The sequence below is a fragment of the Schistocerca gregaria genome, chromosome 3 (assembly GCF_023897955.1).
Source record: "Schistocerca gregaria isolate iqSchGreg1 chromosome 3, iqSchGreg1.2, whole genome shotgun sequence".
NCBI lineage: Eukaryota > Metazoa > Arthropoda > Insecta > Orthoptera > Acrididae > Schistocerca > Schistocerca gregaria.
The window spans coordinates 293,623,746-293,767,924 of record NC_064922.1 but is presented as its reverse complement, the minus strand read 5'-3'; positions in this window follow the sequence as shown (position 1 = coordinate 293,767,924).

Sequence of the window (144,179 nt, the reverse complement as noted above, 5' to 3'; positions counted from 1 at the left end):
TTGATAACACCGGAGTGAATTACTTCGTTTTCTCCACAGTTTATTTGCGAAGTCCAGCGACAAGAACTGCGCGCCATAGAGCACATGGCGTCTTCTCTTGAAATCACAAATCAGAGATCGTCCAATTTCCAACAATCTTAGGTGAAAGTTATTAGTGCTTGTCGCACTTCACTGAAGTAAGAAACACTTAGCTGCGATGTTACGGAGACCACTCTTCAGGACTTCTGAGACACACCTCGTAGAATTAAAAAATGGTTCAAATGGCTCTGTGCACTATCGGACTTAACTTCTAAGGTCATCGGTCCCTTAGAACTTAGAACTACTTATACCTAACTAACCTAAGGACATCACACACATCCATGCCCGAGGCAAGATTCGAACCAGCGACCGTTGCGGTCGCTCCGCATCAGACTGTAGCGCCTAGAACCGCACGGCCACTCCGGCCGGCTCGTAGAATTCATTAAGCTTCTTGTTTCATTCCGTTCATCACAATGCACACATTCGAACTTCAAAGATGGAAGAAACAGCTCACTTAGACACGATGTCTTAGAGAACCTTCACCGAATTTTTGATTAGCTGCGATGGTACAGAGACTATTCATACGAATTTCTGAGACTCTCGTTGTAGAATTCAAAAATGGTTCAAATGGCTCTGAGCACTATGGGACTTAACTTTTGCGGGCATCAGTCCCCTAGAACTTAGAACTACTTAAACCTAACTAACCCTAAGGACATCACACACACCCATGCCCGAGGCAGGATTCGAACCTGCGACCGTAGCGGTTCCGCACTGTAGCGCCTAGAACCGCTCGGCCGGCATTGTAGAACTCCGTAAGTTTCTTGTTTCATTCCATTCATCACAACGCACACAATCCCACCTCACAGATGGAGGAAACAGTTCACTTACGTACGATGTTATAGAGAACGTTCACCGAACTTTTGAGACGCACCCTGTAGATTCCATAACGCTTGTTGTTTCATTCCTTGCTCCCCGTGAAGATAAACGCACACATGCTCCACAATGTGCACAGTGTTTCTCTGCTCCTCATGAATCTAAACCTAAAAATGCTCGATGATATGCAGGCGGTGAAAAAGCGTTTTGAATGTATGTCTGGTTATTTGCTGAATATGTCGCAGAGCGACAGGAATACGCCGTATGTGCTGCCTACAGCAGGTCGGAAGTCTTCATTTACTGTGAAACCGTTACGCCATATAGATGACAAGCGACTGAGGGGGAAGCCAGCTCGGCAGCTACGTGACGGACGGTCTCGCTAATGAGATTCTCGGCTCGTACGCAGCTGTGAATTCCCGCTCTCTTTGCGGCTGGTTTTTCCCGCCGCGCCGGCCCGTCGTCTAGCCTACAGTGTTTACTTGTACCGGCCGCCACCTGCCTCTGTGATGTCGCCGCGCTGCAGCCAGGGAGGTCCGAGGCGGACTTTCTCACAGGAAGCTCGCAGTTGCCTTGCTGGTTGGCAGAAGAAGGACAAGACGCTTCGCAGCTGCAATGCTGCAGATTCTAGGGATTGCGGACACGGAGCCAGGAGACGGGGAGGCTTCGATGATTAGGACCATACACGCTACGAATCAGGTTTTAATTTACCACTCCAAATCTAAGCTTTCCAAGATAACTTCAATCTTCTTCGTCAGAAGACTCTGCTGGGAGAAAAATAGACTTCCTTAACAGGTAATGGGGTGGCATTCGCGTTCGGAAATTCTGGGAAATCTCCATCACTGGTCCGCATTTACGGGGTGGAAGGGGAATGGAACCACACCCAGTATCATCTATTTCATTTAGAATTATATTCCCAGAATGAGATTTTCACTCTGCAGCGGAGAGCTGATATGAAACTTCCTGGCAGATTAAAACTGTGTGCCGGACCGAGACTCGACCTCGGGACCTTTGCCTTTCGCGGGCAAGTGCTCTACCAACTGAGCTACCCAAGCACGACTCACGCCCCGTCCGCACAGCTTCACTTCTGTCAGCACCTCGTCTCCTACCTTCCCAACTCTACAGAAGCTCTCCTGCGAACCTTGCACAACTAGCACTCCTGAAAGAAAGGATACTGCGGAGACATAGCTTAGCCACAGCCTAGGGGATGTTTCCAGAATGAGGTTTTCACTCTGCAGCGGCGAGTGCGCTGATATCAAACTTCCTGGCAGATTAAAACTGGGTGCCGGACCGACACTCGAACTCGGGACCTTTGCCTTTAGAATTACACTCCTGGAAATTGAAAAAAGAACACCGTGAATTCATTGTCCCAGGAAGGGGAAACTTTATTGACACATTCCTGGGGTCAGATACATCACATGATCACACTGGCAGAACCACAGGCACATAGACACACGCAACAGAGCATGTACAACGTCGGCACTAGTACAGTGTATATCCGCCTTTCGCAGCAATGCAGGCTGCTATTCTCCCATGGAGACGATCGTAGAGATGCTGGATGTAGTCCTGTGGAACGGCTTGCCATGCCATTTCCACCTGGCGCCTCAGTTGGACCAGCGTTCGTGCTGGACGTGCAGATCGCGTGAGACGACGCTTCATCCAGTCCCAAACATGCTCAATGGGGGCGAGATCCGGAGATCTTGCTGGCCAGGGTAGTTGACTTACACCTTCTAGACCACGTTGGGTGGCACGGGATACATGCGGACGTGCATTGTCCTGTTGGAACAGCAAGTTCCCTTGCCGGTCTAGGAATGGTAGTACGATGGGTTCGATGACGGTTTGGATGTACCGTGCACTATTCAGTGTCCCCTCGACGATCACCAGAGGTGTACGACCAGTGTAGGAGATTGCTCCCCACACCATGATGCCGGGTGTTGGCCCTGTGTGCCTCGGTCGTATGCAGTCCTGATTGTGGCGCTCACCTGCACGGCGCCAAACACGCTTACGACCATCATTGGCATCAAGGCAGAAGCGACTCTCATCGCTGAAGACGACACGTCTCCATTCGTCCCTCCATTCACGCCTGTCGCGACACCACTGGAGGCGGGCTGCACGATGTTGGGGCGTGAGCGGAAGACGGCCTAACGGTGTGCGGGACCGTAGCCCAGCTTCATGGAGACGGTTGCGAATGGTCCTCGCCGATACCCCAGGAGCAACAGTGTCCCTAATTTGCTGGGAAGTGGCGGTGCGGTCCCCTACGGCACTGCGTAGGATCCTACGGTCTTGGCGTGCATCCGTGCGTCGCTGCGGTCCGGTCCCAGGTCGACGGGCACATGCACCTTCCGCCGACCACTGGCGACAACATCGATGTACTGTGGAGACCACACGCCCCACGTGTTGAGCAATTCGTCCATCCGGCCTCCCGCATGCCCACTATACGCCCTCGCTCAAAATCCGTCAACTGCACATACGGTTCACGTCCACGCTGTCGCGGCATGCTACCAGTGTTAAAGACTGCAATGGAGCTCCGTATGCCACGGCAAACTAGCTGACACTGACGGCGGCGGTGCACAAATGCTGCGCAGCTAGCGCCATTCGACGGCCAACACCGCGGTTCCTGGTGTGTCCGCTGTGCCGTGCGTGTGATCATTGCTTGTACAGCCCTCTCGCAGTGTCCGGAGCAAGTATGGTGGGTCTGACACACCGGTGTCAATGTGTTCTTTTTTCCATTTCCAGGAGTGTATGTTGTTTCTCTAAAGACGTTCTGTGCCTATGGTCGTCTCCAGGCAACGCTGAGTGGTTTGGCTAAAGGTCCTGTGTTATAGCTCCAGTCCGGCTAGCAGTTTCCGAGGAAGTTACGGATTAGCAGGCGCGCTAGTCCTGGAAACTTTGCAGGATAACTTCAGTGAAGTTTGAAAGGTAGGAGATGAGGTACTGGAGGAAGGAAAGCTGTGGGTTTGAGTCTCGCTCAGGCATGCTGTTATACCCGCCAGCAGGATTTATAACACCTCACACTCCACTGCTGAGCGAAAAATTCATTCTGGAAACTCCGTCTCTGCTAAAATTGTTGGGCATTTGCGAATTCTACAGAAAATGGATGATGCTATCTTCATTACGCATACTACAATAGAAAGATCACGCAGCACGGTCCAAGTGAAAAAATCACACTTAAATGTTAATTGTTTGGAAGAAGATCGTTTTATGCCTCGTGAAAGACGGGGCAAGATCTACCAACACAAGTCAAAAATCGACTCTGTTAGGATCGTGGTCAGCTCACCCTGTGGCTTATTGGAATCAATGTGGCACTTTGCAGCGGAGTATGTGCTGATATGAAACAACTACGTCTACATCCGTAAACCTCAAGCCACCTGACGGTGTGTGGCGGAGGGTACCTTGAGTACCTCCATCGGTTCTCCCTTCTATTCCAGTCTCGTATTGTTCGTGTAAAGAAAGACTGTCGGTATCCTCATGGTCTCTTTCCTGAGTTATTATGAAACGTTCCCTTGGAACAATTATACACGACTCTGCTTAAACTGACACACAATATTTTTGGCGCAACGCAATCTGACTTTCAATAATCCCTACAAGAGAATTGCCCTGACTAAATTAACCTATACGTTTCACAAATCACTTACCTCACAAAAATCTTCGTTAATCAAATTACTGCAATACAGGGAGCGCCACTACTGCCAGCTAAATAAAAGATTCACACTACGGAAGGCACTAACTACTGATAGGCATAGTTAGCGAATGAAAGATTTTAATACAGAACAATGTATTTACGTTAAGAGTCATAATATATATATCAGTTCATGACATTTAGCCTTACAAATTTCAAAACTCCGCCATCTCTCTCCCCACATCCTCCACTGCTGGCGGCTCACCTCCAACTGCGCAACGCTACGCGCTGTTCACATCCAGCTGCCGCTGCCCAACACTACAATGGCAGACAACAATGCAAACCAGCCACAGACTGCACACGGCACAACCAGTGATTTTCATACAGAGCGCTACGTGGCGGCGACTTTACCAATAAAAAAAAAACAACCTAAACAGCCTACTTACAGTAGGAGGGAGCAATATACTACTTGACTCCTCGGTGAAGGTATGTTCTCGAAACTTCAACAAAAGCCCTTACCGAGCTACTGAGCGTCTCTCTTGCAGAGTCTTCCACTGGAGTTTATCTATCATCTCCGTAATGCTTTCGCGATTACTAAATGATCCTGTAACGAAGCGCGTTGCTCCCGGTGGATCTTCTCTATCTCTTCAAGCAACCCTAACTGCTACGGATCGCACACCTTGAGCAGTATTCAAGCAGCGGGCGAAAAGTGTACTGTAAACTACTTCCTTTGTTTTCGGACTGCATTTTCTTAGGATTCTTCCAATGAATGTCAGTATGGCATCTGCTTTACCGACGATAAATTTTATTTGGCCATTCGATTGTAAATCACACCTAATACCTATTCCCAGATAATTTATGGTATTAAGTAAGTTCAAATGGCTCTGAGCACTATGCGACTTAACTTCTGAGGTCATCAGTCGCCTAGAACTTAGAACTAATTAAACCTAACTAACCTAAGGACATCACACACATCCATGCCCGAGGCATGGTTCCGGTCGCTCGGTTCCAGACTGTGGCGCCTAGAAACGCACGGCCACACATGGTATTAACTGCTTCCAGTTGCTGACCTGCTATATTGTAGCTAGATGATTAAGCATATTTCTTTCTATGTATTCGCAGTTCATTACACTTGTCTACATTGAAATTCAGTTGCTTCCTGGCAGATTGGAACTTTGTGCTGGACCGAGACACGAACACGGCATTTTTGTCTTCTGGGGACAAGGATTTGCCGACTGAGCTTCCAAAGCACAACTCACGACCCCTACTAACAGTTCTACTTCCGTCAGTACCTCATCTCCTAACTTAGTGCTTGCCGGCGAAAGGAAAAAGATCCAGTGTTGGAGTGTCGGTCCGGCACGCAGCTTTGATCTGCCAGGCGGTTTCACATCAGCTGTGCCATATTGTTTCAGACAATGTTGCTCTCGTTTGGACAAGATCTCTAGACCGGCATTCGAATATGGACTCTGTGGTTTTATATGAGCCATACTTAATGCCCGTGCATGCTGTCTACGGCCCCACGCGACTAGCGTGCGTAAACATCGTATGACTCGCTTAGCTGTGCGAGATCGTACAGACACGTCACATACCTTGAAACAAGAACTGTTGTTTGCAGCAAGACGGGTATCCACAAGGAAAACGTTACGACGTCAGAAGCACCAGGGACTCCTAGGAAAGCGAACACTTCCGCCGCTTCCTTGTCGTGTTAACAGAGACAGGTGCGTCATTAACGTTGTGCGCTATAACATTTGATACACGAGTCATTTTTTTTTTCAGATGAGTCCCGGTTCTGCGAGAAACGTCACTATGGACGTATAGGCGTGTGTAAGCCTTGAGGAGAACCAACATTGCTGTATTGGTTTGTAATCATTTTATCGGCTAAGCACCTGGTGTAATGATTTAGGGTACCGATGCAGATACAATACGGTCATCTCTGGTTGATGTAGCTCTATAATTTTGCCAACAGAGGTTACATGTCTGACGTGTTTAGGCCGGTGGCTGTGCCTGTCTTCGAGGTTTCTGCAAAGTATCTTTCAACAAGACCACGCCAGACCACATGTTGACCACGCTGTCTTGTTGTATTTAATTCAGAGCGTTTTTGACTGTTGCCCTATCCCACTTTCTCCATACCGCTCGTCCAATGGGGACGGGCACTGAGGTGGCAAAAGTCACGAGATAGCGCTATGCACACATAGAGATGGCAGTAGTAACAGGTACACAAGATACACAAAGGGCACTGCATTGGAGGAGCTGTCAATTCCACTTACGTGGCTGGTATGGAAAGTTACCGACGTGATTGTGCCCACACAACGGGACATATTGTACTTCCAACGAGGAATGGTAGTTGAAGCTGGATGCAAGAGACTTTCCTTTTCATAAATCGTTAGGGTATTCCGAGATCCACAGTCTCACGAGTGTGTCGAGAATACCAATACTTTGGTATTACCTCTCAGCATGAACGACGCAGTGGTCGATGACCTTCACTAAACGACCGGGAGTAGCGGCGTCTGCTTAGAGTTGTCAGTGGTATTAGACAAGCGACAATGCGTGAAATAACCGGTGAAATAAATGTGGGACGTACGACGATGCATCCGCTAGGACAGTGCGGCGAAATTTGGCGTTAATGGGCTATGGTGGCAAACCACCGACGCAAGTGCCTTTCCTAACAGCACGACATCTCCTTCAGTTCCTCTCCTGGCCTCTTGACCATAACGGTTGGACCCTATATCACTGAAAAACAGTTGCCTGGTCAGACGAGACCTGGTTTCAATTGGTAAGAGCTGATGGTAGCTTTCGAATGTGGTCCATATCCCACAAAGCCATGGTCCCATGTTGTCAACAAGGCACAGTGCAAGGTGCAGTGGCTCCGTAATGGTGTGAGCTGTGTTTACATGGAGTGGACCCCATCTGGTCAAAATGAACCAATCATTGAGTGGAAATGATTATGTTCGACTACTTGGAGTCCATCTGTAGCTGTTTATGGACTACACATTGCCAAACAACGATGGAATTTCTATAGACGACACTGCGCCATGTCTCCGGTTTGAAGAAGTTTGCCGACCGCGGTGGTCTAGCGGTTCTAGGCGCTCAGTCCGGAACCACGGGACGCCTACGGCCGCTGGTTCCAACCCTGTCTCGGGCATGGGAGGGTGTGATGTCCTTAGGTTAGTTAGGTTTACGTAGTTCTAAGTTCTAGGGGACTGATGACCACAGATGTTAAGTCCCATAGTGCTCAGAGCCATCTGAACCATTTGAAGAAGTTCCTGGACAATCGGAGCGAATGATTTTTCCACCCAGATCGCCCGACATGAGTCTCATCAAACATCTGTGGGAGAGTTCAGTTCGCGCACAAAATCTTCCACCGAAACAAATTCGCAATTATGTGCTTGTACGGAGACAGCATGGCCAATATTTGTGCACTGGACTTCCAAAGACTTGTTGAGCCCATGCCACGTTGGGTGGCTGCACTGCACGGGGAAAAGGAGGTCCGACACGATATTATGATGTATCCCATGACTTTTGCATATCCCCGTGTGACAGGAATCGTCGGCCTTTCTGGGCACATTTCAAGGGACCGAATACGTGATAATGACATGGAGAGAGATCAGGACTGTTAGGCAGACGCTCGACTGTCTCCTACTTAAGTTGGTGTAACTTGTGCGTCACGGCATTGGTGATGTGGGGAACTGGTACTTTGGTGCAGCATTGAAATCTGCAGCAATTTGCGGAAGGGTTGCACTTCTGTCACGCCGGACTATCTTCTTCAGTTGTCGTTGGTCCCGTTCTCTTTTCCGACAGCACCGATGTCGGGGATACGATGTTCTACCGGATGTCTGATATTCACGGTACACTCGTGACATGGTCGTAAGGGAAAATCCCCACTTCATCGCTACCTTGGAGCTACTGTGACCCATCACTCGTGAGCCGACTATAACACCACTTAAGTCTTGATAACCTGCCATTGTAGAAGCAGTAACCGATCTAACAATTATGCCAGGCACTTGTTTTGTGTAGGCGTTGACGACCGCAGCGTCGTATTCTGCCTGTATACATGTCTCTGTATTTGAATACGCATGTCTATGACATTCTCTTTGGCGCTTCAGTGTATTTAGCAGTTAGTTATGATGTTTGTGTGACAGGTGTGGAACGGATGTCGATGGAGGCTGACTCATGTCAGTTCCTTGTACGGCTGCGGGTGAGATAACGTACGGATCAACAGCAACAGCAGCAATAACGTTAATTTAACCCTCTTCTGTAGTCAGTTATTTCCTTCTGTTCCGTTTTCTAGGTGTTGCACTACCACCTTCACTTAAGCGGTTGGAGAGGTTCATAAATAATTGGGACTTGACGTCTGTTGGGATATCTTGCCGCATACAGCGTACAAGAAAGAACTGCTTTCTTCCTATACTCTCCATACACCACAAACATGTCGGTTTTTTCTGCATTGATAAATCACATCGTCCACTCACGACCAATTGCTTAGACTGTCACACACTAACTGACTATTAAGTCGCATTTCACTCAAGGAATACGCAAACAGACTGTAAGCAAACATAACAAAATCGCACCTAGCAGCTACGCAGGTTGAATGGCACAAACAAGTGTCCGTGTGGTAAACATTGCACAATGCGATATCTCGTAAACGTTTCGCACTACACTCCCTAAACAAACACCGATGACATTCTAATTTACTCTTCTCTAAGTTTGTTATGACAATAGGCATTGTTCCATTAAATATTTGCACAAAAAATACAAATTCTAGGTATTATAACAATCTGTTTATTTGCTAACAATACGAGCCCATGACTACCAATCAGTTCTGTGGAAATCGCACATGAACAGCACTTTCCATTTGCGCAATATTTGTGGTGCGTATTTTAATATTTTAGATAATTTATCCTGTGTATCCACGTTGGAGCCCCTCTGCGTTGCGTATACGCTGCAGCAATGCCCTAAAATGGAAAAGTTTTGATTGTCCCTTATGTTAATGACTAACAATGATTATTGTTATTTCTTTATAAGTGTAATCGAAACGACCGTACCTATTTACAACCGAGCGAGGTGGCGCAGTGGTTAGAAACTGGACTCGCATTCGGGAGGACGACGGTTCAAACCCGCGCCCGGCCATCCTAATTTGGGTTTTCCGTGATTTCCCTAAATCACTCCAGGCAAATGCCGGGATGGTTCCTCTAAAAGGGCACGGCCGACTTCCTTCCCCATCCTTCCCTAATCCGATGAGACCGATGACCACGCTGTCTGGTCTGCTTCCTCAAGCAACCAACCAACCAACCAACCTATTTACACTGCTGGCCATTAAAATTGCTACACCACGAAATGAAGTGTTACTGACGCTAAATTTAACTGACAGGAAGAAGATGTTGTGATATGCAAATGATTAGCTTTTCAGAGGATTCATACAAGGTTGACGCCGGTGGCGACACCTACAACGTGCTGACATGAGGAAAGTTTCCAGTCCATTTCTCATACACAAACAGCAGTTGACCGGCGTTGCTTGGTGAAACGTTGTTGTGATGCCTCGTGTAAGGAGGAGTAATGAGTACCATCACGTTTCCGACTTTGATAAAGGTCTGATTGTAGCCTATCGCGATTTGCGGTTTATCGTATCGCGATATTGCTTTTGGGGTAGGCGAGATCCAATGACTGTTAGCAGAATATGGAATCGGTGGGTTCAGGAGAGTAATACGGAACGCCGTGCTGGATCCCAACGGCAACAACAATCTGCACGAACAGTTCGACGACGTTTGCAGCAGCATGGGCTATCAGCTCGGAGACCATGGCTGCGGTTACCCTTGACGCTCCATCACAGACAGGAGCGCCTGTGATGGTGTACTCAACGACGAACCTGGGTGCACGAATGGCAAAACGTAATTTTTTCGGATGAATCCAGGTTCCGTTTACAGCATCATGATGGTCGCATCCGTGTTTCCGACAACGCGGTGAACGTACATTGCAAGCGTGTATTCGTCATCGCCATAGTGGAGTATCACCCTGCGTGATGGTATGGGGTGCCATTGGTTACACGTCTCGGTCACCTCTTGTTCGCATTAATGGCACTTTGAACAGCGGACGTTACATTTCAGATGTGTTACGACCCGTGGCTCTACCCTTCATTCGATCCCTGCGAAACCCTACATTTCAGCAGGATAATGCACGACCGTACGGGCCTTTCTGGATTACAGAAAATGTTCGACTGCTGCCCTGGCCAGCTTATTCTCCAGATCCCTCACCGATTGAAAACGTCTAGTCAATCGTGGCCGAGCAACTGGCTCGTCACAATACGCCAGTCACTACTCTTGATGAACTGTGGTATCGTGTTGAAGCTGCATGGGCAGCTGTACCTGTACACGCCATCCAAGCTCTGTTTGACTCAAAGCCCAGTCATATCAAGGCCGTTATTACGGCCAGATGTAGTTGTTCTGGGTACTGATTTCTCATCTACGCACCCAAATTGCGTGGAAATGTAATCACATGTCAGTTCTAGTATAATATATTTGTCCAATGAATACCCGTTTATCATCTGCATTTCATCTTGGTGCAGCAATTTTAATGGCCAGTAATATAGTATCTTTTTTTCGTCCCATATGAATAGATAAGATTTTATTTGGTTTGACGATAAATTTCCAAATTCTTTCTCATAAGTTTATCTTGGAAAGAACACTGCCTAATTTAGAGGAATTACTTATTAGTTGCTGTCATAAATTGCAAAATATAAGACTATATACGGATTGTTCTTTTAGCTTCTATACGCTTAAGGCTAATTTCGCAAAAACTAACTGTAACTGATTATTACTGATCGACTGAAAATACCTAACTCGCTATTTAATTTAAAACGGCTAGTCCGATTTTGGAGCATATTGTCCAGCTATAAGTCCTCGTCCGGCTTTTCTATTTTTGAACCTGGAAATCCCAGGCACGCCACCACTCGTCAGCAACTGGGGAGTAACGAAATCTGTCAGAGAGGAAGCAGCCTTGAATGACGTCATCGTAGCTAAGTTCGACTCGATGGCCAATCGGATTAGAACTATTGTTGCAGCCAGACGTGGGAGTTCTGTGCATTAAATTTCGCACTGGGTTCACCCCCTGATCACTTACAATTTAACACTAGAAAGACCTCGTATTATGGTCTACGTAGAAGGATCGTCCCATTATTTTGACGGGTGCAGCTTTATTTGCCCTTTAAGAATAATAAACGAATGTAGTTCATATTATTTAAACAGTTTAGTGGGACATAGTTTTACTTTTTTCTGAAGAATTTCATGGTACAATGAAAAATTTTTACCCAATAATTAAATTAAAGGTATATGACAACAAAAGGTGAAGTGGATAACATGTCTTTTAACGTAAAATTTTGAATAGTACAAAATATAGTACACAAAACATTTATAATCCTGATTTCGTTCATTCAAAACTTCTTGCTACATGATGACAACAGTATGTATTCAGCGATGCCTAAGCATGGTCTATGAACAAACTTGCTGTACTTCGTCCATAAATGCTTGCTCCTGTTGTTTCTTTAGTAGATAGGAAAAATTATGTATATAGAACATAATAGGTTATATGCCATATGTTGATCAGTTTAATAAATATTAATAAATGTCCGTAAACTAGATTTTCAACTAAATTGTAGTGGTAAAAATGTTGAATTGGAATACATTTTGTAATAGATATTTACTTTCCATCATTTCTTTTCGTTTAAAAAAGACACTATTGTTGAATTGCTTTAAACTCTCTTCGTAGCAGTTCCTCTTCGACACTCGTTAACTGTAATGTTATTGCTGTGCCAGCACCGTACTGTAAGCGATTGTCGCTTGGTGTTCGATTGTGAGCCGTCTGCCTCCTGGCCACCCCTACTACAGACTTACAGCAAAATTATGCAGATTCGTCCCTTTCTCTCCCTTCTAATTTATCACTCGTAGTCGCAGAAACACAGTTCATTAAAACTTGGAATATTGTCTTTTTAGTGAATAATGTAAGTGGCTTTGATTTACTAGCGCATTAGTAAATCCTGGAAACCGTTAATTCTTACTACACAAGAGCCTTTGGTATGTCCAATTAGTTAAGCTTGGATATATTTTCAGCGGAGTAATTTTCTGTCTACTAAGACTCCAAAGACGGAAACTACTTTTCAAAAAGTATTATGGAGGGGAGGGGGGGGGGGTTGGGTGATGTCCACCCCTCCCCTGTCACCTCTCCCCCCCCTCCCCCCTCCCGGTGGTGACACCCATGTCCAAAGGTGCTACAGCTGGTTCTGACTCAGAAATTTTCCTTCTAGATTTCTTCACCCTTCCTACCATGTCCGTACTCACGTTTCAAACACTCTGCCTCGCATATGACTATGAAAAAACTGTCACTTGTGATATTTCTGCCTGCGGATACAAAGGGCTAATGAGATACTTGCGAGGGGAACACCTATGGGGTGCAGCTCATTTGTGCCTAGGTAAAGAAAAGCATTCACCACATACCTAGAATTTGTATCAACGACAATCCGAAACTTTATTCCAAATTTGTATGGTTTATTGGTCGCGTACCGAATGGAACAGCATCTAGTCCTGCATGGAAAAAGTTTTCATCCACAGTAATAATTTCACTTCTCCTTCTAGCAGGAGTTTATTGTGCGACTTTTCAGGAAGGTGCTAAATGTTTCATTTTTTTTACAGAAGCTTACCTAGCAAATGCATATTAATATTCATAGAAAATGACAACTGTAGAATAAACCATTTGCAAGAAATAAGTCTACCAAAACAGAGAACCCGTCATTTTGACGGGAGCAGTCCTTCTAGTGCTAAATCAAATATTCTCCTTTCTATTATACTGTACATGTATAGTGAGTAAACTTTCGTTAGTTGCCGTCGGTCCTGGTGTTTGAATTAAAAGAGACAGTAGTGTAGATTCTTCAGCATATTATTCTTGTCAGGAATTTAAATGCATGAGCCGTTAAGCTGATTTTTCGACAGTTCTCGCATTTTACTGCCATTGTTATCTTCGTGTCTGTGTAGATACTATTTTCCGGAAATCTGACAGAATGTCTCCAGACTCATAGATTCTTCAAACGAACTTGAATAGTCGTTTCGTTGTGTCTTCCCACAATGAGCTTAGAAATTTCGAAAATTTACGGCCTATACACCAAAAAAGCGAATGATAATATCATCGTCTACTTACAGGAGTGTACAATGAGGGGAAACATTAATTTTATTAGTTCCTTATCGGTTATGGTGCCGCGTCTGCAACAATACAAGTTTAATAGAACTTCTTAATTAGGTAGCCGCTAAGAATGGACTCTCTGTTGAGCATTGGTTACTAATTAAAAATTAAACAGTAGGCCCAGTACCTGCAAAGAGAATTGTTTCTCTTGATTTGCTAAGCGTCTTAGCTCCGCGACCGCTCTTAGCAGGTGCTTCAACAACCAGATGCCTAATTTCCCCGCATAATGCTATTAAAATACCTCCTTCAGCTTCTTTGCTTCTAAAGAGCTCTTATTACACCAATTACGCAACAGAAACACTTACTTATGGAAAATATTTAGCTCTCCAAGTCTGAAGAGGTGTCCGTGCAGTGGAGTAATCCGCTTAGAAAGATTTGAGGCCATGAAACTTGTTAATGAAGATAAAACGTAGCGTGGCGGAGCTGAAAGTGGAAATGCTACTTAACATCGCGAAAGAAGAGGAAGGATCTCATTAATTATTCCGTGACAACGCACCAGTTTTGTGGGTCACATTTCTTAACAAGTAACATACCGCAGATGACGAAATTGTGTATGATATAGCGTCATCAAAAAATTTCCCAAATATATAATGTGGCCTTGATCGTCAAACCCCGCTAGCGCTGTTGACCTGTAATATCTCTCAAAGCACGTATGCGAAAAATGGTTTCCGAGTTTCTGAATTTACTTAATTGTCGACTTATATCATTGTTTGAAGGCAGAGCCCCGAAAGCCCCGAAAGAAGAGCGAAAGAATGAGACCATACAAATAGTTGACTGTCAATACGACTATGTTCCGGAAAGTATCATTCCGGAAAGTATCACGGAAGGGCAAGTGTGCATAAACGCAGAAAAAAACACATCCTGATGTTCCAGCTATGATTCCGATGTTACAGGATGCTGCGTTTTCGTTAACGACACCATTTTACATTTCCAGTCTTTGCATCACTTTGAAATCTTATTGATTTGTCCTGAAAACTTGTACAGTTGTCTCGAAATAATACGTAATTATAGAGAACTACATAATTTGCAAAAAATCTGAGGTCGATATAAATATAATACATTAAGAGATTAATACAGAATACAAACAGCAAGGGTCCTAACACACTTCCCTTTGCTGAGCACACTTCAGATTGCTAACAAAAATCGACTTGCTATAAGTACTTCATTTTCGTTTTGGGCGTGACCCATCATCGTAACGTGAGAAACAAACTTAATACAGTCATGTGAAGTGTAACTCAAGAAATATTAATGCCCATGGTAGAACTTCCACTTCACACGATAATTTGTATCATATTTATTGTTGATAGTCCGATGCTGTACTATTCCCGAAACCTGTCAATAGAGGATTATTGTTATACAGCGACATGAAGCAGTCTTAATGACGACCTCAGTTAATCGTGTAATGTTCTCCAGATTTCTGGCCAAATTGTGTGCCTAGTTAAACTAAATTAAGCACTCCCCTTTGACATCCATTTCTACATCTGCCGACGATCCTCCGTCCAAGGTAACATGCTACATCCTTCGTACCACGATATTCTCAATCCAGTCACATTTTGAAACGTTCCTTCTGCCCCTCCTCAGTAACAACAAGACGTTATTCCGTGTCCTATTCACGATGTGTGGCACTCGAGACAGATTACGTCATGTATTGCTCCGTAAAAACAATTTGTATGGCAGGACTGGCTGGGAGTCCCTCAAGAAGGATGCTGGTCCACCTACTTTGCAAGTTCCTCCAATTGGACGCTACTTCGGCCATCTGCGTGTCCCAAATCACCCCAGTAATGCCACTGGGGAAACAGGTGGTGGTGGTTATTAGTGTTTAACGTCCCGTCGACAGCGAGGTCATTAGAGACGGAGTGCAAGCTCGGTGTAGGGAAGGATTGGGAAGGAAATCGGCCATGCCCTTTCAAAGGAACCATCCCGGCATTTGCCTGAAACGATTTAGGGAAATCACGGAAAACCTAAATCAGGATGGCTGGAGACGGGATTGAACCGTCGTCCTCCCGAATGAGAGTCCAGTGTGCTACTGGGGAAACAGGACCAACAGTTTAACATGGAATCCCAATCAGGTCTCGTTCCTATGTCTAAATTTTAACGAAAAAGTAATAAAGTATTCCTCGTGGCTACGGGCAGGACACTATGCACTGAGGTCCAAAAGTTATGGGACAGCGATATGCACTTATACAGATTTCGATAGCATCACGTATACGAGCTATAAAAGGCAGTGCATAAGACGTAATGTCATTTCCACTCAGGTGATTCATGTCAGAAGGTTTCCGAAGTAGTTATAATAATGCCGTGTGAGGAGGGCCTCCCATCGGGTAGACCGTTCGCCTGGTGCAAGTCTTTCGATTTGACGCCACGTCGGCGACTTACGCGTCGATGGGGATGAAATGATGATGATTAGGACAACACAACACCCAGTCCCTGAGCGGAGAAAATCTCCGACCCAGTCGGGAATCGAACCCTGCCCCTTGGGATTCACAGTCTGTCGCTCTGACCACTCAGCTACCGAAGTGGCTAAGGCCGCACGACGGGAACTAAAAACCTTGCACGCAGAAATCGTTAGAGAATACAATATTCCGAGATTCAAAGTGTCAAGAATGTGCCGAGAATACCAAATTTTAACTATTACCTCTCAGCACGAACAAGGCAGTGATCGATGGCCTTCACTTAACGACCAAGAGCAGCAGTGTTTTCGTTAAGTTGTCAGTGCTAACAGACATGCAACGCTGCGTGAAATAACTGCAGAAATCAACGAGGAACAGTGTGGCGGTACTTGCTAACAGCAAGACGTCTGGAAAACCGTGGTCTGGTCAGATGAATCCTGATTTCACTTATCTCACGAACCCATGGGTTAAGTTGTCAACAAGGCACTGTTCAAGTTAGTAGTGGCTCCATAATGGTGTGGTCTATGTTTACATGCAATGGACTGACTCCTCTGGTCCAACCCACTCGATCACAGGCTGGAAATGGTTATGTTCGGCTACCTAGAGACCATCTGAAGTCATTAATGCACTTCATGTTACCAAACAACGATGGTATTTTTATGGATGATAGAGCGTCATATCGCTGGGACACAGTTCTTCGCGATTTGTTTGAAGAACATTCCAGACAATTTGAGCGAATGATTTGGCCAACCAGATTGCACGGTATGAATTCCATAGGACATTTGTGGGACATAACCGAGATGCCGGTTCGCGCACAAAATCCTGCACCGGCAGCTCTGTCGCAATTACGGTCCGCTATAGAAGCAGCAATCAGTAAGGTACGAGCATATGGAATTGGTTCCCAAATATGTGACTGGCTCGAAGACTTCTTACCTAATAGAACCCAGTACGTTGTCCTCGATGGTGAGTGTTCATCGGAGGTGAGGGTGTCATCTGGAATGCCCCAGGAAAGTGTGGTACGTCCGCTGTTGTTTTCTATCTACATAAATGATCTTTTAGATAGGGTGAATAGCAATGTGCGGCTGTTTGCTGATGTTGTTGTGGTGTACGGGAAGGTGTCGTCGTTGAGTGACTGTAGGAGGATGCAAGATAACTTGGACAGGATTTGTAATTGGTGTAAAGATGGCAGCTAACTCTAAATGTAAATTAATGAAGATGAATAGGAAAAGAATCCCGTAATGTTTGAATTCTCCATTAGTAGTGTAGCGCTTGACACAGTCACGCCGGCCGAAGTGGCCGAGTGGTTCTAGGCACCTCAGTCTGGAACCGCGCGACCGCTATTGTCGCAGGTTCGAATCCTGGCTCGGGCATGGATGTGTGCGATGTCCTTACGTTAGGTAGGTTTAAGTAGTTCTAAGTTGTTGGGGACAGATGACCTCATATGTTAAGTCCCATAGTGCTCAGAGCCATTTGAACCATTTGACACAGTCACGTCGATTAAATATTTGGGCGTAACATTGCAGAGCGATATGAAGTGGGACAAGCATGTAATGGCAGTTGTGGGGAAGGCGGATAGTCGTCTTCGGTTCATTGGTAGAATTTTGGGAAGATGTGGTTCATCTGTAAAGGAGACCGCTTATAAAACACTAATACGACCTATTCTTGAGTACTGCTCGAGCGTTTGGGATCCCTATCAGGTCGGATTGAGGTTGGACATAGAATCAATTCAGAGGCAGGCTGCTAGATTTGTTACTGGTAGGTTTTAATATCACGCGAGTGTGACGGAAATGCTTCAGGAACTCGGGTGTGACTTTCTGGAGGAAAGGAGGCGTTCTTTTCGTGAATCGCTACTGAGGAAAGTTAGAGAACGAGCATTTGAGGATGACTGCAGTTTTGCTGCCGCCAACTTATATTTCGCGGAACGACCACATTGATAAGAGAGATTAGGGCTCGTACAGAAGCATATAGGCAGTCACTTTTCCCTCGTTATGTTTGGGATTGGAACAGGGAGAGAAGATGCTAGTTGTGGTACGAGGTACCCTCCACCACGCACCGTATGGTGGACTGCGGAGTATGTTTGTAGATGTTGATGTAGCATTGCTCCATATTTCTGTTTCCCAGACACTAGCTCCGTTCACGCCTCGTCGAGATGCTGCACTACGCTAGACAAAAATAGGACCGACACGATATTAGGAAGTATGCCATGAATTTTGTCAGCTCAGTGTAAACGGAGATGCAAATGGGTTACGAAGCGAAGGCAGTTGACCACGGCATAAAATAGCATAGCGCAGCAGCAGCTGCCGCAATCAGCGAGGTGATGTCTTGAATAAGGGATGATCTCTGTTACGAAGTAAGCGACTAGCCGCGAAATTTAGGGAAACAAGTGTGCTAGAGTGAGGTAAAAATAGTCTGTCTTTTGAGACACGGTGGATCTGTCGTCGGCTCTTCAGTCATCTACTCTAAATCACAGCCAAGTTCTGCAGTATTGCCATGACGCCGGAGCCGCACAGAGGGGCGGGACGCTGGAGCTTCGCGAGCAGCAGCCAGTGTTTCGAGTCCAGGCGGCACCGCTACCTTCTTTGTTTTGTTCCTGGTGGGACTTGGCGCAAATGCGCCGCCAGACTGCCGCCGTCGCCTGCTGCCAGCTTCACTGAGCTCCAACGGCGGACTCGTGTGTCACAGTGCCTGCTGCCTTCCAACTCCTACCCAGGGACAGCGGGTCCAATCCTGAACCCAGCTGTCTCCACGCCCCACCACTGAGAATTTGCATGGGCCAGAGAGGGCCGGTCAGAGGAGCTGCCTCCATCGCTGGGAGAAGCAGTGTGTCGCTGAAGTCACGGCCATGTCCTAGTAGACTGCCAACTGTCCATGGGCTTTCCGTCAGAACTGCCGGACGCCGACGCGGCATTCTGGACAGACGCCGCCACCAATATGCCACCGCTAGCCAGGGTCAACGACAAGACCATTAGCTGCTTACAGGCGTTGATAAATATCAACGGGTACAGTTGAAAATGTGTGACCCGACCGGGACTCGGACCCGGGATCTCCTGCTTACATACCAGACTCTCTATCTGACTGAGCCACGGAGGATACAGGGGGTAGTGCGACTGCAGGGACCTGTCTCTGACACGCTCCCCGTGAGACCCACACTTCCAACTTGCTGGTCACACAATTTCTGCCGCCCCATTCTCATTACTCGCAGAAATCAATTTACTGATTCCCGTAAGAGTCTGAGCAATGTGAGTGCATCCACACTGAAGGAGATCATTGGCCGGTAAGCCTTATCTATATGAAGATGGTATCTGTTCATTCGGACACGTCCGAAAGAAAAGATACCATCTTCGTGTAGAGATGAGTTTGTCTCACTCTGCCATGAAGCAATATGTACCAAAGCTAATAAAGACTTCGTTTATTTTAAACAGTGTTTGTACTGGACCACTTTGACCTTCAACCCCCCATCCCTCCGCCACCCCACCCTTCACTGCCATATCTTCACATCATTGCGAGGTGAAAGTTATCATTAAGGCAGAGTGAAAAAATCTAATATTTAACCGGTGTAGCGGTCCCACTATCTTAGAGTCTGCAAGCTCTATTACTAGACTACCATGTCTAACAATGATCTGTAGCTTACTTCAAAACGTTTTGTGAGGCCCCAAGTCACTTCTATGCTCTGCTACACATACACCATAATGCTGAATAATGGTCACCAACGCCACTTTGATCCGCAACACTGGATTAAGACAGTCACAACAGCATCTGCACGCGGTTTATACACCAACTTGAAACTTGCATATGCAAACGTATTGAGATACATAGATATGTAAACAGGCAAAATATGGCGCTGCGGCCGGCAGTGCCTATATAAGACAGCAATTGTCTGGCGCGGTTGCTAGATCGGTTACTACTGCTATAATAGCAGGTTATTAACATCTAAGGGAGTTTGAACGTGGTGTTATAGTCGGCACACGAGCAATGGAACACAGAATCTCCGAGATAGCGATCAAGTGGGGATTTGCCTGTACGCCCATTTCACGAGTGTACCGTGATTATCAGGAATCGGGTATAACATCAAATCCCCGACATTTCTGCCGCCGGAAAAAAAAATCGTGCAATAACGGGAGCAACGACGACTGAAGAGAATCGTTCAACTTGACAGCTCTTCCATAAATTGCAGCAGATTTCAATGTTGGACCACACACAAGGGTCAGCGTCAACAAAACATCATCGATATGGGCTTTCGGAGCCGAAGGCCCACTCGTTACTTTTGATGACTGCACGACATAAAGCTTCACGCCTCTCCTGGACCAGTCAACACCACATTGGACTGTTGGTGTCTGGAAACGTGTTCCCTGGTCAGATGAGTCTCGTTTCAAATAGTATCGAACGTAAGGGCATGGGAAAACCTCATGACCCCGTGGACCCTGCGTGTCAGCAGGCTCTATATGGTGTGGGCGTGTGCAGTTGGAATGATATGAAACCCCCGAGACATCTAGATACGACTCTGACAGGTGATATGTACGTAAGCATCCTGTGTGATCACGTGCTTCGATTCATGTCCATTGTGCATTCCGACGGACTTGGACAATTCCAGCAGGACAATGCGACACCACACACGTCCGAAATTGCTAGAGAGTGGCTCCATGGACACTCATCTGGGTTTAAACACTTCCGCTGGCCACCAGACTTTCCAGACATGAACATTATTGAGCATATCTGGGATGCCTTGCAACGTGCTGTTTAACAGATTTTCACCCTGTGGGTCTCTTACGGATTTACAGATAGCTCTGCAGGATTCTAGGTCTCTGTTCCCTCCAGAACTACTTCAGACATTAGTCTTCCATGGCACGTCGTGTTGCGGCACTTCTGCATGCTCGCGGGGTCAGTACACGATATTAGGCATGTGATGCAGTTTTTTTGGCTCTACAAATAAATCTGAATAAAAGTTTTTGGCTCTACAAATAAAACGTAATAAAAGTTTGAAGGTAAAAGGGAAACGACACACAGAAAACACAGCCGGTTTTCACCAAAACTAACGTATTTTATTATCATCTATGACGGGGAGGATGTATCTGCCTTATTTAACCAATATGTACCAAAGTTAGTAAGCAAGTTTTTTGCTATCAGCAGTGTTCGTACTGGGACACTTTGACGCCACCATTCACCCCCTGCACACTTCTCTGGCATATATTCACCTCATTGAGAGGAAAACGTTAGCGTAAAGGAAGAATGAAAAATTGCTGTGTCTAACTGGGATAGCTGTCCCACGACCCGATCTTACAGTCTCCAGTCTTGTACTTTACTACTAGACTGCCAAGTCCGATATTTGTCCGTAGACTTACTCCCAAAAACGTTTTAATGGACGTGGGCTATTTCTATGCACTGCTCCACAAGACAGGATTAAAACAGTCACAACATCATCTGTAAAACGTTTATAGTATTTCCTATATAAACAAAACCGGCACACAGTCTGAAGTTAAAAGGGAGAACACACAAAATCCCACAGGTTTTTGCTAGAACAGATGTAATTTACTGTCATCTAAAAGACTTCGCTAAGCCCGCCTCGTTGTTCTCAGAACTACCTCCGCTGGCTGATTCCTCTGCGTTCCAATATGAGACTTCTGTACACCTAGAGAATGCTCATTCCTTACATTGATCCCTTTCTCACAGAAATCGAAATGCGCCTGTAATGATCAATGGGAATCATTCACTCCCAACTTCATACACGAAACTGGTTTAAATCCTCTTCACTCCAAAGCTCGCGTCCTACCCTCACACGAAGGCTATTGACTGATTAGAAATTTCGCAAGCTACCACGAGATTATTTTACCATGAAGATTTTTCGATCAGTCTGGCTCCAGAGCACGATGTAACAGCTCCAACGGACCAACTCCTGCTAACGCTGGCAGGAGCTCCTTCCTGCAAACCCTCTCAGAAATTTGTTTCCCAAAAGGTTTTGGAACTATCGGACATCCTACGAAAATATTATTTTCTTTTGAAAACAGCATGGCTGGTCGGTATCATCACCATGTTAGACGGTTTAAGGACTGACTGGTCCATTATCTCTAGGCTGGAGAATGGTGCCTGTCTTCCGGAAACAGGAAAATCGCCCGAGTCGTTCTCAGCAGCGACCAATAGTAGCCCTGAAATGGTACGTTACAATTTTATTTCATGCCCACACTTCTGAATTCCAATTTTCATTCATTAGCGTTGGCGTCGTATGCACGCGAGCACTTCAGAATGAGGTTATTTCCTGAGGGGACGCCCCTACCTTGACCTGCAGCTGGGGGACGGTGGTGATAAGAGGTTAGACCTGAGACGTGGATTCCTGCTGGTGCCCGCAGGTGCGTCCGCGCAGGCAGCAGTTATTGAACCGCGCGGGTTGCCTACGCGGCGGCGGTGCAGGGGCCGGGTGTCTCGTCTGACGCTCGGCGCGGGTTGCGGAGAGCGGCTGAGGCAGTCAGCTGTCCCCGCCTGGCAACAGCCGGCCCTTTTACTGTTATTGCGAGCAGGCCTCGCCTCTTTAAAGGAGACACTCCTGTCGAAGAGGCATCACCGTTCCTCAGCTTTGTAGGCTGCATTACTCTTACAACAGAGGCAACTCCATTACTAATTTCTACATAGAAGTAGTCGATGTATGTAAAATTAATATCATCAAATAATGTGAGTCACACTACAATCTGACTTTGCACAAGCCCACAGTGTGCACCATATCTACATCTACATATACACCCCGTAATCCATTATGTGCCTCGTGGCGGAGGGTATCCTGTACCATTACTAGTAATTTTGTGAAACAGATGAACAGTTAACAGTCAAATTGCGAAAATTTTCCACATCCTTGAGGATCTTGCTGCGGTTAAGGTACATTTAAAATCAAAACCTCTCTTTGCAAATGTTAGCAATGTGTTTTCAGTGCTTGAATCATTTGCACTGAGACTGCAGCCCTTGTGTGGGTCACAGTCGGATCTTAACGCGTCGAAAAAGATCATAATTTTCTGTATCTCCTGCTAATCCTTCGTCTTTAGTCGATGTAGTTTTCCCTACAGCACTGATAGCCGAGGCAACGGTTGTTGAGCAGATAATGTTGGCTGAAATAGACTGTTACTGTCCGTGCTGCAGATGTTCAGGCTTAGGCAGACTGCAAAGTGACTTAGTCGAAATTTCACAAGAAATACCATTTATTTTCTTCACGACAGTGATGCTGGTTAAAACAACAGGACCAATATACCAAAGTAATGTGCTCACAAGGACATCAATCTGTAATCGAAACGCAAATTAATTCACATCCAAGTATTTTATAAGAATACTTTTCATTCGAGAATGAAATTTGCACTCTGTAGCCGGTCGCTATGACCGTGCGGTTCTAGGCGATGCAGTCCGGAACCGCGGGACTGCTACGGTCGCAGGTTCGAATCCTGCCTCGGGCATGGATGTGTGTGATGTCCTTAGGTTAGTTAGGTTTAACTAGTTCTAAGTTCTAGGGGACTGATGACCTCAGATGTTAAGTCCCATAGTGCTCAGAGCCATTTGAACTCTGTAGCTGAAAGTGTGGTGATATGAATCTTCCTGCCAGACTAAAATCGTGTACCGGACAGAGTCTCGAACTCGGCACCTTTGCCTTTCGCGGGCAAGGGCTCTACCACCTTTTTTTATCTCATTTTGTTGGTTTTTTTGTTCGTTGACTCTGATCGGGGCGGACGTCGTAAGACACCCTTTTAAGTTCGTTGTTGATCTATTAACTCAGTTTTTTTTATTACAGAGGTCATCTAACCGTATGACCAGACTCGCTGAGCTACCGTGCCGGCTGTACTTAAGCTACCCAACGACGACTGACAAGGATTCCTCCAGAGTTCCGCCAGCACCTCGTCTCCTACCTTCCAAACTTTACAGAAGCTCTCCTGCAAATGTTGCGGAACTATCACTCCCGGAAGAAAGGATATTGAGGAGACATGGCTTAGCCGCAACCTGACGGATGTTAAATGAATGAAATTTTCACTCTGCAGCGGAGTTTGCGCTTATATAAAAGCTACTGGCAGATTAAAACTGTGTGCTGGATCGGGACCTTTGCTGGTAGAACACTAATCCGCGAAAGCAAAGGTCTCGAGTTCGAGCCTTGGTCAGGCACAGAGTTTTAATCTGCCAGAAAGTTTCATACCTATCATTCTCAATGAGAAATAAATAACGTTCCTAGTAAATAAATGATTTGCATTGCTCACTTACTAGCGACAACACGCAAACTCACTGCAAATCGCTTCCTGCGGCACTATTCGCTACAATCATGTAGCTAGGACGCTTCACGTCTTTTCTATTCTGCGACAGTTAAGTTAGATCATTTTAATAAGTACACCCTAATTAGTTAAATGAAGACAGACTTTTTACCATTTTGTAAATTCTTATTTGACTTTTTCTTTAATCAGGTGTTGCAGTTGGAGATTTTGGAGCGCAAGCCATAACTTAACAGCCCATCAGGTCCCAGGATTCCCCACTATGAGTACCTACAAAGAGTAGCGATCGCGTGGCGGCCGAAGTGGACGAGCGGTTCTAGGCGCTACAGCTACACTACGGTCGCAGGTTCGAATCCTGCTTCGGGCATGGATGTGTGTGATGTCCTTAGGTTAGTTAGGCGTAAGTAGTTCTAAGTTCTAGGGGACTGATGACCTCAGATGTTAAGTCCCATAGTGCTCAGAGCCATTTGAACCAGTAGCGATCGCTTTTTCAGTCGAAAAGATCTATTTATGCATTTTTCAGTACATCACTACCTCTAACGAACTGCTTTAAAACAGTGTCGTCTCTAGACTGTAGTGGTGCATTATCCGTAGTCGCATAGCATTAACTGACGTCTTTCAGAATATGCTACAAATGTGTGAAATGGGATGTTGAGTTCAAGTGTTTCTTGTTCTAGCTATCCGATGTTCGCTGAACTGTGCAACACGTCTGGTCTACGCTTTAGTTAATCTTGTGTACCGTGCTAGAGAATACCTGTAACATCCCTACTCCCATGTACAAAACAACATTGTGTTGGATCGACTCATCGTGATAATGAAGCGACGAGAAAATTTGCACATATTTACCTACTGGACCTAGATGAATCATTATATCAACGAAAGCATGTGTTGCACAACTCATTTCAATAGACTCTGCTAAAGGGTGCTGAATCTACACTTCAGACAAATTTGCCGTTCACACTTTATATAGTTCATTTTTGAATTTGCGATACATGCATGCGGATACACTGAGGAGGCAAAAGTCACTGCATACCTCTTAAAATCGTGTCGGATCTCTTTTTGCCCGGTGTAGTACACCAGCTCCACGTGACATGGACTGAACAAGTCGTTGGAAGCCCCCTGCAGAAATAGGGAGCCTGTGTCGGCGCAGGATTTTGTGCATGAACTGACCTCTCATGTCCCGTAAATGTTCTATGGGATTCAGGTCGGGTGATATGGATGGCCAAATCATTCGCTCCGATTGTCCAGGAAGTTCTTAAAACGAAACGCGAACAATTGTGGTCCGGTCATTGTGGTGCATCGTCATCCACAAAAATTCAATCACTAAATGGCTGCTGATGGTCTCCAAGTAGCCGAACACAACTATTTCCAGTCAATGTTCGGTTCAGCTGGACCAGAGGACCGAGTCCATTCTACCTAAACACAGCCCACGTCATTATGGAACCACCACCAATTTGCACAGTGACATGTTGACAAATTGGGTCCATGGTTTCGAGCCATGACTTCTGTCAGTTCCGTGTAATACTTCATTTGGATACAGTAGGTAAAGTAGCACAAATTCGTAAAGCAGTCAGAAGTTAGAAGCTGTTTTGTAGAAGGGAGTTCGATTATTCATAGAATCGTGGCTCAGCTGGGGGGTTTTACTGATAAATTTTACTGCATGAATACTGAAAATGTAGTAAGCACTCTGTCTTCAGGCCACAAGTGGCCCATCGGGACCATCTGATGCGGATAGAAGGGGCCTGTGGTCAGCACACCGCTCTCCCGGTCGTTTTCTTGGACCAGAGCCGCTAGTGTTCTGTCGAATAGCTCCCCAATTGGCATCACAAGGCTGAGTGCACCCCAAAAAACGGCAACAGCGCATGGAGGTCCGGATGGTCACCTATCCAAGTGCCGGCCACGCCCGACATCGTTTAACTTCGGTAATCTGACGGGAACAGGTGCGTCCACTGTGGCAAGGCCTTTGAGAAAATGCAGTAAGCTATAAGCTACTTTCCTTTCATTATTTTGCTGGGGTGCCAGTGAGAAAAAGTTTCGAAAAGGTTTGAAATTATGTGTAAAACCTATCGGAAGGCGCTAAATGCTCTCATTCTCACATACTAGATGAATATAATCTGGGAAATTTGCGCGCTGTGAGTTACGCTTTCTCACGACATCTGCATAGTTTCTAACTTTAATACTTGTCTTGTCGTGCTAAGCGACCGCAAGATTATTTCTTTTCATGAGTAGGGAAGCCAGCATTTAAAATTTTTAAAGTTCGACAGTAATTATATGAAATACTGAAAATCAGACTTCGTTGCATCTTGAAGATATTAGATATACAATCTGCAACTGGTATCGGATGACCGTTGTAGCCGTTTAGCTGCACAGATAAAATTAACTCACACCCAGTACATGGCCATACACACCCGAAAAGGTAGGTTTACATCGCCTTTCATGTTTTTGTCCGGAACATATTCTGCCAGAAGTGAATTAAATTTAGTGATCCTCCTCCATTTCTGACCAAAGATGTCGGACTATATCCCTTTGTTATAAGGTGAATGCCGGAATTGCAAGTCTCTTCCCAAATATTCCCAACTGGGATTCTCTTCCACCCACCGCTACCTAGTTTATCGTTTGCCTGAAAGAATCATGACTCCGTAATGAGTCAGAATCAGAACAGCCGACTCTACGTTTAGGAGTGGATTTTTTTTCAACAGTTTTACTATTAGACTGATGCGGCCTGCCACGCATCCCTTTCTTGTGCCAACCTCTTCATCTCAGAGTGGTACTTGCATACTACATCCTAAATTATTTGTTGTTTGTAGGCCAAACTCTTGTCTTCCCCTGTACTTCCTACCCTCTACAGCTCCCTCTAGTACCATGGAAATTAACATATCCCATCATCCGGTCACTCATTCTTGTCAGATTTTACTTCGTGTTCCTTTCTTCTCCGATTCTACAGACAACCTCCTCATTCATTTTCTTACCAGTCCACCTAAAATTCAAGATCATTCAGTGACACCACATATCAACCGCTTCGATTCTCTTATTTTCCGGTTTTCCTAGAGTCCGTGAAAACTACCTTACACTGTTGTGCTCCGAACAGCAATCTCAGGAATTTCTTCCTCAGGGCCGATGTTTGATAAACGCAGATTTCTCTTGGCGAAAAACGCCTTCTTTGGCTATGATAATCCGCTTTTAGCGTCTTCCTTGCTTCGTACGTCACATGTTATTTTGCTTACTAGGTAGCAGAATTCCTTAACTTCGTCTAATTCGTGGTCCCTAATGTTGATGTTAAAACTAGAATCCATCCGAACAGGCCTTGACTGACCACCGTGACATCTTCAGCCCACAGGCGTCACTGGATGCGGATGTTGTGGGACAAATGGTCAGCACGCAGCTCTTCCGGCCGTCGTCAGTTTGCGTGGCCGGAGCCGCTGCTTCGCAATCCAGTAGCTTCTCAATTGACCTCACAAGGGCTGAGTGCATCCCACTTTCCAACAGCGCTCGGCAGACCGGATGGTCATCCATCCAATTGCTAATCAAGCCCGACACCGCGTAAGTTGGGTGATCTGACGGGAACCGGTGTCACCATTGCGCCAAGGCCTTTTGGCTAATTATGGTGTTAAGTTCATCGCTAATCTCATTCCCACTGCTCCTCATTACTTGCGGCTTTCTTCAGTTTACTCTCAACCCATATTCTGTACTTTCTGGAGAATTCATCCAATTCAACTCGTACTGCAATTATTCTTCACTTTGACTGAGATTAGCAACGTCATTAGCGAATCTTATATCCTTCCACCGTGAATTTTAACCCCACTTTTGAAACTGCACTTTTGCTTCTTCCATGTCTGGATTGATCAGCAGGGGTGAAAGACTACATTCCTGTCTTAAACACTTTTTCATCCGAGCACTACATTCTCGGCCTTTCATTCTTATTATTTTCTCTTTGTTCTTTTACATATTGCACATTTTCTTGTACGTATTGCACGTTCATAGGATTTGTCGACCTGGAAAAAGCGTTCGACAATATAAAATGCTGCAAGCTGTTCGAGATTCTGAAAAAAGTAGGGGTAAGCTGTAGGGAGAGACGGGTCACATACAATATGTACAACAACCAAGAGGGAATAATAAGAGTGGACGATCAAGAACGAAGTGCTCGTATTAAGAAGGGTGTAAGACAAGGCTGTAGCCTTTCGCCCCTACTCTTCAATCTGTACATCGAGGAAGCAATGATAGAAATAAAAGAAAGGTTCAGGATTGGAATTAAAATACAAGGTGAAAGAATATCAATGATACGATTCGCTGATAACATTGCTATCCTGAGTGAAAGTGAAGAAGAATTAAATGATCTGCTGAACGGAATGAACAGTCTAATGAGTACACAGTATGATTTGAGAGTAAATCGGAGAAAGACGAAGGTAATGAGAAGTAGTAGAAATGAGAACAGCGGGAAACTTAACATCAGGATTGATAGTCACGAAGTCAGTGAAGTTAAGGAATTCTGCTACCTAGGCAGTAAAATAACCAATGACGGACGGAGCAAGGAGGACATCAAAAGCAGACTCGCTATGGCAAAAAAGGCATTTCTGGCCAAGAGAAGTCTACTAATATCAAATACTGGCCTTAATTTGAGGAAGAAATTTCTGAGGATGTACGTCTGGAGTACAGCATTGTATGGTAGTGAAACATGGACTGAGGGAAAACCGGAACAGAAGAGAATCGAAGCATTTGAGACGTGGTGCTATAGACGAATGTTGAAAATTAGGTGGACTGATAAGGTAAGGAATGAGGAGGTTCTACGCAGAATCGGAGAGGAAAGGAATATGTGGAAAACACTGATAAGGAGAAGGGACAGGATGATAGGATATCTGCTACGACATGAGGGAATGACTTCCATGGTACTACAGGGAGCTATAGAGGGCAAAAACTGTAGAGGAAGACAGAGATTGAAATACGTCAAGCAAATAGTTGATGACGTAGGTTAAAAGTGCTACTCTGAGATGAAGAGGTTAGCACAGGAAAGGAATTCGTGGCGGGCCGCATCAAACCAGTCAGTAGACTGACGACAAAAAAAAAAAAAAAAAAAAAAAAAAAAATGCACATTACCTATCTTTCTCAGATTTCGAAAATCTACCACACATTCTAGGATCATATCTTGTTTTTTCTTAAATCCTGCGTTCATTGTCAATCGTAACGCCAGAACTACCTCTGTGGTGCCCTTACGTAATACCAAAAAAGGTCGCTGTCTGTTTGTGTTTTGTTTCGAAAAAGACCTCTGCTCGGCACTCGAAGGGTGCCATTAGGCATTATCTCGATGCCCACATCGCTACTGCCGCAAACGTGTCTCTCAGCAGCAAACAAGCGGAATTTTCTTTATCTCGTCGGCGTCATTAGAAACGGCAGGGAACAACATGAAAAAATTCTTGCCTTACCACTAAAGGCTGGGTTACTAGCTGAAATAATTCTCGATGTAGTCCCAGCCTAGATTAATGCACTCCATCCTACATTTTCCAGTCAGTACATTACGTTGCGATTCTGAAGGTCTGCAAAATAGTCATCGACACCTGCCATCACTCCTTCCTTACGCGCCTGCGTAGCGGAACCAGCGTACTAGAATGCGCTTAATGCGTTGCAACAACGGCACGTGGAATCTTGACACAGGCGTGCATCTTCGTATATACAGGTACGTATGTTGTACCCAAGGCATTCTACCACATATGGCCAAGAAACAACCTTAAATCACATGTTAACATCCACCACACTCTGAGGAGTTGGTCTACGAAATTCATGGATTCAGTTTCGCCTCCATGTTCATAAAGGTCACGTGAAGCATACTACACTGATGAGACAAAGAAAATGGTACACCGTGCAGCGGCGCGACTACGTTCGTCCATTACCTGCACCTACCTGTGAACTCGTTTGCAGCAGATCGCTGGTAGGAAAGCTGAGCAGAATCCTACCGTACTGTAACTCGCACCAGGATGCATACAACATTATTATTCTAAGACTCGGGAAAAGGTCTTAATTTTGAATCAAAGGTGGAACTACTGGCAAAGCTTAGGTATATTTCTGAACCTTGAGATGCACTCGTTCACTGCCAAGCCCGTGCTAATCTTAACACAGTCATGCACAAATCCTTTCATTCACGTTAGTAAGTTTATGGTAACATATTTCCCGAAATCTGAACTGCTACTAAGCACGGATTGTTCTTAAATGAAAATGCTCGCCATACTATTAAGTTTATAGGTGTCTAATGCTCTCATGTTTCTAGTCACAGATCTGCTCAACATGCTACGCGGAATTATTGTCTTTTCTCATACACAAAATTACTTATCAAGCCGTACTTTCTAAAAAAAACAGTAATAAACATGCCTTCACTTTAAAACACTTTTGGAACATGCAGCACAACTAAAACCGGGAAACTATAAGTTCCTTCGGAGCTTCTCTGTCTACAAGAGAAGAGGCGCGCAAAGAGTACTACTCCGTTCTGATTGGTCAGTTTTCTTTACGGCCAATAGAAAAACATTATTCTCCCGCGTTAGTCTGCGCTTTTCATGACTGACCAATCAACTAATAACGCACATTCGAAAAGTACTTTTCCCGAAATAAATATTTAACATTCTGATATTTTGTTTGAACTTTACTTTATTAACTACTTTCATTTGCAGTGGAATTAGCTTTCCTTTTACCATATACTTACTTAACATATTGTGATACAAAATTCACCGTCGTCTGCATTAACATTGTATTAAAATATTCTCATTCTAGTTCGGACATCGTTCATCAGTAGAACCACATTCACGCATCATTCACACTACCTAAAGCGTATACAAAACTGTAAAAACATAAATAAACAAGGAAGCCTTCAAGAAATAAACAGAACAATTCACAGAAACATGCTCTTGACCTGTTTTTGAATGTCTCTGGACACTACTAGACTCTGGTGGTCAACATTCTTCTACATTATTGTTCTTTCTGTTTAGTCCTGTCCGCTACTGCCTCTAGCACATGGAAATTAGAATTACGTACACGGCTGAAGCCGCTTCACACCATCTGTCACTGTGCACGCATGAGTCATTTTCCCGATACACATGCTGTCGACCGGAGTGATGTAAGGCGCCACGCCTCAACCTGCCTAATATCGCGTAAGGTCAGGGCGAGCACGCAGAAGTGTCTCACCACGACGTGGCGTGGACTCGACCACTGTCTGAAGTAGTGCTGGAGGAAACTGACACCATGAATCCTGCAGGGCTGACCGTAAATCCGTAAGAGTACTAGGGGGTGGAGATCTTTTCTGTACAACACGTTGCAAGGCATCCCAGATACGCTCAGTAACGTTCATGTCTGGGGAGCCTGGTGGCCAGCGGAAGTGTTTAAACTCAGAAGAGTATTGCTGGAGCCACTCTTTAGCAATTGTGGACGTTGTCTCATTATCCTGCTGGAACTGCCCAAGTCCGTCGGAATGCACAATGGACATGAATGGACGCAGGTGATCACACAGGATGCTTACGTTCGTGTCACCAGTCATAATCGTATCTAGACGTATCGGGGGTCCCATATCACTCCAACTGCACATTCCTCACACCATTACAGAGCCTCCACCAGCTTGAACAGTTCCCTGCTGACATGCAGAGTCCATAGATTCATGAGGTTGTCTCCATACCCGTACACGTCCATCCGCTCGATACAGTTTGAAACGAGACTCGTCCGACCAGGCAACATGTTTCCAGTCATCAACAGTCCAATGTCGATGTTGACGGGCCAGGCGAGGCGTAAAGCATTGTATCGTGCAGTCATCATGGGTACACGAGTGGGTTGCTGATTACCCAGCACTGAAATGTGGAGCAATTTGTGGAAGGTTTCACTTTTGTCACGATGGACGATTTTCTTTAGTTGTCGTTGGTCCCGTTCTTGCAGGATCTTTTTCCGGCCGCAGTGATGTCGCTGATTTGATGTATTAGCAGATTCCTGGTACTCACGGTACACTCGTGGAATGGTCGTATGGGAAAATCCCCACTTCATCGCTACCTCGCAGATGCTGTATCCCATCGCACGTGCGCCGACAATAACACGACGTTCAAACTCACTTAAATCTTGATAACCTGCCGATGTAGCAGCAGTAACCGATCTAACAACTGCGTCAGACACCTGCCGTCTTATATAGTCGTTGCCGACAGCAGCGCCGTATTCTGCCTGTTTACATATCTCTGTATTTGAGTACGCATGCCTATACCAGTTTCTTCGGCTCTTCAGTGTACGAGCGAGAAGAAATTCCGTTACTAAAACTTTGATGATCCACCATAGACAGAAGGACACGCCACACCTGAGAGACTTGCAGAGTTTAGATCTCTCCTTTTCGTATGTCAGGTAATAATGAAAATCGACGCTAGTTATATTTGGGATGACAAATTGCGCCAGTCCACGGCGACCTTGTACCAAAGATTCTTCGAATTAACCAATACTTCTGCAACAGAACCAGCTGGTTAAGTGTGTGGGATAATGTTCATGTGTTGTTTCTGCCCTCCAGCTTCAGGTCTCAGTGGTATGACCTTGACAGTGACAAAGTATTGATCCGAAGGAAACTATTTAACATCGTAATATTGCATGAAGTGCGCTCTGCAGGAACCCCTAGAACTCCGTTTCGTGTGCGCTGAACAAAATAAAATATGGTAATTGGTCCATAAAATAGTGGCCCATACCCGCGTGACACATTTAGCAACACCATTACGAAATAAAATGCGACCGGACTGCACTCCTATTCCGTTGCGAAGCATAAGAGCCGTATGTGCTGCTAGGCTAACTTAGTCCCGCACAACATAACAAATTCAACACCAAATACAGCGGACATTAGAGAGTAATTCAATAATGCTGTTATTAAAACACAAGTTGCAACAGAAATGAATCTTTCTGTAGCTTTCTAGAAATTTCTCTGAATAAAGCAGACTAAAGTTCCCATACAAGCATTTCCTCGAGACTAGTCAAATTATTTTCACTTAAGAAAAGACTTACTGGTTCTCATGAAGAGCCTCTACGTACTGAGTTTTTTTTAAGATATTTCAATTTTTTCCATAGAAAGTTGCCTGTTTCTTCCTTCGTGCAGAGTTTTTATTTTTTCTGTATTTTTGAAGTCTACAAATTTTTTTCCCGTACGTAATGATACTTACTAGTTTTGCAAGAAAAATTACATTTACTTTTGTATCCGAGAGTGGTTTATTTTAGTCATTTACATGAAGTAGTAATTTATTTGTTTTTTTTATGAAGAAGCTCATCTCCTACCAACATCAGATTTTGGTTTTCGGAAGACTTACTTCAGCAGTGTGGAAGATGCTACAGGACAAATTTCGCGAGGAAAAGAAGGGGACAGTTAACACGTTCTTATGACAAGTATAACACGGGGTTGAAGAAGGAGGTTCAAAAAAAGAACGTGAAATAAAAAATTAAAGAACAGTGTGTGTCGGGGACATACACCTATGCGTATGCACAATTCGGACGTAGCTGGTTTGAATTCTGGTCGTGAAATAAATATTCATCACCAGAATTTGTCCGGCAAGGTAAGGAGAGGTAGTAGCGTACATTTTCTGATCACCCGAATTTGTATCACTGTTGTTGATTATATTCCAAAATCCTCCTTTGTGCTTGTCTCAGCGACATCTGTCCATCGGTAGGGGATTAAAAGTTGCCGTCCACTATGCTACTCGAGAACAGTCTATATGCCCGGAGCGGGCTTCACGCTGTCGTATCGCCAAAAATATAAATGTGAAACTAATCTCTGTGGACACTCACTGCTGTCATCTAATTGGAGAGATACAATTAAGGTGTTAGTGTTTTCCATATATACCATTCCTCGCCGATTCTCCTGAGAACTTCCTTATTCCTTACCTTACGAGTTCACCTAATTTTCAACACTCTTCTGTAACAAAAGATAGAGAATGCTTCAGGTCTCTTCTTTTCTGCTACTCCCACAGAATGAAGGCCAGTTATTCTGCAGGAAGGTGCCATCGCCTTTGTGGAATGGTTCAAGCGTGGACACACCTCCCCGTAGTCGACAGTTGTCACGGCGCTTTAGATTACTACCAGAGTCCTAGGTAAAAGTCCCATGTAGCATACACTGCCTGCAACGGTCTGCCTCCGTGGTGCAGTGCACGTTTCGTGCAGCTGCTCGCCTCAATGACGCTGTACCTGGCCATGACCGTCGACGTGGTGTGACAACAAACGTTATTCATCCGACCAGGCAATATGAGTCCATCCACGGTAGATTCTCGATGATCCCGTGCACATTTCAGTGGTAATGACGGTGTGACTAGGGCCTCCAGTTGGGTAGACCGTTTGGCGGGTGCAAGACTTTCGATTAGACGTCACTTCGGCGACTTGCGCTTAGATGGGGATGAAATGATGATGATTAGGACAACACAACACCCAGTCCCTAAACGGAGAAAATCTCCAACTCAGCCGGGAATCGAACCCGGGCCCTTAGGATTGAAATTCTATCTCTCTGACCACTGAGCTACCGGGGGGGGCGGACGTAATGACGATGTCGTGACTAAGTGAGAAAACGCAAAGGTCGTCTACTGCGCAGATGAAAGTCAAGAATATGCGCTGAGTGGTGCACTCCTAAATCCTTGTGCCTGTAGCAGCTTTACCGCAGATTACCGCATATCCAGCCTTATTGAAGGCCCACGACATCCACGTTCTGTGGTGGGGCGTGCCGCCTTCTCGTTGAGTGCAACGTCTTTCAGTCACATTCCACAGATGCTCGGAATAGCCCCATGCAAGCTGCTTCGTGCTTTCCAAGATTCAGGAACTCACACGCCGGTTCGTAACAAGCGGCCCTTTGTCACTGTTGCTACTCTCAGTAATTTTTTTTCCATTTTTCGCCCGAACAGCCACTGGATTGGTTTCCAAATCGTCTCTGCTCCGCTTACATACTTTGCTTACTGTTTTAGTTGCTCGTATCACCACGAGATGACATTCAATATAGTGATTGTTGGTGTTTCAGCTTGTCTGTGTATGCGCCTCATTGTCAGCTGCTGAATGCGACACTTTTCTCTTTCTTAATATTTTCATCGGTGGTCTCTGTGTTTGAACGATTCTACGTTGATCACCGCCGCATGTCAGTTCACGCTGCTCTTTGCTAACTGTTGACAGTTGTGGAACTTACTCAACACCAAGTTATAACTAAACGCCGACTACAAAAAGAATCTGACTCACTACGAAGGAATGGAACGTAAATCGGGGGCTATAGTCAGGTTAGTGACCCACCACTTTCCGGCCCGTTTCCAGACATGTCTACTCTGGTTATCAGAGTTCAGTTTGAAGCGGGACATCATTGAAAAGAATTCTACTCCAGTCAATGAGATTCCAGGCCGAAGACGTGTCTGGACACAGAAGTGTTGGTTTGACGCAGTTCTCTATTCTAGTCTCTCCTGTGCAACCTGTCCATTCTGCATAACTACTGGAAAACATATACACTGAAAGCTGCTTACGGTATTCATCTATTCATCTCCCTCGACAATTCTGCTCCCCCCTCCCCCCACACGCTCCCGTCTGTTATTAAATTAATTTCTTTGCGTCTCAAGATGTGTCCTATCAAGCGGATTTTAGTTTCAGAGAAGCTGTCCATTAATTCGTTTCGTCCCCAGTTCCGTTCAGTACTTCCTCATGAAATATTCCAGCTACCCATCCACATTCAATGACACCTGTGGGCTGAGGATGACACGGCGGCCGGTCGGTTCCGTTGGGCCTCAATGACCTGTTCGGAAGGAGTTTAGTTTTTATCGAACCTTTAGCATTTTCCCATAGGACCACCTTTCAAAAGCCTGTGTTCCTATTAACGGTGTTTATTGCTTACGATTGACTTCCGTCCAAACCTACATTCCAGACATATGCTGAAGCGCCAAAGAAACTGGCATAGGCGTGCGTAATCAAATACAGATATATGTAAACAGGCAGAATACCACGCTGCGGTTAGCAACGTCTATATGAGACAACAAGTGTCTGGCGCAGTTGTTAGATCAGTTATAGCTGCTACAATTGCAGTTTATCAAGATTTAAGTGAATCTAAACGTGATGTTATAGTCGACGCACGAGCGATGGGACACAGTGGACACGGTGTCTCTGAGGTAGCGATGAAGTAAGGACTTTCCCGTTCGACCATTTCACAACTGTACCGTGAATATCAGGAACCCGGTAAAATATCAAATCTGTGACTTCGCTGCGGCCGGAAAAACATCCTGTAAGAACGTGACCAACGTTCTAGGTCCTTCAGTCAGGAACCACGCAGGTGCTATGGGAGCTGGTTCGAATCCTGCCTCGGGCATGGATGTGTGTGATGTCCTTAGGTTAGTTAGGTTTAAGTAGTTCTAAGTGTAGGGGACTGATAAACTCAGATGTTAAGTCCCATAGTGCTTAGTGTCATTTGAACCATTTCACCTTTTATAATGAACTCACTTCGTTCCGGGTTTGGTTCACGCACAAAGTTGTATATAGCATGGTTGCTACGACACATTCTCCTGTTTCCACGCAGCGTGTTTATACCATAATTTTTATCTAAATAGGCAGTCACCATGAGTGTATGTATTTTACATCAATCTCAAATATTACCCAACAGGTTTCGTGAAATAGTTCGGTGTTAGAAACAAACCATATCACTATGCAATGAAATAAAACAGTACCACGTGGCCAAAAACTGATTATACAGGTTGAACCATTTCATGTGCAATGGAAACTTCACCGAAGATGGCGTGTGACTTGATGACTAAAAGGCAATACCTCTCATAACAAGTTACAAGGTCGCATTGATGAAAACCGGTGAGCAACTGCAGTTAAGCAAGGACAGAAATAGCAAAACACCTGCTTAAAGCACCCGGTAGACAGTTCATCTTCTAGTTACAAGCAAACCACCGTTACTTGCGAGTGCCTCTAAGACAGCGTTCACAGCCAGTTCTACACGCACAGTACCAACGAGCGATACAATACAGGACGCCAAGTGTATACTCCGACTGAAAGGAGAAGAGGCTGCCTCCGCCGCTACCGGACTTGCCTCGCTCACTACACAGTCAACAAACCAGTACTACGCACACAGTCAAGTTCGCTGCCCCTTCGCCGAGCCACGAGATATTCTCGTTTCTGCCAGAGGGAGCATTCACCATCTCTGTCCAGTGACTCAAAGAACCAGAGTGGTGCCAACCGTGTTGCCAAAAACAAAATCTTGCTACCCTTGGCAAATTCCAAGATCTGAATGGGTATTTCTGCAACGTTACTGAACAACACATCCCAACATTATGAACTACTGCACTGTACTGCCGTTCAAGCTGGCTGCTATGACCGAGCGGTTCTAGGCGCTTCAGTCCGGAACCGCTCATCTGCTACGGTCGCAGGTTCAAATCCTGCCTCGGACATGGATGTGTGTGATGTCCATAGGTTAGTTAGGTTTAAGTAGTTCTAAGTTCTAGGCGACTGATGAGCTCAGATGTTAAGTCTCATAGTGCTCAGGGCCATTTGAACCATTTGAACTGCCGTTCACCCCAACAAGTCGTCGAACAGAGTAGTTCTATTAGAGTTCGGCTGACCCGTTTTCACTTGACTGCTCGCAGCAGAAAAAGACTCCCACCATGAAGAAGTTAGGAGTGGCAATCTGTCCTCAGACGCCATTGTGTGTTGGGGCTTGTGCATCTGGCGGGATCTGGAACGCTCTCCGTTATGCAGAGGTGCAGAAGAAAAAAACTAGATTTACGAGGGGAGCAGCGACGACCGGAACTTGTGTGGTGGTTTTGGTGGTGGCCATTATCTCGCTCGAGGGGCCGTGTAATTTGGCGCAGGTTCCGCTAGGCTGGGGCCCCGGGACACGGGCCGGTCACCTCTGCGCAGCCGCTGAGCGCCTGCCAAGTGCAGCCACCTCTGGCCTGGTGCTCGATGCGTGCCCCGCAACACAGCGGCACTCCGCGTCCAAAGAAACACGCAGCGGCGCCGCGCAAAACTACCACCCGCAGTCGGCACTACGAGGTACTCTTCGAAAAGAAAAGTTCTTTGGACGAAAGAGGCGGGCCTAAACTGTGCATTAAGCAACGGTCCAACTACACTGGCGGGCAATACTTAAGTTCGAAAGTAACTTTCACGTGATGTGTCACTGTGAAGTAGCGTAGGTCGAGGGACCTTTCAAATTGTTCAAATGTGTGTGAAGTCTTATTGAACTTCACTGTTAAGGTCATTAGTCCCTAAGCTTACACACTACTTAACCTAAATCATCCTAAGGACAGACACACACACCCATGCAGGAGGGAGGACTCGAACCTCCGCAGGGACCAGCCGCACAGTCCATGACTACAGCGCCATAGAGCGCTCGGCCAATCCCGCGCGACGAGGGAGCTTTCGTCGTACTTACAGAGAACTGCTACAAAACAGGGTATACTAAAAGGCATCATCTGATTTGGTTTTTTGATAAACTGAAAACTCAAAAGTTTTCTTTTTTCATATTTTTTCATAGGTGATCAATATGCCTCCGTGAGACGCAAGGCAGTGCGGTAACCAAATTATTCCCACACTGCATTGAGCGTGTCTTGAGTTATAGCTTCCACAGCTTCTGTTACGTGATGTCCAGTTCATTCATTGTTGTTGGTAACGGAGGCACATAAACAGAGTCTTTTATAAACGCACTCAATAAATACTCATGTACGGTCTAGTCCGGTGATCCTGGAGGCCAGTAATGTAAGGATGAATCTCCGGCTGGTGTGGCCGAGCGGTTCTAGGCGCATCAGTCTCGAACCGCGCTGCTGCACGTTCGAATCCTGTGTGTGTTGTCCTTAGGTTAGTTAGGTCTAAGTAGTTCTAAGTTCTAGGGGACTGATGACCTCAGATGTTAAGTCCCATAGTGCTCAGAGTAATTTGAGCCATATGTAAGGGTGAATCATTTGATCCAGTGCAGAAGATCCATCGTTCAGCATTCCTTTGATTTAAAAATCCCCACACTCCCATATGCCAGTGTGGCAGTGCCCCATCCGGTTGGTAAATGAATTCGTTCCAATCAGTCTCCAACTGAGGGAAGAGAACGTTCTCAAGCATATTGAGATATGTGCTTCCTGTAACAGTGTTCTCGGCAAAGGCAAATGGACCATACACCTTTTCCTGTGAAATGGCACAAAACACATAAAATTTTGAAGAGTCCCTCACATGCTGTACAATTTCATGTGGTTCTGTACCCCAGATTCTCACAATATGACGGTCCACCTTTCCATTTAAATGGAATGTTGCATCGCCACTAAACGCTAAGCGTGGAAGAAAACTGTCATTCTCCATCTAGCCAAGAACGAATTTCCGGACTCGATACGTTGTTGTTTGTCACCTTCACGAAGAGCTTGCAGTAGCTGATTATTGTACGGTTTCGTTTGTAAACGTCGACGCAACACATGACAGACGGACATGGGGGGGGGGGGGGGGGGGGGCATGTTGAGCTGTCGAGCTGCACGGCGAACGGATTTCTGCGTACTCATGAAACTATGGCGGATGCGTTCGACGTCTTTGTCAGACACTCGAGGACGGCCCACGATTTGCCTTTACGAAAACAACCTGCTTCTCGGAATTTTTCATGCCATCGTGTAATGCTCTGAGCTGTAGGAGGATCCAGACTATATCTGGTGCGAAAGTCACACTGAAAAGTTATAACTGATCTGCACTGCGCAATACGTAGAACACAAAGCACTTTCTGTTGTCTCGACTCCATTCTTACTAGAACTGAAGTTGGCGCTTAGAGAAGGTACCTAGCGAGAACCTTGTAAAACTCGATAACCTGCTCTTTCCAACAGTACGTTGTTCACTCACGTATCTCAAATAAAGTAATAGTTATGATTTTTTAAAACCGGGTTATTCTTTTCGATACACCCTGTATAGTACAGAAGGTATCTTGTGGAAATGCGCTGAGAGACGAAAAGAATTGACACTATTATTGAAATGGTTGAAATGGCTCTGAGTACTATGGGATTTAACATCAGAGGTCATCAGCCCCCAAAAACTTAGAACTACTTAAACCTAACTAACCTAAGGACATCACACACATCCATGCCCGAGGCAGGATTCGAACCTGCGACCGTAGCGGTCGCGCGGTTCTAGACTGAAGTGCCTAGAACCGACACTATTGTTCAAGGATAATAATTACACTAGAGTCACGGCAATTCATGACGGTCACCTGGACATTACAGAATGCAAAGATGGTTCTCAATAGTGTATGTGACAACCAAGGACGGTAATGCGTGCTCTGCAACGTGCTACGATCCTGGCCACAATATTAGTAAGGAGTTCTTGATGTACACCGTTCCATTCCTTCACTATTGACAACTGGTTGATGGTCGTTGGTACACGAGAACGTGCTGCAATAGTACTCCACATCGCATCCCGCACGTGCTCCATGGGATTTAAGTCCTGGGAGTGGGCAGGTCAGTCAATTCGCCGAATATCCTCTCGTTCCAAGAGATCCTCCACTGAGCACTTTAAAGTGGTTGCGCATTGTGATGCATAAAAATGGAGCCGGATTCGTCCCAAAGACGCACAAGGGGAGGAACACAGTGCCACAAACTTCGTTGGCAGGTGAATGTACTGTGTTCAAAGATTTGGCGGTCAGTACTCCTGTGTAACATATTGCCTCTCCGCACCATGACACCAGACTGATCATGTTCGACAATGCTGTGTAAGTAGGCTGTTTAGGTTTTCTTATTGGTACCGCCGCTTAGCGCTCGGTATGAAAAATCACTGGCTGTGCTGTGCGCAGTCTGTGTTTAGTTTGCATTGTTGTCTGCCATTGTAGTGTTGAGCAGCGGCAGCTGGATGCTAACAGCGCGTAGCGTTGGGCAGTTGGAAGTGAGCCGCCAGCAGTGGTGGACGTGGGGAGAGAGATGGCGGAGTTTTGAAATTTGCAAGAATTGGTGTCATGAACTGATATAAATATTATGACTACTAAGGTAAATACATTGTTTGTTCTCTATTAAAATCTTTCATTTGCTAACTATACCTATCAGTAGTTAGTGCCTTCCGTAGTTTGAATCTTTTATTTAGCTGGCAGTAGTGGCGCTCGCTGTATTGCAGTAGCTTGAGTAACGAAGATTTTTGTAAGTGATTTGTGAAACGTACAGGTTAATGTTAGTCAGGGCCATTCTTTCGTAGGGATTTTTGGAAGTCAGATTGCGTTGCGCCAAAAATATTGTGTTTCAGTTTAAGCACAGTCTTGTATAAATTTTTCAAAGGGGACGTTTCAGCTGGACCTACCCTCATATGGCGAAGGGCGGAGTACTAGATACACCCAGGATTACTATCGAACTCGGTTCGGTGATCCAGATGCTATGGTGTATCTATCTTACCTGTAAGAGCCGACCTCCACATCTTTGACACGGCGCACTAACCGGTCAACGTTGCTTTTACATTGTACTCCTTCCGCAGGTGCGTCTTTTCACAGGTGAATCCAGCCCTCACTTCGTTTTTATGGATGACAATGTGCAGCTGCATAGGACAGCGCAAGTGGAGCAGCTCTCGGAACGACTGAATATTTGGCGATTAGACTGGCCTTGCGGCGGCACGGTGGGTTGCTGCTGCGAATAAACTTTCAGTCACCTTGTGGTGACGCTCTTCTCATACGCACGACTCCCTGTAGGTAATGAAATGCAGTTTTCATCCGGAGAAAGCTCAAAAAACCAGCTGTACACTTCATAATAACAAAGATTCTTTTGTCGGTGGAATGTTAGTAACAGTTAAATGAAAGTATGTTTGAATGTAACATTTCACACCGTAATCTTGCATACACTAGTTATTGCCAAGTCCTACTCTAAGAATTTTTTTTTTTTGTCTTCTGACTGGAATTCCTCTTCCGCCCCAACCTCTTCATCTCATAGTAGCACTTGCAACCTACGCCCTCAAGTATTTGCTGGATGTATTCCAATCTCTGTCTTCCTCTGCAGTTTTTCCTCTCCACAGCTCCCCATAGTACCATGGAAGTCATTCCCCTATATTTTACATATGTCCTATTATTCTGTCCCTTCTCCTTGTCAGTGTTTTACACATATTCCTTTCCTCTCCGATTCTTCGCAGAACCTCCTCATTCCTTAGTGTATCAGTCCACCTAATTTTCAACATACGCCTGTAGCACCACATCTCAAATGCTTTGATTCTCTTCTGTTCCTGATTCCCTACAGTCCATGTTTCACTACCATACAATGCTCTGCTCCAGACATACGTTCTCAGAAGTTTCTTCCTCAAATTAAGGCTTATCATTGATACTAGTAGACTTCTGTTGACCAGGAATGCGCTATTCTCTAAGGCAAAAGCTGTACAAAGTCTGAGAAGTCCATACGAACATATCATTCATAACTGTAGGCAGTTTATGTTAATTATTTGTTATCCTTCACAGAAAGTTTACAAATGGACTATTTCTATTAGAATAGCTCGCTATGTTGCTGTTATCAGTTTCACATACCAAAATGTTCAAGTTCGCGAATAAGCAACACGCCACGCGGAATTAAATTATTTAAAATGTCACCAAAAGTTCTGAATTTCAGTTTACGGCACTTTTCAAACATTTTGGTACCAAATACCACAATATTAATAATTTTCCTCGGAGCACCTATCAATAGGTCTGATCACTATGACATCCATTCCCCGACTCTATTCATCTCTCTACGCAAAAGAAGTCTCTAATCCCCAAAAACACGCGCGAATATGCTAATTTCCGATTGGCAGAGAAACATCACAGTCAGTCGTGAACCAGCATCAAACCTGCTCTATCCCGCTCATATATACAGAACTAATCAAAATTCGTCCCTGAATCAGAACAGTAAGTTAAAATAAATAAATTTTTAATACCCATAAATATAAAATTAGCTCCCTCTTAAGAAATCTGCTTTACTGAAATTATAATCTCATATCCCCAGTACCAAAACTCACGAAGTAGTTTATAGCAAATTTCTTAGTATGAGTGAATAATGCACACAACATTCTCGCGCATTCCCTTGCAGACCAAACAAATGTTCAAATGTGTGTGAATTCCTATGGGCCAAACTGCTGAGGCCATCGGTCCCTAGGCTTACACACTGTTTAATCTAACTTAAAGTAACTTACACTGAGTACAAGGCACATACCCATGCCCGAGGGAGGACTCGAACCTCCGACGGGGGGAGCCGCGCGAACCGTGACAAGGCGCCCTGGACCACGCGGCTACACTGCACGGCCCTCGCAACCCGTTACTTCAACGTATAGTATAAATCCTTTACATAAAACACTATTCCTATTCACATCTTCATTCACTCTCATAACTAAGTACAATTATAATGGTAATAAGGAAACAATTAGAAAATTAAACTATTAGCAATTAAACTATAACTGCAAATATAAATGACGGTCCTTGACGGTAGCTCAAACAGGGTCCGTCAGCTAGTGACCTCTACCTGATTACATAGAAACTACATAAACTCGGGGTACCTGACGCCATCTGTCCTCTGCGTGACTCACACTGCAAGCTTGTTCACTGCTGCCATGTGCGATCTCAATAGGCACGATGTAAGGCGCTACGCCTCCGCTTGCCATTTCCCCTGGCTTTAATCCCATCGATGATGTTGTGTCTTGCATTGGACAACCGTATTGCATCACATCCACGTTCAGCAAGGACCCTCCAGCAGTTATTAACCGCACTGACGGAGGAATGGCACAGCCTACCACAAGAACACCTTACCGACTTTGTAGCCATGATGGTAGTATGTCGTAGAGCATGCATACATTGTCGTTCGTGGTGATCACGCATCGTACAAAGAACCATGTCCTGTGTTTTAAGTCAGACAGACCACCATAATTCTCAGTGACTCCAGTGTAATTATTGTCTTAATAAAATAGTCATTTCTATTTATCTTACTGCATATTTCTTCCAGTTACTTTCTGTACTATGCCGTAGTAGTTCATTCCATGTATGATCCAAGTTTCTTCGAGCTATGTTACTTGGCAGTGACACATCATGCGAAAGCTAATTTCGTCCTTAAGTTTTGCACATTGGCGTACATGCGCCTTTTTATTTTACAATTTTTAGTAGTAATCGATAAGAAACCTCTAATAATTTGTGAAGTGACTGACTTCAGCTCATTCGTTTCTTGCACCACATCAGTTTTTTTGAACATTGATGCTGAATGGACTATTTGAAATATAGATATTGCAAGGCGCATGAACTATAGATGTGGCTTCAGAATGTATGCAACAATGTGAGTTCAGTGATTATAATTTTATTTTACTGTAGGATATGTGTGACAGTTGAAGAACCTAAATTGAATTTATTGCCATACAAATTATTTTAGTTTAATGAACATTAAAGTTTTAATAGAGACATAAATTGTTCACTGATTGTGGTGATTACTCCTTGAAATTATTATTCGCTCGGAGCAAACAGTTTAAATTTTTATTGAGTGTCTATACGTCCGCCATGTTTGAGGCAAAAAGAACTGCCATGTGTTTCTGGGGTATAAGTTATCAGCTGGTATGCCACACCCCTTAGGAAATTTTATGTACTTGGCTTCTGAAAACCAACTAATGTTTTGCGACATTGTTATTACATTTAATGGTAGTAGAATTTTTGAAGTTCTGTGAATTATATTTCATCGCGACGCGTCTCATAACATTTTCCTGTAGATCCTTGAAGCCTTGCTGTCGTGAGCCCATGCCACTGTATCATCATCATCGCCATAGAGCTTAATCGATTGGAAGATAAACCCACATATTCAGGCCTCCAAATCGGAGATTTGTAATATGACCGTAATCCTTTTTCACCGATAACATACTCTTTATAAAGCCCTGAGAGGCTACTCAATAAAAACGTCCTTTGTAAAACACTTAGTGTCTCAGTTTAGCAACATAACATGTATGTACCCGCCTCCATAGCCGAAGTAGCTAAGACATGCACTCGAAGGTAAGTTGGTATGAGTCCTGGAGGTGGACGAAATTATCACTGCCAGGATTTGGCCGGCAAGGGGTCGAAAGATGATGGCGTAAAATTCTTGATCACCAGTCTTTGCGGCAGTGTCCTGAATTAAACATCAAACCTCTCCGCAGTGTCTCATTAAATGAGGGCACGTGACATTATTTAAGGTGATCCGTCCGTAGGAAGGGGGCGTTAAACTTAGCGGCCCATGTGGTGCTGCTGGAGGGATGCAGGCTAAGTGCTGTCACAGATTTTCATCCTACCCCTTTTCTCATCATCATCGTCATACAACACAAACATAACACTACATTATGCACGCATCCATTACAGTCATTTACACAAACAAACACGACACGACCCTCACATACGCACACGGAACGTGGCCGATGTGCGTTGATGAAGTACACTTTATTCGATAGTCGGCTGAGTCCACGCCGTCGGATATCTCGGTCAACGATGCCATAAGATATTCACCTTTATCAACATGTATATTCTTACCATACCGCATGTGTGTATGTGACGGAAAGCCAATCCAATGATGCGCTTGCCCTGCGCGAATGTCGGTGGATTTCCAAACAGTACGATTCAGTAATGACTTGTTGACCCCTTGCTGTACTATTCCGCTTCTCATAGCTTGTGTAACGCCTCTGATAATTGTAAAAGTAATTACAGTGATATACGCTTAACAAAGAGTACTTATCACAAGTAGTGTATTGAAACTTTATATTTCTCAGTGACATGTAAATATTCCTTGAACTACTGTATAAAGGGAAGATGCCATGCTATCTTTTCCATATCGCTTGCCTTTTGATCTTGTTGCTTAGCTCTTCTCTTGCGCTCGCGACTCTGTATGCAGTTAGATATATTGACGCTTGCTGCCTGTTCATGTAAGTTGAATTACTGTTAAATAATAATAATTAATTAATTAATGATGAATTTTAAAAATTTGTTCTTGCTGTGAAACGGAAACCTTTTCCTTTCTTATCATTTACGTAAATGTGGCCAGTGCTTCTTACGGGCGGAAGCTCATGTGATTTTTCCTTTAATTCCCAAAATTAGCTTAAAATTAGTTTTCTTTCATTTCTCGCGCTCTACATTCTGAACAACCTGAATTTTAAAGTTACTTGTGAAGTCCGATTTTCAGTTAACCCAGCACGTTTATCTTCTATTGTTGAAAATTAATATTTACTTATAGCTACACTAGCAGAAGCTTGCATTAAATTTGGCTAGAGCCTGACGAATTAATATTTCAGAATTAAAAGAATTTTAAATTTATTTCGAGTCAGAAAGAAAAATATTTAATATGCATACCAGAGATAATTTATCGTGGCAGTAAAAATATATCTATGACCTCAGAATAATAATTTCTAACATCACGATATTTTCTGTTTACCTAAAGGATGTAATTCAAGTCCTAATTTCCATTATCAAATATAGGAAGAGAAGTTCACAACAATAAAATACATTTATTCTTCTTTTCTGGTAACTGCTTACAGAGACATTTTCTCATTTTCCCTCGATAAAATCAGTTAGGGTCTGGTTTACTTGAGAGGTATACTGTCTGCCGACACTTAATATGGAATCTATCGGTTCAGGAGGCCCATAACAACGAACCGGATGTCGAACACCATGCAGTTAGCATCCAAAAAAAGAGACACATTGCTCGCTCCAGCCACCTTACAAAGCAGGCGTCAGGAAGTGGGCGTGTTTACAGCAAGACTTGTATCTACACGGTCAGTGCAATGTCGACTAGAGCCGCACGAAATGTCGGGATGGAAATCGTGGAAGTCATTTTGGCATCACACACAACACGTGAAGCGACCACGACGATAAAAAAATATCATTCGTCAAGGTTGGAGACAGATGAACGTTACAACTTTTCTTGAGTGCAAAGTACTTTAACCTCGAATTTAAGTTGTTCATAAATGCGTTAAGTTCTGTATTCATGTGGGTTGGACTGTAGATAAAGTTGTACTGTTTTTGCTGTACGTCTGCACCAACTCCCAATGTGAGCCAAGCAGTACTGCATCAGTTTAACGTAAGTATTCAACATTATTCAAGTGTCTCAAAAAAATATATTTTTAGAAACTCTGAAAACTAATTTCAGGAGTTGTTCTGTAATTTAAAAGGGTGGATAGCCACTCAAGCAGACGAATTAAATTCATTTAATTTACGTTCTACGAATAAATGTTGTTCCCAACACCAGCACATTGACGAACCCTTGAAAACGAGGCGGTATGGGTACAATTTGCTGTAGTAAAATAACTAAAACCGTCATATTAGCGGTTGAGGATGTACTTAAATTGAAGACATTCTTCTTTGGCAAAGGGGTGGCAGAAAAAAAGAACTAGCTCATAAATGTTCTTTTAAACTTTTAAGATGACTGAGAGTAAGTTACCTTATCAATTATTTTGCAAATGTGTCAGTCTTTTCTATGCTTTCTATTCTGACTGGTGGTCTGATTTTCCAGACGACCAACGTGTTTTGAATATTTATTCGCATTTGCGTAAATTACTGACACTGACAACTCCTTCCTGAGAGACAGGTCTTATATGTACGTAGCATAAAATATTACAGAACATACTTCTATTAAATTAATAAGAAAGTCACAGAATCTTTTAGAAAATTGAAGAAAACGAACTTAGTGTATAGAATCATATAATTTTTCAGTATTTCATTTTCTTATCTATAAGCTATACGTAAATTGACTGAGCTATAAACCAAAGACGGTGCCAAAAGTAAATTAACGAGTTGTTTTGTGGCAAGAATAATGTTTTGATGCATCGTTAAATATCTGTATGAAACAAAGTAAGAAATACACTCTTCAACTTATTAATTCATGTTTCTACATCCGTTTGTTTTGGCACGTGGAATCGTACGAACTTATACTTGGATCCGAAGTATCAGCATTGTTAAAAATGCGTGTTTTAAACGTTCATTAAAAGTATTATACAAATTTATTAGAAAAGAAATATTTATTCGCTCGATTATAATTTCAACTCCTGTCTGTTCATCATTTCATTCGCCGCCGAGATCCTGCATCAAGATATTCGATGCAGACAAGAATAATTTGCGCCGTATCTGGAGAAGAGTCCTGCATCGACATTGTCAAACTCAAGCCTAACACAATGGAATTAATGTGAAGGTAATGACTCAGACTTGATAGGCACCTATTCGGCTTGGTTTACTTAGACTAAAAATATTGTGCTTCATGTGTTTAAGAACTTAGACAGATCGAGAATTTCAATGGTTACCGTGATTATATGGTACCGCACACTGCTGGAAGCAGCAGTACATAATACAAATTATGTTTATTGACCTTGAATGTGGTGATATTCAAGGTCTGTTGATATTGGTATCACCCAAGATTATGCACAGATTTATAAACCGACTTCAAACTGATTACAATCTTGGTATCGCCCAAGATTGTGCACAGATTTATAAACTGATTTCAAAATTTTCTCAATTATTCTTTCCAGTCAGCTTTCCAGTTACATAGGCAGTTATTAATCCACTTCCATTTCCACATCTCTATTCAGTAGCAAGTCGCGATACACCACTAAGTAGTCTCCAACTACATGATTCCGCACTCATAATCACTATACCACGACGAGAATAGGAAAGTTTAAGCTTTCCGCTGCAACTTACATCTCTAAACAGCTTTAATAGCGATAGGTCATTATGTGTTGCTAAATTATAATAATAGTTATACTAAATCGAACGAAGATCGATATGCTTTTCTAAATCTTCGGTACCCGTGTGCGGAGTCAAAATGACGTCATGTGTGCACGAAGTCTTGTGAGCGGTTGGTCGCGTGACAAAGGCCCGCATCATGCACAAACGGAAGTCGTTTGCAGTTCCTGCGGCTGTCGGTACTACACCAGAAAGTCTTATGGAATGAGTGTTACATTGTCTTTTCAGATGTATCCAAAACGTACCACCACTATCAGTGGAATCATGGCTCTGCCTACAGCACCACGAAGGATATATCCATGTCTGGTGGCTCCCAAAAGAACGAACGTCACCAGATTGCTTTAAGTTGATTAACGTGTCTTGGTAATTATGCGCATCTACACACTTTTTGTACGACGCCCATATTCTGTAATGCATTTTGAAACGTGGGCTATTGAAATGTTGAGAGTTAGGCTCCTCAAAATGCACATTGAGCCAAATCGCTGGTCGATCATCAGCGATCGGCTTGTTATCTTTGGCGCGACTCCGGGCATGAGCATCTTTGTATTTTCGGTGGGGGCGCGCGAGACGGCGAGAGGCAGTATGTTTGGGGCGGCCGGTGAGACTGGCGGAGTTGTGACACGGGCGTAACCACTTGTGTGATGTCTGTTACTCTGGGGCTGTTTGCTAATCGTAGAACTCCTGCGGCGGCTACTGGTTGCCTGGAAGGCATTTCATATAAACTGTGCCAAGCCTCGCATTGAGAGGGGAGTCCGGAGTTGGTGTTGGCCAAGATGTTTGCACAAATTGAGGTGCCTGTGTGAGAAGCAGGGCGTGAGCCTGTTGGTTGCTTCGCCCTTCTGGCAGCCACCGCAAGCGGATGTTCGGCCGGAATGTCTACAGTTTGTGGTGAGCATAGTATGAACAAGTTCTCGTAAGATGTGCTCCCAGCCTGACTCTTAGCCTGTGTTATTTGTGGCTGCTGGCCCCTTGTCTGTTACAGCTTCCGGGTGTCCTGCAAGATTTCACAACAAAACTGTGGCATTCAGTGTTTCTGGCTCAGCCTCCGCCTATAAAGGGGAAAGATTTGTTCCTGAACTGAAAGGGGGGGGGGGGGAGGGTCGATTGGACATCTTTTGGAATTCCTTAATGCTGTAATTTAAACATATAAAAATGTTTTTTTTTTCAGAATAAGCGCCTGTTTTTTTGGGACACTGCAGTTCAAACAGGAGCGGCGTAATATTAATGAGTATTTGTTATTCGTCAAATGAAGTATGTTTAATGTCTTCCAGTTTTCTGGGGCACGCAGCTGTGTTATTGAATTCATTTTGAAGTGTTCTGTCGGGTGAATGACTGCTCCCCACTTCAGTGTATTCTTTTGAGTAGTATTGTAAGGTCTTTTAAATATTTGTCAGTGGGATGCATTGATTCAATTTTGTTTTTCTCTTTCTTTCGAATTATGGAGAATTGTTTAGTTTATCTGGTTATTGGCTTAACTCGCGCTTCACGCACTAAATCAGCTGATATTGCAATAGTTTTTTTTATTCCTGTTTAATGTCAGACAGATTCATTTATGTTATTTGAAATAAATGCGTTGGATTGGCCTTAACGAATTATGTGCAATAGAAGTAAGGGACCCAGTCCTTCATTAGTGCTTAACAGTGGCGTGTGGTTCGGGTTGTGAGCTCCGTGCTTGGACCACACATCTTTCATGTTGAGTTTCCAGCTGCAGTTTCTTCAGTTTCTTGAGCGTCTCTCTGGCCGCCTATATGAACAGTTAACTTGTCGTGCAGCTCTTCTTTGTATTTTTTCTGCCTCTTCCGTTAATGCAAAACTGAAACAGATCTCACGAATGCCAGAACGTTCCCAAATAACATAATTATTAGGATGTACTCAGTTAATCCAGCATCCGCATTTCCCATGGTTGAATTTACCTTCTTGTCCGATCGCGTGTTGCCCTAGACAGAACCCGATGGGACATATTTAGAGTGCCATTGGGAGCCATCTCTACGCCTACAAACCATCCGCCCGTTGTTTATCGAACTGAGTTATCTGTATCTACTCACCTTGTGTCATTCGGAAATGCACGCAGCACTGCTGCTGTTTTGCGTTCCAAAGAACGATCAGCACTCTATTAGGCAGCGGGTCATAAATTTTTGACAAAGCGGTTTTCATATAGTATCCTCATCCATTTCTTACCATTCAACTACCTGGAACTCTCACAATCATCACAATTGACAATAAAATCCCACATCAACAACATAAATCGTACATATCATCACAGGTCGGCCATAACAAAATTCATCGGCAGACCAACAAGAACCAACGCTACGGCCAGAGTTACAGTGCCTTTCTTCTGAGCCGCCAGAAGGCGCAGAAGAGTCAGTGTTTTGGCACGGTTGCAGTGGCTTTGGTCAGGGTCACCAGTAGACACAGCCCAACGCTTCAGCCAGAGCTGCAATGGCTTCCTTCCAAGTCACCAGCAGGCCCGGAAGAACGAATGTTTCGGCCGTTGTTGCAGTGGTTTACTTCTGGGTCTCAAGCAGACTCAGAAGAACCGTAGGTTTGGCAAGATTGCGGTGACTTTCTTCTGGGTCACCAGCAGTCCCTGAAGAACAAATGTTTCGGCGAATGTTGCAGTGGCTTTCTTCTGGGTCCAGATCCAGATCGAGATGAAGACTACTGTAATAGTGGCCGAAATGTTGGTTCTCCTGGGTCTGCTGGTGTCCAAGAAGAATGCATCTGAGCCTTTGATAAAAACGTTGGTTTGACCAATATTATTCGTTACAATATGACGCTGTACAACGTGCAGAAAACATTATTAGGTACTTAAATAATCACCATCAGTAACTAAATACTGTCGATTTTGATATCTTCCCTGGAAATCATTTGGGAGGCATGATCAAAATGGAGTACACCATGCGGACGAAGCCATTAGAGATTATTTCAAAATCATCAAACGCCGGGAAAGCCTAACAATAACAATGTCGATGCCTGAAGTTACCATCCAAACTATCACAGTTAATGTAAACATTGTGATAGCTGAACGCGAAGTTTTAATGTTTTTCGTACTCAGCTTTGACAGTAACCTTCGTGTTTGAAGTTTTTTCAAATTCAAGAGATGTTTGATCTCGAGACTTTGTGAATTTCCAGGAGCACCCAACTACCCATCGTCCTGGATGTTATTCACGTGCACCCAGACATCGCGATGTTGCTGAGATAGGGCACCATCATGATATAGGTAAAATGTTTCGTCTACCAACAGTTCTCGAGTGCTTTGGAAAATCGAGATCAGTTAACCTTCCTTCAAAACGACAAACGGATTGTGCGTTGGTAGTCAACAACACACATTAGCTGTCAGTAGAATCACGTTTATCGCTCTCTTTCCATGATGGTCCTGGGGGGGGGGGGGGGGGGTGAGGGGTTCGCCACCCTCCCCCTCCTAGCGACGAGATGAAAAAATCTAAAAATTTATTCTTCACGTGTTGTCAGGCCAAAAGCCCAGTCGCGGAATTGCGTCACTTACTTATACACCATCAGCTGTGTCTCATCAGACAAAGCAACTTTCCTCACACACTCCGTATCCTCTCTAATCATGTACAGGGGTGGACAAAAATACAAAAACACCACGATCGCAACTCATCATGCCTAATATGTTGTAGCAAGGACATGACCATTCAAGACACCTCCCAGTCATCTTGAAAGGGATAAATATTAGTCTTGCACGGTTTTAAAGGGAATTCAAAATAGCGGCACGTCTAGATAACGATGATGGACATGGGTAGCGGTCATTCTCCCTTCTCTCCAAACTAGGCCACAATGGCTCAATAACACTGAGATCCGGTGACTGTAATGCCCAGGGGAGATGCGACTGTTCTTCCTAGTGCTTTTAAAACAAGTCCTGGGCTATGCGAGCTGTGTAAACAGGATTCTTGTTGTCTTAGAACACAGCATCACAGTTGGGGAACAGACATTATACTAAGGGATAAGCATATTAAGGCAAATGGGTCACATAAACCCTTGGCAGTAACGTGACCAGTGGCCACGGGCTCCAAGGAACGCTACGGCTTAGCTTCCCAGATCATCATCGAACCCGCACCATATTTAACTCGTGGGGCGTAAACTCTGGCCAGAAGTTGGAAACACTGTGAAACAAGACTCGTCCGACCAAACGACTTTCTTCCATTACTCCGTAGACCATGTTTTATGGCTTCGACAACACCTTCTGCTCTTACGAGCATTTGCATCCCTGATGAGTAGTTTTGGAATTCCAGCTTGCCCTGCAATTTCCTGCTTCAGGAGCTCCCTTCGTGTTGTTTTGGTGCTGACAGAGTGCGCGTGTGTCACGTTGAGCTCTGCAGTAACTTTTGCTGTTGTCGTCTTCCAAATTTTCTTCACTATCATCTTCAATGAGCGTCCGTCGTGATGACACAACACACACTTTTGTCCGCTTAACGCACCTCTTGAAACGCCAAACATTTCGGAGCACCAACAAATTGCCAGATTCTAAATCACCCAAATCTGATACAATGCACTCACGACTGCACAGAACACTCTACCGACCACAACAGACACTTGCAGCGTGCTGAGGACATCGCACAGGACCGTCCGTGGTCAAATATAACTGCGCAATATTCAGGCTTGGCTAGCATCTGCTTTTATGTTCATGCATGCATTTCTCGCAGTGTTCCGACATATACATTCTTTTCCAATCCCTGACTTAAAACCACTTATAGTACTCAAGATACTCAAAACGAAAGATCCGTACCCAAAGACTGGAAAGTTGCACAGGTCACACCAATATTAAAGAAAGGTAGTAGCCGGATTTTAGAATATATATTGTGTTCGAACCTCGAGTAGTTCAAATGGCTCTATTGGACTTAACATCTTAGGTGATCAGTCCCATAGAACTTAAAACTACTTAAACCTAACTAACCTAAGGACATCACACACACCCATGCCCGAGGCAGGATTCGAACCTGCGACCGTAGCAGTCCCGCGGTTCGGGACTGCAGCGCCTAGAACCGCACGGCCACCGCGGCCGAACATCGAATAAAACGGTCTATTCACACACAGTCAACAGGGGCTTAGACAACATCGTTCCTGTGAAAGACAACTAGCTCTTTGTTCACATGTAGTGTTGAGTGCTACTGACAGGGGATTTCAGATCGATTCCGTACTTCTGGATCTCCGGAAGGCTTTTGACACTGTACCACACAAGCGGCTCGTAGTGAAATTGCGTGCTTATGGAATATCGTCTCAGTTATGTGACTGGATCTGTGATTTCCTGTCAGAGAGGTTGTAACCGACGGAAAGTCATCGAGTAAAACAGAAGTGATTTCTGGCGTTCCCCAAGGTAGTGTTATAGGCCTTTTGCTGTTCCTTATATATATCAGCGATTTGGGAGACAATCTGAGCAGCCGTCTTCGGTTGTCTGCAGATGACGCTGTCGTTTATCGACTAATAAAGTCATCAGAAGATCGAAACAAACTGCAAAACTATTTAGAAGAAATATCGGAATGGCGCGAAAAGAGGCAGTTGACCTCAAATAACGGAACGTGTGAGGTCATCCACATGAGTGCTAAAAGGAACGCGTTAAACTTCGGTTACACGATAAATCAGTCTAACGTAAAAGCCGTAAATTCAATACCTAGGTATTACAATTACGAACAATTTAAATTGGAAGGAACACACAGAAATTTTTGGGGGGGAGGCTAACCAAAGACTGCGTTTTACTGGCAGGACAAATAGAAAATGTAACAGACCTACTAAGGAGACCGCCTACACTACGCTTGTCCGTCCACTTTTAGAATACTGTTGCGCGGTGTGGGATCTTTACCAGATAGGACTGAGTGCATCGAAAAAGTATTATCGCGAAATATGGGAGAGAGTGTCACAGAAATGATACAGGATTTGGGATGGACAGCATTAAAGGAAAGGCGTTTTTCGTTGCGACGAAATCTTCTCACTAAATTCCAATCACCAACTTGCTCCTTCGAAAGCGAAAATATTTTATTGACACTGACTTACATAGGGAGGAACGATCACCAAGATAAAATAAGGGAAATTAGAGCTCGTACGGAAAGATATAGGTGTTCATTCTTCCCGCACGCTATACGAGATTGGAATAATAGAGATTGTGAACGTAGTTCGATGAACCCTCTGCCAGGCACTCAAATGTGATTTGCAGAGTATCCATGTAGATGTAGATGTAGATGTAGCACTTTACAGCTTTCGGAATTCTGCGTATATTTCATAGAATAAACTCCTCTTCTAGTACGCCCTAATTCCTTGTGATGTGTTGCGCCAGGGCAGCACAGGCAACATAGTTAGTTTTGGTCGCCTAGCTTTTCACTAATGCACATTATGTATTGCATTTTTATCCTGATGACAGCAGCTGGTGACGTAATCGTGACTAATATCCGAAATGATTTTGTCACTGTCATTCTATGTCCAGTTCCACATCGGTATATCCTCGCCTTGTTGAAAGGGAAACCCGAGCCATTTTTGCTGCAATGCTGTCTGCCCAAAGCACGCATGGAAGGCGTGGTTCTACATCTACATCTACATGACTACTCTGCAAATCACATTTAATTGCTTGGCAGAGGGTTCATCGAATCACAATCATACTATCTCTCTACTATTCCACTCCCGAACAGCGAGCGGGAAAAACGAACACCTAAACCTTTCTGTTCGAGCTCTGATTTCTCGTATTTTATTTTGATGATCATTCCTACCTATGTAGGTTGGGCCCAACAAAATATTTTCGCATTCGGAAGAGAAAGTTGGTGACTGAAATTTCGTAAAAAGGTCTCGCCGCGACGAAAAACGTCTATGCTGTAATGACTTCCATCCCAACTCGTGTATCATATCTGCCACACTCTCTCCCCTATAACGTGATAATACAAAACGAGCTGCCCTTTTTTGCACCCTTTCGATGTCCTCCGTCAATCCCACCTGGTAAGGATCCCACACCGCGCAGCAATATTCTAACAGAGAACGAACGAGTGTAGTGTAAGCTGTCTCTTTAGTGGACTTGTTGCATCTTCTAAGTGTCCTGCCAATGAAACGCAACCTTTGGCTCGCCTTCCCGACAATATTATCTATGTGGTCCTTCCAACTGAAGTTGTTCGTAATTTTAACACCCAGGTACTTAGTTGAATTGGCAGCCTTGAGAATTGTACTATTTATCGAGTAATCGAATTCCAACGGATTTCTTTTGGAACTCATGTGGATCATCTCACACTTTTCGTTATTTAGCGTCAACTGCCACCTGACACACCATACAGCAATCTTTTCTAAATCGCTTTGCAACTGATACTGGTCTTCGGATGACCTTACTAGACGGTCATATTCATTGTTTCTAAGGATATTGATTATCCAGGGGCAATTTCTGTCTGCCGTTTCATTTTTGTCTATTTTGCTTAAATGTTTCTTTGATGATTAGGTACTTTGCATTTATTATATGTTAATGTTCATCAGATTAGTCTCGTACGGTTGCTGAATCTATCAGTAAGGAATCGTGGTTACACGACCATGTTAAACTCAGATAGCTGTTCAGTAGCGTCAAGCAAGTTTCGGTGACTACGTGTTGTAGTGTGGACCGCACACAGTGCTAGGGGGCAGGACGTTGCCAAATTTTACAGTGTTAGCGCAGGTGTTGGCGCTCATTTCAATTGATTCTGAATATAGTACAATTAAAGTCTGTTGTCCTGCGTGTCTTTGCCTGTCGGATATTCAGCCCTTTCGTTAAATAAAGCAAGTCAAAGGTTGGGTTATTTCCCTCCCTCTCCGCAAATTCAGTCGTAATTCGTGTACGTTTCAAGGATTCACTAATTCCAGTCTGACAGTAGACAACGATGCCGATTGGTTTCTATCCTTGATACGCGTTGAAACCATCAATCGCAACAGTGTGTGTTGTGTAAGCTGTTAGTTAAGCTGTAAGTGCAGCTGAGAGCGAGACAGAGAGGCAGAGACAAACAGACTGCGAAAGAGAGAGAGAGAGAGAGAGAGAGAGAGAGAGAGAGAGAGAGAGAGTAACAACTGTAATGCATATTTTATCTAAAATTGGGATCATGTTTACAAGTGGAGGCCAGACTTATTTTTCACCCACAATTAATCTAGTCTGTGTTAATTGTGGCAGATTACGTATTACTGATGCACGAGGAGTAATGTTTGAAACGCCGCATTCTCCATCGCAAGGTCGTGATCTTGAAACTAACTGGGGTCACTGGATTTTTCCGCGAGTAGAATGCGTGGCAAGGCTTGTCGTGTTGTGTATCTGGCACGCAAAAGAACAATACGATGCATGTTCCCAGTACAATTCCTACCTCAGCTGTGAAACTGCCGATGTTGTAACATAGGAGCATAGCTCAAAGCTACTCTGCGCGTCAGCTTTCTCGCATATAATTAGGGTCCCATAAATGGAAACTGAGGCAGCTATGAAACTCAACAGCTTGCGAACAAGCCATGGAAAATGCAACAAACAGCAACTGTTTATTTGAGCGTTGCCTACTCTGATGAGAACAGTGTAAGGAAATGAAGACAGATTCATCCTGTTCGACAAGACTATACATCTACATGAATGAATACATACTCGGGACAAATTGTAACAGAGCACTTATTAAAAAGAAAAAGAAAAAAATTTCCTCGTTCTACGTAGGTCTGCTTTTTACAGTATGGATGAGGAACATAGAGGAAATATTAATAACAACGTTTAAGATCAGAGTTTCCATTTACTTTACAAATGTATAACGTTACCCCAGGCACACAACGATCATCAAGGCGATAGTCAACGTACATTACTTTAGAATAGATATACTTTTCGTTCCTACGGATCCATAGGGAAGAGCGCCTTCAGGATGAAGAACATATCATGAAAACATGAATACACTTTAAATAATAGAAGAAAAAATGTAAATGCTAACACACCTTCCACAGATCCTAAGTGAAATGGTCCTCATGGATGTGGAATAAGTAAAACTAACATATTTTCTTTTGAAACATAATAAATAATGTATTACAAAAAATGCAAATGCCCGATACTCTCAGGTAACACTATTTCACCCATGCATCATCAGACTGAAAAACAATATTACAACTCTTATTTACAACGATCACATTACTGTCCTAAAGTTATGCAGTAGTCATGTCGTACTAATTCTCGCATTATTGGACATTATTTGTAAAATAATTAGTCGGTTCTATTACGAAATTTGTCAGTAGAGTAGGAGCTGGCCGCCAATAAATCCTTTAGACTCTTGTTAAACTGAACATTATTGATAGTTAAGCTTTTTATGGCTGCTGGTTAGTTACTGAAAATGTATGTTCCTGAATAGTGGACATCTTTCTGGAACAAAGTAAGGAACTTTAACTCTTTGTGAAGCTTATTCTTACTTTTGTTATTGATTTGTTGTTTGTTTGAAAAAGAGATATATTTTTAATGACAAATTCCACTACGGAATAAATATATTTGGAACCAGCATCTGGTATCCTCGATCCCGTAGACAGGCCTCTGCAGTCCGTTCTTAAGTTCGCATCGCGAATAATCCTTATTACATGTTTCTGGACCTGGAAAACTTTATCTTGACTTGAGTTACTCCAAAAAAATAATCGCACATGATATTATCGGAAGAAAGTAAGCATACTATGCTTATTTTGCTTTGCTATGCCAGCTATTTTTTGTTTTTATATCACCTACGTCTTTTTTAGGTGCTTCAGCAGTTGTGTGGTATACTCCTCCCAGTTGAATTTATTATCAACCTGTAATTCCAAGAGTCTAACACTGTCAACTTCCTCTATCCGTATGCCATCATATTTTAAGCATATACAACTTGCGCGCTGAACTCTAAGGTAGACGCCCAGCTGTTCTGGGGAAGGAGTGTGTTCTGATGGAAACTGGAGTTAATACGCCTGTAAACTAACTTATGCCCTTCATATCAAGTTACAAGCCTTATGCTTCCCAGCGGTCGTGACGTGTACCACATTTTACCACGTTTTCACAGAAATTTTACCAGTTATCAATATAATGCCATATTTCTGCAACAACGCATTTTAAGTTGTAGGGGAACAAATTACACCACGGTAAATCGCTTGGAATGTTATTCATATGTAAGTTTAAGAATTCCTATATACGGTACACAATGAGATATCTTTGCTCTATATTGGTGTCTGGTACGTATAGAAGGTTGTGAGGTTATCTCGATTCGTTGTGGTGTATCAGTAACAGGAAAAAATAAGATACCAAGTTGCAGAAGGTATTCGGAGACTTTCACAGTGGAAGCGTGAGGCAATGGTCAGCTGAAGACGTGAGAACTGCACTCGCTTTCGTATTTGTGACGGCAGTGTAGCAAGGTTGAGGCTTGCTGGAACGAAGTGATGTCACCCACGAAGGGCAAACAGTGTACGCCAATCACCTTAACCTGTTTTTGAGGATGCAGCTACGGCTTAAAACAACATTATTAATTAAGCGCGTAAAAAACGATAGCGGAAAGACGTAACGCAGTTTCCACATTTTGAACGCGAACTTTACCTCAAATACCTTAATTTAATTGCTTAAATCGTTCAAATCAACACAGAAACGATAGAAATATAGCTTTGTGGGGGGGGGGGGGGGGGGGGGGAACTGATTGGCCAATTTGTTTCTTGGGAAACTCAGGACAGTCTCGAATGACAAAAGGACCACTCGGCCAGCTGATCTGAAAGGATGAAAGAGTAAAATATAGGCTCTGCTCTAGACAATCAATGCTGAGTGGTTTGCACATAAATGCGCAGGTTCATTGACGTGCTACCACTTTAATAATTCTAGAAATTAAAATAATTAAATATACGAATCATTCAGTTTAACAGCATCTTATAGTCTAGCCGTGATATATTATTTCACTGTGGTTTATTGCAAACTTTGTTTTCAGGTGATGCTTTTAATCTGGGACGTATCCCATCCCCATTTCCTTATAACATGCAAGGCTAATAACCATTGCAGGCACGATACGCAGTGTAATTCAGCACATGTTGGTATGATAACCTCGAAAATGGTCACACAAGGATAGTTCATGGTGGTGGTAACTGAATTTTCATTGTTTCACTCAAGAGCGGAACACCAGATCATTGTCATCTGCTTGGGTGGAAAACGAAAAAAAAAAAAGTGTAGCAAGAACACAGTACATGTGTATTTTATTGTCAGATCACAATAAGTTTGTGACTCATGAAAGACGAAGTAGAGCAATAAGAGCAAATTCTCATTAATTCCCAGAATCTACCGGGCTTCCCACAATCGCTGTGCTACCTTTTTTCATGACCATATAAGTTACTTTCTGGCATATTTCTAAGAAAGTGAGTCGTAAGAGTAACTGAATTATTATTTGTAGTAAATTGAAAAAAAAACAGTTTAAAAATCATGCCCATACGTGAGCTGCTGTTTTCTATGTACAGGTGATGAGAAGCTAGAAAACGACAGAAAGAACTTTAACGTAACGAGTCTTTGTTTGCACCGAAGTTGCCGTACCGATGAAAATCAACACTTATTATGAATGAAATGCGTCTGTAAAGACCAGAATGAAATAGGAAGCAAAGTAAAAAAGAAAAATGTGTAATTCCGCTCACAAAGTTAAAAAAATACAGAAAATCGCATACCTGAAAGGGAATCATTACAATTGAAACATAAGCAACGTCTTATTGGGAAGAAATTTCTTACATATATAAGATGTTTTAACAGGGTGTTAACGTTTTCGTGTGTGTCTGCAGCAATAAATGCATTATGCGGTTAGCGAGTGTTCAAGAACTTCAACCTAAATGAGTAACAGATTAAAATCATTCATACCGTCCAAATTGGACGACGGATACAGCCAGAAGACATTTAATCTTTTAAAGAAATTGACTAAAATTTACATTAATTAATATATAAAACCTAAGCTGCACGCTACCATTTTCACTGTGGAGTGTAATCGTCGCAATTAAACAAAGACTGTCAAGTTTTAACAGTGCTATGTTCTACATCTTTAAAAGGGAATATACATTGTACTGAATACAACGAGAGATGTAACGTCAAATATACACAAATCATAGGAAAGAAATGCAGTGACTATGATTAGCAACTATTATAGGTCTACTGAAATATTTACATCAATATTAGTGGAAACACTGAAACAGTGTTACAAAACAGCAGAGTCAAAGCCATACAACTTCGAACATATCTTCTTTTACCTTACAAACAATCTGCAAAAGTAATAAGAATGAATAATTCATTCCGGTGCAGAGTGTGCGCTGTTTTGCATCTTCCTAGCAGTTTAAGACCGTGTACCAGACTGGTAAGAACTATTCCCGAGAATGGCAAACTTCCAATCCCAGTTCGCCACACAATAGTAATCTATCAAGAAGTTTCAAAACAGCGCACCCACAGCTTTCCTAAAATAGTCCCCCAGGATCTGGCTATGTCATTTCTCCGCGATGGTCTTTCCTGCAGGAAAGCTAATCGCACTAGGTATGCGAGAGAACTGCTGTGAAGTTTGGAAAGTTGGAAAAATGTATTTAAGGAAGCAAATCTGTGATTACGGGTCGTAAGTCACGGCTAAGTAGCTCAAAGTATTTGCATTAAAATTTGTTTGAAAAATGGAATAACGTGCAGCACTGCTTTCAAAATGTTGGCAATAGCTTCTGGCGAATCTATGAAAAGAGATCACGAGCGATATACATGTTTCAAGGAGGGTCGAGAAGATGTTGAAAACGACGACCGCCATAGACATCTTAGCCGAAATAAAGAAATAGATCTGGAAATCGCCGAATCATCATTATAGAGGTTGCTGATGATGTCGACGTATCTTTTTGCTCATGTCAAGCAATTTTTTTGGATATTTTCGGCATGCAATGTATAACAGCAAAGTGTTTTACGAAAATTGTAGAATTGCAACCAAAAGCGACACCGCGAAGACATCGTCCAGAAATTCCTGAATGAAGGCGACAACGAACCACAACTTCTGAGGAAGGTTATAACAGGTGACGAAATATGAGTATACCGGTATGACGTCGAAACTACGGACCAGTCGTCCTAATGGAAACTGACTGAAGAGCCAAGACCGGAAAAACATTCGGCAAGTTGGATCACATGAGAAAGTCCTTTTCACAGCTGTCTTCGATTACTGTGAGACAGTGCATCGTGAGTTCCTGACGTATTGTCTATAAGGAATGCTACCTCCAAGTTACGAGCCATTTGCGTGAATCACTCTGAAGAAAACGGCCAGAACTGTGGCAAAACCACTCGTGGGAACTTCAACACGATAACGTTCCCGCTCACACCTTAATGCTTGTTCGTGATGTTTTTGGCGAAAACCAAAACCGTTATGTTGCCTCAGCCATCGTATTCGCCAGACATGACCCACTCCCGAAGCTGAAGAGAACCATGGAAAGACGTCGTTTTGTCACCACTGATGAGATAAAACAGAATAGCTGAAGAGGCCTGAGCACTTTAACGAAAAGTGAATTCCAGAGGTGTTTTCAAGATTCGAAAAAACACCGGCACAAGTGTATTACATGTGGGAGAAATTACTTTGAAGGGAACGAAGTTGATGTTGATGAATAAATAAAGATTCCTTAAAAAATGTCCCGTTACTTATTGATGACACTTCGTGTCATCACAGTCGCAGATTTTGCATTATCCAAATTGCAGAATTTGAGACCTAGCAATCCACCTAGCAGTCAAGATGCGATAGAGTCATTTGCAACACAATTATGGAGTCAATTGCGAGCGTCTGCTCTGCCTGATTGCGTGCTTTTCAACACTCTGAGACGCTTCACACAGAGTCGCACAATTAGACATGTGAAAGCCCAATCAGCTTTTACATCCACAGCGACATGCAAGTTACAATATTTAAAACGTATGCACTTACCGTGGTAGAGCAGCGCTGCACTGGTTCACTTCCTAAAGACTGTGCAACAGTTTTTCGTACATACACTATGTGATGAAAAGTGTCCGCATACCCCCAAAAATATACGTTTTTCATATTAGGTGCATTGTGCTGCCACCTACTGCCAGATACTCCAGGTCAACGACCTCATTAGTCATTAGACATCGTGAGAGAGCAGAATGGGGGCCTTCGCTGAAATCACGGACTTCGAATATGGTCGGGTGATACGGTGTCAGGGTGTCACTTGTGTCATAGGCGAGATTTCCACACTCCTAACATTCATAGGTCCACTGTTTCCCATGTGATAGTGAAGGGGAAACGTGAAGCGACACGTACAGCACAAAAGCGTACAGGCCGACCTCGTCTGCTGACTGACAGAGACCGCCGACAGTTGAAGAGGGTCGTAATGTGTAATAGGCAGACATCTATCCAGACAACCACACAGCACTGCATCAGGATCCATGGCAAGTAATATGACAGGCGGGAGGTGAGAAAACTTGGATTTCATGGTCGAGCTGCTGCTCATAAGCCAAACATCGGGCCGATAAATCCCAAACGACACCTCGCTTGGTGTAAGGAGCGTAAACATTGAACGACTGAACAGCTGAAAAACGTTGCGTGCAGTGACGAATGACGGTACACAATGTGGCGATCCGATGACAGAGTTTGGGTATGGCGAATAGTGCCAACAGTCAAATTCGGCGTGATGGTGTTATGGCGTGGTCAGGGAGGGAGCTTGTACCCCTTGTTGTTTTGTGTGGCACTATCACAGCACAGGGCTACATAGATATTTTAAGCATCTTCTTGCTTCCCACTGTTGAAGAGTAATTCGGGGATGGCGATTGCATCTATCGAAGCGACAGAGTACCTGTTCATAATGCACGGCCTGTGGCGGAGTGGTTACGCGACAATTATATCCCTGTAATGGACTGGCCTGCAGGGAGTCCTGACCTGAATCCTATAGAACACCTTTGGGATATTTTGGAACGCCGACTTCATGCCAGACCTCACCGACCGACATGGCAACCTCTCCTCAGTGCAGCACTCCGTTAAGAATGGGCTGCCATTCCCCAAGAAACCTTCCGGCACCTGATTGAACGTATTCCTGCGAGAGTGGAAGCTGTTATCAAGGCTAAGGGTGGGCCAACACCATGCTGAAATCCAGCGTTGCCGATGGAGTGCACCACGAACTTGTAAGTCATTTTCAGCCAGTTGTCCGGATACTTTTGATCACATAGTGTAAAAATTCACCGAGCGCTTGAAAATAAGTAAACCTTTTCGACTGTCAACAATAAATTAAATATTCAGAACAGATGAAAATGCAAACATACATCCGGAACATGTGTATCAATAAGATAAAAATAAATTTGAAAATCGGCGATATTTAAAAATAACTTACTTTTTATCATGCTCATATTTAGTAAGTGAAACCATGTTACGAGGGCCAGTAATAAAATTTTAATCATCAGGTCTAAAAATAAAGTTATATAAATAATTTTTTTATTTACATGTTTACAGTCTTCGTACGTATTGAATTCCTCACGCTGCATTAACGCGGCATCCCGCTACAGTCGCCAAACAAAGTGGGGCCACGTAGTGAGGAAGTGGAGTACCATGCGGTAATTCGTGTTCCTCATTTGAAGGGGAACGACACTGCCACAGTCCATGCTGATTTGGTGGAAACTCACAGCAAAAACGAACAATAACGATTAGGTGGCACAAACGTTTCCATTGTGGTCAAAATAGTCTCAATAACGAAAGACGTCTTGACAGACCAGTCACAGATGAGTTTTAACTATCGTCCACGACATTCTGAACAGTTGTCACTATCTTGCACGACATTTTGAACATGGCATAGGTCGCCGTCTGCTGCGTTCCGTGACTGCTCAAACTCATTCAAGAAGCCCGGCGAACGGAAGCCGTAACAGACATGTTACTGCTGTTTCACATCAGTTCAGATTGCTGATCACCATGCAGGAGCGCTCTGTGTATCATTCTGACCTCGAGACAAAGGAGAAAAACAAGCACTTGCAAACATTTGTATTCACCATTGCAGAGCATGACGAAAACCCGTAATCGGGTAGGTAGTATACTTTCATGGGTCTACCACGTTGAGGTGCTAACAAATTATGCTGGTGACTGACAAGCCGTCACAGGATCACACCACCTGTATCTTCTGACCACATTGCGAGGGGCTGACTAGGCGAAGAGTGGTGGGAAGCAGACAAAGCTGGTACTTATGTCCACGACAACAACCCAACTCCTCCCTTACAGAACACACCCACAAATGCTGCTTCTTTAGACTGTCAGATTTTGCTTCCCCTCTCACCCTTCCCGTATTCTGAATTGGCATGCGATGACTTTGGCTCTTTCCTCGGACAAGGAAACACATTACATGACGGGCATTTGCAGTACCACGGCAAGGTGATTCTCATGGTGGAATGTTTCTTGAGCAGTGATAAGACTGACTTCTGCCATCAAAGTCTGTGCCAAGTCAACCACTGGTGGGAAAAATGTTTCATATTGAAGGATGAACGAGTTTCACGTTTGCAGCTGGGTTTTTTCGAGGTGATAACTAAGACTTTACGCTTCGCAGTAGTTCGTTATCTCACAGTATCCCATGAGAACTCTCTACGAAGTGTGAAATGTGAGCTACTGTTTTAGGAGACTGGATTACCAGTGCGAGAAGTATCTCTACACCCCGATTAAATAAAACTAAGCCTCGCTATAAACAAATTCATGACTCAATAAACCATTTCGTAACGCAATCCGACTTTGTAAAAGGGCAAGAAATGTTCTTAGTAGGTTACGCTCACAAAAAATTGCACAACTAATAAAATGCAGGCTTAGGCTGTATAATCAAACATCAGCAACTGTAAAAATCACACATAAGATCGTCGAAAAATTACAAGAGTGCACTGAAAAACTGAAATTAGTCTAGACCACCGTATTTATTAATTTTAGACTGCCTTACGTATTTAAGACTTACGCCATTCTTAGAGGCTCAAAATATCTATAACAAATTATCAGGTAACTGCATTTGTCAAACGTGTATATAACGTATATGGTCCACATTATTTGATGCCTTAGGTAAAACGACAATAAATTTGTCAAACATGAATACGATTTATCTCGTCTACATTATCTGATGTCATAAAGTAATGTAGACCAGGTACTTTGTAACCATCTGCTACGGTCGCAGGTTCGAATCCTGCCTCGGGTATGGATGTGTGTGATGTCCTTAGGTTAGTTAGGTTTAAGTAGTTCTAAGTTCTAGGGGACTGATGACCACAGCAGTTGAGTCCCATAGTGCTCAGAGCCATTTGAACCATTTTTTGTAACCATATTTGACAAATACAGTTTCCTTTTACCTAAGGAAGTGGTATAGACATTTTAACCCATTGAGAATGACGTAAGGCCAAAACACGCAATGCAGTATAAAATTAATAAATACGTGGGTCGTCCACAAAGTATGTTCCGTTTCTACCTGTATCCCCTGCAGCGCTATAATCGCAGTTCCGAGCATGCGCGGCAGTTACTCTGACTCAAGCAGAAGACATGTACGGCATTTGCATATCGCTGTTGCCGACGTGTGCTTCGTAGGGCTTCTTCATAATGTCAGCCGTAACTGAAAATGCCACCGCTTTCGTTTTCTAAATACAAAGAAAGTTAAACCAAAGGAAATTCATCGGCAAATCTGCGAAGTTTACGGACAAAATGCTATGAGTGATTCATTGGTTAGAAAATGGTCAGACTGTTAAATGAATGACGTGATCAAGTGCACGATGAAGATCCAAGTGGACTCCCGCCTGTGGTTACTGATGAACTGGTTTACACAATTAAAGAGAAGATTAAGCACAACCGTAAGTTTACACTATGCTATGAAAGTTCCACAAATCTCACGATCACAAATTCGTGAAATTTTTTTACTGAAAAATTTCGAAAACTTTGCTCACGTTGAGTACCCAAATCCTTACTGAACAACAAAAAACCTAAATTGCACTGCCAGTCCGTTCTTTTATGACACGCTAGAATGAAGAAGGTGATGGTTTTCTTTCTCGGATAATCACGGGGGATGAAACTTGGGTATCGTACGACAGCCGTGAAACAAAACTGCAATCAATGAAATGGAGGCACACTTCATCCCTAACGAAGAATAAGCATAAGCAAATCTTGACACCTCGAAAAGTCATGTGCGCCATTTTTGGGACAGAAAAGGCATTTTTCTGATTGCTTTCTTACCACGAGGACAAACAATCAATGCACATGGTTACTGCGAGACCATTAAGAAATTGCGCCGCGCAATATAGACCAAGCAGCGAGGATTACTGTTTTTTTTCCATGATAATACCCGACCTCACACGGTGAATGTGACCTAATAACTCTTACGAGAATTTCACTGGGACGCGTTTGATCATCCTTCGTACACACAGGACCTGGCACCTATCGACTTTCATCTCTTCTTACACCTAAAATCTGTCCTTGGTGGTCAACACTTCAACGATGATGACGAGCTGAAAGACCATGTTACCACATGGTTGAATACACAGGCTCCAACCTTCTATGAAGAAGGCATACAAAAACTTGTACCATGCTATGACAAGTGCCTTCAAAATTTCGGAAGCTATGTAGAAAAGTAGTTTAGCAGTTGTAGATTTTTGTACAATAAATACTTTTTCTGTATCTGTACTCGTTTGTTCTATATAACCATACGGAACTTACTTTGTGGACATACCTCGTACATTAGTCAAGAGTAATATCAGTTTTTCAGTCCATTACAAAATGGTCGCAACATCTGACAAAGCATTTATCCATTTTTCTGCTGAAAGACCACTATTATTGAACACTGTTAAGTGGCGCTCTTGGCCGCTGTTACTAATCAACGAACTTAGACATGCAAACCACTAATAAATATTTTGGTCAGTCGTTTAAATAATAACGTGCGACGAAAAACTTGACCTACAAGAAGTATACTGCTCTGTAAAATTTATGGACGAGCTACGTAAAGTATCATAATAAACTGAAGTGCCAAAGAAACTGGTATAGGCATGCGTATTCAAATAGAGATATATGTAAATAGGCAGACTACGGCGCTGCTGTAGGCAACGCCTATATAAGACAATAAGCGTCTGGCGCAGTTGTTAGAGCAGTTACTGCTGCTACAATGGCAGGCTATCAAGATTTAAGTGAGTCTGAACTGCTCTTATAGTCGGCGCACGAGCGTTGGGATACAGCATCTCCGAGGTAGCGATAAAGTGGTTATTTTTCTGTAAGACCATTTCACGAGTGTACCGTGAACATTAGGAATCCGGTAAAACACCGGATCCCCATCACTGCGGCCAGAAAAAGATTCTGCAAGAACACAGAGCTTTATGCCTCGTCTGGAGCTATTACCACTGACATTACTGAAAACATGTTGCCTGGTCGGACGAGTTTTGTTTCCATTTGTATCGAGTGGATGGGCATGTACGGGTACAGAGAGAACCTCATGAATCCATGCATCCTGCATGTCAACAGGAGACTGTTCAAGATGATTCAGGGTCTGTAATGGTGTGGGGCGTGTGCAGTTGGAGCGATATGGGACCCCTAGTAAGTCTAGATACGAGTCTGGCAGGTGATACGTACGTAAGCATCCTGTCTGATCACCATTCACGTCCATTGTGCATTCCGATGGACTTGAGCCATTCCACCAGGACAATGCGACACCCCATACGTCCAGAATTGCTACACAATGGCTCCAAGAACACTCTTCTGTGTTTCAAAACATCAGCAGGGCACCAAACACGCCGAAATTTAACATCATTGAGCGTATTTGGGATGCCTTGTAATGTGCTGTTCAGAAGAGATTTCCACCCCGTCGTACTCTTAGGGATTTATGGACAGTCCCGCAGGATTCGTAGTGTCAGTTCGCTCCAGCACGACTTCAGACGTAAGTCGAGTCCATGCCACGTTGTGTTGCGACACTTCTGCGTACTCGCGGGGGTCCTACACAATGTTAGGCAGATATACCAGTTTCTTTTGCTCTTCAGTGTATATTAACTGTTGGGTGGAAATGAATGAAAGGGCGAGAGAACGTTACCAGAGGTCAGACAGTCGTGGGCAGGCAGTAGGACGTCACATGTAGTGAGGTGAGCGTGACTATAGCGTCTGGGCGTGGCCCTGCAACCCAACCCGGGGCAGTCGAACGAACGGAAAAAGTCAGAGTGTGTGCAGTTAGGGTGCACTGCGATGGTGCTCGTCACATCATGGCCAGAGACACCATCTGGATAACTACACACGGGGAAGAAGCACTGGGCAACTGGAAGGACGAAGTATGACGATTGCATCCCAGTACTGGGTGTCTACGTGGACAAGGAAAAAAAATCCCGGATTTTGCCAGGATTTCCCGGTTAAAAATACACTTTCTCCTGGGCGAAGATACACTTTTTCCGTGTTAAGTCGCTGTATACAATTCCTTGGCACTAGAAACTCAAAAATCCTTTGAATGTTGATGGTTCTATATACTGACGTAGAGTTTCCCACCACTTTAGAAAACGAAACTCAGGGGAGGGGGGAAACACGTTTTGAAACGCCTTTGATGTGCAGCAATATGTACGCTGCATATTTTCGTATTACGAAGGTATAAATTCGAATTCCACCAAATACCGCATTGAAATGGAGTTTGTGATGCGATTTTGTAAGCCGCTCATAACTCATGTCACGTGATCTCGCCAGCTGATGACAGCATAGGACACGTGATGTAGTCAGCCAATAGCAAGATCACTGTTCAGTAGCGCGAAGACACAAATAAGAAAAGTTAGTGGTTTAAGTTAATATACGTAGCATTCACATATAATATTGGTCTCGAAGATTAATAAGCTGGAAGAGAACCTAAGCTTCCACATATAATGTTGACCTTTTCAGCGCGTGACACACTTTAAGATCCATCACACAAATGTGCCAGTAAAATTTTTAATGACGACATAAATGTCTGATCATCTGGGTTCGAAATTCTTCTAAATGGCCGCCCTCAAAGAGTTGATTTTTGAATGAGAGTCAAACGCTTTGTTATCTAAGAAATTCGTCGTACATTCTCGCACATAGTCCATCTTGCGTAAAAGGAAATTTGCTTTTAATGTATGTAATGCTTTTCAAGCCACCATCCGCAATATTTTCCTGCGATCCGTTAGAAACAGGTTCGTTTCAGCAGTTGGCTCGGGCATGGGTGTTTGTGATGTCCATAGGTTAGTTAGGTTTAAGTAGTTCTAAGTTCTAGGGGACTGATGACGACAGCAGTTAAGTCCCATAGTGCTCAGAGCCATTTGAACCATCAGCAGTTGGAAGAGAGCGCCAGATAATAGGCGTCACCGCGCTTACACAGCTACAATGACGCAGGAAGCCCGTATGTTCGTACGTGTAAAACATTAAAAGATCTTACATTATGTCACAAAAGAAACAAGACATAGGAGGATATTTAAAGAACATCGGAATTTCGTAAAGTACATAATTCGGCTTCGTATGTCCAGATTCGGATGTAATTTTTTTTTTTTTTTTTTTTTTTGCGTACCAGTATTGTATTACCTCATGTTTGGTTCTATATTATGGCATAATGTCATACGTGCACTTGAAATCAGCGAACAGTTGAAACCAGCCAACAGTATGAAATTAAACAGTTCGTTTCAAATAAACTGACTGCCTCAGCAGAAAAGATTAATAAAAGCCAAATCCCTTTAGCAAACCGACAAAGATAACTTCATTGTTCTGCTTGACTGTCAGGAAGGTGGAAATAAAATCTAAAACTAATTTTAGCCTTCCGTAATTATGCGAACGTATTTTAATTCATTTGATATCTCCCGGTCACAAAAACCCATTTTATCATGTAACGTGAGAGCAATAAACGAAGGGGAAACAACAAAAATACTGAACGTAAACACAGGTCACGTGGAGACGACCTATTTCCCCACCACAACCCAGACCGTTCTGCGTATCAGGCCCGGATTTGCTACCTGTATATTTCCGAACCGGGGCAATATTAGGTAGTGGCGCCCAGCCACACTTTTGTAATCAGAAGCGGGAGAAAGTACTGCTCATGCGCAACTCAACTACGCATGCACAAAGCCCGCCCGCAACTGCTCAAAGGAATCCCATTTAAACAGTTGTCATGTCACGCTCATCGGAGACAATTTGTTGTTATGAACCATTTCATAGTCTTCCAAAAGCCTTTGACACATTTTGCTGTTGGCAGAAGCTTGTATGAGCATGTGTTTTGTTGTTTTATACGGCGCATTTCCTTTTGCAACTTACGTCTTTTTTACGTTTTTTTTCTGTCTCGTTCATGTTTTGTTGCTACAGTGTTAATCTGCAGTAGCGAGGTACAGTAATATCCTTTGTTAGAGTATTGGTTCTTGCCACTCAAAATCACAAAAATTGAACTGAAAACTAAAACCATGAAAAATTCCCGGAATTGTAAAAAATTCCCGGGTTTTTCCCGGTTTTCTCCCGGATGAAAAAATTCCTGGGTTTTTCCCGTATCTCCCGGTTGTCCCGGGTCGTATACACCCTGCAGGAGTTTGCTGTTGCACACTGCTTAGTTTCGCGACAATGCGGAGCGTTCAGAACCACAGGAACTGCTGTCTGAAGGAGAGGAGATGGTCGACCACCGTCAATTACAGCAACAGATGACCGTTGCATTGTGAAACGGACAGGAAGGGACCCGCGTCGAGCAGCGGGTACAATTGCAACCAGAATTAACCGGACTGTAACGCACACAATCTCAAGCTACATTGTAGCACGGAACCGAGTGAGTTGGCGCAGTGGTTAGCACACTGGACGCACATTCGGGAGAACGACGGCTCAAAAGCTGCATCCGGTCGCCTACATTCAGGTTTTCCGTGATTTCCCTAAGTCGCTCCAGGGAAATACCGGGATAGTTCCTTTGAAATGGCATCGCCGATTTCCTACCCCATCCTTGACACAATCCGAGCTTGTTCTCAGTCCCTAACGACCACGATGTCGACAGGACATTAAACCCAATCTTCCTTCCTTAGTGGCATGGCAGCTGGATGTGGGTGGTCTCTTTGCCCGTCGACCAGTACTTTGTGTTCCGTTGACTCCAGTACAGTGTGAATATGATGTGAGATCAGTAGTGGTACATTTTTTTCATTCCCAGTTTTTTCCTTTAGTGCAAAGTGGCAACTGATGAATGCACACACTCTAGCCCCTAGAAAACTAGCTCCTCAGTACAAACGGACAGAGGGAAACCACACCTGGCTTCGCCTTTCTCTTGAGTTCGAACGCTTTTATCGCCATTGCAACTGCGAAGGATGTCGTTGAGTACAAAAATTCCACGAAAAAAATAAAAAAATGATAATAGAGAAATAAATCTCCAATCCGTAATTTTTTTTATTTTTCCTCATCCTTGCGTGTTCCATTCAGCAACTTACGTTCGTGACATGTTGTACCGACCAACAGATAGCTCTCAAATGAATCATCGCTTCCTTGCTTTGATAGTATAATAATGACGATTTCCTCTTGTTAAATAATTTTTAGGAGATTTTAGAACGACAAATGGAAAATAAACATCTAGTTCGTACGTCTTCTAGTGATTTTATTAGTGGACTGCCGCAACACTTGAACATTCCTCCGAATTCTGGACTTAGTTCTGATGACGCATGGTAACAAAAGAATTGAGTGTTCACGTACAGTCTAGGGCAAACGAAGAGAAATGGTTCAATTGGCTCTGAGCACTATGGGACTCAACTGCTGTGGTCATCAGTCCTCTAGAAAACTACTTAAACCTAAATAACCTAAGGACATCACACACATCCATGCCCGAGGCAGGATTCGAACCTGCGACCGTAGCAGTCGCACGGTTCCGGACTGCGCGCCTAGAACGCAAATGAAGAGATGTCATGGCCGTGCCCACAATGTCATACAATAAATATGGCGTGTTATTATAACGTAGATCGCGTCGTGATATACTCCACGTATTTTTCCAGTATGTAACGCACGTCATAATGCCCTAACGCGCCCGTAACACGACATAGCAGCTGAAGTCTGCGACGACTCTGATGCTAATCATGCTAATGTTGGTTTGGAAAGCAACGTGAAATTCCGATCGAAGTTGTTTACTGCACGCTGTTAGGCAAATTCTCGGGTTATGCGCAACCTTTGCCAATTTGTCCGTACTGTGACACTCAGCTTCAAGGGTAGAATTCTTTGTAAGATGTTGCTAAGCTAGGCGTCGCTGTTCCCGGTAGTACAAGGGTACAAGGACCCCCGAAGTGGTATCGTAAACCGAATTAGAGGTAAGATGCAGTCACAGTACCTTTGTCGGCAAAGATGGGTGGCGTTATTCTTTATCAGACAGACGTTAAGTTACTGAAATTTCAGGCTTATAGTACATTTCGAAAAAGATGATTTCATATATCTTTAAATGTCTAACCAAACGTGATACAGAAAGCTGTGCTTTGCGGCCACAATGGTTGTCTTACTTTTGATCGATCCGGCAGCACGTCTCGTCCACTTCGATAATGGTTTTTACAAGACAGAGAGCTCGGCTATACCTGTCAACGAAGTCTATTATATTTTCTCTTCATTGGTCTGTCTGTTCGACACAATCCAGGAATAAGTCGTCCGCTTACTTAAGCGATGAAGTTAATATTCTCCTTGCTAACAGTCAACTTCTTTTACATCAATATTAGAGACAGTAGCCGAATTTGTGCCGCTATCCAAAGAAACCGATTGAAGATTTCTGACGGTCGACCTAAAAGTAACCCACCATCAATAATTTCTGTTTAAGCCAGGCCTATAATCAGGTTTCGCTCGGTTAGTTTGTGTTCGGTATACCTGCAGTGAGATCACAAGTTCCTTGTGACGTCCTTGAACCGATCCATCAGTCAATTAGTCATCCAGAAATACTACGTTCTTACACATAATACTGAGCAAAGGAGAGCGTAACGTTGTCTTTATAACAAACATGTTCAATAAAAAATTATTTATAATAACAAACATTGTACATATGGAAATAAAATAATATGTTGTTGTTGTTGTCTTCAGTCCTGAGACTGGTTTGATGCAGCCCTCCATGCTACTCTATCCCGTGCAAGCTTCTTGATCTCCCAGTACCTACTGCAACCTACATCCTTCTGAATCTGCTTAGTGTATTCATCTCTTGGTCTCCCTCTACGATTTTTACCCTCCACGCTGCCCTCCAATGCTAAATTTGTGATCCCTTGATGCCTCAAAACATGTCCTACCAACCGATCCCTTCTTCTAGTCAAGTTGTGCCACAAACGGCTACACTCCAAACAAATACTTTCAGAAACGACTTCCTGATACATAAATCTATATTCGATGTTAACAACTTTCTCTTCTTCAGAAACGCTTTCCTTGCCATTGCCAGTCTATATTTTATATCCTCTCTACTTCGCCCATCATCAGTTATTTTACTTCCTAAATAGCAAAACTCCTGTACTACTTTAAGTGTCTCATTTCCTAATCTAATTCCCTCAGCATCACCCCATTTAATTTGACTGCATTCCATTATCCTCGTTTTGCTTTTGTTGATGTTTATCTTATATCCTCCTTTCAAGACACTGTCCATTCCGTTAAACTGCTCTTCAAAGTCCTTTGCCGTCTCTGACAGAATTACAATGTCATCGTGAACCTCAAAGTTTTTACTTCTTCTCCATGAATTTTAATACCTACTCCAAATTTTTCTTTTGTTTCCTTTACTGCTTGCTCAATATACAGATTGAATAACATCGGGGAGAGGCTACAACCCTGTCTCACTCCTTTCCCAACCACTGATTCCCTTTCATGCCCCTCGACTCTTATGACTGCCATCTGGTTTCTGTACAAATTGTAAATAGCCTTTCGCTCCCTGTGTTTTTACCCCTGCCACCTTCAGAATTTGAAAGAGAGTATTCCAGTCAACATTGTCAAAAGCTTTCTCTAAGATAAAATAATACTCTAGATAAAATTAGCTTCAAAACGGTATATTACAGCTGTGCGAATGGAAAATAGTTTACTTACCCAAATGAAATTATTTGTTTTATATTTAATAAACAAAATACTGGAAAACTTTAGTAACATATACTGCAAAACTAGATCAAAAAGCCTTATGATGTGCTTATAGTTTTGTGGGTGACAATAGCTGTAAAAATGATTTGCTTGAGTAGAATTGGATTTTGTTAAGGGATAGACCGCTTTGTTGTAGAATCGATAGTTATCAAATCATGTAAATGAAGAGTTATTCATAGTTAATCATACTGTTTTTTTAACATTTTTAATTTAATTGCAACACATGAAATTGTCCTGTTCGTATCACAGTACTATTTCAACAGTTTCATTAACCTGTAAATGGAAATATCCTATGTAGATAAGACGTATGTAAAAATCATAATTATAACAGTAAAATTTATAATTATGTTAGAATTTATTACTAAATATTGTTCAAATGCAAACCATTTATTTTCTTCTAAAAGTACTTTACAGTTATTTAAGTGGCAGCTCTTCTGTAGCGCACATTAATAATGAATAAAATACGGTGCATTATTTACAGGATCTATAACTCTATAGAAGGAAAGAGATTTGTTGAAAAGAAAATTGTTTGCAGTTATGAAAAACGCGACCAAAAGAAGTGAAGGCCTAATAAGATTTAACAGCGACTGTTTCATCTATAAAGAAAAAACAATCAATGTAAGATAACCAGTGCTCTATTAATCGCAAGATTTAGTCGCACCTTAAATAACGTGGCATCTCTAACCTCACATTTGCAGACGTCCTGACATCTTACAAAACCGCTCACTTCACGTATGTGGAACTGAGATAAATATACAGAGATCTATTTCCGTTCTCTGAATTCTAGCGTGAATAATTTATCTTTGTTCTTCCTCCGCCAACGGTTTTACGCCAGACTAACTTCTTGTAAGCTAATTAAAACAGCTCTATAGTCTGCTAAGAATGAAACTTTATAAATTTAGTATCCACTGCCTCTCATATAAAAGCCTTTTCTCAAAAGCTGTCTTCACAGTACGTTGTTAAAATCCCGACCCCAGCAATTGTCATCGCTAATTACAATGTATGCTAATACGAGGGATTGCATTGCGCACTATGTCAAGATTATGCCGTATAATTTCCGCCTACACTCTGCCCACGCCTAGACAACTCGATAAATCACGTAAGCACACACGGACCAGCCTCTACATGTGAGTGCGTGCACACACACACACACACACACACACACACACACACACAGAGAGAGAGAGAGAGAGAGAGAGAGAGAGAGAGAGAGAGAGAGGGGGGGGGGGGGAACATAATGTACTAGCAAGTTGTTTGCGAGCGTAGGATTTCGCTGCTAGTGCTAATTTTTCATAGAAGCCTTTCAGATGTAATTCCGCTTCAGGTTTTAAAATGAAATGAAAGCAACTTCCCGACAGCGCTTGCTCCAGTGTTTCTCCTGACGGATTCGACTTGTATGGTGTCCGGACTGCGAAGCCGTTGTAGGCTACCATCTGAGCTTCTCTTAGCAATGTATACTTTAATCGTAGCATTCCTTATGGTTACAATAAAATATAAAGAAATACTCTGCTCGCCGAACCATCAAGTTTGTCACCTTCGTCCTAATATCGCGTAAATACACAGTGAGCCTGGTGCCATTCTCTGTGGCATGGATATAGGAGATATCAGAGTTGGGTTTCTCCTGCGACAAACGGAGTAAGTGGAGTGGACTACACAGTTACAGGCTCTAGCATTTGCCTTATTTTTCTAAGTCATCAAAAACACTTCCTGTAGATGCTTTAATCAAATGAAATTTACGGTTCCAGAGACTGTTTCAAGTGAATGTAGACGCTTGAGACTTGAAAATGACCCAAGAACTACATACACCCATCAAAAAAGTTTTGCATCACCTCGGTTTCTATAGTTCTGGAACCTGTACAGAAAATTGGAACAGAGATCGACATAAACATCATTTCCGCCCTTTTTATTGATTATGAAAACCACACACTGAATGTTGTACCACCATACAGCGAGACCTTCAGAGGTGGTGGCCCAGATTCCTGTACACACCGGTACCTCTAATACCCAGTAGCACGTTCTCTTGCATTTTACCTTCTTTACTTTACTTTACTGTATTCATCGTGGCATACTATCCACGAGGGCATCAAGGCACTGTTGGTCCAGATTGTCCTCAACAGCGATTCGGCGTAGATGTCTCAGAGTGATTGGTGGGTCACGTCGTCCATAAACAGCCCTTTTCAATCTATCGCAGGCATGTTCGATAGGGTTAATGTCTGGAGAACATGATGGCCATTCTAGTCGAACGATGTCGTTATCCTGAAGGAAGTCATTCACCAGATGTGCAAGATAGGGACGCGAGTTGTCGTCCACGAAGACGAATGCCTAGACAATATGCTGCCGATATGGTTGCACTATCGGTCGGAGAATGGCACTCACCTATCGTACTGTCGTTACGGCGCCTTCCATCACCACCAGCTGCGGCCGTCGGCCCCACATAATGTCACCCTCATACGGCAGGGAACCTCCATCTAGCTGCACTCGCTGAACAGTGTGTCTAAGGCGTTCAACGTGACCGGGTTTATTTCCAAACACGTCTCCGACGATTGTGTGGTTGAAGTAATATGCGACACTCGTCGGTGAACAGAACGTGATGCCAATCCTGAGCAATCCATTGGGTATGTTGTTGGGCCTATCTGTACCGCGCTGCATGGTGTCATGGGTTGCAAAATTGGACCTCGCCTTGGACGTCGGGATTGAATTGCCTATTGCGCACCGTTTGAGTCGTAACACGACGTCCTGTGGCTGCACGAAAAGCATTATTCAACATTGTGGCGTTGCTGTCAGGGTTCCTACGAACCATAATCCGTAGGTAGCGGTCATCCACTTCAGTAGTAGCCCTTGGGCTGCCTGAGCGAGGCATGTCATCGACAGTTCCTGTCTCTCACTATCTCCCCCATGTGCAGACAACATCGCTGTCGTTCACTCCGAGACTCCTGAACTCTTCCCTTGTTGAGAGCCCTTCCTGCCACAAAGTAACAATGCGGACGCGATTGAACCACGGTATTTATCCGATAGGCATGGTTGAACTACAGACAACACGAGCCATGTATCTTCTTCCTGGTGGAATGACTGGAACTAATCGGCTGTCGGACCCCCTCCGTCTAATAGGAGCTGCTCATGCATGGTTATTTACATCTTTGGGCAGGTTTAGTGACATCTCTGAACAGTCTGCTAGTCTTTTAAATTAACTTTTGCTATTGCATTGTTGTTTGATAGTATGTCTGTTAAATTTTTTAATAATTGCCATTCTTGGGGTTAAAGACTTTCAGCTGTGACTGTGGTTACTTACCTTAAAATTCTGATTGCGACCACATTGCCTTGTTTTCAGAACATTATTTGCTGTGTCTGTATTTTATATATGTTTGTTAAAAATTTTTAATAATTGCCATTCTTGGTGTTAAAGGCCGTGAGCCGTGACTGTGGTCACTTGCCTTAAAATTCTAATAACGACCAAGTTGCCTTGTTTTCAAAACATTATTTGCTGTGTCTGTATTTTATGCCCATTTAGTAAATTGTAATGTACTGAAATTACTATTAATTATACAGTTCTTTCTTCCCTATTATTAACGTGTGATATTTTTATTTATTGCTGTCTGTAATTACGGTCTTAACATAAGTGTGCGAAATAGCAAATGCAAACCAATAGTAACTGATTCGGGCCCCGTCCACAATCGTAACCGAATCCTGCCTTCCTTGAGTACCAGATTTCAGTCCTGTTTACGAATCCAGTACACCATACTATTTCCCACTCTTTTCGCTGCAAAACCGTATTTTGCAACATAACCTTTCAATGCGGCGATCTTATGCCACCTTACAGAGCCGGCCGCGGTGGTCTAGCGGTTCTAGGCGCGCAGTCCGGAACCGCGCGACTGCTACGGTCGCAGGTTCGAATCCTGCCTCGATCATGGATGAGTGTGATGTCGTTAGGTTGGTTAGGTTTAAGTAGTTCTAAGTTCTAGGGGACTGATGACCTCAGCAGTTGAGTCCCATAGTGCTCAGAGCCATTTGAACCATCTGAACCACCTTACAGAGAGGGCCTGTATGCTTGCATGATACCACTCTACTGGTCGACGATGCAGAAACATCTTTCTACATCAGTAACCTCCCCATCATCCACGTACTGCTTTCCGCATCCTTCATTGGGTCAAACAGATGGAAATCGGAATGTGCGAAATCCAGACTGTAAGGTGGATGAGGAAGAACGCTCTAATGAAGTTTCTTGAGTGCGGCCTTGCGTTGTAATGGAGAAGGGGAATTCCTTTATCCAGTTTTATAAGGACGAGTAAGCTGAAGTTGTTTCTTCAATTTCATGAGGGTATCACAATACACCTTGGAGTTGGTCGTTGCACCGTGATAGTGGAATTCGAAAGGAATAACCCCATCGGAGTCCTAGAAGACTTTATCTGCTGAGAATCTTTTCTTCGAAAGACAAGTGATGTTGCGTCACTCCATGGACTGCCATTTTCTTTCAGGTTCGAAGTGATGAACACATGTTTCATCACCTATGACGATGTTCGATAAAAGCTGTCACAATCAGCATCGTAACGCACAAGCAACTCCGCACAGATGTTGTCTGTTTTGGTCTTCTGTTAGCCAGCGAAGTACCCAGCAGGCACACACCTTTGAATACTCCACCTGGTGGACGATTGTACCAGCACTACCAACACAGACGTCCAGCTAAGTAGCGAGGTGTTTCATTGTGATCCGTCGATGACCTCGAATCAAAATGTCAGCACGTTCCAACATTGCACGAGTCATAGTTGTGTGCGGATGACCGACAAGCGGCAGATCGGATAGGTTTTCGGGACCTTGTTGCGATGATGACTGAGCCCTAGCCAACGACTCAACGTGCGTTAGTTAGCTGCCAGATCTCCGCAGACTTTCTGCAAGCGCCTACGAATATCTACGATGCTCTGGTTCTCCGCTAAAAGGAATTAAATTAGAGTTCCCTGCATGGATCGCAACATCGTTACAGGCGCCACTTTGAAGGCTACGCACAGCGTCACCACCTATTGGAACTTCATGAAATTATAGTGGCTGGAGTGGAAATATTCTGCGATGTCCCAAACAAATTCTACATTTTTTTCAACCAAAACTGGCCGAAAGAAATGTGTTGCGTTACATACTGAACGCCTGAGCCGTGCGTAGCTCGTGTTCGTGCCATATCTTATCCTGTTTTTACTGTACTACCACCTCGTTATGTTAACTTCAATTACTGGAGTCACTGAGTTTCCGCCTTGTCTGCCCGTGAGCGGCAGCAGCGGCCCTTATCGATATAAGCCCTGGAGTATTATCTGTGCTGACTGCTATTACTCCCCGGTTGTCGTGTGTTAGGAGCTTCGAACATAGATACTAGTAGACTGGCTGCGCAGGAGCTATAGGGCTGGTGTGGCTCCAACATAAACCACGTGATTGTTGGCAAAACGTGGCGGGATTTCAAATCAGCGGTCTGTCATCCTATGTTTGTATCGCATTTTACCCACATTTCTCAATTGACTGCCAAACGCTTGCAACAAAAATTACATTTTTTATTTGCGAAAAATTATGTCAGAACTACATTTGACCTGTATTTGTTCACAGTACCATTTATAAAATCTAACAAATACATCGAACGCCCCTCTGGTGGGCAGCGGGACGAAATTACTATAAACTATCAATTAAAGTTAAATGTTATTAAAATTCTTTTAAACAGTTAGAGTGGGCTCGTTCAAAATTTTAAACATTGGATTCGCCGCGTTTTGAGCTCTAGTCGCTTCTAAAAGAACATGAGATATGGGAATTGTGTCAACTATCGGTGCCAAAATTATCGACTTTCGGAGCAGGTCCATTTTAATCAATTTCAGGTGCACTTCAAAGGTTCAGTTCCCACTATTTTTACAAAACTTTAAACTATCAGTTTAAAAAAATATTTTAGATGAAAGGTGAGACTTTGAAGTTTCAGAAAATAGGTGCCCTTACCTTATTATATTCTCACTTGTATATACAAAATGGCGCGTATGTGCAGATGGCTTGAAGTTTTTCCGTTTCAGGGCCAGTATCCAAAGCTGCCTTCGGTTTTCCTCCTTAGGGAAACTATGAGTAGGAACGAGAAACAGTTATACTTACTTCTGTAACTGAATTATCACAGATACATTCCAAAATGTAATATGTGTCTGACTTTACAGGCATCACTTTCAACACTTTAATTTACGTCATACTCTATTTCAAGTGTAAAAAAACATATAAAAGTCACTTCAGTAGATTTCAATAAAAGCATCTGCACTATTATAGACACACTTACTCGTGAAATGTAATGCAATTTCCCCCGACAAAACGCTGAGTACAGCCATAAGCTCTACACGAAACAACCATGTTTTGCCAACATTTAAGTGACTTTAGCCCAGAGATGTTGGAGCCACGAAAATGACGTCAGGGTCAGTCTATTATATTTATGGTCGAAGGTTTGGAGTTAGTTCGGATCTGCCAGTGAGTTGGGAGGCGCTAGCAGTGCAGTTCGGACCTGGCAGTGTTTGACTTAGGACACGGCAGAAGTTAAGACGGGGCGCAGCTGAAGTGCTGTCCAGCACTGTGTATAGTTTGACAGCTTAATGTATGCTTTGTTGTGGGCGTCCATGCCTTTTACGTTTTGCATTGAACTCTCAGTTGGGTGCTGGTCGAGTGCAGCGCAAGTTACCTTGTCGGTGGGTCCGTTGACTGTCTGTTGGTTGGATTGTCGTCGGATGGAGAATGGTTGGGCCGACTGCCTGTCTTAACTAATTGTAAGTGAACCTTAGTATTTCAAGTGCTGGCCGACCCCCGAAACTATTGAGCGCCGTTAGCTGCACTGCTTTTCCTTATTTTCTGTTGTGTGTTTTTGTGTAGCTCATAGCCGATTGTTTTGAATGAAACTCGAATTGTTTTTAGTGGAGTTTTCAGTCATGGGCCTTCAGCTGCTCTAAAAGTTAAAATCCCTTGCTTGTCAAGTGTTATATTGTTTGCAGCCTTCAGCCTAATTTAAGATAAGGCTTTGTCGTTTAAATTTATTTTACCTTGAATTTTAAGTCATTGGGCCTTCAGCCGTTGTTAAATTAAGGATCTTTGTCTTTCGAGCATCAGACCGTTTGGGGCCTTCAGCCTAATTGAAGATAAGGCCTTCTGCCTTGTGTTTTTTTATTTAATTTTACCTTGAGTCTTAAATCATCGGAATTCAGCCGAATTTAAATTAAGATTGTTGCTTTTCAAGTGTTAGATTTTTGGGTCTTTAGCCAAATTATAGAACTTACTTAACGTGAGCCTTTTGCCTTCTAAATGTTCTTTTGGCGTCTGAATTTTGAGTTAATGGCTTTCAGCCGTATTTTTTTTTTAAATTAAAGTGGTTATTCCCCTAAGGCATAAGGTAGTGTGGCGTGTTCAGCCGATAACTAACTTCAAGAATTTGTACTGTAATGTTTGGCCAAATAAATAAAGTTATGTGTTCGAGTGTAACTGACAGCCTCTCATTTTGGCCCCTTTACACAATTCCAACTACCTGTCCTGTCCTGCTGGTTTAGCAGGGTGTTTCAATGCCTTTTGTATTCATCCTGCTTTTCGGTACCTTCATTATCAACGAGCACTTGGACCGTTGATTTAGTTTATTGATTGATTTTACTTCATACAAAGTATTTTAGGAATTATTTCTCTGGTAAATGTGCTGGTACGATCTTTCACAATGACTCTTGCACTCTGCAGTGAAGTGTGTGTTGTTTCGATCTTTATTGCAGGTTAAAACTGTGCCCCGGGCTTGGATTTGAACCCGGAACATTCGTTCACTGAACTAACCAGGTACGACTCATGATACACCTCCGCAGCTTCTCTCTTATCTTCCAAACTTCACACAAGCTCTCATGCATTCCTTCCTGGATTAGCAGCAGTGGAAGAAATTACCTTTCTTAACAACGTACACTTGGTTCAAATGGCTCTGAGCACTATGGGACTTAATATCTGAAGTCATCAGTCCCCTAGAACTTAGAACTAGTTAAACCTAACTAACCTAAGAACATAACACACATCAATGCCCGAGGCATGATTCGAACCTGCGACCGTAGCGGTCACGCGGTTCCAGACTGAAGCGCCTAGAACCGCTCGGCCACATCAGACGGCAGCAATGTACACTCCACTGGTGAGCAATACTGTCATTGTAGGCAATAGCTACACCACTTCTTTGCAATATTTAATGTCTGTGAAAAATTGAGTAATATAAAGGAATCTTTAGAATAGTGCAGTTGCTTTTCATTTTTGAAAAGCTGATGGTCTCTTGACTCATTGTTCCTTGTATTGCAGGGGCTAGGAGACCCTCAGCAGCTCAGTAGTAAAAGCAGAACTCAGACTAGACTGATAGTATGAGAGGTGGCCCACGCAGCAAAGCGGCAATTATGCCGCCGGCGCGCTGTCTAGAAGCTGAGACAATGGCGTCAGCCACGTGACTGCGTAATCTGTCCTAACGGGTCTCTGGAACAAGAGGATGTTCACAGTACGAAAGCCATCAGATCAAATCCGCCTTCGAGGTCGACTAAAGACGCTTTCGGAATGTGAATCTGCACTGGGAGCTTCTGCGTAGCATGAAGTATGAGGTACGTTGTTGCCACATTAATGCAGCACCATGGTCGGATCTACATGTGTAACCTCTACTTATTTGGCTTATTTACTACAGCTGTCGACTGGACTCTCTCTAGCTTCTTCTGTGCCCCTTCTTTAATTTCTTCATAATTTGTCAATCTTCATATTAAAGGTAAATTTAACAGATATTTAAAAAGTATAGAAAGAAACGATAGCTACTCCTTCTCTTCCGTATCGAAATGCAGTATGCACGGTAGCGGCCCAGAAATTTATAAGACGTTAAGTAATATTACAATGAATAATAATTTAAAATATTACAAGTATGAAACAGCTTTTACTTGAACTGTGTTTCACAATAACTCTCTCTGTATGAATTCCGCTGATATGTGAGGACGGAAATACGCGTAATCTGTTTGCTTATTCTTTCTCAGTAGCTTGTTAGCATGGTTCTGTGGGATTATTTCTCTCATGAAAAAACTGATACACAGATATAGATTATTAACAAGAAGACAAAGGTTTACAACAAATGTATATTCAAACAAGTAATTTTTACCTTATTTGATTCGTCATCTGTGAAATGTTATAGTACACGAGAGAACTGGTCCTTGACTAGGTAGCTCACCACAGTTTACATCTACTAGTACTTTAACATGTTCTGTTATCGGAATAGTAGAATTATGTGTCCTACTCGTTTGAAGATCCAGACCACAATGATAAACACAGGAAGCGAGAAAGTCTCGCTTCGGTAAAAACAATAGCAAGGCGACGGACTTTGAACCGCGATTTGATATTATCTTTACCGTGGAAACTTTGTCTGTCAGCGATTAAATAGTCGAGGTAAAATTACATAAATTTACATTAAAAATTGTATAAGTACGACAGCATTATGATAAAACACAAAGAAAGAATAAATAGATGAAAGAAAACAACTGGCAGCAGGAATGAGTTTTTTGGGAACGAAAATAGGATACACGCGAAAAGACAGTAAGAGAACTGCACAAACACCAAGTGCAAGAGATTGGACACCGGACCAGAAGACCAAATGTATAAATCCGTTAGATAGAGGGGAACATGCATGAATCCCCAAGAACGTAATAATACGTCGATCAGAATGTGAAGACCACTTTGACGCTCAAAGAACAACGGGAAAACCAACTCCGTCAGTAAGGAGTGGGATTCGTAACACACTAGACACCCTAATAGTTGTAGAAAAAGATGAAGAAGGAAAGGGAGAAGGAAACCCGGAAACTCATTCGTCAAAAACTGCAAGATACTTACTGTTCACCTGTTGTTGTTGTGGTCTTCAGTCCTGAGACTCGTTTGATGCAGCTCTCCATGCTACTTTATCCTGCGCAAGCTGCTTCATCTCCCAGTACGTATGCAGCCTACATCCTTCTGAATCTGCTTAGTCTATTCATCTCTTGGTCTCCCTCTACGATTTTTACCCTCCACGCTGCCCTCCAATAATAAATTGGTGATCCCATGATGCCTCAGAACATGCCCTACCAACCGATCCCTTCTTCTATACTCCATGTTAACAAATTTCTCTTCTTCAGAAATGCTTTTCTTGACATTGCCAGTCTACATTTTATATCCTCTCTACTTCGACCATCATCAGATAATTTGCTCCCCAAATAGCAAAACTCCTTTACTACTTTGTCTCATTTCCTAATCTCATTCCCTCAGCATCACCCGAGTTAACTCGACTGCATTCCATTATCCTCGTTTCGCTTTTGTTGATGTTCATCTTATATCCTCCTTTCAAGACACTGTCCATTCCGTTCAACTGCTCTTCCAAGTCCTTTGCTGCTTGTGACAAAATTACAATGTCATCGGCGAACCTTAAAGTTTTAATTTCTTCTCCATGGATTTTAATCCCAGCTACCTATATTTCTTTTGTTTCCTTTACTGCTTGCTCAATGTGTAGATTGAATAACAACGGGGAAAGGCTACAACCCTGTCTCACTCCCTTCCCAACCACTGCTTCCCTTTCACGTCTCTCGACTCTTATAACTTATTTGGTTTCTGTACTACTTGTAAATAGCCTTTCGCTAACTGTATTTTTTACCTGCCACCTTCAGAATTTGAAAGAGAGTCAACGTTGTCAAAAGGTATCTTCAAGTCTACAAATTCTAGAAACGTAGATTTGCCTCTTCTTAATCTAGCTTCTAAGATAAGCAGTAGGGTCAGTATTGCATCACGTGATCCAGTATTTCTACGGAATCCAAACTGATATTCCCCGAGGTCGGCTTCTACCATTTGTTCCATTCGTCTGTAAAGAATTCGCGTTAGTATTATTAAACTGATAGTTCGGTAATTTTCACATCTGTCAACACCTGCTTTCTTTGGGGTTGGAATTATTATATTCTTCTTGAAGTCTGAAGGTCCTGTCTCATACACCTTGCTCAACAGATGGTAGAGTTTTCTCAGGGCTGGCTCTCCCAAGGCTATCAGTAGTTCTAATGGACGTTTTCTACTGCCGGGTCCTTTTTTCGACTGACGTCTTTCAGTGCTCTGTCAAACTCGCCAAGCAGCATCACATGTTCCTTTTCATCTTCATCTACCTCCTCTTCCATGTCCATAATATTGTTCTCAAGTACATCGCCCTTGTATAGACCCTCTATATACTCCTTTAACGTTTCTACTTTCTCTCTTTGCTCAGAAATGGTTCTCCATCCGAGTCTTGACATACATGCAAATGGTTCTTTTCTCTCCAAAGGTCTCTTTAATTTTCCTGTATGTAGTGGTACATGCCTATACATGCTTACATTTGTCCTCTAGCCATCCCTGCTTAGCGATTTTGCACTTCCTGTCGATCTCATTTTTGAGACGTTTGTATTCCTTTTTGCCTGCTTCATTTACTGCATTTTTACATTTCTTCTGTTATCGAAGGGTTTCTACTATCCCTCGTCTTTTTACCTACTTTATCCTCTGCTGCCTTCACTACTTCATCCCTCAAAGCTACCCATTCTTCTTCTACTGTATTTTTTCCCTCATTCTTGTCAGTTGTTTCCTTATGCTCTCCCTGAAACCCTGTACAAACTTTGGTTTAGACAGTTTATCCAGGTCCCATCTCCTTAAATTCCCAACTTTTTGCAGTTTCTTCAGTTTTAATCTACAGTTCTTAACCAAAAGATTGTGGTCAGAGTCCACATCTGCCCCTAGAAATGTCTTACAATTTAAAATCTGGTTCCTAAATCTCTGTCTTACCATTATATAATCTATTTGAAACCTGTCAGTATATCCAGGCTTCTTCCATGTATGTTGACCTAGAAACCTGAATTTTCGTGAGAAAGAAGATTCCAGATACAAAAAGCGCAGGAAAAAATTCGAAAATAGTTAATTTGTAGTTATAGCACTTACAAAACAGTTTTTGTCATTTTTTTTCAGTCTCTCTATCCGTCCGTCTGTTAAGAGCCTTTTTTTTCTCCGGAACGGTTCGAGGTATCAAGTTGAAATTCACGTCAGATACTAAGGTCTGCGGATCACTGGCCGGTGGAAAAAAGATCAAGCTTCTAAGTCAATGCTGTCAAAAGATAGGGCCAATTATGTCCCACATTTTGATACTCGGAAACTCCCTCGTCAAAACCTGTTGATGAAACATCTACATGCATAATTAAGTTTGTGCGGAACCCTCAGAGCGAGAACCCGACTGACATTTAATCATAGCGTGTAGGCTTTCACGGCCGGCGTCTTCAGTAATTAAAACTTCCGGGCTAAGAGGCCCTGGTCCAATAGTAGAAATACTTCTCCCTGACGTTTCGTTGCCAGCTGCGGGCAACATCATCTGAGGTGAGTCTACGACTCACATTTGTACGGTTGTTTATACTCCGTCCCACTGCGTTTATATGTACGTTCATGATCAGCACAGCATTTAAGGCGTATTTTTTGTCTTTTCAAGTAGACATTTAGCGTAATTTGTAATTCGGAGATCAATGACAGTCTACACGGTTTAGATTTTGTACCAAATGTTTGTCTTCTTAGGGAATTCTAACCTTGGCGTTCAAATTGCATGGCTCAGAGATACTTACTGGTGCACCTTTGTTACGCTCTCGAATCACATGTCGAAAACCACTATCATTATTTTCATTTATTTTAAAATGTAGTACCTGTAAGCTTTTACCAGGGCTGTAGAGGAAAGTGAACTTAATATTTGTATTTAATTACGAAGATTGTTCCAACTGCACGCGTGCTTCAAGCGGTTTTTGTTTCATAAAAATTTGGGACTCAACACATTGCCCATGAAAACCAATCGTTTGCGACATCGTATAGGGTTTGGGAGTTAACCAAGAGCATTGGTGCTTAATTCGTTGTCATGAATCTCCAGGCCTGTTTGCCACTCGACTATGGTACAATCCACGAACGATGGTTCGAGCATGTCGAGGCACGGACTGGAACGACATTGTTGACGATTCCAAGAGAGAGTTGCGGTACGCGCATGCATATGCCTTTTGCTTGAAGAATACGTATATCCTGCAAATTATGTCTCTCGCTTGCTTATTTAGAATTTATAATTTAGCACCGCCATTAGTGATCACGTTCAATCGTCGCATTAGCTACGGCAGTCGGAGCAGAGCGCTCACAACACTCATTGGCTGACGGAGTATCCGTGACGTAGGCGCACAGAACAAGCCTAAACTCGACAGCCATCGTTCGTGACTCCAACTACAGGATGTTACAGTATGCATGACATTGGCTTGCCAAACCAACGCCTGATTCATCACCTGCCATATGCGTTAATGTGTGGCTGTACTGCTTGAGAATGTGGTAGAACACCCTTCTCCCAGTAACAAATATAGGTTCGGAAACTCCTACCAATATTGTTCTTAGAGTAGTTTCGCAGCTGTCCTCAAGAGGCCAACTTGTTACTGTTTCTGGACTTGGTCAAGGAAATATTCCTGTGCGCACATGAGATCGAATTTTAGTGCTTCCTCAAATTTTAATTTCATTATTTCATCTCTAAACGGTGAAGGTGGGCTAAAGCGCTGTAATCTACTGTTCTGTAGCCAAAAGTGTTAAAAAACGAATAATTTTAAATATTGCAATCATATACTTTGTAAAAATATTAAGAATTTTGTATATTGATATATAGAAGTATTCGTTGCCTTTTAAACATTCTTGATGAAACTGAATATAGTGTTACAAAAGTTTGGCAGCATTGAGCGGAGATGATACGTAGAGTACTTGAGAGGTGGAGTAAATTGTGACATTGTTAGGAGGGCATGGACTGGTATGTGGTGCTAAGAGTAATGCGAGAGGTTCATGTCTGCTGGGTTAGGCAGAAAGCACGAGCGAGGCCGCTGACAATAAAGTTTACACCCATAAACATTTCTGGTATTTTACAGTCGTTTTCAATAATGCATGGAATGAATTTTAATGTAAGGCTGCACCCCTTACGTTAATGACAGTAAACTAGAAACTGCTACAGCCACATAAACACTTACCCCAGGGTGTTTGTTCCGTAACCATCTCAACTCTTAACGTGGGACATTTTGTGGTAGGTGTAGGTGTAATGAAAGTGGAAATTACGTTATTAACATAAGCTGAAGATCCAGAACCTGATTTAGTCGTGAGTCTCATAAGTTGAAGCTATTTTTTAGTGCTGTTATTATTTGGAACGGCTTAAAAGTAAAGTTTATCGAACTAAAATGAAACATTTAAACAGAAAATGTCGGATATTTACAAACCCTTTCTCCAAACTTGCTACAGAAGAATGCTGAAGATAAGGTGGATAGATCACGTAACTAATGAGGAGGTACTGAATAGGATTGGGGAGAAGAGAAGTTTGTGGCACAACTTGACTAGAAGATGGGATCGGTTGGTAGGACATGTTTTGAGGCATCAAGGGATCACAAATTTAGCATTGGAGGGCAGCGTGGAGGGTAAAAATCGTAGAGGGAGACCAAGAGATGAATACACTAAGCAGATTCAGAAGGATGTAGGTTGCAATACGTCCTGCGAAATGAAGAAGCTAGCACAGGACAGAGTAGCATGGAGAGCTGTATCAAACCAGTCTCAGGACTGAAGACAACAACAACATTCTCCAAGCTGTAAGTTTTTATATTTATGTGAGAAACCTTAACGCAGCTGAATCTACAATTAAGGTGTTACCTCCTCAGTTACTCTCTGCAAAGGGAGCTTACGGAAAAAAACACGCCTCGACCCAGCATTAATTCAGACTGATTTTAATAATGCTACACCCATCGATAGACTTAGTTGTCTTATTTACACAAACCACGTACAGAATAACAAGTATACGAAAGCTCTTTCGAAAAGTTTATTCAGTTTGGCCCTTTTAAGAATAATGTATCTCCGTGATAAAACTGTAATAAAATTTTTCGTCCATTATTTATGGACAGCAGACTGTCCCTAATAAGAGCTGTTCCCAAACTCCAGTTCTATTAGCAGCACCTAAAGCACGAGTACATTGCGAACTACAGACAAACAAGACTATGAATGCAGTTTTAAATCAAAACAGCTATGCGTTTCGTATCGGCAACACGTTATCTATTTCTAATGAGTTCTGGGTATATTGTTTGTTTGTACGTGAGTACTATTACATATTTATTGTTTCCATACACACAACTGGTATTATTCTCTGTAGGCTGTGGCCATGTCGAGCCAGCCCAAGTATTACAGTGGGAATATTAAACTATCACAGCTGTACTTTCCGATTGTGTCGGACAAGGCAATTTCGTATTGCACCGGAAAAAACAGATACCATAAAAATACAAATTTTTACCTTTTTCTCTTTCACTGGCAAATATGCAGAAGTCAATGCGTAACTGATATGACAGCAACATGGAGGAAGCCGTAGAAAATAACAGACTTCTTCAAATGACAATCGGCCAGCGAGTGACAAATACTCAGTTCTAGGATGTACGTTAGGTGATGGACTTAATGCTTTACGGGAAAACAGAGGTGGCCATGAAACCAGACAAGAAAATAACAAAATCTTGCGGAGAACATTCAGTGATCGACAGTAAACAATACTGTACCACCACTGAAACCGTCGATGCCCATTGGATTCAAAGAAGTCCTACATTACATCAGTCCACTTACGACTTTATGCTTTCATAAATTGTGTTCCTTAAATCGTACCTGATTCATGTGCTTTATTAATCTTGTATTAATTTTCATAAACTTCAATTTTTTGTAATTTTTTTCTAATATAACAGTTTCAACATTTTTCATTCTTGTTTTTTAAATTTCAACTCAAGTACTAATTTCACCGGATGGAATTTCGAATGCCGTATTATATACCAGTAAGAAAAAAAAGCATTACTTGTGGTGTAAAACTGACATCAGCGGTCATAACTAAAATATAAACGCTCTTAGAAAATCAGGAAAAGTGATATAAGTCACAGAATTCATTAATAATTGGTGCAAATGGCTCTGAGCACTGTGGGACTTAACATCGGAGGTCATCAGTCCTCTAGAACTTAGAACTACTGAAACCTAACTAACCTAAGGACATGACAAACATCCATGCCCGAGGCAGGATTCGAACCTGCGACCGTAGCGATCGCGCGGTTCCAGACTGAAGTGCCTAGAACCGCTCGGCCACACCGGCCGGCAATTAATAATTGCTGATAACACTTCACATTCGAGGGGTACAGAACTACATGTCCATATTAGTATCGTATAGATTACAATGGAATTTACTGCCAAAATTTATTTTAAATTGAAAGGTCACTTATACTACACTGAAGCGCCAAAGAAACTAGTATAGACATGCATACTCAAAAATAGAGATATGTAAACGACCAGAATACGGGGCTGCGGTCGACAACGCCTATATAAGTGTCTAGCGCACTTGTTACATCGGTTACTGCTGCTACGATGGCAGCTTATCAGGATTTAAGTGGTGCTATAGTCGGCGCAGGTTCGAATCCTGCCTCGGGCATGGATGTGTATGATCTCCTTAGGTTAGTTAGGTTTAAGTAGTTCTAAGTTCTAGGTGACCTCATATGTCATGTCCCATAGTACTCAAAGCCATTTCAACCACAGCCGGTGCACGAGCGATGAGTCAAAGCACCTCCGAAGTAGCGATGAAGTGCGGATTTTACCGTACGACCATTTCACCAGTCTACCGTAAAAATCAGGAATTTGGTAAACCATCAAATTTCCGACATCGCTGTGGCCGGAAAAAGATCCTGCAAGAACGGGACCAACGACGACTGAAGAGATTCGTTCAACGCGACGGAAGTGCAACCTTTTCACAAACTGCTGCAAATTGCATTGCTGGGCCATCAACTACTGTCACCGTTCGAACCATTCAACGAAACATTATACGAGCTTTCGGGGCCGAAGGCCCACTCGTGTACCCTTGATGACTGCGTCACACAAAGCTTTACGCCTCGCCGGGGCTCGTCAACATGACATTAAACTACTGATGAGTGGCAACGTGCGACTTGATCGGACGAGTCTTGTCTCAAATTGTATCGAGCGGATGGGCGTGTACCGGTATGGTGACAACTTCGTGCATCCAAGGACCCTGTACGTCAGCAGGGGGCTGTTCGAGCTGATGGAGACTCTGTAACGGTGTGGGGCGTGTGGAGTTGGAGTGTACACGATTCTGATACGTGTCTAGGTACATCCCATCTGATCAACTGCATCCTTTCATGTCCGTTCCAGGAGGACAATGCGACACACCACAAGTCTAGAATTGTTACATAGTGGCTCCAGGAGCACTCTTACGAGTTTAAACACTTCCACCAAATTCCCAAGAAATGAACTTTATTGTGAATATCTGGGATGCCGTGCAACGTGATGTTGAGAAGAGATCTCCACCCCCACGTACTCTTACGGATTTATGCACACACCTGCAGGATTCAGCACTACTTTAGACATTAGCCGAGTCCATTTTACGTCGTACTGAGGCACTTCTGAGTTCTCGCTGAGGCCCTATATATAAGCAGGTGTACCAGTTTTAGTGTCTCTTCAGTGTTTTTAATACAAGTTTTATAAAATCATTTCAGTCAAGTGTTTGAGTGCGTCACTGCTCTTGCCGGGGCGATATAGTACAACGCCATGTACATCAGTGCTACCGCGCTTCTTCCGCATGCTTGAGGTGCTGGTCATTTGCTTGGCGGAGCCGACATGGCATGGAGCCTGCGGCGGGCGGCAAATCACTCACTGCGGAGATAAGGAGGCTTTCTGGACCTTCGGCAGATGGGACCTCGTGGTGCAGGTAGGCCGTGAGGTAGTGGTCAAATACACTCCTGGAAATGGAAAAAAGAACACATTGACACCGGTGTGTCAGACCCACCATACTTGCTCCGGACACTGCGAGAGGGCTGTACAAGCAATGATCACACGCACGGCACAGCGGACATACCAGGAACCGCGGTGTTGGCCGTCGAATGCGCAGCATTTGTGCACCGCCGCCGTCAGTGTCAGCCAGTTTGCCGTGGCATACGGAGCTCCATCGCAGTCTTTAACACTGGTAGCATGCCGCGACAGCGTGGACGTGAACCGTATGTGCAGTTGACGGACTTTGAGCGAGGGCGTATAGTGGGCATGCGGCAGGCCGGGTGGACGTACCGCCGAATTGCTCAACACGTGGGGCGTGAGGTCTCCACAGTACATCGATGTTGTCGCCAGTGGTCGGCGGAAGGTGCACGTGCCCGTCGACCTGGGACCGGACCGCAGCGACGCACGGATGCACGCCAAGACCGTAGGATCCTACGCAGTGCCGTAGGGGACCGCACCGCCACTTCCCAGCAAATTAGGGACACTGTTGCTCCTGGGGTATCGGCGAGGACCATTCGCAACCGTCTCCATGAAGCTGGGCTACGGTCCCGCACACCGTTAGGCCGTCTTCCGCTCACGCCCCAACATCGTGCAGCCCGCCTCCAGTGGTGTCGCGACAGGCGTGAATGGAGGGACGAATGGAGACGTGTCGTCTTCAGTGATGAGAGTCGCTTCTGCCTTGGTGCCAATGATGGTCGTATGCGTGTTTGGCGCCGTGCAGGTGAGCGCCACAATCAGGACTGCATACGACCGAGGCACACAGGGCCAACACCCGGCATCATGGTGTGGGGAGCGATCTCCTACATTGGCCGTACACCTCTGGTGATCGTCGAGGGGACACTGAATGGTGCACGGTACATCCAAACCGTCATCGAGCCCATTGTTCTACCATTCCTAGACCGACAAGGGAACTTGGTGTTCCAACAGGACAATGCACGTCCGCATGTATGCCGTGCTACCCAACGTGCTCTAGAAGGTGTAAGTCAACTACCCTGGCCAGCAAGAGCTCCGGATCTGTCCCCCATTGAGCATGTTTGGGACTGGATGAAGCGTCGTCTCACGCGGTCTGCACGTCCAGCACGATCGCTGGTCCAACTGAGGCGCCAGGTGGAAATGGCATGGCAAGCCGTTCCACAGGACTACATCCAGCATTTCTACGATCGTCTCCATGGGAGAATAGCAGCCTGCATTGCTGCGAAAGGTGGATATACACTGTACGAGTGCCGACATTGTGCATTCTCTGTTGCCTGTGTCTATGTGCCTGTGGTTCTGTCAGTGTGATCATGTGATGTATCTCACCCCAGGAATGTGTCAATAAAGTTTCCCCTTCCTGGGACAATGAATTCACGGTGTTCTTATTTCAATTTCCAGGAGTGTAGTTTTCAGGAATAATTGACGCAAGTTTCACATATTTCTGTATGGGCACAAATTTCACTGGGCGCAGTTTGATTCTACCCAAACCGCTCGTATTTAGGTCAAGTACTGGAAATACCCAAGTGACCATCCTGCTCTTATTCTGCTGTCGGAAGAGTAAAAGAATTAAACTTCTACACCAGGTTTTTACCATCTCCCGTATCATCGGTAATCAGGGCTGACTGTTAGCTTCCTCCGGTTTCAGTCTCTGACTTGTGTCACGATAACGGAGCCAATATAGGGTTGCAGAGTATCCCGAGTTAGGAGGTGGGTGGTGGGAGGGGGGGTGGAAATGTCCCGATCTTCTGTAAACCCGACTCCCGACTTAGCCTCGTCGGGATTCGTAGTAAACCAGATTACACCAAAACGAATAATCTTCGTACATCCATAGTTGAAATGGAGAACAGTGGGACGTCAGCTGGTACAAATTTATAGTATAAATGAAGAAATTCCTCCAGGAGTATTTAAGGTATCGATTTTATTTTGACAACTAGTCCTAACGTTGTAACAACGTCATTAAAGGCCCTATAAAATATACCATACATAGGGTAACTCGTGGCGGAACGGGATACTTAATGTTTAACAATTTCTATAAAATAAAGGAACACAAGGAAACACTTCAAGTGATAAAAAAACACTTTGTAGTGTAACCTAATGTACCTTATTTTAAAATCACTTAAAACAATAGGTTTGCATTTTTTAGAATTTCTCAACGAAAGTCTTGCATATTTACCGTTCCGCCCCACCCACGGGGCAGGATGGGATAAGGGTATTTTTTGTTAAATTATTGCACAAACGTTGAATTTGAATTACGAATATCGTATTAAACTATGACAAAATATTGTATAACAGGCAATTCAGACTAAGGAATGTGTAATTTAAACAATTGAAAACTCATTATTCGAAATAAGAGAATATTTTAATGTCATTCTGAAAAATGTACAATGCTTAATAACCACCGAACCACTAACTACTAGCCCTTTGGACAGTAGTCACTAATCAGTATTTCCTCTTCACCTTTACTGTCTATGCCAACACTTGAATTGTGTGCTACCGCTGGCATGCGCCCCAGCCCTCATTAGAAACGGAGTAGAAGTCCCCACAATAGGGACACTCAGCATCTGCTCACTCTGATTCTCTCTTGTCCATCATCTTCTTCCTTTCATTTTTCTTAAGGTCTTTGGTGTCCTCTGTTTCGGTTTTTTTGGATGTACAGTTTGATATTTTGCCTTAAGTTGCATTGCACCTGACGTCTCTGTCCTGACATTGTTTATATTTGTGCACCCTCCTTCTTTCTGTAGGTCTACTTTACGTGCGACAGCGTTATGCAATTCCTTCTTATAAGAAGAATCTGTTAATACGACGGTTTTTCCTTTTCGTCTTGTAGTCCGCCGTGTATTTTGACAGATTAGTGGGATTGCAATGACAGCCTCTGGCGATATCTGGAAAGCTGAGTTGTTCGGCGAACATAGGTTGTTGGGAGAGTCTGGCATCCACGAACATCCAGGCTGGGTTTGCTTTCTACTTGCATCAAAATATGACGGGGCAGAACGGGACACTATCCCATTCTGCCCCGTCCCGTTCCGCCCCAAGAGCACTTTGAGGTTAACAACTTTTATGGAGTGTAATAACTGACGTATTTAAACGCATTAAATAACTAAAGTATAAAAAATTCCATGCACTTTAAGGGAATGCGTCAATTTAGGGTAAACAATTAACAATTAACAGATTACCTGGCGTTGAAATTCACCAAACGTTAGAACAACACAAGCGGTAACGTGACGGACAAAAATTCACTTAGATCTCGCACTCCAAACTAAATCAGATTGGCTGCCCTCAATTCCCTTCCGTTCGCAGAAATAGTTACATGCCCATACAACAGGTTGCAAAAAGTCTAGAAAAGAGCAATTTCCCATTGTGCCTCGCTGTCCCGTTCTGCCCAGAGTTCCCCTACAACAACCAATGTGACATCAGTAATCTATGAGTTATTATGTAAACAAATATATTATTAACATATTACATAATGGACGAATTCAATAAAATTAATTACATTTTGACCATTTTCATTAAATGCAATCATTCTGGAAATTAACAATTTATGTGGTACCAATAAGTACAAGAGTATACAACGAGTGATAAAGGAACGTTAGGTTAACAAAGTAGGAATACTACTTTCAATATCGGCTTTATCTCTATGCCTCCTATCCCTCTGTAGGCATTAACACGAAGTTTAATTATGTTAGCCATGGTACTGCCATGATGTTTTTATCGTAAAGAATATCTTTCGTCTAGAACGATTTGTGTCTTCATATAGAGCTGTATTTTATGTTTTGATTATATATATTAGTAGAAGCTGCAGGATTAGTATATGGCTATAATACGCTAGTGGGAGTGATAGTAACGGAGTTCATCTGTGAAAATAAATGTTCACCTTGATTTAGTAATGCCGAAGGGTGTAATCGGAGTTTGATGTTGAAAGAATGATGTCGATGTGTTCTACTCCATGAGTAGATAACAACGATTATGTAAAACTATTTGATCAATAGACATCGATACAGTTTTAAATACTACTTTCGGTTTCCTTTCACATTCAGTAAAGAGTAGTACTGACTTCTGTACGAACAGGAAATAACCACGCACTTTGAAGTTAGTAGTATTTTGTCGGTAGTGCAGATAAACAGTAGCAAAAATATTTACAAAAGTTGTGGTGTAAGTAGGACCGATATTATTCCTTTGATTACATGACGCGTTATCGCGAGAGACGTCGGCCTGTTGACTATTACCGGATTCCAATCATCCGTACAGATTCTCATTGTTTCCCATATTGTGGTTGATGATTAGCCTCTAGATTATGTGAATTCATGTACTTGGATTGACACCCCTCTATATGGAGATCTGTCCGTTAGTATTGATTATAAGGTAGTAGTCCATATGTTTATGCTCGGTTATACCTACTATGGAGTTCACTATATGGTCAATTCGATAGATAATTCGCTTTCCCTTGTCACACTCCATACTCGATGGACAATTGTCTTTCGCTGTTACAAGTCAGTTTCATCCTTGTATTTAGAATAATTTTACTTCCCATTCTCATGCTTGTACTCGTAATCAGTGGATAGGTTACATTATAACTATTAATTTTATACAACAACTGATGAATACGGATTAGCGAAACGAATGAGTACCCAAGGTGTAATGGCGATATTCGTTATCAGAATTCCGGTCGTCCTAATAAGTAGTGATTAAGCATGTCATTGGGTGCAATTAACCCAATCAACCTTCGACTAGTTCACATTTACAATACGAGTGTTATACGCTGTATACTTTAATGTGTGTCTTCGTTCTGATAAGTATTTATTAGAGGAACAGCAAATATCTTACAGGTGTGACGAATTGTTTCGACTGTCAGTACCTAGTTGCCTCTTTTGGAGTATTGCTATGAACTTGATCGTTCTATTGTCCATGTAAGCATGCCAGAATTATATTACGTGCGACCAAGGTTACTGCCGTTGATGACACAAAGATGTCGAAATAGGTTATTCAGTGACATGTTAATCTTCATTTTTTATTCGAATGAGTAGGTTTTAGATTGATTAGCGTCTATTTTATACCGCAGACTACCTTTTACTAACTAGGTTCCATATTCGTTTTCCGGGTTCTTATTATTTGTTTACCGACATTATGATTGACTTTGTTTAACTAACTTAGTTCACTGTCACTTTAGTATGATGGTAATGCAGTGTTATACAAACATAACTCTATTTCTACCTTTCCCTCCCTGAACTATTCTTTAATAATGGATCTTACCCTACATATGTCTGATTAGCAATGCATATTCTCTTTAGCACTGTTTATTATCTGTAAGCGTAACGGTTTGTCACCCAAGTTTTTTTATATATACTCCCATTTCATTTAATGCTTGATATTGATCTGTAATAAAAACTATCATGTATATATAATTTCATTTGTACTTATTGGTATCACATAAATTGTTAATTTCCAAAATGATTCCATTAAATATAAACGGCCAAAATGTAATTAATTTTATTGATTTCGTCTATTATGTAATATGTTTATAATATATTTGTTTACATAATAACTCATAGATTACTGATGTTACATTGGTTGTTGTATGTATGGTATATTTTATGGGGCCTGAAGATGACGCTGTTACAACGTTGAAACTAGTTGCCTAAATAAAATCAACACCTTAAATATAGCAGCAGGAATTTCTTCATTTTTAATATAAAACGAATAACATTTCGCACATGTCCATCTGTTAGTTTTGTGAGTGTTTGAAATAAGGGGTAGTCGTGTAAATACAGCTGAAATGACAAATTCAGCTTTGGCCCGAAGAGAGCTGAATTGGCACACCTACGCTCGACAGCCGTTTTCCGAATTCGCTTTCAGCAGCAACGCAACATTCGGTGGATATAATTGGTTGTGGCTACCTTGCACTTTACAATCCCTGACGTATGTTTACGAATAGATTCGCAGTCAGACAGCGAAAGTAGTGCCGAACCAGTTCTGAAGAAAAAGCAGATCTTGAAACTGAAAACCAAATTCAATAGTTATTGATGTAAGGCTTACTCTTGACTTAAGAATGGTAAAGATGCTCAGAATGCTGTTCTGTGTGCATCTCATGTTCTGTAATATCTCATGGAGAGGGAGGTGAAATCAAAAAACACACAGTCACTGCAGCACGCGGGATATTGTTCATCATTCGGTCTCGTAGACGAATTTATGTGCCCGCAATTTCGTCGTCAAAGAAGGGAAACTCCTACTAAGCAAACTGGAAAGCTGACACCAATATAAATAAGGTAAAATGTCGTGCTTTGTAGCTTGAAAAACTAAAAGAGAGAGAGAGAGAGAGAGAGAGAGAGAGAGAGAGAGAGAGAGAGAGAGAGAGAAAATCTGAGTGAGGTTTTCACCGACAGAATTTGAAAGATGTTGAGGGGACCTGGACGTGACAATGACTGAAAAATCGAAAAAAAAATGCTGCCGTTTGAAAGACAAATTTCTCCCGTCTGCAAAATATATAGTTTCAACTTTTAAAACGTTATTATAGTATTAAACGCTCGTTGAACAAATATCTGCACACTGGTTTGAGGCAAGGTATATCACCATAAACATGGCTCGATGAAGTCAATATACAGGGACCTCGCAGACAAAATATTACTTAGCAAATGTCTACATGGCCGTACACAAAACCCTAATGAGAGTTTAAACAGCTGCGTGTGGCAACGAGTACCAAAGACAGTGTTTGTTGGATGGACAGTACTCAAAATGGGTGTGATGGATGCTGTCATCTGTTTCAATGATGGTGTAACTAACAGGACAAAAGTAATGGACAAATTAGGCATCTAGCCAGGACATAATATGACAGCTGCTCTGACTGTCACAGATCGTCAGCGAATAGTTGAAGTTGGAAGGGCTGTGGAAGCCACCAGTGAAGAATCCAGAGTAAGGAAAAGACTCCTGAAGAAGCCTACAGAGGATAAAGAAGCAGCTGGCCAGCAAAGTTATGCTGCTGGAATGTTCTGAAAGAGGCATACGGTGAGCCAAAAACACTGTGAAATTTTTTTTTTCTTTTTCTCGAAACTACATATTCAGAACATTAGGTACTTATAACTTAATGGTTTTATGCATGTTCACCAAATTTCTCTCAAGTGAAGAATGGGATAGTATATTTGTATTATGCCTAATACATCGCAGAAATAATCTGTTTGTCATTTGAGCGGTATTTTCTAGAGAAAGTAGTAATGTGGTATAATAAGGGTTTTTGTGTTTCCTCAGATTTACGCCAAACTACAAAGCGAGAGGCATAATGTGTTCCTATGAATGCTGACAGCAGCCTGCTACAGTCTGGATGCTGTTGGACTGATGATTGACCGGAAAATGGTACCAGAATGGAAACGTGTACTATAAAAACTTATACTCGGCAAAACACTGTAATTCTTAAACTGTAACAGATTTTTCAGTAAGTTCCCATTTACAGTTAATGTCATTCATTGTTGGTAAAAAACTACAACTTCCTCCGCATTGTAGATCAAGAGTAATGTGCACTGAGAGTGAGGTATAAAAAGTCAGCCCGCTAACGTCCAGGTCCCCTTAAGCGACATCTACATCTACATCCATACTTCGCAAGCCACCTGACGGTGTGTGGTGGAGCGTACCTTGATTACCTCTACCGGTTCTCCCGTCTATTCCAGTCTCCTATTGTTCGTGGAAAGAAGGATTGTCGGTGTGCCTCTGTGTGGGCTCTAATCTCTCTGATTTTATCCTCATGGTCTCTTCTCGAGATATACGTAGGAGGGAGCAATATACTGCTTGACTCCTCGGTGAAGGTATGTTCTCGAAACTTCAACTAAAACCATACCGAGCTACTGAGCGTCTCTCCTGCAGTCTTCCACTGAAGTTTATCTATCATCTCCGTAACGCCTTCGCGATTACTAAATGATCCAGTAACGAAGTGCGCTGCTCTCCGTTGGATCTTCTCTATCTCTTCTATCAACCCTATCCCACACTGTTGAGCAGTATTCAAGCAGTGGGCGAACGAGTGTACTGTAACCTACTTTCTTTGTTTTCGGACTGCACTTCCTTACGATTCTTTCAATAAATCTCAGTCTGGCATCTGCTTTGCCGACGATCAACTTGATATGATCATTCCGTTTTAAATCACTCCTAATGCGCATTCCCAGATAATTTATGGAATTAACTGCTTCCAGTTGCTGACCTGCTATTTTGTAGCTAAATGATAAGGGATATATCTTTCTATGAATTCGCAGCACATTACACTTGTCTACATTGAGATTCAATTGCTATTCCCTGCATCATGCGTCAATTCGTTGCAGATCCTCCTGCATTTCAGTAAAATTTCCCATTGTTACAACCTCTCGATATACCACAGCATCATCCGCAAAAAGTGAACTTTCGATGTCGTCCGCCCAAAACCACTCACAAGAAGCGACGAAGAGTCAAACTGAAAGAAAGTTGACGACCCAATATATATATATATATATATATATATATATATATATATATGTGTGTGTGTGTGTGTGTGTGTGTGTGTGTGTGTATATATATAAAACGGTTGTCTTCGCTGCCATTAGACCGCGGGATCCAGGGTTCGATTCCCTGTCAGGAGGCACTCGAAAAACCGCGGTTGCGGGTCACCCGACAAAAATGACGTGCGATCATATCAGTCATGCCGTACGGCAGAGGATGACGCGACAATCGATCGTCCTCTGGTGCTGATCATAGACTTTTTTGTTTTCAACTGTTAATTCAGATTGTAGAGATTTCGGTTAAAAAAAAAGTCGACTGTGTTCGTTTCAGCAGTATCAGCTTCGTAAATGTTCCTCACTTCGCTCCGAATAAGCCTAACCACCCTGGAATCATAGCATGTGCCACATTTGCTTTATGAATACACAGCCTACGTCATGTGTGTAGTGAAGACAGGGGAGAGACATTGCGTGCAGGACTGTGGGCTGTGAAGCGGCCTGGTGCTTTACCCGCCCGTAGAGCTGCGACAAGGCAGAGACGGCGGCGGCAGAGTGCAGCGGCGCATCGGTTCCGGTCGCGGGCCCTCGGATGTGCCACGTGCCGCCGCCGCCTCTTTGTTGTCTGCGGAGGTCGAGGCCGCCCGTGGGAAATTCTGGGGGGCCAGACAGACAGACAGCTCGTCACGCAGACGTCAGCTGCGCTCGAGAAAGCTGCAGCTGCACGCTACACCCTGTTGCTGCTCTGTGGCTGGGAGCAGAACATTCCGGAAGCGCCATATTTAGAGCAAGTGCACGTTCGTATCAGCTGGCAACTACGCGGCTCTCACAGAGTATAACGGATGGCACTCATGGCTCAGGCTGGTCTGCACACTGCTGAAAAGTTCCCTGGGCTCATCTCTTAGATACCCCACTACGGACGTGTAGTTTCCCTAATTACTTGAGAAGAGTGCTGGCGAGCCGGGGCGGCTCGTACCTATACAGGGTGTTACAAAAAGGTACGGCCAAACTTTCAGGAAACATTCCTCACACACAAATAAAGAAAAGATGTTATGTGGACATATCTTCGGAGACGCTTAATTTCCATGTTAGAGCTCATTTTAGTTTCGTCAGTATGTAATGTATTTCCTCGATTCACCGCCAGTTGGCCCTATTGAAGGAAGATAATGTTGACTTCGGTGCTTGTGTTGACATGCGACTCATTGCTCTACAGTACTAGCATCAAGCACATCAGTACGTAGCATCAACCGGTTAGTGTTCATCACGAACGTGGTTTTGCAGTCAGTGCAATGTTTACAAATGCGGAGTTGGCAGATGCCCATTTGATGTATGGATTTGCACGGGGCAATAGCCGTGGCGCGGTACGTTTGTATCGAGACAGATTTCCAGACCGAAGGTGTCCTGACAGGAAGACGTCCGAAGCAATTAATCGGCGTCTTAGTGAGCACGGAACATTCCAGCCTACGACTCGCTATTGGGGAAGACCTAGAACGACGAAGGATACCTGCAATGGACGACGCAATTCTTCGTGCAGTTGACGATAACCCTAATGTCAGCGTCAGAGAAGTTGCTGCCGTACAAGGTAACGTTGACCACGTCACTGTATGGAGAGTGCTACGGGAGAACCAGTTGTTTCCGTACCATGTATAGCGTGTGCAGGCACCATAAGCAGCTGATTGGCCTCCACAGGTACACTTCTGCGAATGGTTCATCCAACAATGTGTCAATTCTCATTTCAGTCCAAATGTTCTCTTTACGGATGAGGCTTCATTCCATTCGTTCTTGAAGGATCTTTCTCCGTCCGCAGCGATGTTGGAGGTTTGATGTATTACCTGATTCCTGATACTCACGGTACACTCGTGAAATGGTCGTACGGGAAAATCTTCAGTTCATCGCTACATCGCAGATGCTGTGTTCCATCGCTCGTGCGCCGGCTATAGCACGATGTTCAAACACACTTAAATCTTGATAAGTTGCCATTGTAGCAGCAGTAGCCGATCTACCAACTACGCCAGACAGTTGTCTTATATAGCCGTTGCCGACCGCAGCGCCGTATTCTACGTATTTGAATACACATGCCTGTTTCCTTTGGCGCTTCAATGTATAATGAAATTATATTGGCCAATGTTTGTGCATAGGAGATATTTAAGAACACTTAGTATAGGGGATCTTATATCAGCAATAGAAGCAAAAACAATTAGTTTAAGAATTTGAGTTTGTTTGTTTGCCTGCCTGGCTGTCCGTAAGTTTGTAAGCGCATCATGCAAAAACTACTGCTCGAATCTGTATGCGATCTTCACAGTTGTATTATTGGGAGGTCTAATTTAAAACCGAGTTATCTATCCATACAGAGGTTTTCTTTAACTGGCCGAGTAAGGGGTAATCGGAACCCATTGCGGAAATAGGTGATCTGTTTTAGGAACCTTTATTGGCTTTTTTGTGAATTTTACCATTATCAAATTTTTGGTCAAGCAACAGTTGTCCATGAAAATGAGTAAAATTTGTCATTTTTTTATATGCTTCTATTCAATTTCATCTAAGTGTCATTACATTATATATGAAGAAAAATATTGGGACCGCAGCAGTCTTATAAAGCTCAACCAAATACATCAGGATGGAAACGACAGAATCAATAAAAAGTAGTATTTTTAACGTTTTATCATCATTATTATAATGTTAACAGTTTAATTCCGTTACACATAGACATTCGTGAGTTCCATCTTGAATCGGCGTAACGATTATCTTTGATATGTTCCTAGATTTGATGGTACTTTTATCTATACATATAATAAAATTTTGACTGGCCGATGTCTGTACATAGGAGACATTTGAGAATATTAATACGAGGGGTCGTTATAATAGCAATAGATACCAAAAGAACTAATTTTAAAATTTGTATTTGTTTGTTTGTCCGTCTGTCCGTTGCCCCGTTTCGACAGCTTCACTTTCACTTTTTCATCCGCTTTTCTAGGCGATAATAAGGTTCTTCAAAATTCGTGCGGTTTCCAGACCCACGTGGACGAAGTCGAGGGCAAAACTAGTCGATTCCATCTTTAAGAGGAGTCGCTCTCTTTGGTTTATTGTTCGAGTCGAGAAGGTGGCCGCGCGACTCCCCCGCCCCCCCCGCCCCTCCCCTCCCCCACGACGGAAATTGGAGTCCTCTCTCGGGCATCACAACATGGCAACGCTGAAGAAGACGCTACGGCAGGACCAGCACGAGCCCGAGTGTATGCCGTCCTTAGCGTAAGTTAGTTTAAGTTAGATTAAGTAGTGTGTAAGCTTAGGGACCGATGACCTCAGCAGTTTGATTCCATAAGACCTTACAACAAATTTCGAAAAATTTCCAAGGTGGCGGGCGGCGGCGGTGGCATTGGCAGGAATGTTGTGGAGAGTACGAACGACTAATAACAAAGTGAACGCGAAGTGAGTATACATACATATAGCTTGTTTGTACGGCCGGCCAGTTAGATTTGGCAATTGCTTGGCCGTGGTGTGATCTGCTCGGGCTCGTGCTGGTCCTTCTGTAGCGTCTTCTTGAGCGTTGTCATGTTGTGATAGGTAGTTTGGTTACGCTTTCATCTTAGTCAATGATTTACTTCATGGATAGCTGGAAAGTCAGTGGTTTCGTATTGGGGAGTCGGCATATTATATAATATCTGACTCTGCTCTTTGCAACTGCGTCTGCTTTTACTTGTGGCGCCGTTCATTGTGTGGTTTAGAAAGTGGCTCTTAACGAGGGTAGGACGTCAAACGGGCCGACTTGGAGCAGGAGGGGCATCTCAGGACATTTTAATTTCCACTGTCTATACTTTTACAAATAAGTTCATGAAACTTTCTCAGCATGACGAAGAAGGATTCAGAATTCACACTCATAACAGTGGAAATTCGAAAACATAACAAAATAATTTTTTTTACGTGTGAAATTTCATAATTTTTTCACTTACTAATTGCTGCATTTGTTGCTATAGGTACACTTTTCTTCATAAGTAAGAGAGATTCTTCGATGAATTTTGCACATCATACACACCATACTTACAGGTGAATGAAACTCTAGAATTTATTTAATTTATGAAAAAACGAATGATCTGTTGTATTTTAAACTTCATGTTTAGAGAAAACACAAATTTTGTAGTTAATTACCTCAATTTTTACCACAGTTTTTAATAAATTTGGAAAATTCTAGAGTTTCATACACCTTTAAGTATGGTTTGTATGCTGTGCAAAATTCATCGAACCATCAACTTAATTGTGACGAAAAGTGTATAGCAACATATGCTGCCATTAGTAAGTGAAAAAAATGATTAAATTTCATATGTAAAAAAATTACTTTATTATGTTTTCGAGCTTCCACTGCTATGAGTGTGAATTCTGAATCCTTCCTTGTCATGCTGACAAAGTTTTATGAATTTATTTGTAAAAGTATAGACAGTGGAAATAAAAATTTCCTATGGTGCCTCTCCTACTCCAAGTCGGTCCGTTTGACGTCCTACCCCCCCCCCCCCCCCTCCCTTAAGCTGTTATATGAAATTCAAGCCTCGATATACAGTGCTGTTCAAAAAATTCCGGGACATTCGTAATTTCGCGAAATGCGGTTGGCATCCCTGCACATGCCTATGTATAATGTGTAACCATCGGAAGTTCCATTGTTGTACGATAGTTATTGTTCACCGCTGTGTGTAGTAACTTGGGTCTCACAGTTTGCTAATTTCGAGGTGGCAGAGTTAGAGGAGCAACGTGTCTGCATATAATTTTGCGTGAAACTCAAGAACACTTTTACAGAGGTACGCAAAATGATGCAGAAAGCTTACGGTGATGAGTGTTTCAGTCGTGCTCGGTGTTACGAGTGGTTCGCACAGTTTATAAATTGCCAGACGGAAGGTAAGGATGACACTCGTTCAGGCCGCCCTTCGACGTCTACCGACGACGCTCATCTCAGGAACGTCAACGAAAATGTGAATGCCAGTCGAAGACTGATTGTCCGAGAGATTTCAGAAGAATGGAACATTTCAGTTGAATCATTTTAGGAAATCCTGACACAGCATCTTGGAATACATCGTGTTCCGCCAAGTTCGTCCCACGGCTCATGACTCAAGACCGGAAAGACCTTCGTCCCGCGATCTGTGAAGAGCTTTTGGATCGTACAAATGAGACGTTCCTTGAGAGTTGGAGCGAAACGCGGCTTGCGTTCCTGCACAAGCCTGTGTTTAATGCGCAACTATCATAAGAATCATAAATGATGAGAAGTGGGTCTACGGTTACGTTGTTGAGACCAAGGTTTATTCTTCAAAATGGGTCGGAAAAGGTTCTGCAAGACCAAAAACTGTTTGTTAGGTCAGGTGAAATGTCAAAGCCATGCTAATAGTATTCTTTGACTTTGAAGAATTATATGAAGATGGTATCTGCTCTTTCGGACATGTCCGAAGGCTGACCGTCCATTGACCCTCTTCTTCTGTGCGGATGCACACGTATTGCCCGAAGTCTTACGGGACTCGGTAAGATCGTCTTCCTCGAGTAATGAGTGTAATGGGCAGGGGCACTACGAATGTAGTGTGTGGACATTAAGTTGGGAATGTGGGTCTCACTGGGAGCGTGCAAGGGATAAGTCTCTGCAGTCGTGCTATCCCCTGTGCCCGCAGTGGCTCAGATGGATAGAGCATTAGCCATGTAAGCAGGGCATCCCGGATTCGAGTCCCGATCGGGGAACACATTTTCGACCCCGTCGATGTAGATCAACTCCTGTCGGCAGCTTAGGGTCTTTATTCAATTATCATTTGAAGGATGAGTTCATCACGAATTTGTTCCACTGGGACAAACTGTTAATCTATGGTACTATCGGGAGGTGTTGCGAAGCCTGCGAGGAAATGTGAGAAGGAAACGGCCTGAAATGTGGCGAGACAAGTCATGGCTCTTGCATCACGACAACGCATCCGTACATTCATCACTGTTGGTGCCTGACAATTGCACAAAAAACGAAATTAATGTCCTGCTCCATCTTTAGAGCTCTCCAGACCTGGACACTGCAGAATTATTTCAATATCCGAAGTTGAAAACCCCGTAAAAGTACGAATATTTGCAACTATAGAGGAGAGTACAGAAAAATCGAAGATGGCGCTTTGCGCGATCTAGGAAGAGGTGTACCAAGACTGCTTCCGGAAGTAGAAACGCCTTTGTTAGCGGTGTATCAATTGTGGAGAAGAATATTTCTGAGGAAACCATGCACAATAAGTAAAATGTAGGCGTAGAAACATTTTGTGGAGAAAGTTCAGTGCGGCCGCGCCATGTTACGGATCGCGCGGCCCCTTCCACCGAAGGTTCGAGTCCTCGCTCAGGCATGGGTGTGTATGTGGTTCTTAGCATAAGTTAGTTTACGTAGTGTGTAAGACTAGGGACCAATGACCTCAGCAGTTTGGTCGCTTAGCAATTGACCCACATTTCAACATTTGCGGCTTATTTCCTTATGGCAACGGCCTTGCCGCAGTGGATACACCGGTTTCCGTCAGATCAACGAAGCTATCCGCTGTCTGGCGTGGCCGGCACTTGGTTGGGTGACCATCCGGGCCGTCAGGCGTTGTTGCCATTTTTCTGGGTGCACTCAGCCTCGTGATGCCAATTGAGGAGCTACTCGACCGAATAGTTGCGGCTCCGGTCAAAGAAAACCATCGTAACGGCCGAGAGAGCGGTGTGTTGACCACACGCCCCTCCTATCCGCATCGTCATTGAGGATGACACGGCGGTTGGATGGTCCCGATGAGCCACTTGTGGCCTGAAGACGGAGTGCTTTATTTCGTTGTGAGTGCTAATTAAGCTGTATGTTGAGCTGGCGCAAATTTCACCTTGATAAGAATGGAGCTCTTTCTGTGATATCGAGAGTAAACTGAGTGTTAGCCGATAAGTGTCTTTGCGAGGTGGGGAACAGTCTGATTGCAGCGTCTGAAACTTTGGCCATTTGTTTGTTTGTCCGGCCAGTGTACTGGGTGATGGAAAGCTGTAAGCAATTTTGGTATGAAAAGTAGCTCCCCTCTACCTGTATGTCCCACTGGCCATTGAAATGCAGCTTATTTCAGTTTCGATGTTTGAGCTGCTCTGAAGGCTAGTGCTAATTCGTAGCGCTGACATCATTAGAGGCCTTTGTTCTGAGTACGTGCCTTTTGTTTAGCGAGCCCTCACAGGGTGCACAATTACCGATTATATGAAACGCTCTCACTGTCATATTGTGTGGCGAAGGTAACAAATTTCGAAAGTGCACTATTATTATGTATATTATCTGCTGATAAGTGTCATTAAGAGCTGATTCAAGATGCAGCTTGTACTTAGGCCAATCCTAATTGCTGTAGTTTCTCTTAGTTCGGTCATAAAGGTTATTAATGAACTATCGTCACAGTAATGATCGAAGATTGGGAGTAAATTTTAACGCTGCTTTGTTTCCATTACTTGTTGCTTGCCTTAACTGGCTTTCTTGAACTGTGACCTTTCTACATTCTATTTGACATCGTGTTTGGTACTGAATAACTATTGTATGTTAAGTAACAAGCTTTTGTCTCTACTACAGGCGCGCCGGGGCACACATTTGTTCTTTAGACGCTTCATAAAGGTTGTACTGTTGCTGTGTTCTGTCTTATCTCAGCACTGGATTTGGTTTTGCAATCGCGACTGGCTTTCTGTGCTAACAGCCAAATCAGAATTTGATGTTTGGGCACAGGAAGGAAATGTATCAGACAGCTTGAGCTCCGTTTGTTTTTCAAATTAATGTTTTTTGGCTCCGATTTTGTCACGACAGGAGTTAAGTGCTTCTATGATTTCAAAAATCTTGTAATTTTACTTCCGTTTCAATGGTTCTTTCATTTGTTTGAATCTTAAAGACTGCTACTCCACCAGGATTAGTACTTTGATTGTTTAATACTATTAATTTATATTACAGCGTCTTTATCTTGGGCCCAGTTATTGTTTATGTAATTTCGAGTTGTTATAATTGGAGGCCGTATGTTGTTCACTTGGACAGTTAAAAGGTTGGTCATGTATTTGCAAGTTGCTAAAATTTGAGTCGAGTACCTGTTTTCTTGAACAGTAAAGGAAGAAGAAAATTTTTAACTTCTTTGAGTTCCGAAATATGTATTATCAGTTCTTTTAAATTCTGAGTGTGAAATAAAGGCGTTCTTCCTTTTAATGGTGACTGATCTTCTGAATTTTCTTAGGCCAAGTCTTTCCACTCGACAGCATTCGTTAGCGCCAACTTAGGCGCAATTAGCAGGTGCAGACAGAATCTTTCCACTCATAATGCTACGAGCGATTTCTTTCCAAACAGCGAGCAGGGCCCAAAGTCTAGGTGCCGACGAATTGCCTGTCACATACACTGCATGACAACAAAAAGGTATACACCCATAAGGGGAGGAGGAAACTAAATGAAATCTCTGGGGTTGAGAGGTTGTGTGATGGTGTTTTAGTGATAAGAAAATCCAGTCAGATTTATGAAGAACTTTGCGGTATGAACCTACTTGGCAGTCTGACGTTCCACTTCCTCTGTTCTGGATGCACACACGATTCGGTTGCGAAGGGTGTCATAAAGGCATTGTATCCTCTCGTGAGACAAGCTGGGCCACAACTGTTGTCACTGAACACATCCTAGATACTGACACTGAGACCGAGTTGACATCCGATCTGGTCCAACACATGTTCTATCAGGATCTGAGGATCCTTCTGGCCAATGAAGAATCTCAGTATTAAGAAGACAGTTCATAGAGACACGTGCCATGTGTGGACGAGAACAGTCTTGTTTGAAAATGTCACCACGATTCTGTCGGATCAGAGGCAACACATGATGACGCAGGATGTTGGTGACACACGGTTATAATGTCAGAGATCCGTCACTCACTACTAGCCGTGACCTGAAGTCCCACAGTAACCCCAGGACTAATACCACAGCGCTTCTCCAAAACATTGAAAGAATGGAACCTCTTCCCATTCGCCAACACACACGTCACAATGGTCGTCCATGGTTGTGCAGAACCGCGATTATTCCTAAACACAAAATGACGCGATTTAGCAGACAGTCCAAGCGTCCCGGTCTTGCCATCATCCCAAACGCAGCCTTTTCGTTGTGTGGTGTTATCATCAGCCTCTGCATGAAAAGGTAATTCCCTAGTCCGGTTGCTGCTAGGCTCTGCTCAATGCTGCGAAATGACACTGAATGTCGTAGGGCGGCCATTACAGTTAACCCCCATTTGTCAGAAATGATCGGGACGGCGGCCGGTTCGGACAACGAAAAATTCGAATAAACTGACGTCCCCCATTTTCCACGCGTGAAACACCACGAACTGCTACAATACCGCTAAACATGAAAATGTGCGTAGAGTGCGTAGAAAGTTATTGATATTGTTGTGAATAAACCTGCATTTTTTTCACTAAAAATTGTGTTGACATATTAAAAAGGAGCCAAAGTATAATTGAAAACAATTTTTTAAATGCTGTATAACGAAGCTTGTTTATTTTGCGTCCTTACAGAAAGAAATCCGCCTTATTTGACAGCACGAGAAAACAAGAGTTTTAATTTTATTACCTACCCTTTTGAATAAAAATTAAACTGCTCTACAATATAATGAAAGTTAGTCTAGAGGAACTTTTAAATTAAAAAAATAACTTTAACTTATGGACGTTGAAGTTCTAGAATGTTCAATTAGAATTTATTTTTTGGTAAAAATGTATGTAATGGTTTTTTTATTTTTTGGCGTGAGAAACTTTTGTTGCGGCAATATACACTCCTGGAAATTGAAATAAGAACACCGTGAATTCATTGTCCCAGGAAGGGGAAACTTTATTGACACATTCCTGGGGTCAGATACATCACATGATCACACTGACAGAACCACAGGCACATAGACACACGCAACAGAGCATGCACAATGTCGGCACTAGTACAGTGTATATCCACCTTTCGCAGCAATGCAGGCTGCTATTCTCCCATGGAGACGATCGTAGAGATGCCGGATGTAGTCCTGTGGAACGGCTTGCCATGCCATTTCCACCTGGCGCCTCAGTTGGACCAGCGTTCGTGCTGGACGTGCAGACCGCGTGAGACGACGCTTCATCCAGTCCCAAACATGCTCAATGGGGGACAGATCCGGAGATCTTGCTGGCCAGGGTAGTTGACTTACACCTTCTAGAGCACGTTGGGTGGCACGGGATACATGTGGACGTGCATTGTCCTGTTGGAACAGCAAGTTCCCTTGCCGGTCTAGGAATGGTAGAACGATGGGTTCGATGACGGTTTGGATGTACCGTGCACTATTCAGTGTCCCCTCGACGATCACCAGAGGTGTACGGCCAGTGTAGGAGATCGCTCCCCACACCATGATGCCGGGTGTTGGCCCTGTGTGCCTCGGTCGTATGCAGTCCTGATTGTGGCGCTCACCTGCACGGCGCCAAACACGCATACGACCATCATTGGCACCAAGGCAGAAGCGACTGTCATCGCTGAAGACGACACGTCTCCATTCGTCCCTCCATTCACGCCTGTCGCGACACCACTGGAGGCGGGCTGCACGATGTTGGGGCGTGAGCGGAAGACGGCCTAACGGTGTGCGGGACTGTAGCCCAGCTTCATGGATACGGTTGCGAATGGTCCTCGCCGATACCCCAGGAGCAACAGTGTCCCTAATTTGCTGGGAAGTGGCGGTGCGGTCCCCTACGGCACTGCGTAGGATCCTACGGTCTTGGCGTGCATCCGTGAGTCGCTGCGGTCCGGTCCCAGGTCGACGGGCACGTGCACCTTCCGCCGACCACTGGCGACAACATCGATGTACTGTGGAGACCTCACGCCCCACGTGTTGAGCAATTCTGCGGTACGTCCATCCGGCCTCCCGCATGCCCACTATACGCCCTCGCACAAAGTCCTTCAACTGCACATACGGTTCACGTCCACGCTGTCGCGGCATGCTACCAGTGTTAAAGACTGCGATGGAGCTCCGTATGCCACATCAAACTGGCTGACACTGACGGCGGCGGTGCACAAATGCTGCGCAGCTAGCGCCATTCGACGGCCAACACCGCGGTTTCTGGTGTGTCCGCTGTGCCGTGCGTGTGATCATTGCTTGTACAGCCCTCTCGCAGTGTCCGGAGCAAGTATGGTGGGTCTGACACACCGGTGTCAATGTGTTCTTTTTTCCATTTCTAGGAGTGTATATCCAACGTTGGAAACAAACGATTTTGGGATAAGTCGCCTCCTCCTGTTGGCTGATGTACTTCAGGGCGGTTTGGATGGCTTCGTAACCAACTGTGTGAGGAATCTTTTTCTCTGCTTCGTCAACATACATATTCTTCTGACGCTTTCTGATTGGTCGCATTTTGGACGATTTCTTTCTCTGTCAAATCAAAAAAGTCGTTTTCCATCCACTCTTCAACGTTTTCGAAGTTCACGTCTTAACAACCCCGTTATTTCTATAATAAATTTACCAAAATTACATTTTCATCTGTTTCTGGCACGTCAGCTTGAGTTTCGCTATTGCCGCCTTCTTCCCAACACTGATGAGTTGCCTTATGATCTAAGAGTTTTTTCCAAGACCCAACGAGAGAAATAGGAGGAATTAGATTCCAAGCTTCAGCAATCCAATGAATGCCACTTGAAACTTCGATTTTTTAAGAGCTTGCACAAAATCTTGTTCAGCATCAATCACACTGATTAAGTATTCCAGCAGGTCGCGTGTGTGATGTGTTTTCATCGCCTCAAGCACACCTTGGTCCATCGATTGACATAGAGAAGTGACGTTTGGTGAGACAAACACAACTTTGACATCCTCATCTTGTAGATCATCTACATGAGAAGGAGCATTGTCCACAAGAAGCATCGCTTTTCGAGGAAGTCCAGTTTCCTCCATGTATTTTTCCACAGCTGGAACAAACTCTTTCTGGAACCACTCTTTACTTCCATGCATTTGCCTATGATGGCACCGTCCATCCTTGCCTTAGACTGAAAGTGTACCACAATGGCAAAAGTTGATCAGGTGGTTGCCGTCTAAAGGCTCTTGGTTTTTTGGATTTGCAAAATAAAACAAGTCGCATTTTATGATTGGCAGTGGCATTGCTGCTTGCTAGGACAGTAACTCTTTCTTTGCTTTTTTTATACCCGGATGCCGTTTTTTTCTTGTTTATAGGCAAGGGTTTTTGTTGGCTACATTTTTAAATTAAAGCCGGTATCATCACAGTTGTAAAGTTGATCGCTAGTATAACCTCCTTTGTCGATGACTGTGTGCAGTTTCTTCCTGAAATCAGCGATGGCGGCTTCATCCCCAGATAATGATTCGCCACTGGTGGCAATTTAACGAATGCCATGCCACTTCTTGAACTGATCCAGCCAGCCATCACTTCCGAGTAGTTCTTGCTCCTTTCCTTCAATCAGCTCATAGAATGTCATCGCTTTTTGACAAAGTAGAGGACCTGAAACTGGCACACCTTTGGGTCTTATTTGTTCGTGCTAAGAATATAAAGCCTCTTCTAACTGAACATGTCCACCTTTTCTCATTGTTTTTCGAGATTTCACTACGCTGCCTGACGCTTGGATGGAACATAAATTTTTCAATTTCTGATCGATTTTTCTTGCACTCAGTAATCGTACTCCTACCGACGTTCAGATCCGCAACAACTTTCGCGGATAGTTTACCAGCATCAATTCTCTGCAAAACGCCAATCTTTTGTTCCAATGAGATCAAATTCTTTTTTCGTTTCGCGTCCGTGGTCAAGTTCAGCATTTTTTTTTTTTTGACCAAACTCGACTGACTGGTTTTTGGACAGTTTTATCTCTGGACATTTTAAATCAGGTAGCGCGAGCACGAAATGTTAAATAGAAAACACACAGACGCACGACTTGACAATACTCGAGATGCACTAGTCAAAGCTAGGCTGTGAAGACATTCGACACATCTATCCCCATCTCCCCTGTCCCACCCAAGCCAACGCTCAAAACACAACACTGCATTGTACGTTCACTGTTAAATTGTTAAACGCTCAGCTTAGTCTGATGTATCAACAGGCAAAAAGAGTTTGGCGCTGCACTCTTGTTGGTTTCGACAGGGCTACGTCGCGCTGCATAGAGCAATACTGTACGAGATGAGGCAATAATATAATGAGACTGATTACCTTTGCAAGACGTGGCAACCTTGCAGGCTTGCATAGCCACAATATCTTTGACCTTGGTCTATAAGCTGCTTCTAGTCCAAGCAGCACATCGATGCAACTGCTCAGCCATGAGTTGTGCTGTAATAAGTTAACACGTGTTTCTGTCTCTCGTCACGGAAATGGAACCAAATAATACTGAACAACGGTATGCCATTTCTTTTGCGTTAAATTGGCTGAAAACGCGACGACAACTTATGTAAGCTTCAGAAGGCTTTTGGAGAGGAGGTTATGTCAAGAGCTCAAGTTTTTCGTTGGCATAAAATAGTGAAGGCAGAATGAATGTTGAAAATGAAGACCGCAGTGGACGACCGTCAACCTCACAGACGCATGTCAACTTCGCCAGGGTGCGTGAACTCGTATGATCTGATCGAAGATTATCCGTGAAAATGATTGCAGAAGAACTGAACATCAATCGAGAAATGGTTCGTCAATAATAACTAAAGATCTTGGTGTAAGAAAGTTTTGTGCAAAAATGGTCCCCAAAAATCTCACACCACTACAGCGAGAAACACGGAAAAATGTGGCAGCCGATCTGTTAGAGCAAACGGAAATCAATCCAGAATTGTTCAGTTGTGTTATCACTGGTGATGAAAGTTGTTTTTTACAGTACGATCCAGAGGCAAAACGCCAAAGTTCGCAATGGTGCTCAAAGGGATCACCCAGACCAAAAAAAGCTCGCATGTCAAAGTCAACAGTGAAGTGCATGCTTGTGTGCTTCTTTGATTCCAGGAGAATTGTTCATAAAGAGTGGGTGCCTCCTGGGCAAACAGTTAATCAATATTACTACAAAGAAATTTTAGAAAGACTGCGTAAATGAGTTGTTCGTGTCTGTGCCAACATTGCTGATAATTGGATCCTGCATCACGATAATGCGCCATCCCATGCTGCTCTGTCAATTCAGCAATTTTTAACCTCAAAACAAATTTCAGTACTGCCACAGCCACCTTATTCACCAGATATCGCTCTGTGCGACTTTTTTTATATTTCCAAGAGTCAAAACGGCGGTCATGGGACACCATTTTCAAACAACACAAGATGTCCAAATGCTGTGACGAGGGTCTTGGAGGATATTACAGAATATGAGTTCCATATATGTTAACATCAATGGCAAAAGCGCTGCACAAAATGTGTGCAATCAGAAGGGAACTACTTAGAAGGAGACAGCACTGAACTTGATTAATACGGTAAGCAACATTTTTTTCCACATCAGTCTCACTACTTTATTGTCACACCTCGTATGTGCTGTACTTCCAAGGAGTTCCAATAGATGCCAATGCCATGAAACCAGGCAATACCAACAAGAAACTCGCTAAAACTTCAAGCAATAGGCGCACGGATTGACGACACTCGGGCTTTTGACAAGCGCCAATGTACTGATTAGCAGTAGACTGCCGAACAACACCAGAGAATGCGTGACTCCAGGCGCAGACATGTTGAAACTTGTCGAGTGTCAGTCTAGCTAGCCAAAAGCGTAGCTCCGCGATGCGTCAGACAGTGCCAATGTGAGCCGCGAAAATCGAAAAAAATTGTTCGGATAAAGTGGATTTCGGATAAACGCGATTCGGATAAACGAGAGTTTACTGCAGTTCTTCGGGGACGGCAAGCGCAGACGTGGAGTGGTTACGATGTGTTTGGTGCACATTACTTGGATCCTCCCGCGTGGTGGTCATACGTGGCCGACCAGAACACTGAAGATGTCTCCCTTGTCGTTCCCGTGCAGTCCACTGAGACACGCAAATGGCCCACAAATCTGGATACTGCGCGATTCGTGCATCCAGTCAAACTGAGACTCAAAATGAGGCCCATTACAAACTCTCTCTTACATGCATCTTCACAATGACCACTCTACATCTTTTACCCCTACTAGGTCTGGTAGCATAGCTAAACTCGAACAGCACTAATGCACTCTGGTGGTCGTTGTCTCTTACAAACGTGCAAATGGTGTGTACATGTTCGAGAACATTTACGTGTGACCACGTTCTCTGGACGCTCCACTTTTTTTTTATTGTCAGGGGATGTAGTCGTATTTATGTTTCACAGCATCCCTTAGCAGTTCCAAAGCCTTAAAGTTCTCGTTCTGGGCCTAAACCATACATACACACACCACCACACAACCCAGAACCACTGTAATAGGCACCTGTTTCCCTTCAACCGAGTTGTTATACTTAGTCCTTTACAATGCCTGCGGAGTCTCACATCATCAAAAGATCGGAACTCTGTCAGTAATCCCGAATATCTCTGTAGTTCTACGAATCAGTCTCTTTCTCGGTACTTCACATCAGTTGTGCATGCCATAGCGGGCTCCGAGAGCCCGTCCCGACGTATTAGGTACCCGCCGTGGTTACTTTTCATGCCAATAAGCTTCCGGCGGAATACCAAAATTGTCGTAATAAAATCTCCGCTATGATTGAATTTCCAGTCATAGCACTGAACACTGTAATGCAGATCAGGTGAAGTACCGTGGCGCTATCTCTGCAGAGATCTACAACCTAAGTTCTTTCTATTACTTTCATTTAAGGAATATCCGCCCCCAGTAGCTGAGTGGTCAGCGCGACAGAATTTCAATCCTAAGGGATTGGGTTCAATTCCCGACTTCGTCGGAGATTTTCTCCGCTCAGGGACTGCGTGTTGTGTTGTCCTAATCATCATCATTTCATCCTCATCGACGCGCAAGTCGCCGAAGTGGCGTCAAATCGAAAGACCTGCACCCAGCGAACCGTCCAGCGAACGGGAGGCCTTAGTCAAACATCATTTACATTTATTTTATTTAAGGAATGATGCTTCCTAAACATTCAGCAGTCACGAACTTCGCTTTCGAGCCGCATTCATCCTCAGTCATCAAAAGAATTGCAACACCAAGAAGGAGTTGTGCTACATAAACGTAAATTGGTAGGCGTGTTCCTATTAAAGATGATGTCTACTCAAATTTCACGCCAGTTGGATTAGAGTGGTGCTAGTAGTCAAAATGGCCTTTAAGGTGACAAAGACTCACTGAGTGCGAACAAGGTCGTGTAACTGGACTAAAAGAAGCTGGATGTTCCTTTCTCGATACTGCACAAAGACTTGGCAGGAATGACTGCTGGCAGCCGTTGCCACGTAGATGTACGGTCGCAAGAGGACAGGGCTCGGGCCGGCCAAGTGGTCCTACACAGAGGGAAGACCACCATGTTCGGTGCATGGCTCTGTCGCATCTGCAGCAGCTATTTGAACAGTGGTTGGCGTGGAATGCTAAAATTGGTCACGTCAAAGACAACTCCGAGCCAGACACCATGATCATGCACTCCGCTGATCTCCAACCTTCACCATTTGGGACTTCATTGGAGAGTCAGTGCTTATTGGAGGGCAGGGTGGAGATCTATTGTGATTTCTGGCGGAAGCTGGTTTTGCCTCGCTGCCAGTGAGGGCTACGCGTTGGTTAGAAGGCGGCCAATTGAAGACCTGCCCCCAACCTGTCTGCATGGTATTCACACTGGCTCTACACCTAGAGTTATTGGTCAGGTGTCCGACTCCGTACCTACATCTACATCCATTCTCCGCAAGCCATTCGACGGTATGTGGCGGAGGGTACTTTGAGTACCTCTTCGGTTCTCCCTTCTAGTCCAGTCTCGTATTGTTCGTGGAAAGAAAGGTTGTTGGTATGCCTGTGTTGGCTCTAATCTCTATGATTTTATCCTCATGGTCTCTTCGCGAGATATACGTAGGAGGAAGCAATATACGGCTTGACTCCTCGGTGAAGGTATGTTCTCGAAACTTCAAGAAAGGCCCGCACCGAGCTACTGAGCGTCTCTCCTGCAGAGTCTTCCACTGGAGTTTTCAATCATCTCCGTAACGCTTTCGCGATTACTAAATGTTCCTGTAACAAAGCGCGCTGCTCTCCGTTGGATCTTCTCTATCTCTTCTATCAACCCTATCTGGTACGGATCCCACACTGCTGAGCAGTATTCAAGCAGTGGGCGAACAAGTGTCCTGTAACTTACTTCCTTTGTTTTCGGACTGCATTTCCTTAGGATTCTTCTAATGAATCTCAGTCTGGTATCTGCTTTACCGACGTTCAACTTTATATGATCATTCCATTTTAAATCACTCCTAATGCCCACTCCCAGATAATTTATGGAATTAACTGCTTCCAGTTGCTGACCTGCTATATTGTAGCTAAATGATAAAGGATCTTTCTTTCTATATATTCACAGCACATTACACTTGTCTACATTGATATTCAGTTGCCATTCCCTGCACCATGCGTCAATTCGTTGCAGATCTTCCTGCATTTCAGTAAATTTTCCATTTTTACAACCTCTCGATATACTACAGCATCAGCAGCAAAAAGCTTCAGTGAACTTCCAGTGTTATCCACAAGGTCATTTACGTGTATTTTCAATAGCAACGGTCCTGCGACACTCTTCAATCCAAACACGCAATTGGTCTTATAGTCCATATGCTCTCACTTTGTTCATTAAACGACTGTGGGGAACTGTATCGAAAGCCTTGCGGAAGTCAAGAAACATGGAATATACCTGTGAACCCGTGTCTATGGCCCTTTGAGTCTCGTGGACGAATAGTGCGAGCTTGGTTTCACACGATTGTCTTTTTCGAAACCCATGCTGATTCCTACAGAGTAGATTTCTAGTCTCCAGAAAGTCATTATACTCGAACATAATACGTGTTCCAAAACTCTACAACTGATCGATTTTAGAGATATAGGTCTATAGTTGTGCACATTTGTTCGACGTCCCTTCTTGAAAACGGGGATGACCTGTGCCCTTTCCCAATCCTTTGGAAAGCTACGCTCTTCTGGAGACCTACGGTAGACCGCTGCAAAAAAGGGGGCAAGTTCCTACGCGTACTCTGTATAAAATCGAACTGGTATCCCATCAGGTCCAGCTGCGTATGACAGTAGGAGCACTCTCGTGATTATCCCATTCACCCTGATTGCAAAACTGTATGTCAATCCGGTGATTCGACCTGTTGTGCTACCATTCATGAACAGCATTCCAGGGGGTGTTTTCCGACAAGATAACGCTCTCCCACATACCGCTGTTGTAACCCAGCATGCTCTACAGTGTTGATTTGGGCTGCTCGACCACCAGATCTGTCTCCAGTTGAGCACACAAGGGACACCTTCGGACGAAAAGTCCAGCGTTGTCCACAAACAGCATTAGCCGTCCCTGTATTGGTGGAACAGGCGTGGAACTCTCTCTCACAAACTGACATCAAACACCTGTACAACACAATGCATGCACGTTTGCATGCTTGCAGTCAATATTCTGGCGGTTACGCCACTTATTAATGTACCAGCATTTCACTTTTGCAACGGCGTATCTCAAGCGTACGTTAACCTATGTTCTTTCAGTGTTAATTACTTAACTATGTTACGTAGGCAAATGCATTCCCATAATTTCATTACTGTGCGTTATTTATCTTTTGGTGCTGCCATCCTGTTCCGCCAATGCATCTTCCCCGTTGAAACATCTCGTAAAGTATCCGCCCCATTTCTCGGACTCTGAGATGTAATGAATTGTATGACACAACGCTGGTGATAGTAATATTCATGTGGCGTAATTTATTGTTTTTCTTTTTTTTCGTAAAGCTGCTTCATAAATTTGGTGAACCACCTTCCAGACTAACTGTTAGAATGATAGTGTCGTCTAATACGTTGGAAGAGAAATAAAAATAAAGTTAGTTGAGATAACCATGTAGTTAATTTAATGTCCCACACTTTACCGCTGCATTGCGAAAATAACAGCCTCAGAAACTCTGATTACATTCTGACCTCTCTTTGTCCGTACTACCGCGTAGCGAAAGAGTTTAGGAGCTTTCAGAATGTGGGGTAATTATGCATGAACGCAATTTACACGGCATTTGTTTTGGTGAATAGAACTTATTACTCCGTCCAGCAATGAAAACATTGTTTGCTATTTCAATTAATACGCCAGTTCGTGCGTAATGAAACATTGACAACTGCAACAGTTCATAATGAAGGTATTGTTAAGAAGAAACAATTGCTAGCTTAATCATTCACAGAGTTCTTGTTGTCGCTAGTTTTAACTATCGCCTGGCAGAAAAAGTGTTGTAAAAGTGGCTACAGTCAGAATCCAGCGCAAAATTAATAACATGCTACAAAGAAAATTATATACAAGTTTCTTTATGTAAGTTTCAGCACACAGAAGAAAGAGGACGGTGTACGACACATGTTACACATAACACGTAAGTGCAGTGAAAAACGACCGACGTGCAAAGACATAACACGAAAAAACTATTAGCACGAAGCAATACTAAGGTTCCGACAAAATATTATGTTATTTTTATAAGTTTTCAGTTCTTTTCACCCGTCACAAAAATCCAACACGAGCTTATTTTGCTTTCCGCACATATAAATACGGTCTGTCTGCTTTCTGTAGTTTTGTTCTCGTCCAAATTTATTGGGTTACTTTTTTCGCTAGTCCGAACAACATAAAGAGACACTGCTACTAAAAGTACTTCACTGTTAGTCTTTGGGCACTTAAATCAGTTTTTAAATTCGAAGCTAGGTGCGATGAAGGGGTGAATAGTGTTTTGAAATCAGTGAATTTTGTGTCAAAATATTTTCTTGCCTTTTGTTTATAAATATTCGCCCTGAAAATTTAGGTTTTTGATCGTAGTGATAGAGAAATCGTGATGAGGACAAAAGGGTATTTGGCTTACACAGAAGATGAATATCTCTCAGGGAGATGATAAAAACCAGACGTCGAAGCGGAAATAATTGAACAGTGTAACACTGCGAACTCTGCATTATCGACGATAAGCAAAAAGAGAGATCAATTGCGGAAATATTTGACCGCGGATGTTAAGACCAAAGAGTAAATGCATGACAAGGGCTAGTCACGAATATACAGACACAGCGTTACTTGCTTGGGTCAAAGAAGCTAAGTGTCAGAATTCCCGTATCAGGATCTTTGTTGCTGGAAATAGCTGATGAACCTACTGAATTTCCAGAACAACCAGACTGGTTCGAATATTTAAAGAAAAGGAACGGTACATTGTTAAAAAACCTTTACCGTGAAGCTTATCAAGTCTTACCTATTATGATTAAAGATTCGTGGCAAAATAACTTGCCTTAAATATTCCAAGAAACTGTGGAAAAAGATATCTTCCACGCCGTCTAAACAGGCTTCTTTTGTTGTTGTTTACCCACTAAATTTTGTCACATAAGGTACAATCGTGTTCAAGGGCAGAAATTTCATAAGAAAGAAACTGGTTTCTTAGGATGCAGTTCAGCTGAATCAGAAACACTCCTCGTGTTTTCGGCGGTGGCTTTAAATAAAATATAAGAAAGTTACCATTCGAATTCACCGCGACAGAATGTCAATCCTAAGGGCTCGGGTTCGATTCCCGGCTTGGTCGGAGATTTTCTCCGCTCAGGGACTGGGTGTTGTGTTGTCCCAATGAGCATCATTTCATCCTCATCGACGTGCAAGTCGCCGAAGTGGCGTCAAATCGAAAGACTGGCACCCGGCGAACGGTCTACCTGACAGGAGGCATTAGTCACATGACATTTACTTCTACCATTCGAATATATGGCAAAATAAGAAATGCGGCTGGTGGCTGCTGCGTTGACAGGATTGCTAAGTTAGATAACCAGTAATAGATGTTTTCCTAAAGAACTTTGTTTTCAATGTACAGTATTTATCTATATGAGTAAATGTTAGCAGGAATCTAATTATTGCACTGTAATAAAATTTGATAGTATCGAAAATTCATTGCGATCTTTATTTTTCTGGGTGCATAGTTTAACAAAAAAATTTTTTAATTACAAACGCATTTGGACACACTCAGTTTGGTTTTGAACTTTGTTCGCTGCCTTTTGTTTTTAACGCTATACTCTAAATTTTAAGAACATACAATGAAAGTACAAGCTCGCTTTGGACAAGTACTGAGTAGGAACTGAGTTGTGCCCTTTTCAAAGGAACCACTGCTTCTATCAACAGAAGTGGTTTCGAAGAACCATGCAAAGCCTGAATCAGGCTGACCAGACAAGGATGTAAATCACTTTGCACTTGAAAACGAGAGTGCAAAGACTGGAGGAGGGAGGAGATCGACTGTGTTATTACGGCGTTTGGCTGAATCAGGGTGGCTAGGGGAAAATAAAACAGCGGTCATCCCGAATACGAGTGGAGCAACTTAACTGTAATGCATATTTCAGAGTGTAGTGATAAAAATTGGCGGTGAACAAAAAACCGTTTCACACAAGGAAAGTAGGCGACATATTGGACTGTCGTGCTACTGAGGTGGGAGGGTGTGAAATATTGATAGAACATCCCTTGTGGACTCAATAGGGCAGGCAGCTATGGCCGACCGATTCTAGGCACTTCAGTCCGGAACCACGCTGCTGCTACGGTCGCAGGTTCGAATCCTGCCTCAGGCATGGATGTGTGTGGTTTCCTTAGGTTAGTTAGGTTTAAGTAGTTCTAAGTCTAGGGGACTGGTGACCTCAGATGTTACGTCCTATACTGCTCAGAGCCATTTGAACCATTTGAATCAATAGGAGACGGGGTAAGCACTGTACCCCTATAATACCGCTTTTAGACCGTGGTCCGTTTGTGGCTGTTTCATTCCACTGAACAATGAATTCAATGTATAAACATGAAGTCTCTATACATTTCTGAGTTATTATAGGTAAATCCATTTCTGTTGCAGATGATCTGACAAAACGCTCACAGCAGAAGAACGAATCGCTGTTATCAGTACGCGATAGCATGGGATGACGTACCAGCATGTGCGGGAGGATTTCACCAAGTAAACTCATGAAGCTGGGTCCCACAAGACCGGTAATCAAGAATTTGGTTACCAAATTGAAAAATGCGGGTAACAATGGTGATGAGGAAGGCTCTTGGCGGCCGTCCATATCTTAAGAAACGGTAGGAACAACCGCATAAAGCGCCTCTGTATTCACCAGGAGACTGAGCAAGGAGCCAGCTATACCACAGGTCGCAAATCTGGAAAATACTGCGAAACACATTGAAGCAACGTGCATACCATGGACAGATTCTCCATAGGAGGACAGTGCAGCTGAACGGCTACGTGGTATGATCCGTTACAGGCTATGGAAAAAAATGACCTAATGGCACATGTGCTGTTCAGTGATTAAGCAGCATTCCTTTCCTGTGGGCATGTGAATAAACACATCTGCAGAATCTGGCCAAAAAATAGCTACACCCACCGCAACAAGGCGCACACAAGTTGGTGTGGTTAGGGATGACACGGACTGCCGTCTATGGACGCATCACGTTTGCAGAGAAAACGACTGCTGGAGATGTATATACGTCAGTATGCCCGCAAACAGTAGTCGGTGCAAGGTTGGAACAAAGAATCAGTTGTTTTCCATCAGTATTAGGCTCCACCGCAAATCGTACTTCTCCTTCAATTATTAAGGCTAGGTTCTCATTCAAAATGAGCGAAAATTCTATTTTTATGGTTTTTTAAATTTTTTAAGGTTAATTAGACACATTAACCTTAAAAAATAAAAAACATGTTTGGACGAAACCGTTTTTTAATACGTGCGTTACAAAAGTTTCTACAGCAGTGTCACGGCCGCAGTGGAACGGTCTCAGCCGGAGATGCCCGTCTCAGGTAGAAAACTTGTCGCGCTGTGACGCACGCTCACAAATTGATTTATATTGCAGTATGCATGCAAGCATATTCGCCGTGTGCACGCTGCTGAATGCAGCACACGCAGCTCAACCAGATTGGCTTTTCTCGCCAAGAAGAACGAGGGAATTGTTGTCCAGGAACAATTCGAGTTAGAGGAAGGGTCGATATTCGGTTCTGGAATTACAGACTAAACGTAAGTAATGAAAATACTTCTTTTTTTTTGGTCCAAGTTGGTGAAAATATAATTTCAGATCCGCCAAATTGGATTAGTCTTTTTAATTTTGAAAATATAACTTCAGATTTGTGTTCAGAGACATCAAAAATATATAGTAACATGTAGTTTTTATGCTGATTTGACTAATAACACTTATAAAAGCTATCCCTAAGCTTTAAACAGGTTTTTCTTGAGAAACCATTTTACAAAACTGCGTGCAGCATGAAATAAAATCAGTTCAAACTATTAACTTCGAACTTTGACCCCTGATTTAATTTAAGATTACTTCATTAAGGTTACTTACAAGCTCCCATAAATTTAATGTAGTAGAGAGTGCCGTTATACATTTTTTATTTCACATGACTCCTGAGGATTACACTGCACACAGTCTACGCATTTCAGACTCGCAGACCTTTGATCAAACTGCCATTCCCCTCTTTTTGTACCGAAAATCTAAAATAAAGTTCAATGTATGATCAATCACAACCTCCAAACAGATCCTTTGTATATCTTTTCACTGGCTGAAAAAATTTCCAAACTGTGGCTTTTTTTTCTTATTTTAATGAGAATCTGGCCTTAAACGACATACGAGCTAGTGAGTTGAAGGGGAGGTTCCTTGTAAGTATATCGCCAGAGTTACATGGTATCAAATAGATGATTTTAATGCATACTCAGAAATGCTGGTTCAATTATTTACAGTATCGGGCATCTGCTTTTCTGATTGGATGTTTTAGTTCGAGGGTTGCTGAGAAAGTAATGCACGGTATTTAGTTTTTCTCAGCCGAAACGAATGCGAACATAACGCATGCACTATTTGAAATCTCGTTGAGTGAGCGCGCCAAGTTTCTGTCACTTCCGACAGATACCGTAGCCGCAGGACAGATTCAAAATGGCGTCTGTAGGTAATATATGTTACAAGTAATACGCTTATGCCAAGTTTATGGAGCTTCTGCTGCCGAAAAAAAGGACAGTTAGTAGCTGGGCACGGATGGTGAGGTCATCAGAAGGCGGTTCGGCGGAGCTTCACATTCACAGCGGTTGGGGAGACCATCAACGGCTGTCACACCTGACATGTTGTAGCGAGCTGATGTCATCCGCGAGGACGGACGCATTTTGACTCGGCAGTTGGCGCTTCATCTGTCAATCAGCAAAGTAAGTTCACACAGTGAAGCGCTGGCTCCGCCACCAGGACAAGGATTGGCACCGACAGGACATACAAGCCCTTGTTTCGCGCTGGAGAAAGGCCATAGAATGGGATGGAGATTACGTGGAAAAATAGCGTGTGTAGATAAAACACCGTTCTTTAGTGTGTGTAATTCTCATTATGTTCAATAATGATTTGGTGAAGAAAAAATGCGGTGCGTTACTTTCTTGTCAACCCTCGTATTTTGTTTTGTTTTTTGTATTCGTATTTTGCTACTAGAGTCTTACAGTAAAAGTATGACTTCGATTTTAGGATTGCGGTGCACGAGCGTAATTATCTGTACGAACTTGAGCTCGAGAGAAAAAACTATCGCCGTGAGCACGTCGACCGAACGCTACTAGACTGATACTCCAGCATTTCCATGTCAGTGGAATGTGTTGATAAGATTACTCGTTTTGTAAGCTTATTTACGCTACAGAAAAAGCCATTTCTACACAAAAACAATTGAGTTAGTGCATGATGGATTGGGTGCATCCAGCGTTACTGCATACATACGGGCAGCGTAACCGACAGATCGCAACAGACAGTTGGGTGTTCTGCAGTGGCTGCAGAACAAATAGTGGCGATAGGACAACATAGAGCCTAGAAGAGAAGGCACGAGTCCTTCCTAATGGAGTACAGTAAAAGAAGCTTATCTGTCTCTGAGGGGTGTTTATCTGTCTCTGAGGAACAGATGGATCACAACAGTTGACATGTGGGCAGATATTTCAGGCAGTGTGTTACTAAAAACCGAACACATTACTAGAAGCTGGATTGATATTGAAAGACAGCGTTGTTCCCGACAGCCCCCCTTTCAATTCTCAGATTGTATTTGTGCTGCTTTTATGCAATTATTAAGTAATCAGTATGTCCTCACGGCAGGTTAATAACAATGCATTTTAATAAGAAGTTGACTGTACTTTGTGTACGTTAAGCAGCGTATCTGCGTTAGTTAATTTTCCGGTCGGGAATAATTCTGTCTGCTCAGAGCAGTGGCTGACTGTTAAGTTCGCTGACTGTTGGCGGTCCACCACAAAAGGCAGAGGGATAGGTGGATTTTCGGAGAATCGGCTGTGCCAAAGGGCACGTCAAACAGAAAACTCACATCTCGCATGGCCCCACACCCCTGAATGGGGTGGTGAGCCTGTAAAAGTATGCATTCTTCAAGCCAGAGCTTATTTACCACTGAGCCAGTGCAAGGCGCTGACCGGAGAGAAAATGGTGCCGCTGTTGCCACCAGACACTACAGTGACGTAAGCACAACGCTAGCTCCCACAACAGAGAGGCCCCAGATTTTTCTTGCTCCACGCATGCTAGCAAGATGCGTTTCCCGCTGAAAACAGTGAAGCTCAGTTTGAATGGCTGTTCAGAATCAATCGTAGAGCAACCTCGTTTCTTTTCGGGTAAATCTCGGACGGGATGACTCTCTGTTGCGTAGATGATGGAGAGAGTGTATGCGTTGGTGTAAGATGATTCATTTAGTGCAACAAAAAGGCGTGTCACTCTAACCTGCTGAAGGCCTTTTTTGGCACGATTCTGATGGACACGCGCAGCCAATGTGCGTTTTGCGGAGGCAGATAGACGACTGCAGACAGAGATGCGGTCACGGATGAGCCGAGGAGGAAGATAGAGACATGGACGAACGAGGGTGGCCACCGGCACTGTGAAGACGGGCGAACAGCAGGTATTTGCCGTAGTAGAATTTCTGGCAGATAGCTGTGTCTTTTGGTATGAGTATTTGCAGCTTTGCGGTTGGGGAAACTCCAGTATTAGTTCACTGTCTGTGGAGAGTATATTTGAGTTAAACAGACTATTACTCCTAGGTCATTTTGTCGGCTCACAGTCGTACAAAACTTCTGAGCGCTGTGACTCAGGCTGCAACATCCAAATGGGAAAGTAAAGAGATTCATTTCCATTCCTGTCATAAATTTTGCCAACGATTGTTTGTGACCAAAAGTATCCACACACCTCCAAAAAAATACGTTTTTCATATTGGTGCATCGTGCTGCTACCTACTGCCAGGTACTGCATATCAGCGTCCCAGTAGTCATTAGACATCGTGAAAGAGGGGAATGGGTGCTCCGCGGAACTCAAGTGATCAGGTGATAGTGTCACGCCTGTCATACGTCTGTACGTGACATTTCCACACTCCTAAACATCCCTAGGTCCCCTGTTCCGGATGTGATGGTGAAGTGGAAACATGAGGCGACACGTACGCACTAAAGCGCAAAAGCGTACAGGCCGACCTCGCCTGTTGACTGACAGAGACCGCCGACACTTGATGAATGCCTTAATGTGTAATAGGCAGACATATCTATCCAGACCATCTCACAGGAATTCGACTGCATCAGGATCCACTGCAAGTACTATGACAGTTAGGATCAAGCTGAAGAAACTTGGATTTCATGGTCGAGCGGCTGCTCATGAGCCACACATCACGCCGGTAAATGCCAAACGACGCCTTGCTTGGTGTAAGGAGCGTAAACATTGGACGATTGAACAGTGGAAAAACGTTGCGTGGAGTGACGAATCACGGTGCACAATGTGGCGGATAGTAGGGTGTGGGTATGGCGGATGCCCGATGAACGTCACCTGCTAGTTTGTGTAGTGCCAACACTAAAATTCGGAGGCGGGGGTGTTACCGTGTGATCGTGTTTTTCATGGAGGGGACTTGCACCCCTTGTTTTGCGTGGCACTATCACAGCACAGGCCTACATTGATGTTTTAAGCATCTTCTTGCTTCCCACTGTGGAAGAGCAATTCGGAGATGGCGAATGTATCCTTCAACACGATCGAACACCTGTTCATAATGCACGGCCTGTGGTTGATTGGTTACACGACAGTAACATCCCTGTAATGGACTGGCCTGCACACAGTCCTGACCTGAATCTTATAGGACACCTTTGGAATATTTTGGAACGCCGACTTCGTGCCAGGCCTCACCGACCGACATCGATACGTCCCCTCATTGCAGCACTCCGTGAAGAATGGGCTGGCATTCCCCAAGAAATCTTCCAGCACCTGACTGAATGTATGCCTGTGAGAGTGGAAGCTGTCATCAAGGCTAGGGGGGAACCAACACCATATTAAATTCCAGCATTACCGATGAAGGGCTCCACGAACTTGTAAGTCACTTTCAGTCAGGTTCCCGGATACTTTTGATCACATACTGTATTTGTTCGTGTATACTTTGTTCTCACCGACTGTACTTTTGACAAACTGCCTGTTAGCGTCTGTCTCGGCTTCTTCTGCCGACGTTCGCCTGATGATTTTTCTGACGTTTCCCCAGCACAAGTGGCTGGCATTGCCAAAGTTTCACCCTCAATTGCTGGTGATGGACTGGAGCCGATCTCGCGGCCGCAGGCTACATGTAACTGGTGCGCCGAAGTCCAAGGGCTTCTGTTGGGTCATTTCCGGGTCGGTTCTCTTGCTACCTGCGACGGTCTTTCGCTACAGCGCGGAAAGCTAGGATCCGTTTACCTTGAGGCTTTCTTCATTCTTATTGAAGCTGTTCTCGTGCCTATGTATTTCTATAGCTTATGTGAACAAGTCGGTGTGATAGTTCTTCTCTAGAGCCAGAACTTCGGTGTCGGCGAATTTTATTACGTGGTCTCTCTCGCACAGCGCGTGCTCTACCCCGGCCGATTTCTCCACCTACCACAACCTGCAATGTCTCTTACATTCTGTGATTCTGATGCTCATTCATCATCCAGTCATTCCAACATAAACTTTTCCGCATGTGTATGGTATGCTGTATATTACCGACACTGCACGTTAGTCCCTTTTCTCCTTTGCCGATGTAAGACACTCTTTTATCTTTGTAGATTTGTAAATGTGTTTGCGCAATACGGGGCACGGAAGTTCTGGCCTTAGAGAAAAACTATCACACCCACTTCTTCAGAGAAGATACAGAAATACTCAGAGAACTGATTCAACCAAAAACAAGAAAGCTTCGACGTAAACGGATCCTGGCATCCCGTGCTGCAGGAAAAGACCGTCGCAGGTAGCAAGAGAACAGCTCCGGAAATGATGGCTGAGAAGCCATTGGACACTGATGCCCCAGTTACATATATTCTGCTGCCGCGATCTCGGCTCCAGTCAACCTCCAGCAATGGAGTGTGAAACTTTGACAATGCCAGCCACTCGTGGTGCCGAAACGTCAAAAAAATCAACAGACGAACGTCGGCAGAATAACCCGAGACGGAAGCCAACAAGCAGTTGGTCAACAAGTGGCCACGAAAGCCTTAACAATTTTGCATTGCACTTTTTTTGTGCATTGCTGTCTTCGGGGAAACAAAGACTTCTGTTACTTAGTAGCTAATGTTTGGCTTCAGTAATGTGAAACATTGCATTCATTATTCTGGAAGGGTTTATTATTTTTCGCGCTGATTGTCACTACTGGTACGAGCGCACAATTACTTACTGTGAAGACCATCTACAGTTAGCGTTATCCATGTGTGAATTTCATTAGGTTTCTGAAGCGAGTTTTTCTGTGCCAAGGGTACACACTGGGACAGGAAGTCAAAATAGGCAGGCATCGGCTACAATTACAACACTTCACTCTGCACAACAAGGAGCCGTTGGCAGGACTTACATTTTCACTTCCCATCAGGGGTTTGAGTAACTAGTAATGGACTACGCCTCCCACGATCTCGAGTTGTCATGTGTCGTTTGTCGCTGATAACATACTACAGACAAGGCAACTCTGACTAGCATGCTGCAACGCCAGAGCCAGCTGGGACGCTGAATGTTATTCTATGATGTTCGGTGATGAGGCTCGCTTCTGTTTGTGGCAGCTGCATCAACACCAACATCTCCGCAAATGAGCTGGTGGTAGGTCACAGGTAACACCGACGATATAGTCCTTTGCTACTGCTGGGATCGGGATGTGGGGAACTGCATACGACAAAATAACTGATACGGTAACGTTGAAGGGAGACTGATTGTTCGTCAGTATGTGACGTGGGTGGTAAACCATCTTATAACCTTCACGGCTACAGTACTAATCGGCACATTCCGGCACAAAAATGCGAGACCCGACACTGCGGCTCACACCACAAACGTCTTGACAAACGCACCGACCCCACACTGGCTCGCCCTGTCCTATAATATTTTTGCCCGTAGGCGTGTCTGACATGTGATGCGAAGACGCACACTTTCATAGCAGCCTCCATCCTGCAGTCTTCCTGAGGTGACACAACATGTGTTTCTAGCATGGCAAGAAATTTCTGAGGACGATATTCGGAGGCTGTTTGATTTCGTGTCACGTCGAACAGAACATCGCATTTGCACCTGTGGGAGTCACACCATATACCTCTGCTGATGATGGATGCCAGTGAATAATTGACGAAAGCTTAAACATTGAATAACCCTTATCAAATCATCATAAAGCTTTATTATTATCAGACTGGTGGATCATGGTATAAGAGTCTCCATTTCCGTTAGATTTGATTTGCGAAATCTTTCATGAAAAAATTATTTAAATTTTGAATACATAACCTCCTTCAAATGCTATGTCAATTGTTAGGGCCTTAAAACACACGTTGTTGAGCACCCTAAATAAACAAAAAACATTCCCGAACATTCCAGAATGAGATTTTCACTCTGCAGCGGTGTGTTCGCTGATTCGAAACTTACTGGCAGATTTAAATTGTGTGCCGAGCCGAGATTCGAACTCGGGACTTTCTTTCGCGGGCAAGTGCTCCACCATCTGAGCTATCCAAGCACCACTCACGTTTCGTCCACACAGCCGTACTTCTACCAGTACCCCGTGTCCTACCTTCTAACTCCGTTTCGCAGGAGAGCTTCTGATAAGTTTGGAATGTAGAAGACGAGGTACTGGCAGAAGTAAAGCTGTAAGGACGGGGCGTGGGTCGGACACACAGTTTTAATCTGCCAGGAAGTTTCATTCCTGAACATGTTTACAAATGGCCTGCATCGTGGTTTTTAACAGTACCAGTAACAACTGTTACAGAGCAAGACTTGTGTCTGCTATTGCTGGATATTACAACTCGACTGAGAAAAGCGACAATAATCTCACTGAAGTGCGAATCAACGTTGACTGCTCACAGTGGATGTTTAACGTTTTACCAGACACTCAGTCGTGTTGTTTCACTTTTTAGTGAACTTTCCCGTCGCTGTGGCTGTTGTATCCTCGTGCCTTGAATAACTCTTAACTGAATTGTGGATCAGATGATAAAAAATGTCAATTCTCTATGTCAAAAACCAAACTTATTCAAATAAAACCTTTGCTTTAGTACTTTGTCTGTCCTCAGCAACTGTAGTTGTATATAACGAAATAATAAGCAACTGCTTGCATAAAACAAGTTTAATTTACTTATCAGTTTAGGACACATAGTGCCCTTATTCACAGGCTTATACGTGTTGGGTTATTTGCGAGTGTCAATAATACGATGCGTAAAGCAATTTGCCGCGGTCATGTGTTTTATAGCGTCTTCATACTATTCTTGTATAGACAGAATGAACCACATACCACGGTATTTTGCTGTATGCTTCTTTTTACTGACATTCACAAATAATGTGATGGTACATTGATGAGCAAAAACAGTATGATCATCTGCTTAATATCTTGTTTGTCCCTCTTTGGAACAAATATATCACTGATTGTTCGTGTCACGGATTCTACATGTTGTTGGTAGGTTTGTGAAAGGTATGTGACATTAGATGTCTACGCTCGTACAGGGATGACAGGCGAATCGTGTATACAGGGTGTTACAAAAAGGTACAGCCAAACTTTCAGGAAACATTCCTCACACACAAAGAAAGAAAATATGTTATGTGGACATGTGTCCGGAAACGCTTACTTTCCATGTTAGAGCTCATTTTATTATTTCTCTTCAAATCACATTAATCATGGAATGGAAACACACAGAAACAGAACGTACCAGCGTGACTTCAAACACTTTGTTACAGGAAATGTTCAAAATGTACTCCGTTACCGAGGATTAATGCATCCACCCTCCGTCACATAGAATCTCTGATGCAGCCCTGGAGAATGGCGTATTGTATCACAGCCGTCCACAATACGAGCACGAAGAGTCTCTACATTTGGTATCGGGCTTGCGTAGACAAGAGCTTTCAAATGCCTCAATAAATGATAGTCAAGAGGGTTGAGGTCAGGAGAGCGTGGAGGCCATGGAATTGGTCCGCCTCTACCAATCCATCGGTCACCGAATCTGTTGTTGAGAAGCGTACCAACACTTCGACTGAAACGTGCAGGAGCTCCATCGTCCATGAGCCACATGTTGTGTCGTACTTGTAAAGGCACATGTTCTAGCAGCACAGGTAGAGTATCCCGTATGAAATCATGATAACATGCTCCATTGAGCGTAGGTGGAAGAACATAGGGCCCAATCACGACATCAGCAACAATGCCTGCCCAAACGTTCACAGAAAATCTCTGTTGATGACGTGATTGCAAAATTGAAACATTACCTTCCTTCAATTGGGCCAACTGGCTATGAATTGAGGAAGTACAGTACATACTGACGAAACTAAAATGAGCTCTAACATGGAAATTAAGCGTTTCCGGACACATGTCCACATAACATTTTTTCTTTATTTGTGTGTTAGGAACGTTTGCTGAAAGTTTGGCCGTACCTTTTTGTAACACCCTGTATATGGCAGACAGACGCGTGTGGCTGGTAGCGTGCTGTTGGAATGCAGTGTCACTCGCGTACTACATGAAAACGAAGAGGACGGCGTGGATGAAGTTTGAGGAAAACAAGCCTTTCAAGCAACACGAGATGGCGCTAGGACTACATCGTGAAGGATAAAACAAAACTATACAGTTAACAACACATAAAAACAAATTTTAAACGATTGAGTATGGCTGAGGTAGTTTTGGATGACAGAGATTGTGCCATGTACTACATCTTTTATTTCAAAAGAAGAAGCCAGGTTCCATACTTACCACTATTTTACTTTCTTTTTGGTATTACTACTCTCATAGATGTAAAATCTACGAGTAAAAGAACATTAGGTCTATTTTCATTGCAAACTCTTGTGTTCTTAAACAACACCTTACTTTAAAAGTACATTATACGGCAAACTAGACATTAGACTTCGTGAACCACGCCACCTGTTGTCTTTGAATGATTATACACTGAGGTGACCAAGTCATGGGATAGCGATATGGCCATATACTTGGCGGTAGTGTCGTGTACTCAAGGTATAAAAGGGCAGTGCAATGACGGAGCTGTCATTTGGAATTGGGTGATTCATGTGAAAAGGTTTCCGAGGTGATTATGACCGCACAATGGGAGTTGACAGACTTTGAACGCGGAAATCGATAAAGAATTTAGTCTTCAAAGATCCAGAGCATCAAAACTGTGCCGAGAGTACCAAATTTCACGCATTGCCTCCCACCGCGGACAATGCGGCGGCCGATAGCCTTCGCCTAACGACCGCCATAAACGGTGTTTGCACAGTGTTGTCAGTGCTAACAGGCAAGCAGCACTGCGTGAAACAGCCGCAGAAATCGATATGGGAGGTACGACGAACGTGTCCCCTAGGAAAGTGCGACAAAATTTGGCTATGGCAGCAGACGACAACGTAAGTGCCTTTGCTAACAGCACGACATCGCCTGCAAGCCCTCTCCTGGGCACGTTACCATATCTGTTGGACCCTACTCGACTGGAAAATTGAAAACAGTGGCGTGTTCAGATTAGTCCCAATTTTAGCTAGTAAGACTGATGGTAGGGTTTGAGTGTGGCTCAGACCCCACGAAGGCATTGATCCAAGTTTTCAACAAGGCACTGTGCAAGCTGGTGGTGGCTCCATAATGGTTTGGCTGTGTTTACATGGATTGGACTGGGAGCTCTGCTCCAGCTGGACCGATCATTGACTGAAAATGGTTATGTTCGGCTAGTTGGAGAGGATTAGGAGCCATTCGTGTTCCCAAAGAACGACGCAATTTTTATGGGTCACAGTGTAGCATGTCACCGAGCCGTAATCGTTCGCGATTGGTTTGAAGAACACTGGAAATTTAGAAATTTGTGTTAGGTTCCTATGGTATCAAACTGCTGAGGTCATCGGTCCCTAGGCTTACACACTACTTAATCTAATTGAAACTAGCTTACACTAAGTACAAAACACACACACACACACACACACACACGCCCCAGGGAGCACTCGAACCTCTGACTGGAGGAGCAGCGCGAACTGTGGCAAGGAGCCTCAGACCGCATGGAAGAACATTCTGGACTATTCGAGCAAATGGTTTGCCCACCCAGGCGTCATCGAGCGTTTATGCGTCGTAATCGAGAGGTCAGATGGTGCACAAAATCCTGCACCGACAACACTGTCGCATTTATGGAGCCCTATAAGGGCAGTATGGCTCTGTACTTCTGCAGGGGACTTCCAAAGACTTGTTGAGTCCGTGCCACGTCGCACGAAGGAGGTCTGACACTATATTAGGAGGTATCCCATGCCTTATGTCATCTCAGTGTATACTGATACCTAAGCCACCCGTCTGCAGCACTCATAAACTGTCTCTCATGTTGTACAAGAAACATACGACAGTTTATATTTTGTATTGACCAGTGAGAAGAATTGAACATCTAAACCTCGTTACTCATGGAGGCTACACAAATTTGAATTGTAGCTGTTTGTGTTTGTTTTAATGCATTTCATAACTGTAATTCTATATTTGCTGTAACAGATTTGAAGATGCCTAATACAGAAACCACTACGCAAACTACAGTGCATATGACATCAAAGACGAAAGTAATTGTTGTATAGTATGCCGTTACTTCCTAAGATAGTGTCTCACGAGATGTGGAATGAAACCTAATGGCGGCTTATAGTGACCTCCTCTCCGGTAGCACAAAGGGCGCCACCGAGTTACACGTCATTACCTGACAGACGGATCACTATCAACGGTATCGTATGCCCTGTGCCTCACCGTGCACAGACTTGGTGTGTAATTCAGAAGAACGGCGCATGATCTAGAGGTAATAAATGTTACCCTAATTTCACTCTTGCCCTGGCGGATAAAATAACGAGGAGCAAATTTCTATTACATCCTGAAAGGGAACGCCTATAAGGTAAATTAATTGGTACAATTAAAGTGTGGGCTGAGGAAACGAGATGGTGTGGCGAGGATTAATCATAAAGCGCGCCAGCGCTCTTCTAACAAGCAGCCTTCCAACTTGTTTGTTTCGACTCGCCACGAATTTCTCTCCTGTGCCAAACTCTTCATGTCAAAGTAGCAGTTGCATCCTACATTCTCAATTATTTCCTACACGTATTCCAATCTCTTCACTCCTTCATCTACTTCGTGATCACCAATCCTGATGTTAAGTTTCTCGTTGTCCTCATTTCTGCTATTTCTCATTATTTTCGTCTTTCTTCGATTTGCTCTCAATCCGTATTCTGTATTCATTACACCGTCCATTCCATTCAACAGATCTCGTAATTCTTCTTCACTTTCACTCAGGATAGAAATGTCATCAGCGAACCTTGTCATTGATATCCTTTCACCTTCAGTTTTAATTCTACTCTTGAACCTTTCTTTTATATCCGGCATTGCTTCTTCGACGTATAGATTGAATAATAGGGGCGAAAGACTACATCCGTGTCTTATAACCCTTTTTAATCAGAGCACTTCGTTCTTCGTCTTCCATTCTTATTGTTCCTTCTTTGTTCTTGTACATACTGTCTATTACCAGTATTTCCCAACAACGTATCCCTATTTGTCTCAGAATTCCGAACATCTTTCACCATTTGATATTGTCGAACGCTTTCTCCAGGAAGAACGTGTCTTGATTTTGCTTTAGTCTTGATTCCATTATCAACCACTGAAACTTCCACTTTGAAAAATTTATAAATGACACTACTGGAAAACCTCTTACGTTATCTGATTTTAAAACAGCTGAACTAAACTGAACGTACTCAAACATTTCTCTCTTGACTTATTCTGATCGACACTGTACTGATACACAATTTTTTAATTTTTTTAACGCGTCGCAATCCGACTTTCAATAATCCCTACAAAAGAATGGCCTATACCTTACATGACTCACTTACCTCACAAAAACCTTCGTTACTCGAACTACTGCAATACAGCGAGCACCACTACTGCCAGCTAAATAAAAGATTCAAACTACTGAAGGCACTAATTACTGATAGGTATAGTTAGCAAATGAAAGATGTTGATGGATAAGAAAAAATGTATTTACCTTAATAGTGTTCAAAAGTCATTATATATATATATATATAAAGTTCATGGCATCCAGTCTTACAAATTTCCTTTTTCTGACGGACACGCGTCCAGATCGTCTGCTCTCAAAACTGTGCCACCTCTCTCCCCACATCCACCACTGCTGGCGGATCACCTCCAACTGCGCAACGCTACGCGCTGTCCACATCCAACTGCCCAACACTACAACAGCGAATATTCTAACAATGCCAACCAGCCATAGATTGCACACACCACAGTCATTATCATACAAAGCGTTACGTGGAGTTACCAATACAAAAAACTAGACAGCCTACTTACACCATAACCTCAGAACTGCCTCCCTCGTGCCTTTTCTTTTCCTAAAGCCAAACTGATCATCATTTAACAGAACCTCAATTTTCTTTTCCTTTCTTCTCTATAATATTCCTGTTAGCATTCTAGTCGCATGACCTGTTAAGCTGATTGTTCGATAATTTTTACCCTTCTTGGCTCTTTCAATCTTCGTAATTGTGTGGCTGACGTTTCTCCTCAAGTCTTCTGGTTTATCGCCAGCCACGTACATTCTGCAGACCAACGTGAATAGTTGTTTTGTTGCCATTTTCCCCAAAAATGTTAGAAAAGGTTGAACATCTTTCGTATGAAGATTTTGGTTAACAGTTGCCAGAAAAATAATTTTATTAATTAGACCAACAGTACCTTTACATATTAAGACAAAACGGCCAATTTAAATAAAATTATTTTAAAAAATTACTGATAATCGAATAACAATTTACGAGCTATTTCAGTGAGATCAAATAACACAAAGTTAATTCAAATGTTTGCTCTCAACTCTCTAGATGTCAGATGGGAACATGAGGTTTGAAAATTTAAATTCACAATTCTCTTAAGAGCCAAAGAATTCTCTCTTCAAAAATACCCGAATCTTGTGTGCCACTGGTTACTATTGTTGAAATACGTACAGCAAATTTTAGTAAGAGAAGCAACATAATATTTCAGGAACTGAAGTTACATAACAATCTCCTAAAAGATTCTGCGAAAACTGTCTTCAAATAGGTAGTCAACAAATAATTCTTGAATGTGGTTGACTAAAATACAACAAATAATTGACATTTACCGTAAAAGGGGAACAAAAACAGTTAAAGTTCCTTGTTACGAAACCACTACACTTTGGACAATGTGTTCCGGACAAATGGACCCGAAATTACGTAGATCAGGCCCGACACGTTTCTCACACTGTCCTGTTCTAAGCAACCATTGGGAGGACGTCCCAAGGCTTAAATATACTGATGAACAGTAAAGTTCAAGTATAACGATTAAAAACATAAGTCGTCGGATTCTACGCTGGCACTGCGGAAAAAACAGTAGTGAATATTTGGTAAGAGATATTAAGGTAACTGGACAAGGCAACCCCCTCCATCTCCCCCCCCCCCCTTCCGCCGGTCAGAGTGGCCGAACGGTTCTAGGCGCTTCAGTCTGGAACCCCGCGACCGCTACGGTCGCAGGTTCGAATCCTGTCTCGGGCGTGGATCTGTGTGATGTCCTTAGGTTAGTTAGGCTTAAGTAGTTCTGAGCTCTAGGGGCCTGATGATCTCAGATCAGTCCCATAGTGCTCAGAGCCATTTGAACCATACACCTCCCCCTCCCCCCCCCCCCCCCCCCAACCCCCACTTACACCGGATAGTGAAGTTCAGCGGCCAACCGATATTCAGTTTCTAATCACGCCACAAGGCGGAAACGGTAAAAACCTAAGCGCCGCGAGGAACGGAAAACAGATGCGGAAGGAAGACACGAACGGTTGGCTGATGAACCTCACTTATGTAAACGGAAGCTTGGCTTGTAAGTGTAGCCCACCAAACATATGCAGCAACATTGCCCTGGTTAGCCGCATAAGCTTACGGGCTGCACATGACTAAAGAAAGCGACTTGGCTATTTAGAGCACAACGTACCAGAGCAAAAAAGTTATTTGAAAGTCCTAAATAATGACGCTTTAAACACTAAAGCAGTTTACAAAACACCAGTAATTTAAAATACGCTATCAAATAACAACTCTATGACAGATACCAAATTGAAGCTATTATGGTTTGATACGAGCGACACGTTCCTCGAATTACCTGGCCAGACGCATCAACAGAGAGAAACAACAACAGAAGGCTCAACTGAATCCGATATAGAAGCAGCAGGCCACAAACAAGCGCGGAAAGCAAACCAGTCACAAGTATTACGCTCAGAGTGGAGACCGAGATCAATCTTCATGATTGCTCGCGGTCTCGGCTTAGAAGCAACGAACTAAAAGCAGCTCGTCGAGCATACAAGGCCGCTGTGTGATGAGAAACAGTGCAAAACTTGGAGACGCCATACGTGTGGATGACGACGACCCACCACCGCCTCCAGACCTGGTCGGGCAAACGAATTATGTTTCCACTCCCGATTCCGGTGCAGGTCGCTTTAGCCCGGAATATGCCCCACCAGAGCAACTTCGAAGTCACACGGGTGGTACAACAAGCATTTGGCCCGTTGCCTCGAAGACCTGCGCTGTCTGCGCTGCTTCACACGCTGCCTCTACCCGGAAAACGGTCTCCAAGGCACTCGCGGCAAACGTGCCACGCCCCCTTCACGCCAAAGATTGTGTTCCAAGAACGTGGAGCGAGCTACCGATCGCGCAACGGTTCACTTTCAAACTCTGATTCTATCACTTGATCCTCTGTCTCTTCTGTACCTCTCCGTTTCCTCTTCTCGTTATCAGAGAAGTCGTCCTCCTCATACAGACCTTCAGTGTGCTCTTTCTACCCACCCGCCGTCTACCCTGCATTTAGCAGTGGAATTCCCATTGCACTCTTAATGTTACGGCTCTTGCCTTTAATTCCGCAGGAGATTTGTTTGACTTTGTAATATGCTGAGTCAGTTCTTCCGACGATCAGCTCGCACCGGCCAGACTGATGACGTAGGTTGGCTCCTGTTGCTCTCGTGTCCGCCGCGAAGCCACTACCCCTCGCTATACGGCGCGGCCCACTGGACTCACGTGGCGACCTCATATGCGCCGACGCTCAAGACGGACAAGTCATCTTGTGTCCCAGTGCGCGACCGACCAACCGATCGATCCAACCGCCAATGACCATTGCCTGAACAAACTCGAGCAGACTGACGGCCTAACACATACTAACACTCCGAACGACAGACGGACACTGACTGCCCCACACTGACCCGGCTGACCAACTGACCAGACTCGCCGACTAGCGAGCTCATAGCGCCCCTTAAATGCACGTGAGCAGGCTACCATTCCCCTTTCCCAGCAGAGGGAGACACTAAAGCTGCGATTGCCACGGCGGCGCCACCGCCAGAAACGGAGGGCGACTGCTTCACACAACGCGCTGCGGCGCGCGCTTCAAAACAGCAAATTTTACCACGGCTCACATATAGCCTCAGAGAACTCGTCATTCATTAGTACTTTCGTACTCCACTTCTTTGTGCACTGATTCTTCCCCACTAGTCTCTTAAACTTCAACTTAGTCCCCATCACTACTAAATTGCAATTTCAGTCTACATCTGCCCGTGGGTACACTTTTCAACCCAGTATTTGATTTCGGAATCTCTGCTTGACCAAGACGTAACTAACTGAAATCCTCCCGTATCTCCAGGCTTTTCAAAGTATACCTCCTTCTCTTGTGGTTCTTGAATAGAGTATTCGATGTTAACAGCTGATATTTATTGCAGAAAATTAGGTTTTCTTCTCTCTGTCACACCAGCAAGCCCATATTCTCCCGTAATCGTTTATTCTACTCCCCTCTACAACCGCATTCAAATCCTCCATGACTATTAAATTTACACCTCCCTTTAGGTACTGAACTACCCCGTTCAGTATCCTCAACGCTTCCTCTATCTCTTCCTCTTCTGCTTGCGACGAGGGCACGTACACTTGAACTGTCGTTGTCGGTGTTGGTTTGCTGTCGAGGGCTGCAAGACGGTTATGAGAGTACAAACTGTTTTTAATTATACTACAGTAGTGAGACTCCGCTCTTCGATAAGGAAAGGAACACGGTCTTCCCACGCCGCAGGCTGGGTGCGAAAACCCACGTCGAGTTTGCCTTGCAAAGCAACCTCTTCCACACACCATCGAGGCAAGAATGATCGTGGCATAATTGGATCTCAACTCACCTCTGCTCTGCGATCGAACGACGCAAGGGGATGCACTGTGTGAAAATCAGCGTCCATCATTATGAAATACGACGACTGCTACGGAACTAGGAATTTTCTAGGACAAGAGAGGAAAAGTTCACAGCGCCCTAGACTCTCGCACTTCGTGAAGAACCGGCCATAGAAGGAAAAGGTGGTTGCGTTTAGTGAGCTATGTGGCTGATAAGCTGTGCCTCAGGATCGCTGCATGACTGACTGACTGTAGGGTACCGCCTACGACGAGGCAGCGATTATGACTTAATTAATACATCACATATTAAGCTGATTAAGTTTTATTTGTAGTCTTTCTGTTGTATGCCTGAGTGAAGCAAGATGACCACTCATGTCGACGCAATAAACCAACAGTTACACCCACGCCGTTGTCGTTTACTTCTTTCGTGAGTCTGTCACATTGTAGACTTAGGTTAATGATACTACCTAGAGTTGGCTGGTTGATGCATGTCTATCGACACGTCCCTAGTATCGACACGCATGAGAGACATTTGCCCACGATGGCTACGAAACGGGCCGTGGAGGTATCATCCACGAGTGGCGCGAGCAGTAGTTGGTTGGCATTGGGCACCGGAAGCAGTCGTGAGTGCGAGAGACGAACTGAAGGACCCACCGGTTTGAAGTACAACACGGTGCCGACTGCGGCCTGGTGTGCGGAGCAACAGAGACGAATCGGCGGTGATCGACACAGCCGGGAAATGCATTATGATTGACGCGGCAGGGCCATGGTACAACCTTCTACGATATAGTGGTTAGCGTTGCTACCACTGGATCACACGGTCGCGGGTTCGATACCCGGCCGGATTAGGGACTTTTCACCCCGGGGCTGGGTGTTGTCCTCATCATATCATCATCATTAATGAAATTGGTGAGATTTGGCTGACTAAAGACTGGGAAGATGTATGGGCACTGATAACCGTGCACTTGAGCGCCCCACAAACCAAACATCATCGTCATCAACAACCTGCTACGAGCCGAGGGCAGCGGATGATATTCTAAATTACGTATTTTTCACCATCCAGTGAGAGATGATTACAAGGGTCGGAGGTTTCCCATCGTTCTTCCCGGGCTTTTCTCCTTAATTTTGGTTTAGCAACTGCCACAATGTTTAGTATCCAAAAATTTTATTTGAATAGCCATCATAAGACTGTATCTGTTTTGAGAGTAACGGCCACAGCGTGTTAGCGTACGTAAACACTCTGAAGTGCCAAAGAAACTGGTATAGACTTGTGTATTCAAATACAGAGTTACGTAAACAGACAGAAAACGGGGCTGCGGTGGGCAACATCCATATAAGACAACTTGTGTCTGGCGCAGTTGTTAGATCGGTTACTGCTGCTACAATGGCAGGTTACCAAGGTTTAAGTCAGTTTAAACGTGGTGTTATAGTCGGCGAACGAGCAATGGGACACAGCATCTCCGAGGTAGCGGTGAAGTGAGGATTTTCCCGCAAGATCCTATCGCGAATGTGCCGTGAATATGAGGAATCCGATAAAACATCAAATCTCCGACATCGCTGCGGCTGGAAAAAAACCTACAAAATTGGGGACAACGACGACCAACGTGACAGAAATGCCATCCTTCCGCAAATATCTGCACATTTCAGTGTTGAGCCAATAACAATTGTCAGCGTGAGAACCATTCAACGAAACATCATCGATATGGGCTTTCGGAGCCAAACGTCCACTCGTGTACCCTTGGTGACTGCACGACACAAAGCTTTACGCCTCATCTGGGCCCGTCAACAACGAAACTGGACTGTTGATAACTGGATTGTCTGGTCGAACGAGTCTAGTTTCAAATTGTATCGAGCGGGTGGACGGGTACGGGTATGGAAACATCATGAATCCATGGGCCCTGCAAGTCAGCAGGGGACTTCAAGCTGATGAAGGCTCTGTAATGGTGTGGGGCGTGCGCAGTTGGAGTGATGTGGAACCCCTAATAGTGTAGATACGACTCTTACATGTGGCACATACTTAAGTTTCCTGTCTGATCACCTGCATCCTTCATGTCCATTGATATTTCGACGTACTTGGGCAATTACAGCAGGACAATGAGACACCCCACACGTCCAGAATTGCTGCAGAGTGTCTCCAGGACGACTCTTCTGAGTTTAAACAATTCCGCTGGCCACCAAACTCCCCAGGCATGAACATTATTGAGCATGTCTGGGACGCCTTGATAGGTGCTCTTCAGAAGAGATCTACACTCCCTCGAACCCTTACGGATTTATGGACAGCCCTGCACGATTCATGGCACTACTTGAGACATTAGTCGAGTCCATGCCAAATCGTGTTGCGGCACTTCCGCATCCTCACTGGGTCCCTAAACGATATTAGGCAGGTGTACCTGTTTGTTTGGCATTTCATTGCATATTTGAACATTTCTTGCAAGTTAAAGAACAGATGTCACAGTGTGTTAGCGGCCGAAAACATCACTTGAATAAGCAGTACAAGTCTTTGTCTGTTCTGAGAGTAACTGCTACAGTGTGTTGGACCACATGAATGCATCTGAACATTTGTTTCAGGATAAAGTATAAATCTCAGTGTGTTAATGACGGGAAAGTTCATTGAGGCGGCTAGCATAAACCGTTTCTATTTGGCAGTAGTTGTCACGGATGTTAGCGCTCGGAAATGCATCTGAATCTGTGTCTCTAGTTAGATAATACGTGCCACTGTCTGTTAGTATTGGTTAACTCCACTGATACGGACTGTACAAAACTATTACTACTTTTGTAGTAACTGACCCAGGCTGTAGCATTCGTAACTGGAGTTCAGTTGTGCTTCTTCTCTATGTATGTCATACACCGCAAATGGTCGGACAGATCGCGTGGAGTGTATACCCCAATTCGCTCTTCGAAGGTAGCTGTTCCAGTGAAATGCTGCCTGTATGTTCGTTGAACGTTCACTACATTCTTTTCAAAAAGAGTAAATGCTGCTGTGGGCTAGTGACCGTAAATTTCATCTTGAGGAAAGTCTTAATATTTTAACATTTTCAATATTTTAGTATTTTAAAGTGTTTGCAGTGTATGTTGTTTAACGAAACGTACTTGCTGCTGTGGGGTAGTCCACGAAAAATTTCACTTCGTGGAAAGTTTTTAAAATAACTGTTGCCCAGTGTCAAACTGTTTGTAACTTCATTTATTAATAAATTGTTGTTCTAAAAGTCCACTGGCATTCACTATAGGACCTTGCGTCCCAGCTTACCAGCTCTAAGGTACTTCCGTCTTCCCACACTGCGTGGAAAGGTGATATGATTAGTGTTAACGTGTGTCGTCTCCAGAAACTTACTTCTGTCCCAGTCCGTTGCGTCGCAAACGCCAAAATACACTAAAGAGCCAAAGAAACTGGTAAATCTGCCTAATATCAAGTAGGGCCCCCGCGAGCACGCAGAAGTGCCGCAACACAAAGTGGCATGGACTCGCTGAAGGGAACTGACACCATGAATCCTGCAGGGCTGTCCATAAAT